Source organism: Marmota monax, unplaced genomic scaffold, assembly GCF_021218885.2.
Source record: "Marmota monax isolate L192 unplaced genomic scaffold, Marmota_monax_Labrador192_F-V1.1 WCK01_AAM20220418_F8-fsc00038, whole genome shotgun sequence".
Taxonomy (NCBI): domain Eukaryota; kingdom Metazoa; phylum Chordata; class Mammalia; order Rodentia; family Sciuridae; genus Marmota; species Marmota monax.
The window spans coordinates 10,616,105-10,755,858 of NW_026692498.1; the positions used below are offsets into that span (position 1 = coordinate 10,616,105).

The window sequence follows — 139,754 nt, forward strand, 5'->3', positions numbered from 1 at the left end:
ACTTCCTTGGTTAAAAATATCCCTAAGTATTTTGTGGGGTTTTAAAAATACTATTATAAAAAGAATTATTTTTTTAAATTTATTTTCAGATTTCTGATTGCTAATGTATAGAAATATAACTGATTTTTATATGTTAGTCTTGTGTTCTGCAACTTGGTGAATTCATTTACTAACTGTAATGGTTTCTGTGTGGATTCTTTCAGATTTTCACTATATGTAAGATAAGGCCATTTGTGAATAATGTTGTTTACTTCTTCCTTTCTAATGTGGTGCCTTTGTTTCTTTTTCTTCTATGACTGCCCTTGATAGAACACCCAGTAACATGTTGAGTAGAAGGAACAAGGCTAGCCACCCTTATCTTGTTCCTGGTCTTAGGAGGAAAATGTTCAGTCTTTCACCATTAAGCATGATATCAACTATGGGTGTTCACAGACGGCCTTCATCCGGTTGAGGAAGTTTCCTTCTATTCCTAGTCTCATGAGTATTTTTGTCATGAAAGCATGTTGGCTTTGTGAAATTAGTTTTATGCACCAATTGAGAAAAGTGTGTGCCTATTTTTCATTATTTTAATATGTTAGTATATTATACTGATTGAGTTTCATTTGTGGAACTTCCCTTGCTTGCGTGACCAGAATAAATCCCATGATGTAAAATCCTTTTTACTGAATTGCTGGCTTTAATTTTTTAGTATATCATGGGGGATTTTGTATTCGTATTCATAAGGGATGTTAGTCTGTAGATTTTTTTCCTTGTGATGTCTTTGTCTGGCTTTTGTTGCAGGGTAATACGGGCATCATAGAATGAGTTATGCAGTATACTCTCCTTTAATTTTTGGAAGAGCTTGAAAAAGATTGGTGTTTATTTTTAAAAAAAAAATGTTTGAGAGAATTCACCAGTGAAACAATCTGGTCCTCATCTTTTTTCTTTATTGGAAATTTTTGATTACTGATTCATTCTCATGTTTGGGGCTATTCAAGTATTTGACTTCTTCTCGAGTCAGTTTTGGTAGTTTGTGAGTTGTTAGGAGTGTGCCCGTTCTATCTAGATTATCTACTGGTGCCATATAATTGTTCATGGAACTCTTATAACTCTTTTTATATGTGTAAGATTTATAGCAAATTAATTCCAAATTTGAATTTGAGTCTTCTCTCTTTTTTCTTGGTCAAGCTAACAAAAGGTTAATTGATTTTGGAGATTTTTGTTGTTCTTGTTGTTTGTTTTTGAGACACAGGGATTTATTTAGGAAAGCAAGGGGTATACATTCAAGGGAGAATGCAGGCTATCTCAAGAGTGAAAAGTCCAATTTTGTTGAGTTTTTGAAGAACCATCTTTTGTTGTTTTGATTCTTCCTGTTATTCTCTCTCTCTCTCTCTCTCTCTCTCTCTCTCTCTCTCTCTCTCTCTCTCTCTCTTTCTGGTACTGGGAATTGAACCTAGGGGTGATTTACCACTTAACCACTTTCCCAGCCCTTTTCTTTTCTTTTTTTTTTTTTTTTTTGGACACAGGTTCTTCCTAAGTTGCTTAGGGCCTTGCTAAATTGCTAAGGTTGGCCTCAAACTTGTGATCCTCCAGCCTCAGCCTCTTGAATTTCTAGGATTTCAGGTGTGCACCATCATGCCCAGATTTCTGTTATTTCTCTCTATATATCCTTTATCCACTCTAATCTTTATTATACCCTTTATTCTGTTTGATTTGGGTCTATTTTTTTCCTACTTCCTTATATTGGAAGTTCAGTTTATTCATTTGAGATTTTTCTTCTTTTTAATGCAGGTGTTTGTATCTCTAACTTTTCCTCTAAGTAATGCCTTTGCTGTGTCTCATAAGTTTTGATACACTAAGTTTTCACTTTCATTTATCTTATTGAATTTCCCTTGTGATTTCTTCTTTAATCCATTGGGTATTTAAGAATGTGTTATTTAATCTTGACACATCTGTGATTTTTTTCAGTGTTTCTTCTGTTATTAATTTCTAATTTTACTCTATTTTTTTGTTAAAGAAGATACTTCATATGGCTTCAAGTCTTTCAATTTATTGAAATTCGTTTTATGGCCTGACATACGGCCTATCCTGGGAAATGTTCTGTGTGCCCTTAAGAAGAATATTTAGCCTGGGGTGGCGTATACCTCTAATCCCAGTGGCTCAGGAGGCTGAGGCAGGAGAATTGTGAGTTCAAAGCCAGCCTCAGCAATTGAGCAAGGTGCAACTTTATGAGACTCTGTCTCTAAATAAAATACAAAATAGGGCTGGGGATGTGGCTCAGTGGTCGAGGGGCCCTGAGGTCAATCTCTGGTCGCCCCCCCCACCACCAAAAAAAAAAAAAAAAGACAAAGAAAAAGAATGTTTATTCTGCTGTTGTTGGGAAGAGTTAGGTATAAATATGTTTTCTTGTTGTTCAAGTTTTGTTTTGTTATTTTGTGTGTAGTTGTTAGTTGTATTATCCCTTTATTGAAGTGGGATGTTGAAAGTCTCCAGCGATTCTTGCTGGTCTATCTGTTTTTCCCTGTGATTCTGTACACTCCTTACACTTTTGTTGCTGTTGCAATGTGAGGGAGAGCATGCGTGTGTAGGGAAGTGCTATACTTCAGAGCTACGTTCCTAGCCCTGATTCTATCCATTTCTGCTTCAAATATTTTGGGAGTTCCGTTATTATCTGAGCGTATATGTTCATGATCCTTGTGTGTTCTTGATGGACGGAGTCATTTACCATCATGTCATGTCTCTCTTTGTTCCTTGTAACGACCCTTGCCTTAATGTCTACTTTTCTGTAATGTCAGTGTGACCATCTGAGCTGTCTCTTGGTTCGTTTTGATGCAAAAGCTTCTTCATCCTTTTGCATTCAACCTACGTGGGTCATTCCATCTAAAGAGAAGCTCCTGTAGACAGCAGAGTTGAATCATGTTTTTAAAAAAATCAGCTCTGGGCTGAGTGTGGTGTGCAAACACCTATTATCCCAGCACCTTGGGAGGCTGAAAAAGGAAAATCACAAGTTCAAGGCCAGCCTCGGCAATATAGAGGGGCCCCCAAGCAACTAGGCAAGACCCTGTCCCAGAATAAAATATAAAAAAGACTGGGGGTGTAGTGTGTTGCCCCTGGGATCAATCCCTGGTACCAAAAATGAATAAACAAGACATTAGTTCTGCTAATCTTGATTTTTTTTTTTTTTGGTACTAGGGTCAGGGGCACTCAACCACTGAGCCACATCCCCAGCCCTATTTTGTATTTTATTTAGAGACAGGGTCTCACTGAGTAGCTTAGTGCCTCGCTAAATTGCTGAGGCTGGCTTTGAACTCACAATCCTCCTGCCTCAGCCTTCCAAGCTGCTTGGATTATAGGAATGTCCCACCACACCTGGCTCCTTTTTTTAAAATGTATTTATTTGTTTCTTTTTTTATTTATTTTACTAAACTATTTTAGTTTTTTCTTTGGTAGTTGTCCTGGGGATTACCATTAATTTTTTTTTTCTTACAGTACTAGGGATTAAACCCAGGGGCACTTTACCACTGAGCCACATCCCCAGAACTTTTTATTTTGAAACAAGAGTCTCCCTGAGAGACTTGATCTTGAACCTGTGACCCTTCTGACTCTGCCTTCTGAGTCACTGGTTACTGAAGTGTGCCACCACATCCACTCATTGTGTGTGTGTGTGTGTATGTGTATGTGTGTGTGTTTGTGCTGGGATTGAAACCAGGGGTGCTTCACCACCGAGCTATGTCCCCAGCCCTTTTTTAAAAAAATTATTATTTTGAGACAGGGTCTCACAAACTTGCCGAAGGTGGCCTCAAACTTGCAAACCTCCTGCCTCAGCCTCTTGAGTTTCTAGAATTACAGTAATGTGCCACCATGCCCAGAAAACCATCATAATTTTTAATAATCTAGTTTTAATTAATACCAACTTAATTTCAATAGTACATAAAACTTTGCAGTCCTATAGCTTCATCCCCTGTGCTTTATGTTCTTATCCCCACTAAGTACATATTTATATGTCATATGTCCATCAACGTAGATTTATGGTTATTGCAGTTGCCTTTTAAATGATATGGGGGGAAAAAGAGGAGTTAAAAATTAAAAATATATTCATACTGCTATATTAATCTGTCTTAACTAGCTTTTCATCACTGTGACAAAATACCTGAGATAAACCACTTATGAAGAAAAAAAGTTTAATTGGGCCCCTGGTTTCAGAAGTTTCAGTCCATGGTTGGTGGCTTCATTGCGTTTGGACCTGTGGTGAGGCAGCACATCATGGTGCAAAGTGTGTGGTGCAAAGAAGCCTCTCACATCATAGCATCTCAGAAGTGAAAGAAAGAGAAGGAGGAATGCACAGGTTTCCAATCTTTCCTATAAGAGCACACATGACCCCAGTGACCTCACTTCTTTCTGGGATCTTCCCCACTTTTACCTACCTAATACTAACCAATAGTACCCCAGGCTGGGGACCAAGCCTTTAGCACATGGGCCTTTGGAGGACATTCAGGATCCAAACTTCAGCATGACATGTATTTACCTGTATAGTGACCTTGACTTGTTGGTGTTCTTCATTTTTTCATGTTATTTTGATTTACTTTCATATCCTTTAAAATCAGCCTGAGGATAAAGATGGCTCTTTATCTCTGAAGGATAGTTTTGCTGGGTATGAAATTAGAATCTGATCTTCATATTCCCCCAATTTTCCAGTATATCATCCTATCACCTTCTGCCTCCATGATTTCTGGTAATAAATCAATCATTAATTTGTTTTTTAGTTGTTGATGGACTTTATCTTATTTTATTCATTTATTTATATATGGTGCCAAGAATCGAACCCAGTGCCTCACATGCGTGAGGCAAGCGCTCTGCCACTGAGCCACAGCCCCAGCCCTCAATCATTAATCTTATTGAAGTTAATTTATATGTGATGAGTTGCTTTTCTCTTACTGTTTTCAGGATTCTTTTTGTCTTTAGTTGTTAACAGTTTGCTTATAGTGGGTCTTAGTGTTCATCTTTGAGTTTATCCTATCTGGGGTTCATTGGGCTTCTTTCATGCACAGACTATACCTTATAACAAACTGTAGAAGTATGGGGCCATTATTTCTTCACATATTTCGTCTACACCTTCTCATTCCTCTTCTCCTTTTGGGACTTCCACTATGCATGGGTTGTTATGCATAATCACGTTCCACAGGTCTCTTAAGCTCGGTTCATTTTCTTTGTTCTTTTTATCTTTCTGCTTCCTTAGGTGGTTGATCTCAATTGCTCTGTCATGGAGCATGTGGTGTGCTAATTCTTTCTCCTGCCAGCTCAAATCTATTGCTGAACTTCCTCTGTGGGTTTTTCACTTCAGCTATTACACTCTTCAACTCCAGAATTTCTAATTGTTTCCTTTTTATAATTTCTATCTCTTTATTGGTATTCTCTATTTGGTGAGATATCATTACTATGGCTTCCTTTAAATATTTGCATGTGGTTTTCTTTAGGTGTTTGAATATATTTTAAAGAGTTGATTTAAAATCTTTGTCTATGAGATCCAATCTCTATGCTTCTTCAAGGATTTCTCTATTTTCCCCCCGTGTATAAACCATGATTTATTGTGTCTTCGAATGCCTCATAAGTGTTGTTCTGAACTGGACTTTTTGTTGTTGTTGTTTTTAACCGTATGAGGGATTGAACCCCAGGGGTGCTCTACCACTTAGCCACATCCCCTGCCCCTTTTCTATCTTACTTTGATACAGGGTCTCTCTGAGTTGCTGAGTTTGGCCTTGAACTTGTGATCCTCCCACTGTAGCCTCCCAAATAACTGGGATTACAGGTGTGTACCACCTTGCCTAGCATTAAACTGGACATTTTGAATATTATAGTGTAGCCACTCTGGAAAGTAGATTCCCCACCACCCCAGGCCTTGTTGTTGGGGTTTGTGGTAGTCGTTTCATTAGTGACTTTTCTGAATTCATTTTATAAAGTCTGTCCTTTTGTTGTGTGTGACCCCAGGCGTCCACGATCCGTTAGCCCAGTGAATTGGCAGCTTCTCTTAGTTAATGGGACAGCAGTCCTTGCAGATGGCTGCATGTGTGCTGAAACACACCTCGGATACTCAGCCGGCGTCTACAGCTTTGTCTTGCTCTCACTTTGTCCCTGCGCGGCACCTGAAGATCAGCTAGAGGTGGGAGTGCAGGTCCTTCTCGGTTCTCCTCTGTACACACCAGCCCCAGAGATGTCACTTCTATCCTCAGGACCATGTGGGAGCTTTCCACAGCCCTGTGGACTCCTGAAGCCCCCGACTCTGCCTTCTCTACTGACATCTGGTCCTTTGTTTTTATTTCCATTGATTTATTTATTTTGCACTGCTGGGAATTGAGCCCATGTGAGGCTAGTGCTCTACCACTGAGCGAAGTCCCCAGCCCTCGTCCTTTTTTATTTAGGTACCGGGGATTGAACTCAGGGGCACTCGACCGACCACTGAGCCACACCCCCAGCCCTATTTTGTATTTTATTAAAGACAAGGTCTCACGAGTTGCTTTGTGCCTCGCCATTCCTGAGACTGGCTTTGAACTCTCAATCCTCCTGCCTCAGCCTCCAGAGCCGCTGGGATTACAGGCATTTGCCACCGCAAACCGGCTCCTGGTCCTTTATTTTTAAACATAGAATTTTCACATAAAAATAATGATTCCGTATATAAAATCTGCATTATATTTTTTCATTCAATATTATATTGCAATATTATGTTTTAAAATTCATCCTTTCAGCAATGATTTGTTTGGTATCTTTTCCTAATAGTCACTCTTCCAGTCACTGAACATACAGCAGTGAGCAAAACAAGGCTCTGATTTTATGAGGCTTACATCCCAGAAGGAAAAGAAACTAAAAATATAAAAAGGAGTATATGATTGTGATGCAGTTTTCTAGAACATCATTTTTACTCAAAATTATGTCCCTATGACTCACCTGTACTTTATGTGGGCACAGCTTACTCATTTTTACCACTGTATAATATTCCATCTCATGAATATTATATATAATATAACTGTGGGGAGTGGGGAAATGCTCCCCAGACATATCAGTTCTCAATCTCTGAAACCTGTCATGGTCCCCTTAAACAGGATCTAATGCAGATGTAATCAAGTTTATGAATCTTGAGGTGGGGAGATTATCCTGATCTCTAGGGTGGGATCTCAATGTCCCATTATAAGAAGAAAGCAAAGAGATTTGACACAGAGCAAGGAAGAATTCATATTCAAAGAATGTGAGTTCATAGAGGATGGATGTCGCCATCACCAGGAATTCTGACACTCACAGGAAGCCAGAAGATGCAAGGAGCACATTATTCCCTAGAGCTTCTGAAGAAACACTGAGCTACCAACATCTTCCTTTCAGCCTAGTACTATTGATTTTTTGACTTTTGCCTCAAAAGTGCAAGAAAATAAATTTCTGTTGCTTAAATCCACCTAATTTGTGGTCATTTGTTACAGTTACTGTAGAAAATTAATACAGATTTATTTTGGAACCCAGAGTGGGGTACTGCTGTAACAAATACCCAAAAGTGTAGAGGTAAGCTTTGGAATTGGGTAATGTGTAGAGGCTAGAAGATTTTTTTGGTGGGGAGGGGGGTGCCAGGGGTTGAATCTAGGGACACTTAACCCCTGAGCTACATCCCCAGCCCTTTTTATTTTGAGACGCTCACTAAGTTGCTTCGGGCCTTGCTAAGTCGCTGAGACTGGCCATGAACTTGTTGCGATCCTCCTGCCTCAGCCTCCTGGGTTGCTAGGACTGCAGTTGTGCACCACCACGCCCAGAAAGCCTGGAAGAATTCTGAGAAGCATGGCAGAAGAAACCCACTGATCAGAACGATGAATGTTTAAGGCTGCTCGTGATGACTCTGAGCAAAAAGAAAAAAAATGTTACTGGAAACTGGAGAAGAGATGCCTGTTACGTAGTGTCAGGAAGTCTCATTGTACTGTGCCCTTTAGTTGTATGGAAAGCAGAACTCGCAAGTGATGAGCTTGGATATTTAGCTGAGGTGACGTGCAAGCAAAAGTTGAAGGTGCAGGCTGGTTTCTTTTTGTTGAGTGTGGTAAAAGATACAGAGAGTTCCAAGAGGAACCGTTAAGCGAAAAACGAACCAGCACTTGATGATTTAGGATATATTCTCATCCCATCCAGATTGCAAAAGATGATAAAATGAGACGGTGCACTGTTAAGAAAGGGTGTGCTAAAGGGCAGGCTGTTGGTGAGGCTCAAGCCCCTTCTGCTACTGCTGAGGGTATTAGGTACCTGAGTTACAGATCCACTCAACCATGTCAGCACGGTCAGAATAGAGAGCAGATTCCCCAGGAAGGATCCGTGGAGGACCCTTTTATTTAATGATGCAGATCCCTGTGGCAATACACAGGAGAACCACAAGATTTTTAAGAATGGTAGAAATGCTGCCGTCTAGACTGAGAGAGGAACCGACAAAATGAAAAGGAAGAAAGGTTGATGGACTCCAAGAGTTCTACAGACAGGAAGCAGGTTTATAAAACTGCTCAGCTCCAAACAAGTGCTGCCCTTTAAAGGAAAGGAAGAATGAGCTGGGCGTGGTGGTGCTCGCCTGTAATCCCAGCTACTCGGAAAGCTGAGGCAAAAGGATGGCAAGTTCGAGGCCAGCCTCAGCAATTTAGCCAGACCCTGTCTCAACATAAAAAATAAAAAGGGCTGGGAGTGTAGCTCAGTGGTAAAGCACCACTAGGTTCAGTTTCCAGTACTGCAAACAAGGGGTGGTGGGGGAAGGAAAGAAAGAAAAGAAAGAGGAAGAATTGCTCAAAGGGATGACTTTCAGGCCCAGAGGTCAAAGCCACAGGTGCAAAGGCTGAAACTGTGGGTCACAGAGGATTCCCCTCCTCCAAGCCTAATGGAATTTGCTCTGTTGGATTTTGGAATTGCCTGGGACCCAGGACTCCTTTCTCTCTTCCATTTTCTCTTTGGGAGTGGGGATGTCTGTAACTGTTATACTGCGCCAATCCAGCATTGCATTTGGGGAATGGATGTTTTTCTAGTTCCACAATTCCAGAAATAAAAAGGGATTTTCCCCCCACTAGAATGTATTATACCAGTCTCTTACCCATACTTCATTTAGATGACAAAATTTGGGGCTTAAAATTATAATTGGATAAGATTTTTGGACTTGAGTGTCTTATTTTATTCATATCTTTTTACTGCTGTCTGATTTTCAATCGTTTGCTAATTGAAGTCTAAGATCAAGGTGCGAGCAGATTCAGGGTCTAGTAAGAGCTCCCCCCCCCCGCCCCCCCCCCCCCCCCCCGCTTCCAAGATGGCACCTTCTTGACGAATCCTCACGTAGAGGAGGGGACACAGGGGGAAGGGCAAAAGGCCCTAGCTGCTCCCTTCACTTTATTTATAAGGCCACTAATCCCATTCAAGAGGACTCCATCCTCATAACTTAAGGACCCTCTGAAGCTCCCCACTCTTAATACTATCACATTAGCAATTAAGTTCCAACGAGGAATCTGAGGGCCACATTTAGACCACAGCATCACCCTTGGGCTTTTTTTGAGAAATGAGCATGTGGAAGTTTTCCTGAGGTCTTGGATACCCAAACGTCCCTTTATTCTCTGCTCATACTTGAATGATACTTGGGTCATCATGGAATTCTAGGTTGGAGACACTTTTCCTTCAGAATTTTGAGGGACTCTTTCCTGTCTTCTTGCTTCTTGGGTCGTTGTGAGGTTCGAATCCATTCTGATTCCAGACTCCTTGTTTCGACTCCTTCCGTGTTTATGGGGGCTTGTCACGTCTTCCTTTTGTCCCAGTGTTCTCAAATTCTACATTAACTCTCTGAGGCACAAGGAGTTTGAAAACTGATATATGTCAGTTCTTGGAAATGATCTTGAATTGTTGGATACTCTGTTCCTTCATTTACTTCTGTTCACTCCTGTAAATTAGGTACCGACCCTCCTAAATCTATCCTCTAGTAGTCTACTCTTTCTCTATATTCTATTTCTTTCTTTTTGCTTGTTTTTTGGATATTTCATCAATGTTGTACGCTGCTTCTTGGGTTTCCATAGCTGCCTTACTTTTTAAAGATATACGTTGATTCCAAGAGTTCTTCATGCTCTCCGAATGCTTACTTTCATAGAATCAGTTCTTATTTCAGGAATGCAACGCGTCAGTCTCTCTCTCTGAGGATACTAAAGCTGGCTCTTCCCTTCTCCCCTCCCCCACCCCCTTCTTCCCCCTGCAGAGCCTCTGTTTCCTGCAAGTTGCTTTTTCATGCTTCCTGGGTTTGGTTCCTTTCACGTTAGAGGTTCTCCTTGGTTGGCTAATAAACCTCTGTCGCCTGCTCATTATTCAGAATGGGGGGAGTTTAGCGGGGTGTGGTGGTGCATACCTGTGATCCCCGCTAAGAAGGAGGCTGAGGCTTGGAGGATCCCAAGTTCAATGTCAACTTGGGTAACAGTGAGACCCCCATCTCAAAATAAAAAAAGGTGGGTGGTGGGAGAGGACATTCAACGACTGATGGGCCACTGCTCCGCATGTTGGCTTTGACCTTCACAATGTGACGTCCTTGGCTGGATGTCTGCTGGGGAATACTGACCTTAGGGGTTCCCTTCCTGGGCTGGCCAGAGGCCCCAAGAAGGACAGCTGGAAGGTAAAGTTCTGCCACCCTGCTGGCCACTGAGTAATAGAAGAGGTTTGGGGGTCTGTTTTCAGCATGTGTTCAATCGCTCTGGAGGTGCCCAGGGACACTCTGTTTTGCTATCTCCAGAGAAAAATTCCCAGTCTTATGCTAAACTCAGAAGGGGAAGGTCCCCAGTGGCATGAAGTAGGGAGAGGACCTAGGGATGGGATTCTCAATTAGCTTTGAACTAATGCTCCTGTGTGTGTGTGTGTGTGTGTGGGGGGGGTGCTGGGGATTGAACCCAGGGCCTTGTGCGTGCGAGGCAAGCACTCTACCAACCAAGCTATGTCCCCAGCCCCTGCTTCATACTTTAACCTTTATTACCAATGCCAGAGATTTCTGTTGCTGTCACCTCTGACATTTTGCTTCCTAGGTCTGTTAGTGAGAGAGTTCCATTGGTATTCATAATTTAAAGGTAGATTTGCCTAATTTCTTCCTGTAGCTCTAATGATTTTTGCTTTACGTATTTTTAGGCCATGAATTTATCTATTTATTTATTTTTTTGGTACTGGGGATTGAACCCAGGGGCCCTTAACTACTGAGCCACACATCCTCAGCCCTTTTTTTTTGTATTTTATTTAGAGATAGTTGAGTTGCCTAAGGCCTTACTGAGTTGCTGAGGCTGGCTTTGAACTCCATATTCTCCTGTCTCAGCCTCCTGAGCCACTGACATTATAGGCATGGACCACCACACCTGGCCATTTAGAACTGTCATATCTTTTGTGAATTCAGCTTTTATTTTTAAAGATTATTAGTCAATAACATATTTTGGTCTTAAAGCTCAGCTGTTGATATAGGGAAGGCAAAGTTCTGCCACCCTGCTGGCCACTAATTATCTGGCCACCTTTCTTCTTCTTTTTCTTTTCTGGTAACTTTTTTCGATCTCCAGTCTATACCGTCAGCTTGTTCGCTGCTGTGACTAAAAGGCCCAACCAGAACAACTGTAGAGGAGGAAAAGTTTATTTGGGGGCTCACGGTTTCAAAGGTCTCAGTCCACAGGCAGCTGGCTCCATTCCTCAGAGCTCAAGGTGAGGCTAACATCATGGCAGAAGTGTGTGGTAGAGGGAAGCAGCTCACATGATACTCAGAGAGCAGAGAAAGTCCCACTCACCAGACATGAAATACATACTGACCCAATCATTTCTCCTCTGAACCTTCCTGTATTGTCTCACACGTGATCTTTTGGGGGACAACTCACATCCAGACTATAACAATACCTTATGCTTAAGTGTGTCAGAAATGTCTTTTTTTCCCCCCTAGACACAGTGGTACATGCTTGTAAGCTCAGTGAGTAGGGAGGCTGAGGCAGGAGGATCACCAGTTCCAGACCAGCCTGGTCAACTTAGTGACACCCTGCCTCAAAGTAAAAATTTAAAAAGATCTGGGGTGTGGCTCCGTGGCAGAGCAGTCACCTAGACTGTGTGAAAGGTCCTGGATTCAGTGCCTGGTACTACAAAAAATATATATATTTTTTTCTTTATCATGTTAAAATGTACAGCTTAGTGGCATTAAGTGTATTCATACTGTTGGGCAATCATCCAGTTCTCCTTGATAATCTTATTGCTTTTTCATCTTCAATTCATACATGACCTTGCTATATATAGGCTGCAATATCTGGAGTCCTACAGCATCCAGATCTGACGTGTGTCGTTTCTGCTTCTCATTCACGTGGCTCACATGTTTATGTGCTAGTGATCTCTGACGGGGAGCTCACCGCCCGATATTACCCAATGGGAATCTCATACATAATGCAGACACTTTGTTCCAGAGAATATTTACATCTGCTTCTGTCGGGAGCCAGGGGATGCCACCAACATGGGATGCTTCAATTTTCCTTGAAGGTCCTAATTTGATAGAGGTGCCTGAGATTCAGCCCTTAATCTCCCTCTTGGCCAAGCTCCCAGGTTTGGGAGTGAGGAAGCAGCTTTTGGAGATTTGTTGTTGTTGTTATTGTTGTTGATGTTGGTAGGTGGAAACAATATTTTTTTTAAACTTATTTTTTAGGTGGTGCTGGGATTAAACCCAGTGCCTCCTCACATGTATTTGGCAAGTGCTCTATCACTAGCTGCAACCCCAGCCTGCTTTTGGAGATCTTGGTGGACAACAGGCCTCAAAGAATCATGGCCTCTCTTTCTCTAGGATAGTGCGTGCGTGCGTGTGTGTGTACATGCGTGTGTGTGCTCACTCACCATGTTGCTCAGGCTGGCCTCTTAACTCCTAGGGTCACGTGATCCTCCTGCCTTGGCCCCTTGTGTAGCTGGGGCTACCAGCAGATCCACCATGTCTGGCTGAGGATATGCTTTTTCTGTAGCAAAAAGATTCCCTGCTTCTCCAAGTCCACCACATCCTAGGAGTAGAGATTCTCTAGCCCATTCCACACACCCCCATTAGAGCCATCTTTTGGAGATATAAATCTAATCACATCACACTCCTGTTTAAATCTTTCAATAACTCCCCTTTGTCCATAGTATAAAATCTGAACTCTCAGTATTCAAAGCCCCACATGATCTGGTCCCTGATTCTCATGCAGCTTCTTATCTTCCCACTCCCAAATCCTCCCCCTTGGGAATTTTTTCCAGGCCCCACATCCAGGTTGAGTTCCTGAATATATTCCCAGAACACCCTGCTCTCCCGCATCCTGACCCATCACACACAGCTATAATGAGATGTCCCCCTACACATGACACCCTCCCGGATCACATATTTCACAAATGTGGAAACTGTCTGTTTACTCGCCTAGCATCAGCACCTGGCGCTGGGGCCCATCGAACAATCGATGGAATGAATGAATGGTACGTCTCTGGGCTTCCGGTGTTTTTCTTACTGATTTTTGCCAGTTCTCTTATGTGAAAGATATTGACACCTGGCCTTTGGCTGAGAATATTTTCCCTTTGTTACTTGCCTTTTAATTTTGGTTATTTGCTTTCCACGGGATGAAGAACTTTTACATTCCACTGTCAACAGACCTATGGGTTCTTTTCTGTTGAGATCTCTTTAAACACTTCCAAGTTGAAGAAAGTCCCTTCCCAGATTTGGGACAAACAAATGTCCTTCGCTATTTTTTTTTTTCTTTGCACAAACTGACAGAAGGGCTTGGATCATTTTTCTCTCCTGCTAAAAAATGTTTAACAGTCTCCTTAGAGCTTTTAGAATAAAGTCCAAATTCTTTAGCTTGGTCTCCAAGGCCCCAAACCTGAACCCAAGGGCTGATTACCACTGAACCACATCCCCTGCCCTTTTTGTTTTTTATGTTGAGACAGGGTCTCTCTCAGTTGCTGAGGCTGGCCTCCTGCCTCAGCCTCCTGAGTTACTGGGATCTGAGGTGTGCACCACTGAGCGGGGGATCCCTCCATTTCTAAATAGATAATGAAATCTTGTTTATTCTTTAAGCCCTACTTTCTCTAAAAAGCCTCACCTTATGATTCCTCCTGAGAGGGTGAATGGTGAAGGGATAAGAAGATAATCTTTCAAGTCAGACAAACCTGGATTAAAATCTAAGATCCTTCATTTTGTTAGCCAGTGGCCAAATCCTTTCCTCTTTCAAGTCCCCCCCCTCACCACCCCCGCCTTTTATTTTTTAGCCCTGGGTGTGGAACCTCATGCAAGTTCTCTCTTCCTCCACACTCCTCCTCCTCCCTGGGCTCCAATCTTTAAAAGGGGCACCAAAAGCAGTAAAGGACCACTGCAGGGTGAGCCGGGCGTGATCTCCTAGGTACAGGTCCTAGGACCCTCCCTGCCACGCCCCACGTTCTGCCATTTGGACGGGAGTCTCCAGCTCTGGGTCACACCTTCCCTAAGTAGTCCTGTTTTCCCCGGAGGCTTGGTCCTGGAATTCCATCTGATCCGATGGCTGAGCGTCCTCCCGCAGGCCAGGCCGGAGTGAGCCAACAGGTTCCACTCTGGGGAGCCAGACCAGGCCCCAGGCGCCTTGATGGGACTCCTGGACTATTGGGTCTGAAACATCCCCTCCTTCCTTTCTCCATTCGAGCTGCCGTGGCTTCTTCACTGAGAGATGAAGTCTCTAAAGAGGTCTCCAGCACCCCTGCCCTTTCCCACCAGCACCCCACAGTATGATGGCGAGTTCAGTGAAACTAAGTGGATCCTCCCGATTTTAGCTTGGGTAAACCGAGGCTCAAGCTGGCTTGTGTGTTGCTGGGTCTAGAACGTGTGACCTTGTCAGTCAGGGTTTACTCGAGGGCCCGGGAGGCCTGGGCACTGGGCTGGGGGACTGGGGGGGCTTGGCCCTATTCTAGGAGATGGGACAGGAATCCCACTCTCAGGGGCTCTGCCCTGGAGGGGGATGCGAGGCTCCCCAAGGCTGCAGATACCTCTGTGTAAGAGCAAGGACAAGGACTCCCTGCTGTGGCGTGGGTCTCCGCAGCTGAGGGTGAGGTGGGGACTTCCTGGACAGGTGCCTGGCCCCGAGGACTCCAACTGTTCTATCTGCAAAATGGGGAAAGGGTCTGTGTCCCAGGATCTTGGTGTTCTCAAAGTGCTTTCCTGGGCCCAGCCCTTCGCTCAGCCCAGACTGTCCCCAGGGCCTGACCTCACCACGTGGGCCTGACCAAATCTCTGACACCATCGCAGCCTCCACCCTGGGCCCTGCCCTTCCCCAAGGAGCCTGGGCCTGACTCCAGCTCACACCCCGCCCAGGGGGGTAGCAGTGGTCTCGGGCAGGCCTGGAGGCCTCCGCAGGCACATCTGACCCCCTCCCTCCACACCGCATCTTCTCCTCCCTCCCTCCCTCCCTCCCTCTTGAAATCCGAGCCGGGATCCTGGGAGAATTCTGGCTACAAAACATTCCACCCAGTTGTCCAAACACTCCCCACAGCTGGAGCAGGGAGCGGTGGCCAGGGGCAGCCCTCAGCGGCTGTTTCCATGGGAACGGGCAGTCCTCACTCAGAGGGCCACCCTGGCTGCCCTGAGGGGTCAGAGGACTGAGAGGACAAAGGAGGAGTCCCCCTCCTCCCCAATCGCCACCAACACCCAGTCCCTAGGGCCTGCCCAAGGCCGCCCTGCCACGTGCCGGGCCCAGCCAGGTGTCACACTTGGCTCCCGCCGTCCAGCCTGGAGGTGGCCGGGCAGCCTCCTGAGCCTCCCCTCGTGGCCAGGCCGGCTCCTGGCAGGGGAGGCCAGGCGGGAACGCAGCCCCTGGAGGCGACGGCTTTTACTGGAAGTCCAGCCCGGCCCAGCGCCTCAGTCTCCTGGTTTGCAGGACAGGGCCGGCGCCTTTTTGGTCCTGATTTTTCCAAGTCGCAGCTGAGGGTGAGGTCTTGCAAGCCGGCTGCGTCTCCATGTCCAGAAAGAGGCCTCTCTCTGCCCGGCGCCCCGTCCCCACCGCAGCTTCCCCGTGAGGGGCTGCGGGGCTCCACTGTCCCGGTCACCCTGCCCCGCGGGCTGAGCCCGTCCCCTCCTGTCGGGGTGATGGGAGATGCTCCCCTTCCCCACTTCCTGTTTCCCATTAATAGTTTCCAGGTGAGGCCAAGGTTGCCGGGCAGAGGAAGGTGGGGGCACCCGAGGGTTTAGTGGGGGGACGAGCCAGAAGCCAAAACAGGAAGGGGGTGGGAGCAGGCCATGGAAACTTCACCGCAGGAAAGGGAGGCTGGCATCTGGTCTGCATTAGGCCGAGGGCCTGGAAGCCCAAAGCCGGGGAGATATTGTGATCCGCTGGGTGGGGCGGCGGGGGACTGGCTCCTCGCAGAGGCCCACATGAGAGAAGAGGGAGCCGGAAGGAGAAGGGGAAAGGAAACCCTGCTTCCACTCATCGCCGTGGCTGACACTTGTCCAAGGTTACTTTCTTTCTTTGATTCACAAGTTCGCAGGGGGAAAGTGCTCCTTCCCATTTTATAGATGATGGTTGAACTGAGTCCCAGAGAGGTTAAGTGACTTGCCCAAGGTCACCCAGCCAGAGAAGGGCAGAACGGGGATTAGAATTCAGACAAACTTACAGACATTCCACACCGGGGTCGAGGCTGACCGGGAGCCAGGCCAGGGGGTGCCGAGAAGGATACTGTGAGGAGGGCAGGCAGGTCTCTGCCATAAGGCCGTCAGGATCTTGCGAGAGGATCTGAGAGTTCCCAAGGACGTTCATGACGCAAAGCTGAGGGCCCCAGCGCTGAGCTGCAGAGGGGACAGCTTCCTGGAGGACGGGGGGATGAACAAAGAGACAGGGTGGGATGGAAATGGCAGACAGAGGGGAGAGTGTGGGGGAGGCAGGCAGCTTAGAGGGTCTGGGTCACGGCTGCTGGCCTGGTGCACCTCAGAGGGTGACAGTGTGGCTGGGGAAACTGAGGCACAGAGGGGCTAGAAGTGCGGTGAGCTCCCAACTGCTCACAGAACTGTCCCGCGGTCATGGGGGCTAAAGTGTTAAGGGCTACTGAGGCTGGGCTGGTGGGCCAGGGCCTGTCCAAGGCCACACAGCCAGCTGTCCACGGGACCAGCCGGCAGGTGAGGTGAGGGGTGAGGGGACGGCAGCCCCCTTTGTGCCTAGGGAAAGCCCAGGGCCTCAGGCTCTGAGGGGAAGCTTCCCACCCCCCTGGCCCAGAGCCCAGGAAGGAGGGCCCCTGGCTCTTCTGCTGCTCTGAGCCGGGGAGTTAATAATTATGGGTCGAGGAGATAGAGGCCCATCTGGGAGGCTACGCCCTCTGGGGCTGCTGCTCCTAGAGATAGCAAAGGTTAGTGTGGGGATCACCTGGGGCGGGGAGCAGCCACCAGCCACCTGACCTCCGGGTATCCACGGAGACCCTCCGCCTGGCCCCTCCGGAATGGATGCCTCCAAGGAGCCCACTGGGTGCCCGGCCAGAGGGACATGCCCAGTGTTCCTGGCCATGAGCTCGGGTACTGTACGCTTCACCCCATCAGGCCCGGGTCCTGCCCTTTTGAAGTGCTTGGGAGAGGAGCCTTGGGACACAGGCAGGTGAGCTAGAGACCTGGGACACGGGGGACGGGGTCCTGCCACCGCGCGTGAACACAGGGGCAGGTGGAAGCTGGGCTCCCGACAGGGTGCTGGCATGGACCTATGAGCAAGTTTCAGGAGCCTCTTACGAGGTCACCTCCAGCCGGTAGCTCTGATTGCCTTGTTCCACTTGACGGTTGTTCAGAAGTGGAAATGGAAGCTCAGAGAGGGCAAGGCACTCATTCTGGGCCACACAGTGAGCCAAGGACACACCTAAGTCCAGAATCGGGGACTGGGTCACCCAGGCTTCTCATCTGCCCTCAGCTAAGACTCTGTGGTTAAGGCCACCAAGCCTGGGATGGGAATGGCAGGGGCCATACAGGAAGGAAGTTGAAGAGGGCAGTGGCTTGTGGGCAGAGGAAACACCTTTATTTCTCCCTCTCTACCTGCTGGGCCCCCCTTCTGACTGTTGGCAGCTGCAGTGTCCTGTGACCCCTCTGGTTTGGGGGCTGATTTTTTTGGAAAACTGGTGTAAGCAGACTGGCCCTCACCACCCCTGGCTGTGTGACATTAGACAGGTACCTTAACTTCTCTGAGCCCATCCCTTTTTAGTGGAAGAACAGGGTTCACTGTGCTCTGGGAAGAGGCAGTGAAGCCTGGGAATCCACAGTCACCTGGATGCACAGAGGACAGGATATTTTTGGTTAGTAATTGGATGTCAGTGTTCCCAGAATGGTGACCACACACTTGTCCTTTGAGGCCTCTCTCAAGGGCCTCCCTAGTCAAGCAGCCCTCGTAGGCTGCAGACTCTTCTCTGGGGCTGTAACCTCTTTACGCCTTAGATTCCCCTAGTCAGGGCTACCATCAGTTATCTCCTGCCCCGGCTTGCCGACTCAGAGGGCAAGGCTCTATTTTGGGCTCCTTCTGTGTCTCCTCCTTCTATCCCTAAAACAAAATTTCAAGGTCATCCTGGGTAATTACTTAGCGAGACCCTGTCTTAAAATAAAAAGGGCTGAAAATGTAGCTCACTGGGGCAGATGACTTGCCGGCATCTGCAAGGTCTGAGTTCCATCCCCGGGACTGCACAGAAGAAGAAAAAAGGAAGAAAAAGGTGAACAGATAGGAGCAGGAAGACAGCAGTTGCTCAAGGCTTAGCTGGTGAAGGAAGCAAGTCAACAGACATGTTGACATCTGTGCTAGACTCGGGTGGGTAGAGGAACACAGGTCCAACAAGCTGGTCCCTGTCCTCTGGAAGCCATAATCCTGCAAACAATTACCCTGTGTAGGAGCCTGGGCTGAATGGTTCTGGAAAGTTAGAAGGGATGCCATGGAGGACTGCCCAGGTTGTTCACTGGATAAGGTGTTGGCCAAGGGAGTGGGCAAGGCAGGAAATCCAGCCTGGCCTCCACTCACAAGTCCTGTACCTTGGTGGGAAAGGAGCACCCTTTTCTCTTTTGATCAGAGACACCACATTTGCAAGTCATGCTGTAGGCAATCTGGGCGTAATGGTATGCACCTGTCTCAGCCACTGGGGAGGCTGAGGGGGGAGGATCCCATACTGGAGTCCCAGGAAGGCAGGGTCTATATATCTGTACAATTTCCTTCTAGGTCCGCCTGTCATGGTTGTAAGGCCCATAGATTGTGCTCAGAAGGGGTGGCTGAATGAATGAGTGAATGAAATGTGTCCCCCAAATGAAGACCTGTCACCCTCAGACATGGGCTAGGCTGTAGCTTAGCAGTCAAGAACTCAGCCTGGGCCCCAGGGTCTGTGGCCTGGAAGAGGAGCGCGGATAGTTCTGGTGGCGTCTGGAAGGGGAAGGTCCTTGTCTCCAACCCTCAGTCCTTCTCCAGAGCCAGATGGTAGAAGCCCAGTCACCGGCAGGAGAGAAGGGAGCTTGCCCTCGCTGGCTCCAGGTCCAGACTGAAGTTCTGGCCAATGGTCAGGGAGCGGGGGCTGAGGGGCGGGCAGGAAGAGTAGTGGTCAGAGACTCAGGGAAAGGTTTTCAGAGGCTGCGGGACTCCACAGGCACGTGTGGGCCATGTTGTTCTGCAGAGGGTAGATGGTGGAAAGGGGGCAGAGGCAGGGATGGGCAGGGTGTCCCGTGGCTGGAGAATGGCAGGCCCCTGTTTGGGGAGGCTGGGTGGGGGGCTTGGGCCAAAGACAGATACCCCCTGGGGATAAGGATCCCCAAAGTAGGGCTGAGGCAGAGTGTCACTGAGGGGCAGATGCTGAGCCGGGAGCTCCGGGAAGAAGCACGTGGTTGGAAGACGGAGGAGGGGGTAGGAGGGTGTCTGCGGGCCTGAGTGACAATCCCGGGAGCATCTGAGACTCGCCGCCTTTGTGAGGCTCCTGCGCGGTGCCGGGCGGAGGGGGCTGCGGAGAGAACCAGCGGCGGAGGCCGGGCGGAGGCCGGGCGCCTGATCAAGGGGCCGTTCTTCACCGACTCCAGGGCTGGGCGGCCCGGGAGCGAGTGCGAGCTCGGCGCGTCCGGCGGGCGGAGGGGCGTGGCCGGGCACGTGTCCTGGGGCCGCCCCTCGGCCACGTGACCCGCCTCGGGCAGGGGCGGGGCGCGGCGGGCGCCGGAGCCGCGGTCCCAGGCGGCGCAGAGCGACCGACTGGCTGCGGGCGGGACTGACGGGCAGCGGGACACCCTGCCGGCCCGGGGCGGAGTTGGCGGCGGGCGGGGACGCAGCGCGGAGCGGCGCGGGGAGCCGACGCCGGGCACCTCGGACCGGGATGTGGAGCTGGTGGGTCCGCGCGCGGGGGGCCGGCGCCGGGTCTCGGCCGCCGCTGCCTCCTGGGGCGGGAGAGTGGGGGTCCCGCCTGCGCCCCACCCGGGACGGTCTGCGCCCCCAGCCCGGCCTGGGGCTGAGGTCGGGCGAGCCGGCGTGGAGCCGGGAAGATGGAAGAGCCCTCGGAGCGTTTGGGGGTTTCGGGGTGGGGAGTGTGGAGGGCGACCGAGCCAGCCCCTCCTAGCTCACCCGGAGGGCAAGTGACGGTGGCGGTGGGGGGACGGGGTGCCGATATGTGCCTGCCGAAGTAACCCTGGGGCGCGCACCTAAAGGAGGGACACCCCTCCACTCGCTGGATGAGCTCTTGGAAAGCAGTTGGGTTGGGAGAGAGGAGCTGGGTCTCTCCAAGGTCGCAGGCAAGTTGATGGCCAAACCTCTTGCCGGTACTCTGTAGAGTGGCTGGACCTCCCTGCAGCTCGAAAGGGGCCAGCATCGGCTCTGGGTCCTGGGTCAATGGCCCCAGGACCCCTCTGTGTCCAGACCATTGTTTCTCAGGTGGTTCCTGTTCCCGGCCGGTCTGATGGAGGGACCCCTGCTCTGGGGGTGCAGAAAGGTTGAGGTTTTTTTTCATGGAGTTGGGGAGCACTTTCTCTCCCCCATGACTGGAAAGACTTAGGTCCTGGGGGTGTATTCTTGTAAAGCACTTGGCCAGATGAGTTGTCCCAGGACCCAGCTCCCTCCCTGCCACACCAGGCTAGTGGGTAACACTCCCCCAATCCACCCCCCACCCCCTCAAATGGGCAAGCTGGATCCATTTTCCCCCCTGGCACCCAGCAGAACCTGAGCTGAGGTGCTCAGAGAGTAATGGGGTTTCATCCCCAAGGAGCTCGGAGACAGGGGTCCCTGGTAGGAGTGAGGTGTGGGGAGGCTTGAGCCTCCTGAGGGGCCGAGAGTTGAAGGCGAGCCTCTTTGCTGGAATTATGCCCTGGGGGAAGGAGGCTGGGCTTAGGGAGAAAGTGACTAAGGGGCTTTGTGGTGCCTGGAGAGGTTAGGACAATCCTACCTGGGGATAGATGGGTTTTACCCTAGGGATAAATGTGTCTGGGGAGCAGCCTTGTCTGGAGGAATCTTGTGACCCTTTGTGTTGGGTGGACTGAGGCAAAACTGAATTGCTATGTGACCCTAGGGGTATGGGCTCCCTTCTCTGGGCCTCTAGGTGAAATAAGTAGGTTGTAGGGTAGCAGTGATTCCATCCTCAAGAATGTCCTCTTTTGGAGGCACCCAGGCTAGGGTCAGACAAGGCCCAGTAAATGGATGTTCTCTGTAGGGATAGAGGAAGAGTTTCAAGGTCTTAGAGAAGGCCTTGTCTGCCATATTCCAGGACCCTCGTAGATGAGCCAGGCTGCCAAACTGACCCCTCCACATGCAGTCCTCAATACGGCACACTTCCCATGTGGACCTGTGGGTCCTCTGGGACTTAGTTGGATACAGAGCACACAGTAGGGACTTCATAAATGCAGATGGGAAGTATGGATAGAATGAGGAGCTGGGCACCCTAGAGAGGCAGAGTTTGGGGGTTACCTTGAGCACTGCATTTTTATGGATCCCTCATGTGGATATGAAGGCAGAGATTTAGGGATCAGGGGTCAAGGTGCCAGCACCCACTTGGGGCCTGGTGTCCTAAGAGCTCACCCAGATCCCAGCAACAGAGGAGGACTCTTCTCAGGGTCACACTTGCACAAGCACTAAGTGACTTGTGCTTGTGACCCCAGAAGCTCATGACAGTTCTGGGACGTGTGTCCTGGGGGCTGTTGGTCCTAGATGAGGAGTTGGGAGACCTGGCTAACCCTCTGTTTCTGGAGCTTAGCTTCCGCATCTGTCCAAGAACTGTGGTCTCTCTTGAGTGACTGTTCATGGACAGGTCCCATTCCCTGTCCCCTTGTGGCCCTAGACTTAGGGCTGCTCTCCTGGGGTGGGCAGCAGTAGCTGGACTCTGCAGGAGCTGGGGGAGGGGGGTGTCCGCTCCCTTGAGACTCTCAAGCAAGGGCCTTGGACTCTGAACCCAGTGGCTGGAGAGGCTTGGCCTGGCTACCTGCTCCACGTGTCCCCTCCTCCTCCTCCTCCTCCTCCTCCTCCTCCCAGGACCTGCTGCTGCAGGCAGCTCCCACCAGTCTAACTTTAAGGTGCTGCTTCTCTCCCATCTGCCATGGTTTCACATGTCCAAGGTCTTGGGTGCCAAACCTGCTTCAGGATGATGGGGTAGGGATGGCATCTAAGGTACTTCTACACCTAATGCAGTGCTGGGCATTTGGGACTTGATCTGCAGAGACCAGAATCTGGGTTGGTTCTTTACCATCAAGTGGCCACATGACATTGGTGCAGCCCCTTGGTCTCAGTTTTCCCACTTGACAGATTGGGGGCTACTCATACTTATCTCTAGTGAGTGCTCACTGTTGCCACCTCCTAGAAGCCCTCCATGATCTGCCTGCCCTCCTGCCAACAGGTGTTGGTATCCTTCCTGCTGATCCTTTGTCAGCACATTTGCGCACAGGGCTCAGACCCTCATTAGAGCCCTGCTTGTCCTGGACTCTCCAGTGTCTGCACCAGATTCGTGCTTGATGGGCTTTGGGAAGGAAGTGAAGTTGGGGGGAGCTACAAAATGAAATAGAATGTGGGGAGCAGGGGGCTTAGTGATGTTCCCCTGGAGTCTGTCTTGTCCTACAGACTGGAAGGATCAGGGCCCCTGGGGTTCCTGGCACATGATAGGTGCTCACTAGGCCCATGTTGGATGGCTGAAATCTTGGGGTGTCAGTTCTTAGACTGAATGCATGGGGATCCCCCTCAGGCATTATGAGGCATGTGCTAGGTGCCCTGCCTTCTACAGTAGAGAGGGAGTCCCCCATTTGCCCCGGCCTGGCACTGGTCCCCAGTGGAGAGACAGGGCTGAGTGGCAGGGGAGCTTTGGCCTTGCTACCTGCTCCACGTGTCCTGACCTGCTCCTCCTCCCCTCCTCCTCTTCCAACCAGGACCTGCTGCTGCAGGCAGGCCCCCCCCCACCTGTTTGCCCCTCTTGGGAGTGGCCCTTTGCCCCTCCTAGCCTGGAACTCATTGGATCCTGGCCCTCGGGCTCTACCAGGAGGACAGCCGCCCTCTCCCACCCTGAGGTCCTGCTCTTCGCTCTCCTGTATTCCCCCGGCCCTGCCTAGAGCTGTGGGAGGACCTCCCAACAGCTGCCTCTGTCCTGCCTTTCCCCTTCAGCCGCCCGCAGCCGGTGCCACTTCCCAGATGCCTCGTCAGTGCCACTTCCCAGATGCCTCGTCACCCCCTCTCGTTTCCCCGAGAGCCCTGTCCCAGTTCCTCATTTCCATCATGGGGACCACCGATTCCCTCATCCTCCTCTTCCTTGTTGTTTAATTACTTAATTAATCAGTTACTCTACCGTGTTTTTTTTCCTGCGGCCCCCTTGTCCTCCGATGGTTCCCCCTCAGAGTCTTTGTCTGTCCCCTCCAGGCCAGGGCCTGCCTGGCTGGTACAGCCTCCTTGGGCATCACCCTCCACCATCACCACCCCCACTTAGTCCGATCTCAAACTTCCTCAAACCCCATCCGCATCCTGCCTCACTTCTCTGAAACCATCCTTCATCCCCTCTCCTCCCGATGACAGGTCACGTAACACTGTGCCTGCACTCCAGATTCATCCCCATCCTGCTGCTACTTTGCTGTGTGTTCCAGCCAGGTCACCAACCCTCTCTGAACCTCAGGTGCCTGGTTGTTCAAACCAGGGTGGGGAATGCACCCTCTGCAGCGCCGTCTTGAGTCCCCACCAGTAGCACTTGTGGATGCTCAGGTAGTGGGCTGCCATGAACATGGTCCAAAGCGTGGGAACCCTGTGTGCTTGTGGGTCTTGCTCTGAAGATTTGGCCCTCTCTGGTCTGTGCTGGGCTTGTAGGCTGGCCACAGAACCTTTCCTGGGAGCCCTTCACATTGTGGCTATCAGCCTCGGTCGCCTCAGTCTGCCCGGTCACCTTGAGTGTCCGTCTCAGCTGGCCCTGGGCAGGTTTCTGCAGCTTACCTGGAGATCAGACTTGGTGCCCCTGGGCATAGGGTCAAGCTCCCAGTGTGTCCTCCCTGCTTGGTCCGTTTCCCAGTTTCAGAGCTGTCCTGAGTGTCCCCTTCCCTGCTTATTTTGTGAACCCATTTTGCCCATTACTGCAGAAGGTGACTGCGAGGACATCCTGGGCACTTATCAAGGGGCAGGCTGGTCTGGCAGGCAGGGAAGGGTGGAACCCTCAGAGGGCCACACTGGGTCCTGTTTGGCCTCTGACCAGGCTCTCCTGGCCCAGTCAGGGTGACTGAGTGACTGGGGGCCACAGAGTCCTGGAGTCCTTGTTTTGCTGTTTTGTGAGTGGGGACAGAAACCCAGCGGGGCCCCTCAGGGCAGGCCTGGTGGGCTGAGGACTTCAGAGTCTACTTTTCCCCCTGGTTGTGTGCTTCCTGGGGAAGTGACCCTGTGTGGCCTTTCCTGTATGAGCTGCAGGGTCCCTAGGCTTGGGAGATGCCGGCCGCCCCGCCTACCTCTGACCTTGACTCTGAGGAGCTCCCACCCCTAGGCAGACCCTTCCTGGAAGCAGGACTCTGTTCCTATAGGGATGGGCCTGACGAGGGGTAGGGATACCTGGTGGCCACACTTTCCGATGCCTGAGGCACACCCGGGTTTGGGAGCCCCTGCTCCAGGAGGCTGCAGGGTGAGGAGGATCGGGGATTCTGGCTCTGCTGGACCTGGAGGTCTGGATCATCCCTTCCTCTGAATTTTCTGAGTCACAGGAGCTGGCCTCGCAGTCCGGAAGTAGGAGGGGAGGGGGGGTCTGCAGATTGGAGCGTCCCTCCCAGCCCAGGCTGGGCCCTCTTCCTCTCTCACTCCTGCTGCTGTGGCCCAGGCAATGGGGAGCTGGTGTCTGTGGGGTGGCCCCGCTGTCCCTACACTTCCTGTCGTTAGGATGTGAGCCTGGGCTTTTCCACCAGGGGGAAGAGAAGATGTCCTAGAGACCTTGTCTCAGGCCTCCTGGGCCACTGTGTCCTCTGGCTGCAAAGTAGGTCCATCCCCCTGACAGGGAGCTGAAGGAGAGCCTGGGGGGAACGTCTGGCCCCAGCCCTGCCCTTGGAGGCTCTCCCTGCGACCCAGAGGCCCACGCTGGTGGATGAAGCTGGTCCCTGTGGGGAAGGACGGGCAGTCTTGTTCCTCTAGTGGGGGTGTAGGGGATCCAGGGAGGTCCTTGGCTGGGGAAAGGCACCAGCTCTTGGTGTTTGAGACCTGGGATCCTGTCCCATGTCCTAGGCTGTCCTGTGGGTCACCACCGGCCCTTAGATTGCAGTCCTTACTCTGTCAGAGTGGGTAGCCCCACCCTAATGGGATCTGCTGCTTCTGGTGTGGCCTTAATGACTATGACTCCCCTCTGCCACCTGAGTGGCAGAGTCCTCCGGGAGTACATTCCCCTCTCTCTGGGCCTGGGGTTTCGGCTGAGGGACCCAGAGCCTCCGTAGGCAATGGTCTCTGCCAAATTGCCTGTGGATTGAACACTGTTCGCTTGGTACCATGTCAAGTGACTTCTTATTGGGTTCTTAAAGCGCCTCCTTCAGAGTTTTAATGCCCACCCCACGGGGTGGCTGGATCGGAGGATGTCAGAACACTTCCAGGGGCTCACATGTAGGTACCCCAGGACACAGCCTGGCTGTCCTCTTGGCCACAGCTCTCCTGGCCCAGGCTCTCCCTCCTAGAAAGGTGGTGACTGCAGTTGGGGAGGGAACTGGGTCAGAGGTCCCTGTGGCAGCCAAGGAGGAGCCTCCTGAGTCCCCCTGGGCGCAGCAGTCCCTGATCCTGAGACAGGCATGGATTCCAACACTCATGCTCCTCGTCCCCCCTGCTGGGCCACTGGTCAGGAAGCTTTGGGCCTGGGCTGAAGACCTGACTGCCTGTCTTGGCACTGTCACTGACCAGCGGCGAGACCCCAGTCAAGTCCCTTCCCTCTCTGAGCTTTCCTCCCCTCATCTGTAGAATGGGAACCATCGTAAGTGCTGTGCAGAGTCCTGAATGAGGGCAGAGCACCCTGTGACCCCCTGGGCCCAGACCCCAGCCCGTGGGGCCACAGTATAACTGTAGGGGGCTTGAAGGACCTGCCGTAGCTCCTCCATCCTTAGAGACCCTGTGCCAACAAGACCCCCCCACCCCACCCACCACAGCTGATGGACTGTGGATTTCTGGCCTCATTCATCAAGGCCAAGTCCCTGCCAGGCCAAGTCCAGCCCCAGGACCTCGAGGCCCCATGCTGGGCCAGTTCCCAGGCAGAGGGCAGGCTCAGTGGGCAGCAGGACAGGGCCGTGTGGAAGACTGGGAACAGTCTTGTGGCTGGGGTCTCTGGGTGCTCAGTGTCTGTGTTACCAAGAGGAACGCTAAGGTTCAGAAGCTGTTTGGTGGCCTTATTGGGAACCTGAGGACAGGGAAGAGGGACAGGCCCCAGACCAGCCTCTCACCCTTCCTCCTCAGTTATCCCAAGTCCTGGTCTCCTTGGCCTTGTCCTTCCTCTCCTCCAGTGGGCCTCTCTGGGCCCCTCCCCCTCACTTCCCCACTGTTATCAGCGGAGGCCCAGCCCCCCACCCTACCAGCCCAGCCCCCCACCCTACCAGCCCAGCCGCTGCTGCTCAGAAGCTGCTGGCTCAGGAGCCCCCAGCTTTTGCTGAGTGAGCAAATCCAGAGGTGCTGTCTTGGCACAAACCCCTGCTGGCCGAGCCCTCCCGCCCTTCCCTCCGCAGGATCCCCTTCCAGAGCAGGAGTGTGGCTGGGGGGCGGGTGGAGGGCAGGGGCCCCAGCACTCCAGCGTCTTCAGCCTCAGGGAGGGGAGGTCCCGAGGCCTAGAGAAGGGGGTGTTTTTCGGAGGTTACACTGTAGGCCAGGGGAGAGTTGGAACTGCCCCCCATAAAGTCCAGGGGGACAGGAAGTGGGTCTGTGTGGCCTGGGCTATTTGCAGAATCTTCCTGCTTACCCTAGCCTCATGCTTCCTCTCTGACTCCCCCCAACCCAGAGGAGTGGAATTTGCAATAACTATTTCGTATTAACATTTGCATGAATTCTCATATAAACTACATCACTGAATTTGTACTAACTATCAATGAAGGTAGCTCTCACTGAAGTGCCTCCCGGGTGACGAGGTTTTACGCACACACACACCCCACCCCATCCTTGGGGCTGACAGTCACTTGGATCTCCCTGCTGTGTAAAGGTGGAGACTGATCCTCAGCATCCGCACGTGTACAGTCATCTGTTCGACAGACGCAAACTGAGCATAGCTGTGTGCTAAGCATCTGCTGCCGGCCCAGTCCCTAGGCTGGGGGTTGACAAAGGTTCAAGAGCCCCGACCTTGCCCCTAAGAGAACATGTGCTTGACCAACATGCTTTCGTGACAGCCTGGTTATGGCCTGTGGTCCCGTTTTACAGATGGAAAGGCCGAGGCCCAGGTGACAGGTGTGGTGCCCGGGGCTTGTCCCTCGGGCAGGTCTCAGAAGCCTGCCCTGTGTCTACTGATGCCTCTGTTTGCCTTGCAGCCCACCCCAGCCAGACGAGGCCCCCCCTCCACCCCTCGCGTCTGTCCCTGTCCCCTGGAAGAACGTGGGTTCCTGCAAAGGCCACAGGGAGTCCCCGGGATCCCTGGTGGAGGCCTCTGCAGGGGAGGAGGCCCAAGGGCAGGAGGAGCCCGCGGCTGCCCCACTGGACGTGTCCCGCCTGCGCAGCTCCTCCATGGAGATCCGGGAAAAGGGCTCAGAGTTCCTGAAGGAGGAGCTGCACAAAGCCCAAAAGGTAGGGACCTCGGAGAGGAGGAGCCAGCCTTGGAAAGCCCAGAGACACGGTGACACAGTGTCTGACACGGCCAGCTGCAAACTAGGCCAGTGCAGGCACCTGAGAGCTGCAAAGGAGGAACCCATTTTTGTGTCTTTTTTTTTTTGAGGTGCTGGGACTCAAACCCGGGCCCTCGTAGGCTTGGCCATCTGGCCACGCTCCCAGCGACCTTGACTTGTCTGAAAACCTGTTCCCAGATGTGAGGGGCTGTCGGGTGGGCTTTCGGTCTCGCGCTGCCGGCTGGGGGAAGAGGCATGACGGAGTGGGGGGGCACCGGAGGAGGTCGGCTGGCAGCCCAGAGCCCCACTCACGATGGCCGGGGCCTCCCACGAGGCTGACAGTCCCCTCTGTCCCAGGAGCTGAAGCTGAAGGACGAGGAATGTGAGCGGCTGGGCCGGGTGCGGGACCAGCTGCAGCAGGAGCTGGAGGAGCTGACGGCCAGCCTGTTCGAGGTACGTCTGGCGGGTGGGCGCAGCCTGCGGGGCGGATGGCCCGGGTGTCCAGGTCCCAGCCACTCACACGGAGGCTGCCTTCTTCCAGGAAGCCCACAAGATGGTTCGGGAAGCCAACATGAAGCAGGCAGCATCAGAAAAACAGCTGAAGGAGGCCCGGGGCAAGGTGAGGTCCGTGCCCTCTGCCCAGGTCAGCCTGGGGCGCCCGCCATAGGGCGCACCCCACCCCGAGCGTTGGCCTGGGCTCTCCAACCAGATCCTCCAGGCCAGCCCCAGCCCAGGGAGGTGGGGGTGTCTGAGATCCCATAGCCCAGCGCCCTGGACCCCACTAGTGTTCCTTCTGAACCACTGAGACTTTTCTGGAGCCTTCCGGGGACTGGAAGGACCCTGTGGTTGCTGTAACTCCTCCTCCCTCCTCCCACCCTCCTTAGCAAAGCAGAAACCTGGGTCTGGCCGTGTAGTGGGCAAGTAGCTTCCTCTCGGAGCCTTTTGGATCATCAGGAAAATGTGAACCAGGGCTGCTCCTGCCTTCCAGGGACCCCAGAACACTCAGTGGGTCACCAGGGAAGCTCCCAGACACTTGTTCCCCACAAAGTCTTGTTTGCAGTGTGACCTCTGGCTGGCCACATTGCCTCTCTGAGCCTCAGTTTCCCCGGGGCAGGCGGGGTTAGGCGCTGGTTGCTGTTAGGCACAGGCTGTCCTGAGCTGGGCCGATGGATGGTGGGAGCCAGGGGGGTGATAACTGGATTAGGTTGACAGCCATCCATCTGGGCCAGATCGACATGCTGCAGGCAGAGGTGACGGCCTTGAAGACATTGGTCATCACATCCACACCAGCCTCTCCCAACCGAGAGCTCCACCCGCAGCTGCTGAGCCCCACCAAGGCTGGGCCCAGAAAGGGTCACTCGCGCCATAAGAGCACCAGTAGCACCCTCTGCCCTGTCATGTGCCCCGCTGCAGGGCACACCCTCACCCCAGACAAGGAGGGCAAAGAGGTAAGGAGGCAGGTGGGCAGTGAGCATGGGAGGGAACGGGGTGCCCACTGACAGAAGAGGCCGATGAGGACAGCCTGCGCCCTTGCTGTGTGATCTGCAGTCTGGCTCACCCCTCTCTGTGCTGAGGTGTCTAGCCTTTGGCCGCTAGAGTGTCCAGCTCGGGGCCTGATAACCACCCCTGTCTGCTCCAAGCGGCAGGTGGTAGTTTCTGCACCTGGACTGGCTTTGGTGGGGCTCTGCTTGGGCTCTCTGGCCTTAAGGCCCAGGACCACCTTGTGACACTCTTTGTACTCAGAGTCCTCGGCAGCTCTTGGTACAAGCTGGCCTTGGACAGGTGTCTCTCCTGAGCTGGCTGGGCAGGCACTCATGGCTACAGGTCCCAAGGCAAACAAAACCACCCGTTAGCACCCCCATTCCCTCATGTGGTCAATGGAGTGTCCTGGGACCACGGGAGAAACTGATGACACACTGATGTCAAGAGCCAGCTCAGGCTGCACCGAGTGGACATCGAGACAGGTGTAGTGGGATTCAGCTTCCCGGGTGTCGTGTCCAGCCCACCCGGCTCAGTCCTGTCCTCTGTCTGTCTCCAGAGCTTACAGGGAGGAGGAGCAAATAGACCTCTTGGCCCACTTCTGAGCTCTGAGCTTCCAGTCGGACACTGATATCTCCTCATTCCTCCTGTCTCTGTCCACCTGTCTGTCTGTCTGTCTGTCTGTCTACCCCATGGCCCAGCCTGGGCTTCCCCCTCTCCTCTCCCTGCTCCTCTGCGTGATCCCCAGCAAGGCCATCCACCTCACCTACGAGCCGGCCTGGCAGCTCCCGCCCGGGGAGCCGCCCGCAGCCCCCACCTCTGCCACCTCTCTCTCCTTTTCCCAGCAGGTAATGGCTCCAGAGGAGGGCCGCTCCGTCTGCCCCGCTACCTCTCCACACACTGCATGCAGCCCAGGGCAGGCCACAGTTGCCCCTCTGAGTGGGCAGCAGGAGGCCTGTGTGTATGTGCCTGAGTGTGTCCCGTGCCCTCAGGGACCTGTGGGTTCCCACCAGTTTGCTTGAAGAGGCAGTGAGGGTCATCAGGACGAGGCCGGACCCACATCTGTAGTCTTGTAGCACTGAAAACTTAAAGCACTTCTAGAACAAAACTTTGAATTCTAAGTTGTTGGGTGCAAAGGGCAGAGAGTTCTTCCCTTGGACACGGCTCCCCTGCCCGGCTGCTGGGGACAGTCTGGTGGCTGCTGAGCCTGCCCCCCACCTCCCTGGCTCTCCTCTCCCTTAGCTCTGCCTCCCCTGCGATGCCCGCTCTCTGCCCTGACCACCCTCACCCCGCATGCCCTCCCTGCTAGGTGGACACAACCCTGTTTGCAGAGTTCCAGGCCTGGAGGGCGTCGCCCACGCTGGACAAGGCCTGCCCCTTCCTGGAAAGAGTGTACCGCGAGGACGTGGGCCCCTGCCTGGACTTCACCATGCAGGAGGTGAGGCGGGGAGGGTGGCCGTCTGGGAGGCCCGGCCCAGCTGCCCTCCGCCTTTGCCCAGCCCTCACCGCTCCACCTGCTGCCCTGCTCTGCTGCAGCTCTCGGCGCTGGTCCGGGCCGCCGTGGAGGACAACACGCTCACCATCGAGCCCGTGGCCTCACAGCGCCTGCCCACAGGGAAGGCGGCTGAGGCGGACTGTGGCAGTGCCAAGTAAGTTGGGGACCCTCAGCCTTCCCTGCACCATGGGGAAGCCCCCGCGGGGCCTGGAGCCGCACCGAGGGCCGAGCTCAGGCTGCCCGGCCCTGGTGTAGGGCCCCAGGGTGGGCAGGGGCCCCTGGTGCATGGCCTAGCCTGGGAACGTGGTGACCTGATAAGAGAGGCACAGTTGCCCCTTGCAGGGCCAGGAGGCATGTGAGACAGAATGTCAGGGTCCAGCCCCCGCCCCCCGCCCCCGGCCCGGGTCCTTCCTGGCTGACCTGCTGCATGCGCCCTGCCCCTCCCTGTCTCTCCCACCGGGGGTTTTGGACCCCAGTCAACACATAAGTGATTGTCAGTGACTGGCTCTGCCTCCTGCCAATCAGTAACTCGGTGGCCCTGGCATCTTGTCCTCCCCACTGTTCACCCCGCCTTGAGCAGGGGCAGTGGCAGCACACAAGGGCCAGGGCAGAACCAGAGCACAGTGTGGGGAGGATTCCCCTGGACAGCGGAGACCTGGCCCAGGAGGGGCGGCACCATGGGAGCCTCATCCTGGAGGAGGGAACAGTTGAGCCAGGTTTTGAAGGAGGAGTTAGCCAGGGAGAGAAGAGCCCTTCCTGTGGAGGGCACAGAGGGCAGGAGGGCAGGAGGTGCTGCGTATGGACGGGAGCACCTTGGGCCGGGTCAGAGTGGTGGGGTGGGTGGGGCACCGGGGCTGAGGCTGTGCAGGCTGTTCAGAGCCTCTGCAGGTTTGGGCATCAGCCACCGAGGCTGGCTTTTCGTATGTTGTAGCGGAGGGACGCTGGAAGGAGGGTGCTCTGGTTCATTTATGGCCATGTGCAGCAGGAGCTGGTCAGGGGGATAAGCCAGGGTGGTGTTTCATCCTCCCTTGACTCGGAACCCTCCGTAACCACTTCCTGGGCAACAGGGAAGCCGCGGGGAAAGGCGATAGATAGATGTGGGTGTTGGGAGGAGCACCTGGCCGTTACGTGGAGGAGAGAGGAGGAGGTGAGGCAAGGAGCTCAGGAATCAGGACAAAAGGCAGACCTAACCTGGGGACATGGTGGCTCACCAGGTGGAGGGGAGGAGAGACCCCCGTAGGCGATGCCCAGAGTCAGCTCTGGAGGCTGGGACCACCAGAGGAGCCAGAGAGTGGGAGGCCAGATGGTGGGCTGTCCGCCCAGCCCAGCTGACCTGCACCTGAGCGGCTGAAGGTGCTGAAGGAGGTCGCCCAGGCCTGGCTGAGGAGAGAGGGGGGTGCAGGGTGGGGCTCTGGGCGGGAGCTGGTCGGCAGGCAGCGGAGAACCCAGAGGGGCTGGCGGGGCAGGCGAGGCCAGGCCCACCCCACGTCCCTGGCCTGCCTCTCTGCATAAGTCCATTCAGGCCTCACGGCCACCTCTGCTGTCCCCCCAGCACGTGTGCCCTGAGTGGGCTGGCCCGCATCTGCCGCCACCGCATCCGGCTCGGGGACTCCGAGAGTCACTACTACATCTCCCCATCCTCCCGGGCCAGGGTGAGTCATCCTTCGCTATGTGTCCCTCGGTTCCTTGGGCTGGGAGCACAACTGGACTGTACCTCAGTCTAGAGAGCAGGGAGCAGGCTCAGAGAGGTGCAGAGACGTGGGCCACAGCCAGGCCAGGTGTGCTAATCTGTTTTTCCCACATGACAAATGACCGTAAACGTAGTGACTTAAAGCCATGCACCGCTCCCGTCTGGCTGTTGTCCAGGGCTGGGAGTCTGCGCGAAGCTCAGCAGGGATGTGCTGCGACGTGTTCTTTCCTGAGCTCGGGGTTCTCTTCCAGGCTCACGTGGCTGTTGGCAGAATTCAGTTCTCCGTTGTTGCAGGACTGAGGTTCTCTTGGCCAGGGACACTGTCGCCTCTAGAGGCTGTCCACAGTCTGCCACACGGCCTTCTCAAAGTCACCAGGAGAACCTCTAGTCTTCCAGGCCTGGTCTTACGTAAGAAATGTCCTCCTGGGAGTGGCCTCTATACCTCGGTCCTTTGATTAGTGACTTAATCAAGAGAGTGGCTGGATTTCAGGTTAAAGCTGCAGGCTCAGACCCCCAGGCCAGGGCTCTGGCCCACCCTAGGAAGTTCAGGGGTGTGTCTGGCACACAGGCTGTGATCAGGCCCGGGTGCTGCAGGTCTCCAGAAATCCCACCTGCCACCCGCAGTCCCCCAGGTTGGGTCAGGGGACCTTACCCAGCTGGGGGTTGAGGCTGGGGATTCCCCTTCCTCTGCCCCACCATCGAGTGGTAAGAGGATTGAGGGATGGAAGGGGACATGTTTGATCCACGTGCAAAGCTGATGGGCTGTGAGGCACCACCTCCCCCTCTGACCTGCCAGAGGCCCCTGTTGGGAGGGCAGGACCAGAGTGGACAGAGGGGCCCGACAGCTGGACAGGGACCGTGTCTGCTCTTGGTTCCTGCACGTGTTGTCGAACACTCAAAGGGACTCTTCTGGTGGTGAGTGAGTACCTGTTTACGGGAAAGGAGTGTGCCCCTTTGCAAAGGAAAGGGGTGTGCCCAGGGCCACGTGGCCTAGATCTGGGGCCTCCCAGCTTTGCATTGTGTCTGTAGTTGCTGCCCCATGGATTGGTGCCCAGAGCCTTGTTCTGTGGCCGCAGGTCCCCTTTGCTCCTTTCAAATCCCAACCAGAGCTCAGCAGAGGGCCCACGCCAGCCATTCCTGTGCCCGGCAAAAATCACATCTACTAGTCTGTTTCTTTTCCTGGCCTAGGTGTCCAGCTGTGTTGGGCAAAAATGAGGATAGGAAGTAAGCTGAGGAGGGTCTGGCATTTTAGGATATGGTCCCCACCCCAAGAGATCCAGACCTGTGGGATTGACAAGGAGGAGCACAGTCCCAGGGGACGGCTCCACCATTCCTGCTCAGGAGCTTGTAGCGGGCGCCACTGCCTGGTGCACACCCACCCTGGGCTGCTCTCGTCTCACCCCCATGCAGAGCCGAGCTCGAGCACGCCCGGCCGGCCCTCGTGCTGTCCTGCACCTCCTGCCTTCGCTAGGCTCCTGTGAACAGCCCCCTCCTGCAACCTCCTCCACCCCCAGCCAAGGGGTCCCCCACACATGGGACATCCCTCCCCCAGTGTCCTGTGTTCCACAAGGGCTGCTGTGGGCCCAGCTGCCAGGCCACCTCCCAAGCTGTCCCACTGGGCTCCCTGGAGCCAAGATGGGGAGTTGATGCAACTCTTAGGAGAGTGGTGGTCACAGAATAGGGGAGGGAAAGAAGCCACCCCAGGACAGGGCCTCAGGGGCACATGTCCAGCTGGACCCACGGGGACTCTAGAGCACAGAGCTGGTTCCACCCTAGTCAAGGGGCAGGCCTCACATCGCCTCCATGCCAGTCAGTCATTAGTTCTGCTGGGGTATGGGATGCAGAAGGGGACATCTGTGAGCCACAAGTGGCCTATATTCTCAGCCGCTGGGACAGGGACCCCCCCCCCCAACCTGGGGATAGCCCCTGGGAAGGGGACCCACAGTTCTTTCTTCACTGTAAGAGAGGCCTTGTGACAGTACCTGAGCCAAAGGAGGGTCGCCAGGGCTTGGCATGGAGCAGCCCCAGGACCGACTGGGCCCTCAGGCGCTGGCTGGATCGTTCAGTCAGCTTTTCCCTCACTGTGACCAAAAAAATCTGACAAGAACAATTAGAAGAGAAAAAGTTTACTTGGGTCACATCTTCAGAGGTCTGAGTCCATAGATGGCCAACTCCATAACTCTGGGCCTGGGGCAAAGCAAGACATCAAGGTGGAGGAGAGCAGCTCAGGACTCGGCAATCAGGGAGCAGAGAGAGCTCAGCTCACCAGGGACAAAATATCAACCCCAAAAGCACAGCCCCCCGCCCCGTGACCTACACCCTACCTGCCTACAGTTACCACCCAGTTAATACATATCATTGGATTAATCCTCTGTTTCTGGCAGCAGCTAATCATTTCCCCACTGAACATTATTGCGTTGGCTGACACATGAGCTTATGGGGGACACCTCATATCTGAACCACAACACAGGGCTGGGAGGGCCCCGTGAGGGACTGATTCCTTGACTTTCTTGGTATAATAACACTGCCCAGCCTCCACTTCAGCAGGCCCAGCTCCCCAGGTGAGCTTAGACTCTGGGGCAGGCTACCTGGCTGCATTGCTCAACTCAGCTGCTGATTAGCTCCAGGGCTTGCTGTGTTGTCAAGTGCTTTGTTCTTGGGGACTCTGATTTCTCCACACGTTAGATGGGAATGATTAGCATGCCTCATTTGAGACCCATGATTGGTGGACAGGCAGCGCGCTGTGGCTGCCCGGCCGTTATTAGAGCAGTACTAGTAATCTTGTTGTTGTTTATTAAAACTTCAAAGCCCCAGCCCTGTTCCAGGCCAGGAGTGCTACCTAGCTCTGCCAGGGACCTGGAACCTACTGCTGTTTCAGGTCCCCGTGGCTTTTAGGGAACCCGAGGGTGGGAGTTTGGCAGGTCATACTCTCCCTACTTCTGCCTGCAGATCACTGCCGTTTGCAACTTCTTCACCTACATACGCTACATCCAGCAAGGCCTGGTGCGGCAGGATGGTGAGCACCCCCTGGTGGCCAATGTCGGGATGGCACCCAAGGGAGGGGTGGAGCCGGGCAGTGCTGCACAGGCTAGTCTAGTGCCTTTTGGGTCCACCTGCCCTAGGGCAGAGGGAGGACGCTGGGGCTCATTTCCCAGGAAGCAATCAAAGGAGGAGATGTGGGTCTAAACGGATTAGGATCCTCCTGGGTTCAGAATTCCACAGAGATGCGCCAGAAGGCGGGCTCACTGGCCTCCAGGCTCTGCCTGCTCCAAGGGGCCGATGCCTCCCAGAGACCCACGCCAGCCCCGAGTCGGGGCTGGAAAGTATTTGGTGACCCGTCAACTGCAGTCCTGGGGCCTCCATCATCACTGTTGAGTGGGGCACCGTGTGAAAGCATAGACTGGTCAGACGGGGAGGTGCCATATCTGCTGCCACCCACAGCCAGCGGAGAGGGCCAAGCCAGCTGCTGAGGGGACCCTGAGCTGTCCCTCTGTCTACCTACAGCAGAGCCCATGTTCTGGGAGATCATGAGGCTGCGGAAGGAGATGTCCCTGGCCAAGCTTGGCTTCTTCCCCCTGGAGGCCTAGGGCTCGGCCGGCTCAAGAGGGCTCTTAGCTGGAGCATGCCTGCCGCAAGACAGTCCCGAAGTGCAGTCCTGGAGCCAGCCCTGAGCAGACACTGACAGTATGGACAGACGGCCAGGCCATAGGGCAGCACTGAGACAGCACCAAACACCCATCCTGGGACAGACAGAGGGACAGACAGACTTGGACTTCATGAAATGACCCTTCTGTCTCCCCCACTGGATTCTGCAACCACCAGGAGAATTTCAGGAAGCACCGAAGACCAAGGAGCCATATTCAGGGGTTCAGACCTTGGGAGGGACCCCTGGAAGTCTGTACCCCACCCCGGTCCTGGAGCTACGGCCTGCAAGTGCCTTGTTGCTGCCACCTCTTCAGAAAGGGACTGTCCTGGGGTGGCTGGGTCTCCCAGCTGTCGCCACCTCAGTTCTCAGGTCCTGGGCCACCAGCACCTTCTTGTGGCCATCATTCACCCAGTTCCCAGGTGGCCCCTCGGCACACTGCCCCAGTGACCCTGGCCATTTCAAGGGCCCTCTGGCGGCAGGGGCCAGCAGGGCCTCTTCCCCTCCAGCCTGTATATCGTTGAGAACAGAAACCGTTCTTAAGATGAGTCAGGGCCCCTCCTCCCCCCTTCATAAAGGCCTCCCTGTCCCCTCCTCCCCCATCTCGACTTGGGCTCCAGGAGGCCCTTCTCCCCAAACTACTGGAGGTCTAGGTCGCTTTTCTCCAAGAGTGAGACACAGAGGGGGCCTCAGGAACCCACGCCTGTTTCCAGCCCCTCATACAACGGGGACCCCTGCATGTGGTGCCAAGTGGGGCAGGCAGGACCTGGCCCTCCCTGGCCCCCATCACAGCCTACCAAGACCAAGGTTAGGGGATCCAACCTGGACATGTCCCTCACCACGCCCTGATTTCCTTCTTTGAATGGAATGTAACGCGATCTCTATTTAATAAAGGAGGGCTTTGTTGGTAGGGCCAGGCGGCTGCTTGCCTTCACTGCTGCACCCTGGGGCTCTGGCCAGGCTTGGGCATCTGAAGGAATGAAACCAAATCCTTTCCTTGCCTGCCCTCGTGCTTGGGATTAAACCCAAATCCTGAAGCCACCTCCCTCCACCACCACCACCACGTCCTTGCTGTAGGGAAGACCATTTGAGTCCTCCCTTTGTGTTCCATGGAGTTATGGGGTGTTGGATGCTCTCGGGTCCCCCTCTCCATGAGGAGCAGCCTGCTGTTGGAGAGAACCATGCTGGGGCTGTCTCTTTGTGGCAATTTGACAGTTCTGTCTGGCTGTCCTAGCCCTCAGAGACAGCCCGTTCCGGTCTTCTAGAGGTGGGGAGCACAGAGCCAAAGGCACTGAGACTGCTGGGGCTGGGCGCGAGGTTAGCATGATGGATTGGCCGCGTGTGCTCGCAGCACAGGTGGGGATTAGGGAAGCTCTGGACTTCCCAGTCTGGGTCGGAGATGGACTCTGGGCACGAGGCAGCAGTTGCAGGTGGAAAAAGGTGGGGTGACCAGAGCTTCTGAGGACCCGGGGTGGGACTGAGGAGGTGGCTTGTGCCTGGCCTCCTTTGTAGGAATTCACACTTTCCTGGCAGGGGGGCACAGCAGCTTCTGCGATGGGTCAGTGCCCATGGGGGCAGATGGTGCCTCCTTGGGACTTTGCTTTTGGCCAACTCAGCTGGTCGGTCAGCTCTGCTGCGGACTGGTCAGGGCTCTGTCTTGCCCTCCCTGACCAGTAGCCTTTTCTCAGGATTCTCCTGCCTCCTCAGCACCCCACTGCTCCCCTGTCCCCTTCCCACTCCACTGTGATATGAATCCTTTGCTGCCTCCCTGGCCTGGTAGTGGTCACCAGCCAGTCCTCCTGTCCCAAGTATCCACTCACTCCATCAATACCAGGGACACCTCTGTGCTGGATGCTTGTAATAATACAAAAAGCACCCGTAGTTTATCCATGGGCAAGGGTGGCCGTCAGGGAAGGGCCTGTGCTGCTGGGTCACGTGGGGTGACCTCAGTGTCTTACACACATCGGCCTCTTTCTGTTTTGTTCTCTGTCAACCCTGAGGGATCCAAGGGCAAAGGAGGATGAAGGCCTGAGCCTGGAGCTGCTCACTCCTGGCCCAGCCAGACCTAGGACCAAGGAGACATCTGAACCCCCCAGCGGCCCAGCAGGGGGTCCTATAACCCAGAGCCACTCTGCCTGCCCAGGTAGTACCACTGGCTATTGTGAGACGCCCGGTGGGGCTGCCGTGAACAGATAACTGAGATGGCTAGGGGACAAACACAGGCTGGCCTTAGTATCTACCAGGAACAACCGATATCTGAGTGCTGACCAGGTGCTAAGCATGATTCTAAACCCTTTAAGTGAACTCATTTCCACCCCACAGCATCACGAAGTACTATGTTCCCCACAGATAAATAGATCACAGCACCATGAGGCTGTGCAGAGATCACGGCGGCCCCAGGACACAGATGAGGAGCAGACTCCGGCGCCTACGGTATTAACCAACCCCCTAGATGCCTTTCACTGAACACTGCAGCGTGCCTTAGGTTCGTCCCTAATTTAGAAGATGCAGAAAGCTGAGTGGGTAGCTCAGGGGTGGAATGCTTGTCTGGTACACACTAGGGCTTGGTTTGGTCCCCAGCACCTAAAAGAAAAATCTCGCCCTGCAGCTGGCCTCTGGGCTGGAGGCCACCAGCCCCGAGCAGTTCTCCTGGCCTACACACTTCACCGTCTGCCAAGCCTGCCCTGCTGGGGCTCTTCCCCGGGGAAGTCGCGGCTCTCTGGGCGGCAGTTTTCTCATCTCTAAGGTGGAAGATGTGTTAAATGGCCTTCCCGCCCCCTCCTTTTTTCCCATTTTTAAAAAATGTGCTTTAAAAAATGAGATAACAAAATTTACCATCTTAACCATTTTTAAGAGTACAGTCCAGTTGCGTTGGGTAAGTTGTTCACATTGTTGTGAAACAGATCTACAAAATGTTTTCATCTTGCAAAATGGAAACACTGTATCCATTAAAAACTCCCTGTCTCCCTCCCACTGCCCCTGGCCACCACCATTCTACTTCTCTCCAGCCTCTATGAGTCACCTATCAGTGCAACCGTACGAGCAGTTGTCTTTTTGTGACTGGCTCCCTTCACTTAGCAGTGTCCTCAATGTTCATCCATATTGCAGCCTGTGACAGAATGGCCTTCCTTTTTAAAGCTGAATAATAGTCCCTTGTATTGCAATGCCACATTCTATTGATCTCTTCATCTGTGGACGGACAGAGGTTGGTTCCACCTCTTGGCTATAGTGGATAATGCTTTTCCCCACGTTGCAGACAAATAGATCACAGCACCATGAGGCTGTGCAGAGATCACGGCGGCCCCAGGACACAGATGAGGAGCACAGCTCCAGCGCCCACAGTATTAACCAGCCCCCTAGATGCCTTTCACTGAACACTGCAGCGTGCCTTAGGTTCGTCCCTAATTTAGAAGATGCAGAAAGCTGAGTGGGTAGCCATAAATGGACCAATAGCTCTTCGAGGCCCTACCTTGGGGTTAAGCAGCAGGACTGCTGGGTCATATGGCAGTTCGGTGCTCTGAGGAGCATCCCACGCTGTCCCCCAGTGGCTGTACCATTTCACTTTACCACCAGTGGTACATGGGGTGCCAGTTTCTCCACATCCTCGCCAACACTTGTTATTTTATGCTTTGGTTTTTGGTAGTAGCCATTGTAAAGGATGAGGTGACATCTCACGATGGTTTTGATTTGCATCTAGTGATTAATGACTGACCATCATTTCACCTTGGTGGCCACTTGAGGGGAGCCCCTTTTACTACAAGACCTCCTGCCACCAGAATGATGCCTTCAAGGATGTGGCCCTTGCCCCCCCCCAACCCTTCCCTTCTCAGAGGAGCGGTGTCCAGGACTAACAAACAGCTCAGGACATGATGAGCTTTGCACTCAGAGGCAAACCTGAACACGGCGACTCGAGTACTCTGTGTGTCTGCTACAGAACCAATGCCTGCGCTTTGTGACTGCTGTCCTGGGGGGCCCAGAGCTTTCGTTAACCTTGCCCTCCAGGCTAATGCTTCCCTAGGAGCTTGCCCCGGCCTTGCTGACCCTTAGCATGCATCGCTTGGCTCTACGACAACAGCTGGTATCACTTGGCGGGCAGCAATTTCCTTGTGTCCAATAAGAGGCCTGTGTCAGCTGGCAATGGGAGGGAGTCCAGCAGGAACGGGGGCTACATTCCAGGGGTTTGAGGGACTCCCCTCAAACCTAAAGCTCCCCCTTCCAAAAAGTCGCTCCAGCTGGCCAGTTCTGTCAACCCACACCCCCTGCCCCCACAGACCCTGGCAGTGGCCCAGTGGCAGCTCAGGAATGTCAAGTGATGCCTCTCCCTTTCCAAGTGGTCTGAGAGGCCTGACTTAGGGATTTGGGGACAATGGAGTCCCAAGTTCCCACAGCCCCTTTGACTTCCCGAAAATTCAGTCAAGCTGGTTAGAGAGGTTGAAGGTCAGAGATGCAGAAGCAACCTATAGAAAGCCCTGAGACCTGCAGAGAAGTAGTGTGCAAAATTGTCTGTCTGGGCTGTGGGAAGAAGACATCCACGGTTCAGGCTTTATGGGAACACACAACTGCAGATAGCAGAGACATAGAGCACCTATCACCCCGTGCTGGATCCAAGAAGCCAGAAAGGGTGGCAAGGCCCAAGCCCTGTCCTTGGTTTATCTCCTTGGGGAGAACCTGTGCAGGCCTTCCCCATCTCTCCTGCTACCACCTTCTACAGCCCTGGGCTGAGACCAGGCCAAAGCTCCAATGTAGAAGCACCTGGATAATCCCTGGGTTGACCACATCTGACCACGGAGGGTTACTCAAGATGGGGCAAGGGCCACACCCTTGTGGACAACCAGATTTAGGTGCAGCAGGTACATTTCCTCTAAGAGTCTGCCTTTTCACCCCTGTGCTCAGTGGGAACATGTGGAGACTTCAGGTACTGCTGGCCAGGGCTGCCACCCTGCTCCATGCCCACACATGTGTACACGATCAGGGTTCCAGGATTTAGTGGCAGCCCCAGTCTGTGGTAATGTCACGGTCTCTCTGGTTTTCCTGGCTACCAGACGCAGGAGCTCCTAGAACCAGTGAGAACCCAGAGTCACCCCTCCCCACCCCCACCCCCCCTTCTTCAAACCCTGGTCTGCCTGTACAAGAAGAGTCGGTTTTCCAAATCCATGGGTTCTTTTTCTGGAATATTCTGGGGGTGGGGGCAGATTCCAGAAAATTCCAAAAAGCAAAAATTGAATTTGCCACACACCTCATACTACAGTGAATCCATGTGAACGAAGTGACGGGTAGGCATCCCCTTCCTCCTGCCTGTTCACAGATCCTGTCTCTGCAGTGCCCACCTGAATGTTCTCCTGTCTCCTTCATGTATTATGAAGTTGAGCCTGGGGTGGTTACATCTGCACTGCACGCGCACGGACCTTTTTTCTTGTCATTATTCCCTGAACAATACAGTACAATAAGTATCTACAGAGCATTGACGTATTTGGTATTGTAAGTCATCCGTAGGTGATTTACACTATCCGGAAGGACTGTGAAGCTTCAATGCAGACGCCATGCCATTTTATATGAGGGATTTGAACACCTGCTGATTTGGGGATCCATGGGGATCCTTGAGCCAGTCCCCCACAGATACCGTGGAATAACTGAATTAGATACACTGATTTCCTACAAGTTGTTAGACCCAGAGGAAATAGCATATGAGAGAAATGCATCTGGGTTCTCAAAACATGTCTCCCCAACCAACATGCAGCATCACCTGGGATCTTGTTAGAAATGCACTTCTTTGCTTTGCCACCAGACCTGCTGAATCACACTCCAGATAGGACCCCACAATCTGTATACACCCACCCACTGCAGTCCTGGGAATTGAACCCAGGGTGCTCTACCACTGAGCTACATTCCCAGACTTTTAACATTTATTATTTATTTATTTTTGAGACAGAGTCTGATAAGTTGCTCAGACTGACGTCCAATTTGGGATCATCCTGCCTCAGCCTCCCAAGTGACTGGGAATACAGGCAGGAGCCACCAAGCCAGATTCCACAGTGTGTATTTTAACCAGCCCTCCAGCTAGTTCTGATGGACACTCAAGTTTGACAACCATTGTTCTGGATCAGTGCTTTCTCATGTTGGTGTGAACCTTTAACCTTTAGCACCAAGTATGTACCTCCAAGAAACAGAGCAATTTGGGGATCTACCTACATTCTCAAAAGAACTTCAGCTGAAGTAAAATAATGGGACAGTGTGGGGGCAAGAGTGGGATGTGGTGACATCCAAGCCATCCAGCCTAGCACTGGATGTTCTTTCACCCCCTGAATGGCAGCACTCCAGGGTGCCCTCTGTAAGAACCTCTTCCACCCTGGCGGCCACTCCTGGGCACTCCCAGCCCTGCAGTCCGGAGAAGAGGTCGCCGGGTCCAGCAGCCGGTCACAGAAACAGTCTCGTAGCGCGACGTTGGAGGCCCGTTGTTTGAAGGCTATTTACTATCGCCCCGAGGTAGTGGCCCCCTCTCGGGGAGTTCGGGATTTAAGGTTCTGGGACGCGCGGCTGGAAGCCCGGAGAGCCACCATCCCCAGCCCAGCTAGGCACAGACCTGCGCTCCCTCTCCGGCCCCGAGGGCGCGTCCGGGCTCTGCGCAAGGACGCGGATGACTGTGGAGTCCCCCTCCCCCTCCTCGGCCGGCCGAGCGGCGAGTCGCCGGAGCTGGGGGCGGGACGGTGCCCCGGGGGCAGAGCGGGCGTGGTGGCCGCGGCCGTCCGGGTGGGGGAGCCCGCTGCGACCCCGCCCTCCCCGGCCAGCCAATGGAGGCCGAGGCGCCGGGCCGGGATTGGAGCGGGCGCGGGGCGGCCGGCGCGGGGGCCGGGGCGAGGGGCGGGCGAGGCGAGCGCTGTCAGCGCGGTTATAAGGGAGGGAAAAGTTCCCTGCGCCGAGAGCCGGGCAGGCGCACGCTCGTACGGCGGCCGCAGCGGCAGGGCGGGGCCGGCAGGGGCGGCGGCGGCGGCGGAGGAAGCCCCCCGGGAGCGCGACCTCGCTTCCCTCGGCGTCTCGCTCGGACCTCGGCGCGTCCCGGCTTCCCGAGGACTTTTGCGCGCAGACATGGGCGGCGTCGGGGAGCCCGGCGGGGAGCCGGGGCCGCGGGAGGGGCCCGCTCAGCCGGGGGCGCCGCTACCCGTCTACCGCTGGGAGCAGATCCGCAAGCACGACCTGCCGGGCGACAAGTGGCTGGTCATCGAGCGCCGCGTCTACGACATCAGTCGCTGGGCACAGCGGCACCCAGGGGGCAGCCGCCTCATCGGCCACCACGGCGCGGAGGACGCCACGGTAAGGAAGCCCACCGTGGCGGGGTGGAGCCTGGCTCTCGCGGGGACCTGGGTCTGGCACTGTGCCGGGTTCCGTCTGCGCGGCCCTCGCATCCTTCCTCCCCTCCTTGACCTCTGACCTCCACACCCGGGATCCAGAATTGGGATGGAACCCGGGGCCTGATGTAGGGTAGAGGTCACTTCCTTGCCTGGAGGACTCAATCGCCTGTCAGGCCGTGGAGCAGGTCTGCGTGGGGGAGGAAGGGGCCTAAGAGGTGGGTGTGCCATGGCGGCAGAGATGGCCCTAGGTGAGGACCCTCCGTGTTGCACTGAGATTAGTGACTCCGTTTTGGGTCTCCCAGGCCAGGGCAGCCTTGCTGGGTGCTTGCTGGGTGCTTGCCTGCTGCTAGGGGCAAGGCTGGGTCCCTAGAGGCCGACAGGGATGTGCCATTAGAGGCTGGGGGCTGGGCAGCAAAGCTTGGGCAGGGCCTGGAGGTCTGTGGCTTTCCTCAGAGCTGCTGTAAGCCTTGGAGGGCCAGTGACTCACCTCTGCTGGGCTGGCAGCTGCACGTGGGAGGGTTTTGCCAGCCAGGCAGGGTGGGCCTCATTGGGAAGCACAGTCACCCCAGGAATAGGCTGGCCCTTGGGGACCCTGCCTTCCCATTCCCAGCCCCTGTCTAGACAAGGAGGGATGTGGCCCTGCCCGCAGGGCTGGCCGGCTGGAGCAGCCACCGGTGGCGCAGCCTGTCCAAGGTCTTACCAGCTCTTTTCCCCTATCCCCCACCTTGGACAATAGGGATTGAGGCCACAGTGCTCTGTCCTTGAGAGTCCAGAATTCTAGGTAGGCACACTGGGTATCAGGAAGCCCTTCGAGATCTGAGGGAATGAATCCCTAATGGCCGAACTTTAGGTGGCAGAGGAGACTCAGCCTTGGCCAGGGCTGTCGGCATTCCTGTCTTCCCTCTCCTGACCCAGGGAGCTGAGGGATTAGAGTGAGAAGTCTCCTGAAATTCTTGGGGGACTGCATAGTCATGGGTTGAAACAGCCTGTGGGCCAGTCAGTGTGTGGGCACGTGCAGGCCTCTATGTGCGCCCACACACAGTTGTAAGTGTGGTTTTATGTGTGATTCTGCCAGGGAATGGCAGGCATGAGGTGTCACAACCCCACTGCCTGAGCTGTGGCCACCCTTCAAGGGTCTTGTTATAAATGCCTGTTCTGGCCTTTTCAACCTGTAGGCCAGGGTGGGGGCAGGTGAGGGAAGGACTACAGAGAACACTTGTTAATCACTTTTTCCGCTTGGTGCCAGGCCTCCATCTGATGGTTTTGTCATTGATAGCCAGTAAGTCCTGTTTAAAAAAAAAAATCTCTTGGCTCTCTGGGCCCGAGTCGGCCTTTGGAGGCTCTGAATGGCCTTGAACCAGGCATGCCACTCCTGAGCCTCCGTTTTTTCATCTGGGGAGTGGGTAGGACTGTGCTTCTTCAACTCTGGGGCCCCAAGGCTTCCATGACGGAGTTTCTATGTGCAGTACATGTTGCAGGCTCCTCGGGGTGAGCATGCCCCACACACTGGAGAATGCAGTAGGATGGCTGTGACAGAGCTGGGCCTTTTCTCGGTGGCCTTGTCTGGTTCCAACCCTGTCTATAATAGAAAGGGGGTGCTGGAGGCCATCATGCAGCTCCCTCAAGGCTCCAGACACTGGTTGGAATTGCCGGAAGTACCTGGTCTGCTCAGGCCAAAGGGGTTGAGAAGTGCCTGGGTGCGGGGGACCCCGGTCTTTGTCCAGGATGGGCCCACAAGACATACTGGGGGCGGGACCAGCCCTGGACCCTGTATAATGGAGCCCAGAGGCCCCATCCCCGACCCTGGAGCTCAGATGATGGGGGTGGGGCAGTCACCTCTCACCAGCCCATCAGCTGTTCTCATGTCCAGGCAACAGAAGCCTTCCTGCCAGGAAATTCCCAGAGTTCCTGTGCCATGAAGTCAGCCTGTGGCCATCCTGGGATACAAAGCCTTGTGCCCTGGGGAAAGAGCTCTGGGCCCAGGGCCAGGTTTATCATAGGCACCCTGGGACTAGCACAGCCAGCCAGAGGGGGCTGAGGCCCAGCCACTTCTGGTCAGGAGTATATAAGAGCCAGGTACCTACTACCTTCTATATGCCAGATTCTACATTCAATGCTTGTCCATAAAAGTTCTTTCTTTTTTTTTTTTTTTTTTGTGGTGCTGGGGATTGAACGCAGGGCCTTGTGCATGCGAGGCAAGCACTTTTCCAACTGAGCTATATCCCCAGTCCCCAATACTTTCTTTTAATCCTAAAATACTCCCATGAGACAGGCACTGTTACTATTATTCCCACCTTACAGATTAGAAAATCAAGGCTCAGGGAGGCAAAGTGAAATTAAGTGGCAGGTTTGGCATTTGAACACACAGCCATGCTCTTCGCCACATACTGACTGCATGTTGTTTCCATCATTCATTCATTCTTTAGTGATTGGATCCTTATATCCATCAGTGAGCTTTTATGAGCCTCAAGATGCAGCTATGAACAAAACATCTGCAGGGAAGGATTTCTTGGCAGAGGGATCCACTAGAGAAAAGGCTCAGGGGTGGGATCATACGTCTTATATCTAAGGAATGCACCGTGGTGGCAGTAGATAGCAGTGGTGGGGGTAGGAGTGCAAGAGGCAGCGGTACCAGGGCTCCTCCTGACCCTTCATGCCCTTGGATGGACTTTGCTTTATTCTCTTTAGGAGGGGGAGCCATGGGAATCTGATTCCTAATGGAGAGGGGAAAGGCGGAACCTTCTAGGAAAAGAGCTAGGGGCTGAGAGAAGGGATGGTAGGGAGGCCACTCAGAAGTGACCATTCAGCTGGACCTCAAGGTGCAGTGTGGCCAGGGAAGAGTTTAAGAGATGCTGTGGACACAGGGATACTGGTGGGCGCCCCTTGAGTTAGCTCTGAGTCGTCTCTCAACAGGGAGCTGTCTTGGGCTCACACAATGACTCTTCCCTTCTGGGTCCTGATTGTCCCATCAGTGTAATGGGGATAAGAATACTTTCATCTTGGGCACCGTGTGATGATGGATGGTATGGGGCAGCTGTGTGATGTTTCACCATGGGCCAATAAGCCTTGTACACATATATGTGATGAATTCCCTGCCCACAGCTCCATGGGAAAGATGAGGGGTTTCCCAGCACCCCATTGTGCCCTTTGGGCTAAAGCACTAACTGCTGCAGATTGAATAGACCTTCTGAGCCCCTTGGCCTGGGATCCTCCCTCTAAGTAGCCTGCTGGGCCTGAACTCAGCTGGAGGTGGGGGTGGCCAGTGCTACCACCAGAGGCTGTGTCATAGTAATTTCAGCCAACAATTACTGAACAAGCAGTGTTCTGAGAGTTTTGGGCTTGGTAACTAATTTAATTTTCTAAACAATTTTATAAGATGGGTCCTCTTGTTCCCCTATTTTGCAGATGAGGGGATGGAGGCCAAAAATAAGTAATGTAATGGGACCTTCTTGGGACCCTGAAAGGCCAGGGCCTTCTTCCTTGGGCTTGGAAGGTGGGGTTGTGTCTGGGTGGGAGCTGTAGAGGGGGAGGGCCAGGACTAGGCAGGTCCGAGGCCAAGTGAGAACAAGGTGGCGCCTGCCATCTGAGACCCAGTGTCCCCTCTCTGGCCCCACCCACCATACTGGCTTTTTTGAAAGTTCTGCTGCTGAAGGGCCACTCCCTGTGAAGTGTGGCCACTGTGGTCTCTGGTGGGCACTTTTGGCAATGCCCTCATCCACCCAGCCTCCTTCCCTGGGGGATGCAGTACTCCCTCCCCCTGCTCGGGGAGGAGTCAGGATTCTCCCACGCTGTCAGGAATGCAGAGTGCAAAGGTGGGAATGCTGGTGACCTAGTGTGTCAGGCAGCCCTCCTGCTCCCTCCTGAGGGTGCCTAGGGCCCCAGCTGAGCTCCAGTGCTAGAGCCACAACTCACTGGTGGAGAGAATACCAAGTGCCCAAGGGCCTGATGGCTTTGGGGCCAGCACTGTGATCCGCACCTGTGGGACCAAGGGTGCTGGCTGGAGGAGGACCTATCGTGCATGCCCACCCTTCACTGGGACGCCAGGGATGCTGGGAGACAGGGGTACCAGCCCTCAGCTGAGCCCTGCTGCACAGACTAGAACTGGATGTGCCACGTTCGGAGCAGTGTCTGGTTTCCTCCTCGCGAGCCCCAGTTTCCCCATCTGTAAAAGTGATGTTCTGGTGGCTTCCCCGCTGGCCTCCTGGAGTGGGGCGCTGGAGGGAGGATGGGGAGGGCATTTCAGTGACCTGAGTTCCTGCTCTGTCCTCCACCCAGCAGAGCCAGAGAGACAGAAGTTTCCGGGGGGTGTCCTTGGAGACCCCAGCTCCACCCCCATCTCCAGCACAGGCCTAAGGAGGCAGGTCCAGACCACCCAAACCCCAGCAGCTCTGTGCATTCCCTGCTCTGCTGAACTTCCTGACTGATCTGGAATGTTCTCTGTGCTTTGGCCAGTGACGAAAACTCCCTCCCTCCCCTGCCATCTCTGGGTGAAAGGAGGCTGCTTACCCTTCTCCCTTGGCGGGAGGCGTGGCTGGGACTTGATGGAGTGCTCCTGCCCATGCTCAGGCCCGTGTCAGCAGGCTCTGAACTCTAAGTGGACTCAGGAAAAGGTCATCAGGGCCAGGGGCTCAGATGAGAGCCCAGCTGTGGAGCACTCGCTGCCACCAGGTCCCTCCGAGTGCTTTACCTGTGCCAACTCTGTCTTCCCAGCAGCCCGTGAGATGGGCCTTAATGGTTCCTGAAGAAATGCGGGGAAGGAGGTGCAGTCTTCTCTGGGGCTCCTTGGCTCCTAAGTGGTATCTCAGGCTCCATCCTGGGCAGGCTGGCTCCAGACTGTCCCCTTCAACACTCCCACCAGCCGCTACGTGGAGTGCATGGGCCTGCTAAGGGCAGTCAGGGGCCCTGGGAGTCAGCCAAGCCCCTCTGAGGTTTCAGGGCCGGCAGGGCTGGGTTTTAGCCGTATCCTGAGGGAGCATGAGCGTCACACTCTCATTTGAATCCCAGCTCTGCCACTACTAAGTGACCTGGACAGGCATCCCTACCACTCTCCTCCCTAATTAAATGGTACCTCCAGGTAGGGGTCATAGGGTTTGGATACATCCTCCTAGAAGGATGTTTCTGGGTACACGGCCGGGGTCGGGGGCTCCTGCAGTTCCTTGAGACCCATTGACATGGCCCAAGAACTGCTCTCCCATGCACCACAGCCCAAACTTCCAGCAACTGTGTCCTTGGCCACTCGGGATAATGACTGGCCTCACCCCGCCCCACCCAGGAGGCTCACTGCCTCCCTTCTAGCCTAGGAATGGCTGCCCCATGGAGACTGCTGAGTGGCCACAAGCACAGCTTCACAGTCAGCCCTGGGTTCTGATCTAGTATCAGTCAAATGGAGCTGTGTGACCTTGAGTAAGAGGCTTAACCTCTCTGAGTCTTCATTTCTGCATGGCCCCTGGGTCCTTGAACAGAGGCCCAGAGAGGACTAGTAGGTCACATGACCTAGAAAAGGCTATTTGCCGGTTTATCAGGCTTTGGTCTGGTTGAGGGTCCTACCTGGCTGGTTCTCAAGAAGTTCAGGCACCACGATGCCTCTCCAGCCCTGTAGCCCAGGCTACTCTCCAAGACCTGCTAGAGCCCTGACCACATTGCCCTAGAATTTTCTGACCTGCGCTGAGGGGGCTCACACTTCCCCTCTAAGGGATAGACTTGACTGGAAGACCCTTGGACAGGCCTGGACTGGTGCACCCCCCTCGGTGCCTGTGCAGGCCTGGGTCAGACAGGACCAAGGAGGTGGATGCGTGCCCAGCACTCAGCTTCTAGCTCAAGGTGGTGGCCACAGAACAGATGGGAGGGGGAGGGAAGGGCTGGGAGGGAGGAAATCCTGGGGCTGGGGAGGAGGGAGTGGGGTCTGGTGTTTCAGCTGGGAGAGATGAAGTTCGGAAATGGACGGTGGTGATCGTTACCCAGCACAGGTGAACCTACTTAATGCCAGTGAGCAGTACACCGAAAAATGTCATGCTCAGCAGCCCGAACCTGAAGGGCCCTGAAGTCTGGCTACTTTGATTCGCTCAGGAAATCAAGGCCAGTAGGTCAGTGGACTAGGTCAAGGTCACACTGGGGGCAGGGCAGCAAATCCCCAGGAACAGTCTTCCCTCCTTTCTCCCCTCCCCTCACCAACCCCAGATCCCCGGGGAGCTAGGGCCCAGGCAGCAGAGGGCAGGAGGTGGTGGACCCACCATGCATGTCCTCTAAATGGCGGCTGGCAGGGGCCTGGGTGCTTCCTTTCCCCTGGACGGTGCAGGGCTGGCCTGGCAGTGATGTCCTATCACTTTCAGTTTCATCGTCTGTTTTAATGGACACTTAATGATTGCACATATTCAGGGGTGCAGTGTGATATTTCAATACATCTATATAATGTACAGTGATCAGATAAGGGTAGTTAGCACTGTCACACTGTCCCCAGTGAGGTGGCCAGAGACACCACTTCTCACCTGCACACGTTGGTAGGCTTGTTAGCAAGAGGACAGCAGGAGGCCCCTGTTCTCCACCTGCCTCCCTCAAAGGTACTTATTTCCTTCAGCGTCTGGGGGCCCCTTCAGTCACCTCTCCCAGGCCCATGGGGACACTCTGCCCAGGCAGTGTAGTCCAGCCTGCTGTCTGGCTGTGGCTCGCCCAATCAGAGGGAGGCTCTGAAAGCTAAATAAATCGGAGAGCTGTGAACAATTAATGGGCCAAATACAATACCACGGACAAACAGGGTCTGTGCCAAGTGCAATACCAACCTCGACCAGGAAGGCTGAGCCAGCCGCGGTGTGAAGTTCACGTTTACCCGCCCATCAGCGCTGCCGCTTCCTGACGGCTTCTTTCCCCAGTTCCTTATCTTTGTCCCCCTCTCTCTTGTCCTTCAGCCCCTCTCTTCTTTGTTTCCTTCTCCTGCGTGGCACCCACCCCCACTCCAGCTACTACACAGAATCACAGGAATGTTAGATTCTTCTTTTTTTTTTTTTTTAACTTAAAAAAAAAAAAGTGTACTTTCTGTTACTTTTAAACCAAATGTGTTTACCCAGTCAAGTATCCTTCCTTGTACACCCCAAGAACTCTGTGTCCCGCCACTGAGAGTTTCCACTCAGGAGCCCAGGTGTCCTTAATTACAAGGCTCCCCACCCCCACACCCATAATCCCAGCTGCTCAGGAGCCTGAGGTAGGAGGATGACAAGTTCAAGGCCAGCCTGGTCGACTTAGCAAGGCGCTGTCTTAGGACTGGGAGTGCAGCTCAGTGGTAGAATGTCCTTGGGTCCCATCCCCAGGCTGGGAAAAAATAAAAGGGTATAATTTAGAGAAAGCTTTTTGGAAGAGCCAAACCCTTTCATGAAAGGAATCAGCCCTCCAGGGATGTCTCTCTGTAAACCGGATTTTCGTCCTTTCAGCCATGTTTGGAGAATGTTGTGCGCCGGGCAGAGCAGAAGGGGCACAGCAGGCCAGGGGTCTTGAGCGGGTACCCAGGGCCTGGGAAGCCCCAGGGAGGGCTCACAGGCACGCCTGGTCCCCTTGGTCCTCTTGGCTATTGAAGAGCCCGCTGACTTTCTCTCCATGTGTCTGTCTGTCTGCCCATCCATCAACAGCCCTTCCGCCCTGTCTCTGCCAGCCGCTTCTGGGTGCTACTCCAGCTGTCTGTCTGTCTGTCCACCTGACTGTCTGCTCTCCTTCAGGACGCCTTCCGTGCCTTCCACCAGGATCTCAACTTTGTGCGCAAGTTCCTGCAGCCCCTGCTGATCGGACAGCTGGCCCCAGAAGAGCCCAGCCAGGACGGACCTCAGAACGTGAGGGGGACGGTGCTGGAGGGCTTGGGGACACTGCCACATTATGCTGGGGGATGCAGGGTCAGAGCTGGGCTTGCCACCCGGACCTGGGCAGACAGTCACAGTTGTAGCAATGTCCTGCACAAGTCGGGGCTCCAGATAAGACTTGGCCAGGCGCCTGCTGTGTGTTCCCAGGGGAGGCCCTTCCCTGCCCCAGGCCTGGCAGCCCCCGCTACAGTCAGGATTGGGAGAGCTGAGTTCTGAGGGTTTCCTCTCCTGTTTCTGGCTCTCTGCTTCTCACCACCCCACACTCTGTGCGGAGGGGGAAACTTGGCCCTCGGTCAGGCCCCTAGCTCACCCCCTGGCCGGGTGCTCCCATGCCTCCATCCTTCCCCTCTGCCCTCACCTCTTGGGCCAGGCTCTAGGAGGAGAGGCTAGGACCTGGGAGCTGTGGGAGCCCTCTGGGGAGGCCTCACCTCAGCTCAGCGGCTACTCTGCCATGGCAGGTCCAGCTGATTGAGGACTTCCGAGCCCTGCGCCAAGCGGCCGAGGACATGAAGCTGTTCGAAGCTGATCCCACCTTCTTCGCCCTCCTGCTGGGCCACATCCTGGCTATGGAGGTGCTGGCTTGGCTCATCGTCTACCTCCTGGGCCCTGGCTGGGTGCCCAGCACCCTTGCTGCCCTCATCCTGGCCGTCTCCCAGGTGATCCCCGGGCTACCCAACAGAGAGGCCCAGCACATGTGGGCGCGGGAACGTATGTGCTGTGTGAACGGATACACCCGAGAGTGAGCTGCCCGCGGCCCGTGGGGATTGCCTGCGGTCAAGCCGTGGTCTCCATGAGCCAAGGAAGTTCTTTGCTTAATAAATCCTGTGTAGGAACAGGGCAGAGAGCCCAAGGTCACAACCCCAGGACAGACTTGTGTAGGGGAAGAAAAGGACGATCCCTCCTGCCCACCATAAAATAAAGGTCATGGCCCCTGTAATACAAGACAGGTTAACGAGAGAAAAGCAAATTTATTTGCTCATCATTTTATGGGACAAGGGAGTCTTCAGAGGGAAGAACCAAAGACCGACCAGGGCAAACTCTCCATTTGTACCCTTGGGGTCCGTGCAGCAGGGCAGCCGTGTAGAACTGGACAGGAAGAATAGAGCCAATGGAGACGGGCGAGTAGGGAAGCCCGGCCAGGCCTGTCCAGATTCTCCAGGGCCTCTCTGGGCAGCATTCTTCCCTCCCAGGTGCAGACAGGGCCCTTTCTGAAAATGGGGGTCTTAGGATCCACTGTTGGATAAGATGGGTCAGAGCAGTTCTTTGGGGCTGCCTCCAAGTCAGGGAGATTGAGAGTCCTGTCGCGAGGCCTCGAGGCTGGGCTTCAGCGGGGAGGGGCTCTGCTTTCTGTGCCCTGCCCTGGGACATGGCAGCTTCTGTGGCTTGCCTTAGGGGAGAAGGAGCCGGGGACAGGAAGGCAGGAGAGGGCTGAAGAGAAACTTTGCTTTTGAGGCTTTCACTGGGCTCTGACCTTTGCAAGGCCCTTCACCGCTGCCAACACTCAGTTACCCTGCTTGGTAAAAACAGGAAATGGCCCCCAGGGACGTCTAAGTGACGCAGCGTCTGCAGTGGGCATAGCCCTGGGAGCTAGAAGAGCCCTGCAGCTCAGGGCTGGGGTCCCATGCAGCCGGTGCCCTCTTCTGTCCTGCCCTCCTGCTCTCCACTAACCCTGCCCCTCTCCCCAGGCCCAGTGCTGGTGCCTGCAGCATGACCTGGGCCACGCCTCCATCTTCAGGAAGTCCCGGTGGAACCACGTGGCCCAGCAGTTTGTGATGGGACAGCTGAAGGTGAGGGCCCTGTTGGGATGGTGGCCAGTACCCAAGGAGGGCAGTGCACCGGGCCTGCCCAGCTGTGTGGGTGCAGTGGGGGGCGTGGCCTGGCCCTGCCCCTGAAGCCCCTCCTCTCCTAGGGCTTCTCGGCCCACTGGTGGAACTTCCGCCACTTCCAGCACCACGCCAAGCCCAACATCTTCCACAAGGACCCAGACGTGACCGTGGCACCTGTCTTCCTCCTGGGGGAGTCGTCTGTCGAGGTGGGTGGGGAGGGACATGGACACCCTTAGGCCAGGCCTGCAGCTGAAGGGACCTGGCAGCAACTGAGCGACCCACGGTGGCCCCGTCCAGCCCCTGCCCTCATCCCTACTGAGCTCCAGTCCCAGCCCCTGTCCCAGGTGCTTCCCTTCCTCCCCACCTCCTACCCAGCTGGGACCAGGAGCCCAGCTGCTAGAATCTAGAGTTGCCTTTGACCTTGGCCCCAGCCAGCCCCCTGACCTTGGCCTGGAGAGCTGCTCTCCCCAGCCGCCGCCTGTCTCCACAGTACGGCAAGAAGAAACGCAGATACCTTCCTTACAACCACCAGCACCTGTACTTCTTCCTGAGTGAGTGTGCATCAGTCCTTCTGGGGGTGGGGACGTGGCAGGGCCATGCCTGAGTCTGCACTGTCCTCCCCACTGTCCCGAGGCGCCCACACCCTGCCTGCTCCAGGCCTGCGGCCTGGGCTCCCTCTCCCCAGCACCAAGCCTTCTGCCTGGCTGCTCCCCCACCGCAGTCAAGCCCTGCACGGAACTTTCCAGGCCCCAGCCAGGATTCCCTTCTGCCCTCACAGAGGGTGGTCTGGAGCCCTAGAGCATTTGGGCAGTTTTGGCAAACAGGGGCAGGGTGAGGATTCAAGGGCAGGAACGTGTGGGGCTGTTCCCTGACGTGGGAGTCGGGAAACGGCAGGCAGGGGTGAGCCGAGGGAACAAGTGTGGACCAGGCCTTGTGGGTGACGACGCAGGGTCGTCCCAGCTGGACGGGACCAGTGCCAGCATCCCAGGGGTGTGTGGAGGTACAGCCCCCTCTGCCCCCTTCCTCGAACCCCAGCCCTGCTCCTGCTCTCTGCCCCTTCTTGCAGTTGGCCCGCCGCTGCTCACCTTGGTGAACTTTGAAGTGGAGAATCTGGCGTACATGCTGGTGTGCCTGCAGTGGACAGTGAGTGGGGGATGCTCAGGACCCGTGGACAGCCGGGGCAGGGCTTCAGCCCCAGGGCAGAGGGGTGCCCACGCATGGGGGTGCGCGGGGGTGGGGAGCAAGTGTCTGCCTGACTGTGTAGCCTGCAGGGAGAGCAAGCGCCCACAGAGGCACCGAGTGCGTCTCTGTAGGGGTGTCCGCAGGGGTCTCTGGGCCCGCGGTGCCAGGCACATGATAGATAGCCTTCCCCTCCGTGGTCAGCCCTGTGAGCTGACAGCACAGGGACCTTGTCCTTTCACCCAGCTGAGAAAGTAGAGGCCCAGGGAGGGGCAGTGGCCTATCCAGGGCTCCCAGGCAAATGAAGCCGAAGGTCAGATGGCCCCGGCCCCTCCCTCACCCCCTCCCGCTGGCCGGCCTCCAGACCTCGGCCCCGGAGGCCGCTCAGCATTGCCTCCACCCCCTGCAGGACTTGCTCTGGGCTGCCAGCTTCTACTCCCGCTTCTTCTTGTCCTACGTCCCCTTCTACGGTGTCCCCGGGGCCCTGCTTCTCTTTGTTGCCGTCAGGTATGGCCAGGATGGTGGGAGTGGGGAGGTCACACTCCAGCAGCAGGCGGCCCTGACCACAGTCCTCCTGGGCAGCGTCCACCCCTCCCCCACCCTAACCCACAGCAGTGCCACCGCCCTGGGCTGTCGGCGGAATCAAATACGCATGAGGGGAGGCCGCTGGGGTGGGCAGGTCGGGGGAAGCAGCCTGGCTCGCCGGTGACCCCTGAGTGTCCACCCCCACGAGCCCGGAGTCTCCGCTCAGCCTTGCAGTGGTCACTGCTCCATCCAGCTGCTTTAAACCCCGGGAGGGAGCGATTCCCCGACCCCACTGCGCCCAGGGGAAGCTGGGGCCCGGGCCTGGGGACAGGCACACTGCAGCCTGCACTCCTGGTACCTCAGTGGTGAGCTGGACGTGGGACAATGCCCGGGACTCCCACAGGGTCCTGGAGAGCCACTGGTTCGTGTGGATCACGCAGATGAACCACATCCCCAAGGAGATCGGCCACGAGAAGCACCGGGACTGGGCCAGCTCTCAGGTGGGCAGTGGGGAGGGCTGGGCGGGGTCCATCCTGGGAGTGCGGGGGAGTCCCAGTGGGCAGGGAGGGATGGGGCTGGCCAGGTATGGGAGGCAGGCCCGGGGGGCAGGACCCTGAGCCAGCGTCCCTTACCTATGCCCCCTGCCCCTGGCAGCTGGCAGCCACCTGCAACGTGGAGCCCTCGCTCTTCATCGACTGGTTCAGCGGGCACCTCAACTTCCAGATCGAGCACCAGTGAGTGTGACCTCGGGTCTTGACAGGTAGTGGGTGAGCCCCGGGGCGGAGCCAGGAGCCCCTTCCCTACCTTTCATGGGGAGGCCGGGACCAGAGTCCTGGGCTTGCAGGGCCCCTGGGAGAGGTGGTGTGTGGGGCCGGGGAGGTGAGGCGTGGCGGGGCTCCCTCTGCCAGCCCTGCTCAAACGCCGGCCATGTCCCCCCCAGCCTCTTCCCCACCATGCCAAGGCACAACTACCGCAGGGTGGCCCCTCTGGTCAAGGCGCTGTGTGCCAAGCACGGCCTGCACTATGAGGTGAAGCCCTTCCTCACTGCCCTGCTGGACATCGTCGGGTAAGGCTCTGCCCAGCCCCTTCCTTCCTGGAGGTGCCGGGGGCGGGGGGCCACACTGATCCCCGTCCCAGCTCAGCTGCTGAGCACCTGGCCCCTCGTCCACACGGGCCCCCTAAGAACTGGCGACGAGGCCTCTCTGGGTCAGCCATGCCTCCTCCCTTCTCAGCATTGACTCACACAGTGAGAATTCTTGGAGCATCTATAAATACATCAGTGAGCCAGACAGGCGGTCCCTGCCCTCCTGGAGCTGACATTCTAGCAAGAGAGAGCAAGTAATTTAAAAGAAAAATGAGTCAACTGCAGAAAAAGTGAACGTGTTCTGGCAAAAAACAAAACAAACAAACAAACCAGGAGCAGGTGAGATTAGAAAGTAGGCAGGGGTTGCAGTTACAGGATGGCAGATGGGCAGGGTCAAGATGCCAGCATGTGAGCAGAGACAGAAGCTGAGAGGGCTGGCCCTGGGGCATCTGGCAGAAGAATATTCCAGGCAAAGAGCACCACCGTGCAAAGGCCCTGAGGCAGGAGCATACTGCTGTGTAGGACCTGAGCCTCATCTTGGGACGAGGCTGTGGCTGGGAGCACATTATGGGCCAGCGCCAAAGCAGAAAGGCAGAGCAGAAGCCCCGGCAGCCTGGAGGTGGGAACACAGATCAGATCGCGGGTCTTCCTCCTCTGGGCCCTGGCACACACTGTTCCCTTTGCTTGGCTGCTGCTGTCCAGACTTGAGGTCTCCCCATGTTCTCCCAGCCTGGTCCTCTGAGTCCGTGCCATTCAGCAGAGCACCGTGTAAGCCCTGACACGGGGTTTCCTAGCGAGTTTTGATATGTCTGACTCTTCTGCCTGACTTCAGGCGCCTGGTGGGAAGATTCCATGTCCTAGGTGTGTGAGGTCACAAGGTCCAGCAGGAGAGGGCAACAGGAACTAGGAGAAGGAGGGACAGGCCCACCTGGGCTCCTACCCCGACTTGGCTTTGTCCACACCCCCCCCATCTGCATCCCATCCAGCTCATGTGTGCCCAGGCTGCTCCCTGGCCCCGTTCACCTGCTTGCCTCAGGGGGAGGGGACTCACGGGGGACTGGGGACGCACCACGGGAGCCTGAGAGTGTTGGCGTCCTGTAATTGAGTCTCTGATGCCCGCCACACCTCCCAGGTCCCTGAAGAAGTCTGGCGACATCTGGCTGGATGCCTACCTCCACCAGTGAAGGCAGCCCCCGGAGGAGAGAAGGGGTAAGGCCAGGGCCTCAGCAGCCACGAGCCAGACCGGCCGATGGACAGCCTCACCCTCCGTGCCCAGCCCAGATGCCCTGTGTGTCCTGCAGGCCCTGCTGTCTTTCCCTCCACCCTCTTGCCTGCCTGTTCAGCTGCTCTGCAGCGTGGCTCTGGGCCCAACAGGACCAGGAGTCGAGGGAGGGACCTAAAGCCACACCGGAGCACAGCATGTTTTCCTAAAGCAAGAAATGGGGGAAACTGTTATTTTTATATAAAAACCAACCCAGATATATTATGGAGCAGAGTGTGGAGTTTGCATGAGTTTGGGGGCTGGAATCTGCCCTGGACTCCCCATCGGTGTCTGGCCCTAGGTATCCAGGTGTCATGGTATCCAGGGAGGTTGGTGGCTAAGGAGCTCCCTTCCCTCTCTGGGTGCTCTGGGTTGGGGGTGGTGACAGCTGGTCTCAGATCCACTTCACTCACCAGCAACCTGGCAAGTCCTTATAAACTTCAGCTCATTTCACTCCTCTGTGGGACAGGACGGGGCTGGTCTAGCAGACAAAGGCCCAGGGCTGAGGGCCACGTCTGCAGGCACCTTCGGGGCATGGGAAGGGCAGCTCATGTGTCCCTGGACCTGCACCAGCCTTGTTTTGCAGCCCTCTAGGAGATGGGGGCTCAGAGGGCTGCATGCAATGGGCCACCTGCCCCACTCAGGACCACACCTGGCATCACATGGGTAGGGGCAGGGTGGCCTGTGGCCACCTGGGGCCAGGTGCTTGCCTGTGGTTGCTTCAGTGAACAAGTCAGATCCTCAGGGCACTGCAGTCCCACCCCTGAGCCCCAGGAGTCCAGGAACTTGTCCTTGGGCAGGGCACTGCCCTTCACCGGCCCTCGCCTCCTCGTCTGCACAGTGGGTAGGGCTGGACGTCCTGGGTTGGGACAGTTCTGGGGAGGGCTTACCCAGGGCTTTGCGTGTGCTAAGCACACACACACTTAGCTACGTCCCCAGCCGGGGAGACCTTTGGGTTTCCTCTTGGGGCATCCTGAAGGTGAGAAGAAAGGAGAGGGGAAGTGGCACGCTCCTCGGCTCTGAGCTGAGCTTAGAGATGCTTGGAGAAGTGCTGGTAGCCTTAAATAACAACAGAAACTCTGAGATGCTGTGCTAGGATTTCTCTGAGGGCCTTTCTAGTGTGGGAACAGAGGTCACCCCACCAGCTGCAGGGAATGTCCTCCACTCTTTATTAGGGTGCCTATTAGTTTGTGCTGGGGTCCCCTTTGGGAGATGGAAAGGACACAAGTATTGCACTTCTGGTTATATCCTTAGTGGGGGTCCTCTGTGGGCACGGAGCTGGGGACATGCCCTCCCTATCCCCTCCAGAAGGCAACCCTGAGTGTCTATTCCAGGGAGATTCTGGACTTCTATTCCAGGACCTGAAGCCCCTAATGTTCGGGTGATTGTGATAGTCCCTGGCACCTGGGCACCTGCTCTGGGTGGGGAAGGTGCTGCCTGGTTCCATGGGTTCTTGTGGCTCTTCCCCAGGGTCTCGCCTTCTGGGAAGTTCTCCAGGACTCTCCCCCTGCCCGCCTCAGCCTGAGGTCTCTATACTCAGAGTCTTTAACTCATGAAAGCTGGAGGAAACCCAGAGTTCCCCACGCCCTCCCTGCCCAAGGTGGCGCCAGCGGGAGCCCCCCCCCTCCCCCGAGCAGGGCCCGGCAGAAGCAGAGGGCGATGCTCATGAGCAGCCAGTGCCACGCAGCCCACCCTGGTCCACTCCATGTGGCTTCCACCTGCTCTTACCTGGGGTGGGAATGGGTGGGGGGCCAATTCTAGTGTGGGAACAGAGGTCACTGGGAGAGGTGGGAGTGGGTGGAGTGTGACCTTGGGAAGTGATTCAGCCTCAGCCATCGTCCCACTTTGGAAGTGATGGGAAAGAAAAGGGATGCGGCAGGAAGGCTCCTGGTCAAGAGACCAGCAACAGGGCCTGGAAGTTCTCTACGACTTTTATGCAGTCCCGGGCCCTGGAGCTCGCTACTTGCTCTGTGACCTGAGACAAGCCTTTGGCCTTATCTGAGCCTCATTTTCCTCCTGTGGGTAGGACTGGATGCCCCTTGAAAGGTACTTGCTGCCTCAAGTGCCAACTCTTATGCCCAGATCTGTCCCACCTGCAGGGTTTCTGCACAGGCTGTCTCCTCTGTGGTCCACTTGTCCAAACCTGCTGACTCCTGGTGTCACGTGGACACTGTGAGCAGGGAGGGCTCTGGACAGTGTTCCCTTCACCCCCTACCTCGCAGGGTTTGGTCCACAGATGGTCAGCAGAGTTCCATGGTGGCACATGCCCGTGAGCCCAAAGATTTGGGAGGCTGGGGCAGGAGATTCATCAACTCAAAGCTAGACTTGGTAGTTTAGCAAGGCCCTAAGCAACTTAGCAAGACCCTGTCTCAAAAAATAAAATAAAACTGGGGGTGTAGCTCAGCAGTAAAGTCCCCAGTACCCCCGAAAGAGTTAACACCCTGGGTGGGGGGTGGGGACATGGGACAGAGTATGCTCCTGCCTGAGGGACCACTGAGCCTGCAGCGCCACCCAGGGGCCCCCGGAACACCTGCACCACTGTGGGGTGGGCTGTGCTCCATGCTGCCTCTGGCGGTCGGTGGCCTCTGGTGCTGCTTTGGACGATTTGCATTCCTGTCTGTAAATCGGGAATCAGCCAGTAATGTGCTTGAAGGACCTTTGGGGACACCCTCTGTCCGTGGTGACTACCCCCAGATCCCTCTCTACTGCCTGAAATCCATCACTGACAGGTCGTCTTTGCCCTTGTCCCCTTCTTTCCCCATGCTAGAGCCCCTGGGGACAGGCCACTCCCCACTCCAGCAGAGCTCCCCTTCCCTAGCTATAGGACTCCGCTTGTTCAGTCACAGGGTTTGTAAAAGGCAGGAAAGACCTTGGTGGGGCCTCTGAGACGCGTCCCCATTTTTATTATCTGTTCCTTCAACCAAACAACATCTAAGTCTCCTGGGGGCCATTCAGAACCAGCCCTGGCCCTTGTCCTGTGGGAGTGACAGTGATGGGGAGGCGGAGAAAATGCTTTGTGCCAGGACAGGTCGTGAATCTTTCCCATGCTCACTTCCTGGGATACCTCCCCACTGCCATATCCGCCCCTCCCGAGCTCCTGCCTCCCGGCACTAATTCTCTCAGATAATTGCTATCGGACGAGATGATTTGGAAGAAAGACCTAATTGCTTTCAAAATCTGGAGAAAGGCATCACTAATGGCAGAGGGCAGGGACACGACCCCTTAGCATGCTGGGTGGCTGGCTGCGTGTTCCTGTGTGCCTGGAAACAGAAGGTGGTCAACCAGCACTGACATCTGGGGCCCGCAGTGAGCCTTGTCCTCTGGCCTGTGTCTTTACAGGTCATCACCAGGCACCCTGCTGGGTTCCACAGCTGACCATTTCCAGCTCCGTCATTAGAACAGACCACCCCTAGAGGTTCTTCTCTCTGGGGATGGTGCAGCTGGGCTGGCGTCCTGATGCGCCCAAAGCACATGGCAACCCAGCCCAGCCCAGGTGGCTGCCACCTCTGCCCTGCCTCTTGCCAAAGGCTCCTCTCCCCTCCCAGTGGGCCCAGAGGGCCCCTGAATGTCCAGCAGGACTGCCTGCCTCCCGCTCACCAGCTTCAGACACAGCCCAGGCTGTTTGGCCAGCCCTCTCTCTGGGCCTGGTGCCCAGCACGAGCCCACACCCCCCACAAAGCTGATATGGTTATCTCAGCAGCCACCCTACAAGGGGTGAGGTCTTATCTCCTCCACCTGGACTAACTGCCCTCCACCACCTGCACCCACTCAGCCAGCCTCCTGGGAGCAGCTGGGAGAGGTCTGGGGTGGGGGCAGGATTCCCATGTGCCCTCCGTGTTTCAGCTGCCATTGCTGTGTGGCTCAGGCCAGTGTTTCCACTCTCTGTCCTCAGCTTCCTGGACTATGAATGGAGGTGTCAGGGTTTGGGTCACTCAGGGTTTTAAATATGAGGGTGTCGCACCTTTGGCAGGGGGCAGGGTCAGAAATCCACAATTTGGCGGGTGTTGTGCAAGAGCCATGGCTAAGTACTGGACAGGAGGGAGCCGTTAGGCGTGAAGCACTGGTGGGTATCCCCAGCTTCTGGACCCGACCATAGTACTTAAGGGCAAGGCAGGGGCTGGGGGCATCACAGAGAAGACCCAAGTACCTGTGCACCTGGACCAAGATTTACCTGGTGCCTAAGCTGTGGTGTCTGTCCTCCTAGTTCCCCACCACTCTCCCTGGCCTCAGGTCCCTGGATTCCAGTTGACAGGGACTGGGCTGGTTGCTACTGTTACCCTGGACCACCCTGGGACTCAGGGTGCAGGTGGGACTCACAGATACGTAAGAACAGGAGGCAGGTTCTCCCAGGTCTCCGGCCTCCAAGGGACTTACCAGGAGGACGAGGGCTCACAGGTGTTGAGATGTTGGCGTCCTTGGAGTCCCTTTACCCCCGTGCCTTTTCTGCTCAAATGCAGAAACTGTGGCCTGGAGGGCCACCAAGAAGAAAGGACTCACCCAGGGCTACTCAGTGACTCAAAGCATCCCAGACCCTGGGGAATCACACACCCCACAGGGGTGTGGGGGAGTGAAGGTCTCTGCTGGAGCCCTCCCCAGCCCCGCTGAAGAATTGAGAGGTTGAGAGGCCGTGTGGGGAGCCTCAGGCCACTCTGCCTCCTGGCTGTCCCCTGAACCAGCAGACAGCAGCGCGGAGTCAGTGAGAGGCAACTGTCAAGGGCCCCTGCCACAGTCCTCTGACTTCCCAGGCTCAGGGTCAAATAGACCCAGGACCTGACCCCTGTGACATGGGCTGGGATGATCTTGGCTTCCCCTGGGCTGTAGGGCCTCCCCCTGCCCCCCAAGCCCCTAGAGCACACCCTGTGTGTTAGGCCAGGCAGCCCACCAGCTGCCTGTCCATCTCACTGAGCCACAGGGAGGTGAGAATAAAATTACTGCTTTTATTTCCCAAAAACGTAGGGGTGGGGAAGCAACATGATAAAAATGAAGATCAGTTCCCTAGGATTCATTCTGCCTCCGGAGAGAGCACATAGGAGCTAGGTGGTGGGAGGGGTCAATGCTGCCGCGGTTACCTTGGGGTCTCAGCCCCACTGAACTGTCAATCTAAATGTTGGTTAGTGGATTAGACAGTAGAACTAGGCCGCTGGGCCGCAGCCTTCCCCCTCCCGCACACTCTCCCAAAGCCTTCACATGTCCTGGCCTCCGGCTGGCCTCCTCCTCTTCCCGACACCCACTTGGCCCTCACTGGGCCCCCCACTCCCCTGGCGCCTCAGGGTGGCCTCCTGAGACTCCCCTCCCTCCTTGCTTCCCTGCCCTCCTGCCAGTAGTGGTCTCCACACCCTGGGCCTGGGGGAGCCCATGGGGGCATCTCATAAAAGGCATATTGTCCCAAGACCCAGCCCATTGCCCTCCACCAGAATGCATACCGTGGAACAAGTTAAAATGGCAAAGATTAAAAGCAGTAAGACAGGAGAGCGAGGCTCAGTGCTGTCCCCCTGACACCCATTCTGGGGAGGGCCTGTGGCAAGCTCTAGTGCCCTCCTGCAAGGCCCAAGTCCTTGGGCCAAGTAGCCAAGGACTGACCGGAGCCTTTGGGGGAAGAATCTGACGGCTAAATCTCGGGACACTCAACTAGGACAAATATCTGAAAGAGGTGGGCGCAGGGCTGAGCCTCCAGGCTGGCCAGCCCCTCCCACAACCTGGCCGAGCCCACACAAGGGACGCCCCTCTGCTCCCAAGGTCGTGGGCTCTGGAGTTAGGAAGACGGAGGAACAGAAGCTGCACCAGCCTGGGGGCCCAGAGCTCCAGTGGTAGGCGGTGGACATCCCCTGGGCCTCGAGGTCTGAGCTGGCCATGCTGCAGGCCTGGAGCCCTGGACAGCTGGAGGGAGGCCCCAGGTACAGACCCCAGCCGTGGGAAGGAGACCCAGAGCACAAAGCACACCTCCCTCCAAACAGGAGGGCAGAGCCAGGCCAGGACCCTGCCCACAGACCCCAAGAGTATCCGAGGGACTAGGGTTTGTCAGCCTGGTGGCCAGGTAGAAGCGGAGGAGTCCCAGGCCAGACCCCATGGACCTCTGGTCTCCTCAGATCTTTTGGGGCAAAGGCTGGAGGCAGGGACAGAGCCACTTCCCATGGCCACCTCTCTCTGCTCCTGGGGAGAAGGAGCCAGGAGGTGGTGGGTGAGGGTTAGGGCTGGGAGAGGGCAGGCCCCAGAGGGGTTGGTGGGGTGAAGGGAAAGAAGAGAAAGAAAACCAAACATGGGGTCCATAAGCCAGTGTGTACCCCAGCCTCATGGAAAACCCTCAGAACAAAAGCCCGCCCCTCCCTTTGGCCATCACCCCCACCTGCGCCCCTTCCCCATGGGGCCCTCTGGGGGGAGAATCTGACGCTGAATCTCGGGACGCTCAACTAGGACCAACATCTGAGAGAGGTGGGCGCGGGGCTGAGGGCGGCCACTTCACTTGTGGAGGTAGGCGTCCAGCCACAGCTCCCCAGACTTCTTCAGGGAACTGCAAAGAGAGAGGCAGGGACCAGGGCTCAGGAATGGGGCGCACCAGTGCAGGGGGAGAGGCGGGGGAGGCCGTGTTGGGGGGGCGGGGCGGGTGCTGCGCTCAGCCATCAGTGGGAGCTGTGGGCTGCTGGCTAAAGCTCCCCAGGGAGGTCCAGCAGAAGGTCAAAGGGTCAGTCCTCCCCAGCCCAGAGCAGGAAGCCAGGAAATTCCTGAGGGTAGGGGACAGGAAGGCCAGGTCCTCTTGTGGTCTCCACCATGAGTACTCCCAGCTATGGACGTCCTGGTCCCCTCAGCCCCGACTCTGGGCCCTCCCTGCACCCCAGGGCCCCCAGGCGCTCCAGCACTGTTGACTCCGCCGCTTACCTGATGATGTCCATCAGGGCCCTCATCAGAGGCTTCTCCTGGTACTCGATGCCGTGCTTGGCGCACAGAGACTTCACCAGCGGGGCGATCTTGTGCAAGTTGTGCCGGGGCATGGTGGGGAAGAGGCTGGGGGAGCACAGCCCGGCGCAGTGTGAGGGCGCCCCCCCCCGGCTGCTGCCCGCCCCTCCCACGGCCCAGGGAGGCCCCATTGGCAGGCAGGACAAGGCTCCTCCCGAGTGCCCGCTAGGGTTGTGGGAGGGGGGCTGTTGGTGAGCAGGTGTGTCTGCTCTAGATGGCCAGAGACAAAAGTGTCACGTCTCCCCCCCAAAAAAAAAGGAAATGAAAGAAACAGACGGGAGATGGGAAGAAGAACGATGACAAGAGGCGAGACTGGGACAAGGGGCAGCAGAGACAGCCCCTCGGCCACCTGTATTCTAGGGAGGCCATGTAGTGGAGCCTCAGTTTCTCAGTCCATAAAATGGGATCAACCATGCCTGCCCGGCTAGCAGGGATACAAGATGCCCAGGCAAGCTCTCTGAAACTACAACCCTCCAGCCACACGTCAAGGAGCGTGCTCACTACTATGGCCATGTGGCACGGGGTCCGGGCACTAATGCTTTGGGGAGACAGCCCAGGGAGCCCCTCTCCTGACCTCAGTGAGGGCGGCTGCGGAGTCGCGCTCTAAGATGGGGCAGTGACCTTGCTAGGGGAGAGAACCCCACAGGCCGCCCTCTGCCCTGTGGGCCTGGTGGCCACTTCCCTCCCTGCCTGTCTCTCCGGGCCTCACTCACTGGTGCTCGATCTGGAAGTTGAGGTGCCCGCTGAACCAGTCATTGAAGAAGGACTGCTCCACGTTGCAGGTGGCTGCCAGCTGCAGAGGGGAGGGGGTGTGAGTGGCGGGGGCCGCCTAGAGGCCTCGGTCCAGCCAGATTCCCCACCTGTCCCTCTTGGGGACCTTGTCACCCTTTCTTGCTTAGCCCCAAGGTTGCCAGTAGGACACAGGCAGCCCCAGTAAAACCCAGAAGAGCGGGTCCCCTGGTGCAGCCACATCAGGGCTGAGTGCAGGGTCCCCGGGGAGCCTGGTGACCAGCTCTGGCTTCCCTCACCTGGCTGCTGAACCAGTCGCGGTAGTGGTCCAGGTCGATCTCCATGACAATATGATTCATCTGTGTGACCCACACAAACCAGTGGCTCTCCAGGAACCTGGAAGGGAGCCTGGTCAGCACTGCAGCCCCGGGTCCCTCCTTGGGCCCCGCTCAGCCCCTGCTGCACCATCAGGAGGGAGGTCCCGGGACCACAGGGGTATGTTGGGCATCTCCCATCAACGCTGGTGCTCTAAAGGGCCCAGGGACCACCAGCCCAGGTGACCAGCCCAGGTGAGGCACCTGATGAAGTTGAGGAAAAGGAGGGACCCCAGGATGCCGTAGAAGGGGATGTAGGTGCAGAAGAAGCGGGCATAGTAGCTGATGGCCCAGGCCAAGTCCTGCGGGAAGAAACAAGATCAGACGCAGGCCTGCCCTGCCCCCCTGCCCTCCTTGCACAGCGCGCCCAACCACAGATGTGCACACACACCTCGCACTGCCAGGCACAGCTGTGAAGAATCACCCCCGACAGCCCTCTGCGGGCTGGACACCCGCCCACGGGGATACAGCACCTCCCCGAACACCACCTGTTGGCTCAGGTCTCCCAACTGCCTTGATGCCCGAGGAAAGGGGGCGTGTTTCAGTAGAGAATCCAAAGGCAGAGGGGCAGCCATGGGCAGCGGCCAGGGGAGGCAGGCTCGGGTGGGTCCAGGGGGTTCTAAAGGCTGCGTATGCGCTGCCCACCTACCACGCGTGGCCAGGTGACCAGCTGCCCATGGCCTGCCTCAGCTCACCAGCACCTGGGCCTCCTTCCTCATCTGTTGCTCCAGCATGAAAACATGGGAGGGCAAAGGCCACACACCCTCTCCAGTCTCCCTCCTCCCCTTCCTGGGGCCACGTGGGTAGCAGGGTTCTGAGCAGCCCTCTCCCCACTTCCTCTGCTACCCAAGCCCATGTGTCTTGGCTGGCCCACAGCCGTCCTGCTCGTCCTTGTGCACCCTTGCCTCCAAGAAGATCCCATCTCTCTCCTGTGACACCCTCCCATCCACCCCAAGTGGCCCAGAGCTCTGCGGCATCGGGAGCCCCTCTCTCCTCAGCACCGTGTGCCAGCTCATTCCCACCTCAGGGCCTCTGCATGGATTGTTCCTGGTGTCAGGAAGGCACGCCCAGGCGGTCCTTAAGTACCGATGGTAGACTGCATGGGACGGGACAATGTGTGAGGTGAGGGGTGAGACGGCTGGCCAGGTAGGCCAGAGTCAGCTCAGGTGTGGCTCAGGGGACTGTCCCCTCTCTCGGGCAACGGAGAACCATTGTTCTTCAAACAATCCTTCAAAGAGGACCGCACTGGTGTCTTAAAATAGATCCTACCAAGTGGAGTTGGGAGATTAGGAGGTTATTTCAGCAACCCCTGCATGAAATGGTGGGTCCTAGATCGGGACCCACACTGTGGATGAAGAGGTGACAGCTTCCAGCCTATTTAGGAGGCAGAAGAGGCCGTATTCGGCAGCCGCTTGGTTGTGAGGAACCTGGGCTGGCCCTGCGGTCAGCCCAGGTGGTCAGGGCTGGGGTGGCATAGGCTGAGCAGAAAGTGGGAGAGGGCGGCTTAGGAGAGGCAGGAGAGGGCAGAGCGGGAAGGGCCAGACCTTGCGAGTTCTACTCTCGTTTTCCCTCATTCTCCTTTTCTGGTGTGTCTGCAGGGCAGAAGTGTGGGTGTGGGTACACACATGGAAGAAAATGGGGACGGGGGAGATGCTTGCTGATTTTTGCGTTGAGTGACATATGGCTATGGGGACCTCTGGCTCCAGGACAGGGATGAGGAGATGCAGGGAAGCCACGGAGCAGGAACAGAGGGAGCAGGGAAGCAGAGGGCAGGGCAGGGGAGGGGAGGGGGCTGGGAAAGGGTTAGGAAGAGCTTCAGGAAGAAGTGGTCAGGGTGTCAGTGACGGTCATAAAGGTGGGCACACGTCCCTTGGCAGAGTGGTGAACACGTCCCTTCTGAGGCCCTCCTCACAGCTCTTGGGGAGCTGGGCACGGTGACACCTGCCTGTAATCCCAGCAGCTCAGGAGGCTGAGGCAGGAGGATTGAAAGTTGGAGACCAAACTGCAGGTGAGTGAGGCCATAAAGCAACTTAGCAAGACCCTGTCTCAAAATAAAAAATAAAAAGGCCTGGGATGTGGCTCAGCGATCAAGTGCCCCTGAATTCAATCCCTGGTACCAAAACAAACATAAACGCTCTTGGGCTTGTCCCTCTCTTTCCTCAAGGCCAGGGCTTCCTGGGGCTCCACACTGCAGCCATCTGGCTGAGTCTCTGCTTGACGGGTCACATGCAAGGTGGATGTCTAGCACGCTCCCTGGCTAGATGCCAGAAGTGCCTTCCCATCTCCAAGCTGTGACATCAAAACTGTCTCTGGATCTTGCCAAATGCTCCGCAGAGCGGCTCTCACTTGGGACTGACAGATGCCCGGCTCTGCCAGCTGGTGCCTTTTAGGAACGTGGTCTGATCTCCTTTCCTGCTCTTCCTGGTCAATGCTTTGTTCCTTACAGAGCAAGCAGGTAAAAAAAAAAAAAAAAGTGGGCATTGACACCCAGTCATCCGATATAAAATACAAACGCTAGTTAAATGACCAGGACTGCGGGGCTCAAGTTTCTCCTGGGGACCCGGGCGAGCCCCAGGGGAAACAGCAGTCCCACATGGGCAGGAGATGTGGGTTCTAACATCAGCCGCTTCACTCCTTTACCTCTTCAGCTCCGACCAGCCCGCACAGTAAAACAGGGTGAAGGGACGTGGCAGAGATGTGTCACTGTTCCCGGAACACAGTATACACTGACAAAAATGTCCACTTTTCCAGAAGACAGCATGCCCCAGGTTCCACCAGGGCCCCCCACCCCCACCCCCTGCTCCTCAAGTCCCAACGGGAGGCTCCGTCTCCAGACTTGGCCCGTAACGTCAATGACAGTATGTCACACAGAGGGATCTGAAGTCCCAAGGTGCTCTACAAATATGAGGTGCTATTGTTTGAAAGAGAGAAGGGCCAGGCTATAGGACATGGCATCAGGACACTAACTCAGGTGGGTCCTGATGGGCAAGGTTCAAACTTTCAATTTCAATCATCTTCATGTATGAAAATATTTTGTTTTTTTAAAAAAAGAAAAAAATGCCAGCAGATTGGTCATGGTGGCTCATGCCTGTAACCCCAGTGAGATTCGGGAGGCCCAGGCAGGAAGCTGGTGAGGACAAGGCCAGCCTGAGCAACTCAGCAAAATCCTGTGTCAAAATAACATTTTAAAAAGGGGTGGGGATGAAGGTCAGGGGTAGGGTGCTCGCCCAGCAGGCACGAAGCCCTGGTCAATCCCCAGCACCACAAGAAAAGAAGAAAGAGGAAGGAGGGACGGAGGGACGGAGGGAGGGGGGGCCAGCAAGACCTACTAAGTGACTGGACTTGTCTGTTCTCTGCTGGGGGCGGGGACCATGTCCCTGTCACAGCAAACCCTGCTCTGCCTATGGGTTATTCTGTCAAGGGTGTGTTCTCATCTTGCACAAAATCAAAATCATGACCGCACGTGTACATAAGTCCAAGGGTTCCCTCGGGCACCCTGGTGCTCAGTCCCCGTCAGGGCCACTCTCGCTCTCTCTTTGGAAGCAGAATCGGGAGACGCCCATAAGCCTGTTATTTTAGGTTGAATTGTGAACCCCACATTTGTATGTTGAATTCTAACCCCTAGTGCTTCAGAAGGCGACCTTATTTGGAAATAGTGTCACTGCTGGTGTACCTAGTTAAAAGGAGGTCATCAGGATGGGCCTTAATCCAATAGGACTGGTGTCCTTATAAGAAAAGGGGGACATCTGCACACAGATAAAGGAAACACAGAGGGAAGAAGATATAAAGGCGGAGAGAAGACGGCATGTACTAGCCAAGGAGAGGGTCTTGGAACCGGCCCTTCCCTGGCAGCCCTCAGAAGGGGGCTGCTGACGTCCCTCCAGACTGCAAATTTGGGTTTGCTGAAGCCACCCAGTTCAGGGTGCTCTGTTACACAATCTTGGCAAAGGAACACACCTGTCTTCTTAGCCAATGTCCAGCCGCTTCCCATTTCTCAACCAGAGTGTGGAATGAAAATGTCCAGGAATCCCACAGGGGACGCAGAGGGCAGGGCCAGGCAGGGCCACAGCTGGCTGGGCTGTGTGCCTATCCCAGGCCGCCAGGAATTTTCTAAGGAGCTCGGCAAAGCAGTGGCTGTCCTGCGTGTACGCACTGGAGGAGTCCTTGGAACCGGCGTGCTGTGGCCTTCCTGGCTCTGATGGTCCCAGAGGAGGACCCTTGCCAAGAGTGAGCAGGCAGCCCCGGGCCCAGAGAGCCACAGAGGGCACAGGGCAGGACCCGTGGGTGCCTGTGCCCCACTCACCCGCCCCCCCGAGCCAGCCCCCTGGACTCACCACCCAGTGTTTGTGAACGATCATGGTCATGATGATCTGATACTGGAAATACAGGGGGATGAGCAGCGGCGGCCCAACTGTGGGAGAGAGTAGAGGCACTTAGAGGCGACCCGCTGAGCACGGCTGGGCTGGAGGTCAGGGAGCCAGGCGGACACTGGACAGAGGCCACCTCGGCAGTGCAGGGGAGGATGTGGGCTGAGTAGGGCCAGCTCCGGCAGGCTGCCGTGACCCCTGCTCCGACAGATTTAGTGTCCTTCCTGGGCCTGGAAGGGACAGCTCCCACAGGGGGGAGAGGTGGCGGGGGGGGGGGGGCGGGCGGCAGGCACCCCAGCACTCACTCAGGAAGAAGTACTGGTGCTGGTGGTTGTAGGGAAGGTACTTCAGCTTCTTCTTGCCGTACTGAGGAGAAAGGAGAGATGCACGTGAGCACCGGCCACCCGGGCCAGCCTCCAGTGCCCCCCACCCACACACTCTGCAGCCACCGTCCCTCCTTGTCAGTCTGCACCCTGAGCCTTCGAGAGCTAGCGGGGGCCAACTTTCCTCACCCTGGCTCATGTGTCAGCCCCCACTGGCCAGAATCCCCTGCAGGCCCAAGGGACGGTGCTGACCGAGCTCAGGCTCAGAGGCCCAAGGCCCAGGCCTGGCTGGGACTGGAAAACTCACATGGGTACAGGGGCCCAGAGGGAGCTCCTCAGCCTTCTCTACCCCTTTGGTGGTCGGAAAAGTTCCTCAGTCTCCCTGGGGAGCTCCCGGGAGCCCACAGAGGCTGGGGGAACCCAGTAAGGGCTGGGAGAACCCAGTAAGGGCTGGGAATTGTTAGCGGTCATCAGCCCGGGGGCCTCCACTCCCTGGAGCGGCCCTGATTAATTTCTTTCTCCTCCCTTCCTTCCTTCCTTCCTTCTTTTCCTTTTTATTTTTGGTACTGGGGATTGAACGCAGGAACACTCTACCAACCACCGAGCTACATCCCCAGCTCTTTTTATTTTGGTTTGAAACAGGGTCTTGCTAAGTTGCCCAGTCTGGCCTTGAACCTGCAATCTCCCTGCTTCTGCCTCTCGAGTGGCTGGGATCACAGACAGGTACCACCATACTCCGCAGCCCCAAGATGTCTCAGAGTTAATCACTCCTTCCCAGTACACCTGGGAATGCCAACAGACCACACAAGGCCACACGTAGCACAGGCACCAAGGAGTCCCCCGGTGATCTGACTCTTTAGTCCCACAGGCCAGCCCCTAGGAACCAGCCTACCTTGCTCTGTGGGGGCTGAGACCCGAAAAGTCTCATAAAACCAAGTACTGACCCCAGGACACTGCCCTCATCCCAGATCCCAAGGCCAGGGACACCCTCCACAGACGGTGTCCATTCCTGTTGTTAGAGTCTGAAGATCAAAGTCTGGGAGAGAGCTCGGCCAGAGCCAGCTCTCCAGTGAGAACACAGAGGAAAGTGCTCATCAGATCACAGGAGAGCCGATGTGCTCTGGCGAGGGAGCAGGTGTGAGGAGGACCAAGTCCAGCCTACCCTTGGACTTCCATCTTGGTGCCAGAGGCCGTGGTCACAGCACATCTGGCCAAAGCACTGCCAGAAGCAGTCCCTTTGTTCCATGTGGCTCCGGTGCCCTGGCAAGGAGCTCACTCCTTCCCACAGCATCCCATGTGCCCTCAGCCTGTCATTAAGGTCAGGGCTGAGGCTGGTCTTGCAGGGATCAAGCCAGGGAGGCCTCAGAGGAGCCTTTGATGATGACCCAGTGAAGGGAGGGTTGGGAAGGGCCAGCCTGGGAAGGCGAACCCCCAAAGTGGTCACCTGCAGGGAACACAGAGGTCCAGGGTTCCTGGGAGGCTGTGGCCCACAACACAGGCCCTGGGCCCTTTGCTAACCTCCGCCAGCAGCTGGGGACCCAGGCCTCAGGCCCAGCCTCTAGACACAGGCTCCCCACCACGTCTCACTCCACGGACATCTCTTTCCTCTCGGGGACTAAGCACTAAGAGCAGCCTCCAGGTCAGCAGAGGCCAGAGGGTTCCCCTAGAGGGACTTGAGGCTGTTCGAACTGCTGAGAGGCACGAGGTGGGGGGCACCCAGGGAGTGTATCTGAAGCTGCATCTGTATGACAAACACACTGCTGTCATGGGTTTATGGTGACTTTGCGGGGATGACAAGGCTGTCCCACTTGTATACTCTGCTGGGCCCCACATGTAGCTCTTCAATGCCCCAGACTGACCTCGGGGAGACCAGGCACCTTGGTCCCCCTGGGCCGTGGTAGCCCTCAGAACCAGCTTCTGGGAAGCCTTAGGAAGCAGGGGCTCGGGATTTAGGAGCCATTCATTATCTAGACAAATTGCATCACCCCCTGAGCTCTGAGGTCCTGTTGCAAAGTGGAGGTTTGATGTACACACTCCACAGGGTTGTGAGGGCCCAGCGGAAAGAATGGATAGCAAAGCACTATGGGGCAGCAAATGAATGTTAGTCATGGTCACGTGTGTGTGCACCAAGTGACACACCAACACTCGGTGCCCATCGGCCCCCATCTCCACGGCCTCCAATGAGGCAGCTGCGAGGCGGTCTGTCAGGATACAGCAGACCTGCAGCACTTTCCCCAAAATCAGAAAGCGCCACTATGGCTTTGATGACATCAAGCCCTGCCCTGTGACTAACTCTCGGGCCTGCTTTCCTTTGTCAGCACCTTGTCTGGGAGTGGGGAAGAGATGAAGAGAGGTATTTTAGGAAGCAGAACCAGGAAAATGAGCTCCTGACTTCTTTCTCTACCTGCACCTTTGAGCTGGTGGCTTCATCCCTAGGCCTCAGCTGCTCTCTGAGGGCTGGTGACAGCTCCGCCTCACAGGCTCAGCGAGGACTAAGTGACGGTGCACATGCCTGGTGCTGGGCCCACGGACTCGGTCGGAAGAGTCAGCTTTCCTCCCAGCTGGGGACTGCAGGGAGTGGGAGACCCCCACCTCCCTCCGCTCCTCCCAGGAGGTCACACATGGAAGAGGGCTGGGGAGGCAGCCGCGGGGGCTAGAGAAAGCAGACAGACGGCACTGTCACCAGCTGGGCTGTAGGCAAGGATGTGGGTGGCTTGCTGTGGCCGAACCCCAAGGAGGAGATGATGGTACACTCAGGACTTGCCTTGAACAGGGACAGAGCGTTCCCAAGCCAAGGCCGACAGCTCGGGACGCAGGCCAGGGCAGAGCGAGGCGAGAGCTGCCAGCCCCGGTGGCTGGGCTGAGCCCTCTGCGCTCAGTCTCTACAAAGCCCACAAGGCCAGCATGGGTGAGGGCCAGAGCGGGTGCCAGGGGCACGAGGAGGGGACTGTTCAAGTTTGAAACAAAAATGTCTGAGGAATGACAAGAGCCTTCCTTGTGTGTCTAGGGCTGGGGGAAGGGGAGCTGCTGAGAGCCGGCTGGTTGCCTCTGGGAACCCACAAACTCACACAGAGAAAACGAGCCACGTGGCCATGTCAGGAATGGGCAGAATGGCAGGGTCCCTACCCAAGGCGCCAGAGAGGAGAGCCACAGTCGTTCCAGGAGGGGACTGGCCACTGTGGTCTGTTCGTGGTCTGCAGGAAGCCTAGGGCTTCCGCTGCCAATGGGCAGAGGGCAGGGACCTCCCCAGATGGGAGAAGCAAGAGGCTCCCAGGCGGATATTCTGGGAGCCATTGACAGTGCTGTGTGGATATGGCCTTGCGCTGCCCTCGACGATATGGGGAAAACAAAGAGCAAAACAAGATTGCTGCATCTAAGGCAGCCATGAGAGTTCCCGTCAATGCACTAAAACCCTAAGCAGAGGTCACAGGATAGAGCCGTTAGAAAGAGCATACATTTTCCTTCCCCTCCCCCTTCTTTCTGGTACTGGGGATCAAACCCAGGGGCACTCTACCATTGAAATACATCACCAGCCCTTTCTATTTTTTATTTTGAGGCATGGTCTCACTCAGTTGTTGAGGCTGGCCTTCCACTTGCAATCCTCCTGCCTCAGTCTCCTGAGTCGCTGGGATTACCGGCACGTGCCACGGCACCCAGCTACATTTTCTTTATTTTCAAGGATACGATTGTCTATCCAGGAACTCAAAAGAATCGACTGAAAAACTAGAATCACGAAGAGACACCCGTGGACACTAGCTGGACATGACTAGCCAGTTATCGACCACATTCCTGAACCCCAGAGAAAATTTGATCATAAGGGTGAAAATTTAAAAAGAAGTCCCCAAGAGACCAAAGAGCACAAAGCCTTGTCCTGAGAGACAGAAAGGCACTTGAGTGGCTGAGAGGCCCTACTCCTGGGAGGGAAGCGGAAATGTACGGCTGCACATGTTTTCAGAAGAGACAAGTGCTCCATTACTAGCTTCTGAAGAGCCATTAGTGCAGAGTTCTCATGAGCACGGATCCAGATGACCCGTTCAGACCAGACGCTGGGTGTGGGAGGGCTCATGCCATCATTTGGGGGAGCGGTCACTGTGATCCCTTAGGGGTGCTGGGGAGCCCGGCTGACCCTGGAGAAATGTGAATGTAGAACATCATCAGCCCCCAACCCCCTGGGCAGAAGCTAAGCATTCAGACATAAACCCACAAAGAAGTGAAAACGACATCATGAAGAACTCCCTAAGCATAAAAGTGACGAAAAGAATCTATAGGGAAGGAAAGTGAATATATTTTACTACATAAAACACAGCAACCAAAAATCCTCCTGGAAGTCATAAATAAGACCCAGAGGTAAGGATCTACCTAGGAAAAGGGCCTCACTGGGGTGACCTTGCTGTCTACCTCTCTTCTTGCTGGACAGCCCTCAGGGCCCCTGGCCAGGCTGCTCTGGTCACCTGAGCCCAGGGGTAAGAGCCCTGGAAGGCACCCTTGCTCTGGAAGCTGGGGTGGTGGTCAGGATCCCAAGGCCTGGCCATGCAGGGCAGGGTGGGGAGCCCTGCTATGGCATGTGAGGCTGACGGGAGACAAGAGCCATCAGACCAATGTCACCTCTGTCAAAACACCAGAGCTCCCTGTGGGTAACAGTGCACGACCTGACCAGGAACCCAGGAAACGTGGGCCCTTTCTGCTCGTGAGTAGGTAAGAGGGGGGTTCCACAAACACTGGTGGGGGCCTGAGTCTTCCAAACGTGATTGGCAGCTGGACAAGGCAGACCTCCACAACCTCCCACCCAAAGGCCAGCATTTGAGAAGTGAGATGTCAGAAGAGGTTCCGCGGGCCACCTCGCAGATGAAGAATTGGAAGCAGAACGGGTGAGACTAGGTTTTATTTGTTAGGGACACAGAGAACATGATCAGAACAGCCAATCGCTCTACCCCATGAGAAAGGAGGACTTTGTCTGCGCTATCAGAGAGCCTCTAGCTAATCTGTTCTCTATCTAGACACCCCCTAATCAACGCTGGCAAGCTGTTTCCTAAAAGAAAAACAAAGGCTTGTGTTTAAAATCCCTGCCCGGCCAGCCAGAGAGGCTCAGTGCTTCCAAGGTACCGAACTACGGCTCACTTCCTGTGATTGAGCTGTCACTAGAGACCCAAGTCTGCCAGAGAGAGGGGTTCAAACCAGAACTGGGGAACAGGCTCTCTCCTCCCCATGCTCCAAGCCTTAGACACCAACACTGTTGGGATACTACCTCATTTATGACGCCACTGTTTACCAAGGGTGAATTTGCCTTGCTTGGCCAATGCTTATTGGGCACTCTGAGCACTGTGATTCTTAGGACCTGCGTAAAAACAACAAAGACCCCCTGACTTTGGTTTCCATCACCAGTGTGTTCCCCAAAAGAAAAGGGCATGTAAATATTGTTAAAAATGAAAGGCTCTACTTTAAAAAAAAAATTGTGGCTGGGCATGGTGAGGTGCACCTGTGATCCCAGATTTGGAAGGTCAAGTTCCCGGCCAGCCTGGGCAAATTAGACTGTCTCAAAATAAAAATATAAAAAAGGTTGTGGATGTAGCTCAGTGATAGAGTGCCCTTGGGTTCAATCCCCAGTATCAAAAAGTGTTCAATGAGAACCTTCTTTAAATGCACTTGGGAGTACTTTTATTTAAAGAAAATTAGGAAACTAGGGGTAGAGCTCGGTAATAGAGCACATACTTAACATGTGCAAGGCTCTGGGTTCAATTACCAGCTCAAAAAAAAAAAAAAAAAAGGAAGGTGATAGTTAATACTAGTAACACCACATTTTCCTGTCTTAGGAAATGCAGTAGCTGTGCTATGCTACAGAAATGTAACAGAATACTGTACAACCTTCAAAATGGATAAGAAAAATCTTTTTGGGACTCCTGAAACAGGGTCCACATTTGGAGAGGCTGCAAGCTACAGAATGCAGGGCAGAATTTATTTTAAATATTGGGTTTATTTTTGTTTTCATTTTGGTATGTGAACTTGAAACCAGGGGCACTTTACTAATGAGTCACATCCCCAGCCCTTTTTATTTATTTATTTGTTTTTTGAGGCAGGTTCTTGCTAAGTTGCCAAGGCTGGCTTGGAACTTGCAATCCTCCTGCCTCAGCCTCCGGAGTTGCTGGGATTATAGGCATGCATCACCATGCCTGGCTTGAATTTTGTTGTGAATGAAACAGATACATGTATATTCATATACACAGAAAATGTTGGGAAGGACATAGGACATCTTGTCAACAGGGGTAACCCCCAGGGTCATAAGACCTGGGGCAAAGAGTGTGGTGGAGATACTAGAAGAATCACCTTTTAATGTTACATATTTTTATATTATTTCAATATTTACACCAAATATGTATAAACATGAACTCATATAAAAATGAGATGGTGTACAGAGCCATAGTAACATAAATGGCATGGTGTTGGCACCAAAACAGACACGTAGACCAATGATACAGAAGACACAGAGACAAACCCACATAAATACAGTTATCTCACACTAGACAAAGGCACCAAAAACATATTGGAGAAAAGATAGCCTACTCAACAAACGGTACTGGGACAACTGGAAATCCATATGTAGCAAAATGAAATTAAACCCATATCTCTCACCCTGCACAAAACTTAACTCAAAGTGGATCAAGGACCTAGGAATTAGACCAGAGACGCTGCACCTAATAGAAGAAAAAGCAGGCTGAAATCTCCACCATGTCAGCTTAGGAACTGACTTTCTTAACAAAACTCTTAAAGTGCATGAAGTAAAATCAAAAATCAATAAATGGGATGGGATCAAACTAAAAAGCTTCTTCACAGCAAAGGAAACATTCAATAATGGGAAGAGAGAGCCTTCAGAATGGGAGAGAATCCTTACCACACACACATCCGGGAGAGCACTACTCTCCAAGATATATCAAGATCGCAAAAAACTTAACACTAAAAAACCACAAATAACCCAATCAATCCATAGGCAAAGTAACTGAACAGACATGTCACAGAATGAGAAATATAATCAATCAATAAATTCATGAAAAAATGCTCAGCATTTCTAGCAATTAGAGAGATGCAAAACTACACCAAGATTCCATCTTACTCCAGTCAGAATGGAAATCATCAAGAATACAAGCAACAATAAATGTTGGCAAGGATGTGGGGGAAAAGGTGCACTCATACATTGCTAGTGGGACTGTAAATTTGTGCATCCACTATGGAAAAAAGTATGGAGATTCCTAAGAAAACTTGGAATGGGCCACCATTTGACCCAGTCATCCCACTCCTAGGTTTATACCCAAAGGACTTAAAGTCAGCTTACTACAGTGACACAGCTACATCAATGTTTACAGCAACCCAATTCACAATAGCTAAACTGTGGAATATTACAATAAGCAAAATAAGCCAATCCCAATGAATCAAAGGCCAAATGCTTTCTCTGATATCTGGATGCTAATTCTCAATAAGGGTGTTGGGGAGGAGAATAGAGGTAATGTGGACTAGATGGAGGGAACTGAAGGGAGGTGAGGGGGTATGGGGTTAGGAATGATAGGAGAATGAATCAGATATTATTACCCGACGTGCATATATGATAACATGACCTGTGTAACTCTACATCTCGTACAACCAGACAAATGAGAAGATATACTCCATTATGTATGATGTGTCAAAATGCATTCTACTGTCATGTATAACCAATGAGAACAAATTTATATATGAGATGGTGTGGTTGAATGGAAGGAAACGGCCTAGTGGCCAGGATCTAAGACTTCTCTAGACTGAACTGTAAGCCCTGCGACTCGGAAGACACCCCGTTATCTCACTGGGCCTTGATGATTTTCATCTAGGAGTGAAACAGCACGGACCAGGCCATGCTGAGGTTCCTCCTACAGGGGAGACTCCCAGGGGGCTATGAGTCACAAAATAGTTTTCTCAGCATGATCTGGCCCATGGGGGATCCAGCTTTAGCCTGGAACCTTGTCTTCCTGCTAAACTTGAAACAGATTCCCCATGGGAGGAAGGGAGGAGTATTCCTATGGAGGCCCCTCCTCCTACTCTCCAGGTGGAATAATCTGGGAGCCTAGGAAAGTGTTCTGAGTGCATCAGAGACCGGTTTCCTGGGTGCATGTTGACCCTACGGGATCCCTCCCCTCCCCTCTATGACACCTCTTATGTCAATGCTCTCACATACCTCAAGGGCCTGCCATTCGCCGAGGACAAACACATGAAGCATCTTCACGTCTGGGTCCTTGTGGAAGATGTTGGGCTTGGCGTGGTGCTGGAAGTGGCGATGGTTCCACCACTTGGCAGAGGCTCCCTGCGGAGAGAGGGGCTGGGGTGAGCCATCCGGCCCAGAGGCAGAACTCACCTGCGACAGGCTCTGCAGGACAGTTCCTGGTCCCCCGACACACAGGCCGACTTCCGTATCCCACTTGAGGTGGTGCCTTGGGCCCCTGAGAGAACGAGGCCCCGTCACGGCTGAGCCCCCAGCGCAGGGAAGTCCCCTCTTCTCTGCAGCCTCAGCTTCGCCCTTCACACGATGGTGCTGTGGGTGGAACGTGCTGGTGTTGGGTCGCAGGGTGCGGGGCGGGGTGGTCTCTGCCTCTGCCCACGCCCGCTCACCCAGGCTCATGCCTTGGGCACCAGCATTGACAAGGGGGAAGGGTCTCGGGTCGGTAAGAACCCTTCCCCACCAGGGACCTGGCAGTTTCTCTCCTGGATGTGCAGTTAAGAGAAACGAAAACGAATCCGCAGAAAAACCTGCGCATGAATGCTCACAGCAGCATTCTTGAAAACAACCAGAAAGTAGAAACGACTCAAATGCCCATCTGCAGGAGAATGGAGAGACAACACGTCGTGTGGCTACACAGTGGAATCGCTTGGCCAGACCTTAAGAAAGAATGAAGCACTGACACGTGCCGCAACACGGACGGACCTGGAAACGCAAAGTAAACGGAGTGAGTCGCAAAGGATCCTCAGTCCCCCATTCCAGATATGAAAGCTACAGACAGAAAGATCTGCCCAGGCCTGGGGCGGGGGGTGAGGAGGGGACGGCGGATTGAGATGTGATGGTGAAGGGGTGCAGGGTTTCTTCTTGGGGTAAAGGAGGTGCTCTAAAATTGACTGTGATAATCGTTCCATTAATTATGAATATACTACACACATATTCACTGCTTTGGACACTTTATTTTTGCAGTACTAGGGATGGAACCCAGGGGCGCTCTACCACTGAACTACATCTCCAACCCTTTCTATTTTTTTATTTTAACACAAGGTCTCACCAAGTGGCTGAGGCCAGCTTTGAACCTGTGATCCTCTTGCCTCAGCCTTCTGAGGAGCTGGGATTACAGGTGTGCACCACTGCACCTGGCTTGATTTGTACACTTTAAATGGGCGAAGGCATAATATCTTTAGACACGTTTTCTTTGTGTTTGGAGGCTCAGACACAGGACTGGGCTGGAGCGATGCTGAGGTCCCTGACCTACTAGCAGGCTCTAGGGGGGCTGACAAATAGTTGTTAACAGGGTCAGGGAAGGGCCACCCTGATTCTGGCACTGAGGCTAGGATTCCATGAGACAAGGAGCTCACACAGCGAGGATGTTTATTTCAAGGCCACAGACTGTTACGTCACCGGCTCAACCTCTTGAAGCATTCTGCTGAAGTGTGTCCCTCAACAAAGTTCATTGCTTCGTGGAAGAAATCAGTCTTTGCTGACCCTTGAGCATCAGAACGGCATGGTGACGGCCAGATCAATGCTAGGACTAGGGTCTGGCCATCCGCAAAGTGGCCCTATTTGCTAAAAGCAAACAGTTTACTTGGGAGGTGTTTTTGGCACAAACGCAACGTCTGGACACTCATAGCCATGGGTGGGGACGGCTACAAACAGCTGTGGCCTTTGCAGTGACCTCAGGCCCCTGTGGACAGGCAAACCTCAAAACCCATCCGAGCAAAAACCAAAATGTCAGAGAGGAAAAGCCCGGAGGTTTGAGGAATCAGATGACACATTCACATCTGAGGCCGGGGGAACAAACTTCCTGGGAAGAAGCGAGTGGAAAAGTCCCTGGCACGAGGACATTGAGGAGCAAGGCCACGTGACAAGAGAGCAAGCTGCGGACAATATGCCAGCACAGGCCTGGGGTGCAGCTGGCCAGAGCACTGGCTGGCCTAGCACCTCAGGGCCTCGGTTCTACCCCCCGCGCTGCAAAAGCAAAGCAAAAACCCAACGCACCCACCTAGAGATGTTTGTTAAGTGGACAATCAGAGGGACAAAAGTGAGACAGCCACGGCTAGCCCCTCACTGGGCGCAGGTGCTAACTGGGCTCCGACGTGATGAAAACACTTGTTCCTGCTGTTCCTCGGTGGTGGTTCTCTTCCACTCTTCCCCAAGCAGAGTCCTACTCATCCTTCGGGAACCCCTCCACTGGGACACTGTGGAGCCTGCCAGCGTCCTCAGAATTCAGAGCAAACGCTGCCTGCTCTGAGCCAGCTGCTCTGCTGGGCCCTGAGAACAGAGCTGGGAACCAAGAGACAAAGCCCTCATCCCCAGGGAGTGGCGCGCCAGATTTTAGACCAAGCTGTGAGCCTCCGGGGTCTGGGGGGGCCCGGGGTGAGCCGTAGGCCACACCACTGACTCAGCTCTGCACACAGCACCGCGGACACGGGCAGAAGAGGCTGGCGAGCCACGACTGCAGTCCGAGTCCCTGAGCCCAAGGACCTTGATGCTGTCAGCTCGGAATTCTGATTTCCTGGTGAATGATCCACGTGGAGGCCAGTGCTCGGTCTTGCCCTGGCCTTCGGTCTGATGAACGAGCTGGGCTACAGGAATCTTCAGGGACCAAGGCCGTGGGGCTGGAAGGCCTTTGCTGCCCAGATTCTAGAAACAGCACGCAGCCCATCTTTGTCAAGGGCATGGGGCGAGCATGGGGAGCGCATGGGGCGGGAGTGAAATGTTACTCTCCAACCCTGAGAAGGGTTTTATCCGACAGAACACAGCACAAAAGGAAACAAAGTGCTGTGCATTCATACCCGCTCCCTCCACCCCTGAAGTTCTGGAAGCCATCCAGGTTCTCAGACCTTTCAGGCTCAGAGCCCGGCAAATGCTGGCTGGGGAATGGGTGGCCAGCTCGGGGCTTGTCACCCTCTGGCTGATCTACAGCTGACAAGCCCAGAGCCCAGGAGATGTGAGCAGCAGCTTAACCTAGACACAGGTCCCCCTCTCCAGCATGGGCAGGATGGCGTCTCCAGGACCCAGCTAGATACTGTTAGGGGAGGGCTGGCGTTGGGGATGATAAGGCCTTCTTTCCCAAACCAGGGAGATAACACCTATCAGATCAGCACAAGGTGTCACTGGCAAGTGGCTCATCTTAGTAAACTTGCTGAGCAGTAATGCCTCTCTGTGTGGGTCTGTCTCCTCACCCAGGGGTGCCCAAGACCGAAGAGGCTCACAGCTTGCCTGAGACCGGGCTCTGGCCCTTGGCAGGCACACAGCTATAGTGGGCAAATCTTGCAGGGTCATCTGTGCCTTACTTCCTGGGTTTTTAACAACTTTTTTATCTTTGGCTCATTTGGGCATCATACAGTTTGACGTCCCTTATCTAACAACTTATCCATGACCACAGTATCGATGGTCCCCAACTTACAAAGGCTTGACTTATGATTCTTTGATTCTATAATGGCATTAAATAAGGCGTCAGTAGAAACCCTCCTTTGACTTTCCATCTTTTCCCAGGCTGGTGTAGGCACTGCAGGACTCTCTGGAGGCTGGGCGTGGCAGCCAGCCACCGATCACAAGAATAAACAGCCAGCACCCGACAGCGCACCGTGTTGCTCAGCCGTGGGTAGGTGAGTTACAGGTGCTACGTACACTCTCAACGTACGGGTTGAGTTCTTCCAAACTCCGTCAGAAGTTAAGGGGCATGCCTGTCTTCCTTTTGTACCCCAAGTATTTCCAAAGAGCATTTGAGAGGTTTAAGAGAAAGGACTCACATAGACAAAGTGGTTCAGATGGAACCAACCAAAGGCAGAGGGTCAGGATGATGGCCCTTCCAGATGTTGCTCCGCACTTCCCGGAGCCAGAGGATAAAAATAGGGACACAATGTGAAATGGCTCTCCTCCACAGTGAGAGGAAGCCCAGCAAGTCACCAGGGGAGAGGGCTTCTTCACCGGCCCCAGACTAACAGTTAAGAAGCGTCAAACAATATGACCAACGGAGCCAGGAGACAAGAAAGGGGGGTGTCTGTTTTTATAATCAGAACATGTGCCAGGCGCGGTGGCACATGCCTATGATCCCAATGACTCAGGAAGTCACTGAGCCTGGGCAACTTGTGATACCCTGTCTCAAAATGAAGAAAGAAAAACAAACAACGTGGTTTTGCAGGTATGGCTTGGTACCAGGTCATGCTCTGGGGGAACAAGGACCAGCGTGTGGCCACACGGTCCATCCCAGCAGAAGACACTGGGAGGGCCTGCCTTGTTCCTGAGCGGTCCTGGAGCACTGACCCCGGAGGTCCTGGTGTCAGCAAAGTGAGATGTGCGGTGACAACTGCTGATTGATAGTTTACCTTTAAGTGGCCGATGACGAACTTGTGGACGATGTGGTTCCACTTGGACTTCTTGTAGACAGAAAGGTGGCCATAATCATGTTGCAGCCATCCAGCTTGGGCCTGGGGACAGAGGGCCACAGAGGCCGTCACAGAATCAGCGAGGTGGGGGAGCCAGTGGGTAGAGCGGGCAGGACTTCCAGAGACGGGTGAGGGTGTCATGCCTCACCTGAGAGGTAGCAAGGACAAAGGCTGTGACGAGGGTAGAAATCCAGCCATTGCCGAAGTAAAAGACAGTGAACCAGGCGATGCTCTCCATGGCGATGATGTGGGCCAGGAGCAGGAAGAAGAACAGGTGGTTGGTCTTGAACAGGTTCATGTCCTCAGCAGTCTTCCTCAGGTTCCGGAAGTCCTCGGTGATCTGAGCCTATGACCAAGAACACAGAGAAGGGAACGGGCTGCCTGCCCATCCGAGAGGACCGATGTTTGGAACCCAGGACACCCTTCAGAAGCTGTGGCAAGAGGGGACAATCCACTATCCCAAATCCTGCAGGAGCTGGACCACCACATACTGCAACAGCTGACATTGCCACATGCCTGCTGCGCGTGTGGCACAGGCCTGGGGACTATGTACTGCCACAGCAGTAAGTGACAAAGAATTAGACTCAAAAGCTGGCATCTCATACCTCAATGTTCTCAGCAGGTTTTTCAGGATGGTTGAAGGTGGAAACAACCCAAATGTCCAGAGATGGACGAAGGGCTGACCCAAATGCAGCCTATACGTACAATGGAATAGTATTCAGCCTTCAAAAGGACATTTCCGACACATGCTACAATACGGAGGAAACCTGAAGACATTGTGCTAAGTGCAATAGGCCAGTCCCTGTCACAGGAGGACAGATACTGTAGATCCCTCTTAGGCGGGGTCTGTAGAGTGGTCAAATGCCTAGAGCAGACTGTTGACGGTGGCTTCCAGGGGCCGAAGGACGTGGGGAATGAGGAGCTGGTGTTTCATGAACATGGATTTCAGTTTGAAACAATAAACAAGTTCCAGAGCTGGATGGTGGGGTGGCTGAGCAACAGTGAGAGAAACTGAGTGCCGCTGAACTGGGCACGTAAGTACGGTGAAGTTCTATGTTAACATATTAAGCAACACTTTAAAAAGGAAAGCTTGCATGTATTCACTACCCGCCACGCTGCGCCACTCTGGAGAATTGAAGGGAGTGAAGTGGGGGACACAAACAAGTCAGGCTGGTCCCTGCCCACAGAGGGCCTGGGGCACAGGGGAGGACAGGTGAGCGCCGGGCACAAGGAGCCAGGGGTTAGGCGGAGTCCAGAATGGCTCTGGGTCAATGCTGGGCGTCACGGCAGAGCGAAGCAGCAGGGGACAGAGAGCGGAGCATGGAAGAATGGCTGGGTGGGTGTGGGGGAGGGGACTGTGCAGGAACCTGGGTGACACCTGGGGGACAGGTGCAGAATCTGAAGAGCGGCTGTCCAAGCTAAGTAGCAGAAAGGGGAGAGGCGGGTGGAGCGGGAGAAGCCAGGCCAGAAGGAAGGAGCTTAGGACGCAGCGGAGGGGACGGCTGGAACCAGGGAGGGCCAGGTGGAGGAGAGGAGATGACCAGGTCAGCCAGGGCAAGGGGTGCAGGTGATCTCCTGTGTGCCCTGGTGGCAAAGGCGAGAGGAGAGGGGGAGACACAGGTTGGGAAAGGGACTGGCCTCTGCAGGACACGCAGGACGGTCTGCATCTGTTCGGGAGGGCCAGACGCAATGGCAGGGGGCCAGTCAAGAGCCTGGGTTAAGAAGCCTGTGTCCAGCCTGGCTGGGCTGAGGCCACTGAGATGGAGGCTAATTATGAACCACTCCAGGGTGGCGCCCAGCTCAGGCAGGGAGCAGGAGACAGAGGGCCCATCAAGAGGAAGCATGTGGCGTCTCCAGGGCTTCACCCTAGACAGGAGTCAGAAGCCATGTCCTAGGGCTGGCAGGGGCCATGGTGGCCCAAGAGCAGAGGGGATGAACCGACCACAGCCTCCAAGGCCCTCAGAGGAAGCAGGATTTCCACAGAGGCCACCCCAGCCCTGGGGTCACAGGCAGGCCTTGTGCAGACCCCCACGCGGCCCTGGACACACACTGTCGGGGACAAGGCTGGGCCAGACAGGCTTGAGGAAGGGACTGGACTCGGTGCCTCATCCCTGCTTAGGACCAGGATAGAACTGGGCTTGGTGCGCAGGAGAAGGCCAGGACTGGGAGGAGCAGGGAGGCCGGCCAGGGCGACTGTGCAGGAACTCAGAAGCACATGGCTCCATCATCCACGCAGGGTCTGGCACGCGAGCCCCTTCGCTATTGAGCAGGGCGGCCCCACGAGGCCCAGGTGTTTCTTCACACACCACCCTCGCCGAAGCCCAGCAACCAGCAGGGCATCTGACCCAGAGAAGATGAATAACGAATGAGCAAATGATGGTCACTCTCCCAAAGTGACCTAGGAATACATTTATTCCTAGATTGTCAAATCCAGGAAGGGAAAGAGGAGGAGGAAAATGAGGTTAGCTGGGAGAGGGGGATGCCACTAGCTATGGCCAGTCCCTGGCTGTCGGTGGGAGCTCTGAGGTCCACTGTGACCCTGGGTGCTCCATGGAGGCTCCTCCTGGACTGTCCCAAAGGCTCCGCTGCCCCCAGCCCTGACATTGTGGCCCTAGAGCCAGGGAGCCTACCCAGGACCCCCAACCCTGCTCAGGTTTGAAGTCCTACTCACGCTCTTGCCACGATCCAGGCTGGGCTCCTCTGGGGCCAACTCGCCAATCAGTAGGGGCTTCAGGAACTTGCGGACAAAGTCAAGGTCAGGGTGGAAGGCATTGAAGGCATCCTGGAGAATAGAGGAATAAAGGCGAGAATGAGCCCCAGCCCTCGGCCTGCTTTTCTGGCCCCAGGGAAGATAGTGCTCACCAGTAGCAGCCCAGTGTACATATCCACACCAAGCAGGGCATCCACCATCTGGCCTCAAGAGCTCTCTCCAGTCTCATCCCCCAGACAGATCCCTCAACCAGGAGCAATCCTAGAGCTGTGTTGATCTGGGGCCTGCTGAGCTGGCCAAGGGTTTGAGTGCGCATCCTGGGAGGTGCGCCCACAAGGGTTGGGCCTACTCCTAAGCTGGGTGCCTCACACAGTGCGCAAATCACAATACCCACCACCCTGGGGAGCTCCTCACCCACACACCCACAATTATCAATGAAAAGAACAAGACCAAAGACAACTACAACATGGAAAACATGCTTAGGACAGAACTGTGTAAAAAGCACTTCTGTCAAGAGTCTTGGGAGATCTAAATTCAATGTGTTAAGGGAGGGGTGTTGAGCCTCAGTTTATTTTCCTTACTTCCCAAAGTTTCCCTAACACCACTATCATGTTATGCATTTTAATCTCTCCTAAGGATGAAGTAAAAAATGCTTAGTTTGGGGAAAGTCAGAAAGTGTACAGAAGAATAAAGAGAAAAATAATTACCATCAAGAAAGTGGCCATCATTGCTAATAATTTTAGCATTTTTTCCTTCCGACTTTTTCTATACATATTAAATAAATTATCTCATTAAAATAGAGATGAGCGGGCACCAGGAGCCCCCAGGGCTGAACAATAGGATGTTCCAGTGGCACAACCTTTACCCCACATCAAACTAGTCCCTAGAATGGAGACGTCACCAGGACTGAAGGAGAAGCCTAAGAGCACCATGGGAAACCAAGAGAAAAATCAATATGGCGGGTGGAGGTGGGGTGGAAACATGGGTTTGTGGGAGAAGGGTCTAGATGAAAAGAAACTAAAAAAACATACAAACTGCAATGCCTTAGCTTGAAAGACTCCTGTTTGGAGGAAAAATACAAGTTTTACAAGACTCTCTTCAGGGTTAGACATACGGATTGGCTATTTGATCCTATCCAGGAATGGCTATTCATTTGCTTGGAAGGGACCCAGGGAGTGCGATCATGATGAAGCATCTCCTCACTCTCAGGAGAGGATGCTGAAGAATTTAGGGGTGCAGACACACCACGGGATGCGACTTATTTTCAAAAGAAAAATGGTCTGCGTATAAGGAGAAAGCAAATGTGGCCAGGTGTCACAACTCGGCTGTGGGCCGAGAGGATAAAAGGTGCTCACCTGCTCTTTCAATATGTCTGTATGTTCAGAGAATTTCCAAGTTAAAAAAGAAGTGGGGGGAGAGAAGGTGGGAAATGCTGGCAACTCCTAAAACTCTTCACCCCCACACCAAAGTATCTCCCCACAGCGACTGTCAGTCCCCTCAGGCTTCCTCGCTGCGCCCGCCCCTGTATCCCTGTCCTTGCCTCCTTTAGAGCAGACATACAGAGCAACACTTTATGCAGGGGAAAACTGGGCCTGGGGCTTTAAAAGAGAAAAAAATCTCTGAGCCCCCCCTTGCTGAAGGGAAAGGTATGGGTGAGATCCAAGGGTCAGAACAGGTGACTTTTCTGAGACAACAGAGGAGCTATTCCAGGAGCCTGCAGGGGAGGAAGTGAGGAAGCCCAGGACCCAGCCCTGATCCGTTCTGCCTGCCCCGGACTCAGACGTCTCTGCCAAGCGAGGAAGGCCCTGGGAAGGGCCCAGCTGGTGCCGCCAGAGTCAGGGCCCCTTCATGTGTCCCTCTCACATCAAACCCCAGCCTTTGAGAAACAAACAGGAAGTCCTCGGTATAGTGCCCCAGGAACAACTTCAGTGTCTGAGAACTAGATGATGCCTCTCAGCCAATCACGGAAAGGTAAAGTCCAATACCTGGCAAGTGTGTTCACCGCAGCCTTTCCCAAGGGCCAGACATGGCCTCGCTAGTCGTACCTGGGAACCTGGTCTCACAAGGACTTGAAGGGGTTCCACCCTGCAGACCTGTTCTGAGTGTCTTCATCTACTGCTTTACACAGCCCTGCGTATACTTCTGGAACACCAGTGTTCTCCTCCATCTCCTACACCCACACCTTGGTGGTTGGTCTAGCTGCATGTGCCGAGGTGGCAGAGGCTCGTCACTGAGCCACACGAGTGGCCTGCATCATAAGCCACTACTCTTTACCTAACTCTGGGAGGCAGGTCCTCGATTAGAGATGAGAAAGGACTCCCAGGTTGGTGAAGCCACTTGCCCATGGTCACTTTGCAGGGATTAGCTGGTCAGAGCTCCAACTAGCTGTGTTTACTCTAGATGTTTCCTCTGTTCATACAAAGACCTCAATCAAAGCAAGTTTCCATCTCCCTGAGAGTTAATCATTTTTTCTGTCTCCCCATTTAAGTTGCCATAAATGTGCCCCACACACTTCCAGAAGTGTCCCAACAGCTCTTTGGGACAGGGATGTCTGTTTATTGCAAGGTAGGCCACGGTACACGGTACACGGCAAGACAGAGCCAACCCAAACGTTGATTTTGGAACAAGAATTGGAACCAGGTTCTATCCTGTTCTGACAGGGAGAGAAGCCAAAGCCCTTCTAGCAAGAGAACCCGGGACTCCAGAAGGGATGCTGGGCCTGGGCAGGAGGCCTCCCACTGAGCTGCAGCCAGCAGGAAGCAGGCAATTCAATGCCCCCTAGATCTCCAGACAAAGCTGCCCCCAGGCTAGGAACAGAGACAAAGCTGCCCCCAGGCTAGGAACAGAGACAAAGCTGCCCCCAGGCTAGGAACACGGGAAGGCCAGGACTCACACCCAGGCTCTCTCCCCTGAATACCACACCCCTCCTGCCTGTCCACCACATGGCCTCACTGAGTCTCTTCAATTGCTGCCTTTTCCCAAGAACAGCACAGGAGCAAGCGGGAAGCTGGAGCGTTCCTCTGGCCTCCTCTTGCCTTCCCTGGATTTTAGAGCTGAGCAAGGCAGATAAGGCAGGAAAAGGGACAAGGCCAGCTGGGGAGGGACAAGATTAGTGCCTAGAGGCTGACAGTCCAGAGTCAAGCAAGCTTGAGAGCGATGAGGGAAGCAAATCCAGTAGATTCAGGTCACTGTGAATTATTCATCTTCCTGCCAGGGCCCAGCTCAGAGTCAAGGAGCTTCTCAATGAATGTTTGATGAATCCCAAGTGGAGGACGTTCTGTAGGGGATGGGGACTGCAAGGAAAAGCGCAGACACACTTTTGAGGCACAACGGTGAGGGTTCTTGGCGCCCACAGCATGGCAAAGACAGGAGAAACTCCAGGGAGCAGAGGGAAGAGATCGGAGAGGCAGAAATAGGAAATGAAAGAGGAAGAGGGGGAGTGAGCCCACACGATTCACTGCCAGAAGATCCGGAGTTTCGGGTTTAAGCACTGCTGCTTGAACAAGGTTTCTGAACCTTAATAATGAGAATATCTACATGGCTGATCTAAGGATTAAATAAGATAACACATATGAATGCACTTTATGAAGTTGCAAGAATTAGGTGACTTTGTCTTTTTTTTTTTTTTTTAAAGATATAGGAGCTTGCTATATTGACCAGGTTGGCCTCCAACGCCTGGGCTCAAACAATCTTCCTGCCTCAGCCTCCCCAGCAGCTGAGACTACGGGTATGCACCACAGTACCTGGCTAAGTGACTTTTTATTATAAGCACAGCCAAGGTCTAAATTCTGCAGAAAAACCTAAGGACAATTGCTCCCTCCTTTGGGGGAAGAGGTAGGTCCCTAACTTCTACATCTTCTTTTCTGTAGAAACAGAAAAAATCCCCTACTGACATCTGGATTGTGCCCCAAATGGCTTCTTCTTTAACTTATGGCTTCTCTTTCCAGCCCCTTGTTAGGATGTCACTGGACTGTAGGTGGCTCAGAGCTAGGTACTAAGGGGATACCCATCTGTCTGCTGATCCGTTCCTCCCAAAACTTTGCCAGATCCACAAATACTCTGTCATTTCCTGTGTTCTCAGGAAGAAGTCTGTGCCCCAAGGGACAAAGCCACTTGCTTAACAGGCTGGACAAAGCTCTCAAGGCCCACAGACTGCTCCTACCTTTTCCCTTCCCATATTCCCCTCATGCTCAGGGCCTTTTTTCAGAAAGTTAAAAAAAAAAAATTCAAACTGCCAAAAGAATCCAGTTGTTCACTCTATCACTATTCAATTACATCCTCAGTGGTAGTCCATGCCCGAGAAGTCTCAATGTGGAAGGCAGTAAGCTTCATGGACAGGGGTTGTCTTTTTACTTTGCTACAACAAAATAGCTAGCATAAATTAACATTTTTTTTCTTCCAAGTTCCTCTTTGCATACTTTACATTCTAGTGGTTTCCTAATTCTCTCTCTCTCTTTTTTTTTTTTGTCATTTGTCTGATAACACCATGTTGGGTGGTGTAGGGCTTACTTTGCCTCGAATATTTCATTGGAGTAGGTACAGGTGTATCTTACCTATGAGGACAGGGGGCTCAGTAGCATGATATCACTCCAGTGATCACATCTTCTTTCTCCCATTTCAGACTGTCTGCAGCCTAATCTGACTCCCGGCCTAGCTTTCCGACAACAGGCAAGTCACATCCGTGTTGCCAGATTTACCATCAATGAAATTTATACAGAAAGCTCTGGGGCAAGAATCAGAAATAAAGAAAGTGTTATATTTTTACCTCCAACTTGTGAGATAGCGAAGGGGCATAGAAGAGTAAGGCATTCCAGTACTGAACAGGATGGATGTAAGCACAGTTTCTTGGAGGAAACTCATTGTAAAGGTCAGGAAAACACTGATAACATCCAGAATAAGGATGGAATAACTCTGACGGCTTAAACTATGAAGTTCAAGGCAATGGACAGATTGAGCTTCCACATAAGAAAATGATTATTAGACAAAAACAGAATAATCAGACCAAATATATCATGTTTGACTTTTCCTTCTAGGAAACTCTTTGGTGAGAGCCTGGTAGAGCAGGGACCTTCTACAACTTACCTATGGAGTCATGAACAGGCTAGCACAAGTCCAGTAACAGAGAATAGTGGAAAGACCCCAACCAGGAGGTAGGAGGTCTTTTACCTAGGAATTGCTTCACCAAAGCCCTCACCAGATTGCAGAAAAGTCCAATTGAACTAGTACTGAAAGTCTGTGAAAAGTTTATACCCATCTGAATTCTGATTAGCATCATCAGCCCTCCTGGGCTTAAGCATTGTAGTGAGCAGGTCAAACAAGGTGGGGACGAAAACTGTAGGCTACATGGATGTGGGTGGCCCTCTTCTCAATCTTGAAAAGAGTTGAGCCCTGCTCACCAAAGCCACCAGTCCATCTGGTCTCCACGATATGAAAGTGGGGAGAGTCAAGAATTAGGAGTATCCCACTTGAACAGCAAAAGATCACAAACAGGTCAGCATCCTAGACCTCCAGGTGGAATGAGCGGGGTCAAGGTTATCCCTCCTTTCTTTCTGCCTCTCCCCTATTCACCTTGCCCCAGTTTCTTTAGCCCAGTCCACCTTTTTCTCTGCTCTGGCTCACCACCACCAAGGGTGAGCCAATCCTTGTCTCCCTCTCCCCACTCTGAGTCTCTGGGGCTCCTGTCGAACTTTAATGCCAGGATTTCAGACTGGGGGCTGCCGGAGTGGGACTGCTGCGTAATTGCGGAGCCACACACGTGGTGAGGGCAGGAGAGGCAGTCCTGGCTCTGGAGAGGTCCCAGAGCCCATTATCTTTGACAGTGAAAGATGAGGGAAGTGAGTTCCTGGTAGGATTTACAAACAGAGGGCCATTGAGTTGAACATCCGAAAGTAACCTCGGATGCAGATGGACCTGTTGCCAAGCCTGCCTACTGTTTCTAAATTCTGGTTCCAGGCATCCTCTCTACCTGGGCTTTGCAGACTCCAGCCCGTTCTCCTTCCACCAGTTCTCCATCCGGGTGTCCCAGAAGACCGGCCTTTGAGGTGGGTCCAGATAATCCTTGGGAGCGTGGGAACCTGAGCTACTAGGCTGCCTCTCCCGGGCAGCCATTGCGAACCTTCTCAGACCAGAATCCCAGCTGCAGCGAGCTCGCGCCAGGGATGAGCTTCCCTTCTCCGCCCCCTAGTTTTGCTAGAGAGTGCAGGACGCGCGCCCGAGTCCCACACAGGGCTGCCCGCTCTCCCGCTCCTTTCCGCGGCGTCCAAGGGTGGCCATCTTCCGAGCTGGGAGCGCGAAAGCCCCGAGGAGCGCCCCCTTTGGAGAGTGCCCGTCTCAGGCTGAGCTCGCGGAAGGAGTGGACGCGTGGGTCGCAGCACGCGCGGCAGCTGTGCACAGTTACCCACCGCTGGGACCTCCACGGCGGCGCAACCCCCCGGGGTGCGAAATCCGACCCCCACCCCACGTCGGCCCAGTAGGCCCAGAGGAGGACGATTCTGGACGTGGGATGAGCGCAGGAGATTCTCTTTCCTTCCCTCCTGGACGTCCCGAGCTCGATTCAGAGCCTGAGGTCTGTTTGGCGCCCAGTAACCCCGGGCTCCCGATCCCGCCGGTGGCAGAGAAGGGAAGCTGGAGCCCCCAGACTCTTACCGTAGCATCTTCTCCCGCGTAGTGCGCGATGACCCGGTGGCCCCCCGGGTGCCGCGTGGACCATTTGGTGACGTTGTAGACCTTGCGGTCGACCACGAGCCACTTGTCGGTGCGCTGGTTGTGCTTCTGAATCTCCTCCCAGCTGAAGGTGGGCATCGGCGCCTCTCGCTCGGTGGCCCCCTCGCCCTGGTTCCCCCCCTTCCCCATGCTGCCTGCCCACCGGGATGCTTCTTGCGCCGCGGTTTCCGGGAGCCGGCGGCTGGCTGCACGGACCTTTCCCTCCTGGCCCGCACCCTCCTCGCTTTCGGCTTTTGTCTTCTCCTACTCCTCCTCCCACCGCGACCCCTCCCCTCGCCTTCGCTCCTCCTCGCCTTGCAAGTATCCCTGCCTTCCTCCGGTGTATCCCGGTTTCCCGGTGCCCCCAAGTGGTCCCCTTCCTTCGCCCCACCCTCAGCCCGCCCGCTACGACTTTTGCCTCCAGTAAAAACTCCCGGGTAGCTCACGGCCTCGACGCCTCCTCCTCCCGCCCCTCCAGCCCCCCCCGACCGGGGCTCCGCATCCTCCCGCGTTCCCCGCCGCCCGGGTTTCCACAGTGATCAGCAGAGCGCCTGCACCAATCAGGGATCGTCGCCCCGCCTGCCATTGGCCCAGGAGGATCTTTCGAAGGCCAGCGGGCTGGAGCGGTGGGTCCCCGGCTCCCCCGCCCTCCCGCGTGGAGTCCAGCCCTGCGGCGAGGCCCGCTACGTGTCCGACCTCCTCCCTCCCCCAGATGCAGCCCTAGGGCCCGGAGGAGATCCCAGAGGGGCAGACCTGGGGCGGCGACTGGGCTCGGCCGAGCTCAGGGGCGCGTGCGCGCACGCCAGGCGCTTCGGGGGTTTGCACCTGATGCCGGCACAAAGAGGGTTCAGCCGCCGCCCACGCCAGCAGGCTCTTAAGCTGGCGAGCAGGCCAGGACACCGAGTTGGTGAGGTCCACTCCAGGACTGGCTTGGCTAGGTAACGCCCTTCCCTGGCCCGCTGGAATCGAGACTCCGGTATCTCACATTGTCTGAGCGATCCACATTGTGTGGCACCTCCCCGGCAGCCTCTCTAGGGAAAGGAGCCGGTCTGGATCTGTTTGCAGGCTTTGAACCTTTTAATCAGACAGTCTTGGGAGGAGAAATTGGGGAATCTCTGTTCTGTTCCTTGTGCTAGGAGCCAATGCCAGGAAGGAGGTGAAATTCCAAGTCGCGGCGCTTTCCCAGGATTCAAGCTCACAGCCTTGTTGGGAAACACGGAAACAATACAGGACCATATATAATTGATGTGAAGTGGTGGTGTTCAGGGGAAGTCTAAGCCTGCAGTCCTGCAGGTCCCCAGATGCTGTTTAACATCAGTGCCCTAACAGGGCTGGCCCAGATTCCTGGGGAAGTGGGCCTGGCTGGATGAGGAAACCAGTAGAAAATAAGGATGAACAGAGGGAGGTGCAGAAGATTTGGGAGTCAGCAAGTGGCCCAGTCACTCCCGGAGACCACAGAGAGTTCATACTGCCTAGCTCCTAATGACTTTAGTGAAAGGAACCAACCTGATGCAGGGGTGACTTGGGCAGACATGGGGAGGGGGGACCAGGCAGGATCCCTTCCATGTCACTCCAATAGTCCCAGACCTATAGGACCTCCATGGCCTCATCATTCCATACTGGTATCAGTCCTGAGCCCTGTCATTCACTCCACAAACCCCAGACCTGAAGAGGGCGAGACCTCTGCCTTAGAGCTTCCCCACAAGATAAGAGAGAATGAAGCAAGTCATCCAGGGGGTACAGTGACTTTTAGGCCTGTTAAAGTTTTATTGAAATGGAACCAAGAAGAGGATTTTTTCAAAAGAGTATTAGCACAATACAGAGATCACTTCAATGAAAAAGTTTTAAAGGGCTGTGGAGCTCAGGAGAGGGAACGATATCTGAAAGGAAGACCCGGGGAGGTCTCCCAGGTGAGCCTTGGAAAGTTGGGGAAAGCTGGGGTTCCTAGGAGCAGGTGCCAGCTGGGCACGAGACAGAGTGCGGGGGAAAAAGGCAGGAACGAATGAATGAACAGGACGGCTGCAGCAAGGCCAGCTCCCGGCAGGTTTCAGGTTGGGGGAGCCTCTTGGGCCTCCATAAGGACAGGATGAAGGACTTCGTGGTGGAGCCAGTGCAGAGCTTTGAAAATTCACCCAGCACGAGTGTGCCCCGATCGGATCTGTGATGTGGAAAGAGACCCTCTGAGGCAGGTTGGGGCTGGGATGAGAAGTGGGGAGAAGCCAGGGATGCAGCAAATTTAGCTTAGGATTGAGGAAGGGAGGCCTGGACTAAGGGGACTTCATGAGACCAATCTCCCACTAGAAGCACCTGGCACCCTCTGCCCTCTTCCTGTTCCTCTCTTATTGAATACTCTGCCTGCTTGGATGAGCTGGTGAGAGTGTTTGCTCAGCCAACCCACCCAGAGTCACTTAGGAAAAGGGGTGATCTCAGAGAGGGAGGAATTCCTGTGGCTTCCTCCTGTCCCACAGAATCGGCCCTCTGCTCCCCCAGGAGCACCAAAGACTGCAGCCTCCCAGGGGTGCTGCCAGGATGTCATCATGATCTTTCATCTTTATCAGTGACAAAAGGTACCAGCTTGCAGGCATGGAGCCCAGGTCCCCTCAGCCAGCCAAGAGGGTGAACAGATCAGGCAGAGTGCGTAGCAGGGGAGAGAGGGCCTCCAGGAATGGAGCCCACACCCACAATCCCCGCTAAATGGGGGGATTGCCCTCACAAGGAGGCACTGATGGGAGCCTGTTAGGGTCATGAAAGAGAGAGTGAAAATGAATGACCCTCCAGCCATCTTGCAGCTGCGGCTCATCCAGAGGGAACACTGGAGACAAAGGGCACCTTGGAGGCAAACCATCAGCAGAACATTCATTCTGGCCTCTTCTGTCTCTTCCTTTCTTTGGGTGATAAATATGGCCACATTGCTTCCAACCTTTAAGATATCTTCCTGTTGCATCTTTCCAAAGCCCTCAAGGTCCACCCACTATCACATTTCATGAATGCGGACTCTGTGCTCTCTGGGTTTACCTTCTGTCTTCCATTCATTTCTCAGTTCATTACAATTTCTCCTATTTTTTTTTTTCCAGTGCTGGAGATGGATCCCAGGGCCTTGCACGTGTTAGGCAAGTCCTCTACCACTGAGCCACACCCCGGCCCCACTCTACTCCAGTTCTCCTAGTGTGTCAGTCAGCTTTCTGTTATGATAACAAACACCTGAGACGATCAACTTATTTTTTAAATAGGTTTATTTTTGCTCACCGTTTCAGAGGCTTCAACTCTCTGGGCCTGTGATGGCACATCATGTGGAAACGTGTGGCAGGCAAAACCTTCTACCTCATGGCTTAGAATGGAAAGAAAGAAAGGAGAGGGGCTGGGGTCTCGCTGTCCCCCTTGGGGGCATGCCCCTAGGGACCTCTTTCTAGGTCCCACCTCTTCAGGGTTCCATTGCCTCTCAAAAGCACATGCTGAGAGCCATGGCATTTTTGGTTGAAAGCCATTGAGATGATATGATTATGTTAAGATCTGCATTCAAATGGATATTAGACCCCTGCTGTCCGCCTCCACCTGCTACTTTGGAGCTCTAGCGGGACTCCCGGGACTCCCGGAGAGTTCCCATTGGTTGGGGAAGTGCGGTAGGAGGGATTGCCGGAGGAGGGATTTGTCTGTTGGTGTAGTGTGGCCCAGGAGAACCGCCGCGTGTGTGGTTCGGCATATTTCCCTGGAGAGTGCGTGGCATTGATGGGAGTTTCAGAAATAAAGTTTGTTCCTGCTTGAGTGGCTCGTGATTTTGTGCCCAGCCAGACTGCAGCAGGGGACCAAGCCTTTGACACATGGACATTTGGGGTACACTTACAATCCAAACTATAGCAAAACATAATAATAGCAATCCCTCCCATTGGTTTCTCCATTTAAGTGCACAAAGATCTTTCAAATAATGTACAAAACCACTGCATAATGTCCAGTACAGAGCGATCATTCAATAGACAGAAGTTCTCATCCTTCCTCCCCATGACCTGGTTTCTCCCATTTCCTTGTTCAGGGACCAGTCTGCATCCAAATCTACATTTGCAATGCCATCTCTTTCCCAGGGCCTGACCACACTTCCACTCCTTCCCTGGGCTGCAAAGCTGAGGTCCCCCTCCCAACTGAAACCCAGAGGCAAGGGAGCAGCCCAGCCTCATGTGTTTTGGGGGTCTATCCAGGTCTAACTCACACCATTTCAGGTACAAAATCAAACTTGTCTTCTTCCCAAATCCAACCCTGCCTTTGAACTTCTCCATCTCCATGAATAGCACCACTGTCCCTCCAGCCACGCAGTGTCAGAATTCCAGAATATCTTTACTTTTCCAGGATCCCACTCTTACAAAAAGGTTATGGTGTTCAGCAGATTCTACCTCCAGAGGGTTTTATTCTGCCCCCCTTATTCCTTTGTCTCTGTTACTGCCCTGGATAAGACCTCTCAACAACCAGCCATTGCCGCACTGAGCCCAGACCTCACTGTGACTTTCCTTGACTCCAAACTTCTCTCCGTCCCTCATTACCTAGTGAATTAAGTAGGGCTGAAGTGCTCCCTGGGGGCTGGTCATGTGACTCATGGGTAGAGTGCTTCTAGCACACATTCGGCCCTGGGTTCCATCCCTGGAAGAAAGGAAGGAAAGAAGGAAGGAAGGAAGGAAGGAAGGAATGAGTTTTCCCTGAAGACATTGGCTTGCCTGTAGTTCTAAGGCAAAAGGCAAAAGGCAAAAGGCACACACACACACACACACACACAAAAAAGGCATGTGGGGAGAAATACCTTATTTTTAAGTAAAATCATGGTAGGAATATCCCATCGTAGTTCAGACCATGAAACCAAAATTAGAGAAGTGTTCTTGGGCCCTGAAGTGGAGAACCAACAGAACTGATATGTAATATCTTAAAAAGCTTAGTTTATCTCGCGGACAAACAACTGTAAGAATGGGCAATGAATGATCACACTACACTTCTCAGAGAGCCCAGGCTGGGTGGGTTGTGTCCAGTCTTCCATTCTCACATCAGACAAGGTCGTTGAGTGCTTTGTAGGTCCCTTTGAAGGGTACTGGACCACAGGCCATTGTTATTAGAAGGCCCAAATTATCCAAGCTCTGGCTCCTGTTGGCCTTGTGATCTTTCTTGACCAGGTCCTTAGGTTTTTCTGAGCCTCAGGGTCCTCATCTGTAAAATGGGAGCAAACCTACCTCGAATAATTTTGCAGATAAAATCAGGCAATTACAATGAAAACTAAAAACACTTTGTAGTCTACAAATTAATCCACCTACCCACTTCAAGGGACTTATTATTATTATTGCAGCTGTCATTGCTATGATATCAGTAATGGCAGGTCTTTGGTGTTGCCACCAATGTTTGTTTCTTCAGCTATCAGTACTGATAATTAACAGTTCTTGAGCATTGATCATGCACTGCTGTGTTACATGCTTTAAACACATTGTCTATTTTAATCCTCATCTCAGCCTTATTTTGCCAATGATGACAAGAGGGCTCAGGGAGATGATACAGTTGCAAGAGGTCCCATGTTTATAAGCATTGGTGGGATTTTTCTGATCCATGGCCCACATCCTTTCCATCAAATTGCAAATTGCTGGGTGACAGCAGGTAGATGGTTAAACCTAATCTCACCCATTCGTTCATGCAATAGATATTTTTTGAGTTCCTATTACTGTCACACAGCATAAACAACTGAGGTAATGTCAATGGATCAAGCGGCCCTCTGCCAGGAGGAAGAGCTGCACTGGAGACCTTAGATCCTGCTTTCAAGTTAACCAAGTTCAAGTGCATTTGTACATTTCATAATATCATAGTTTTTAGAACTGGAAATACCTTGTTTTACTGACAGGATGGCTAAGGTCCAGCAAGGATGATGAACTTGACCAAGGCCAACATTGTAAATGAACGGTAGAACAAGGACTAGAAATTGTAACTCAAACGTTTTCTGACTCAAAGGTCAGGGCTGCCTTACTGACAGCAGCCAAATACAGGTGGCAAGACCTGCCCAAACATGACAAAATGTACATATGCATTTGAGCACGATGCTTCTGGAGCTTTGAATGTCTTCTCAGACATGTAGGGTTAGGAGGCTTAAGTTAGATTGAAGTAGGGACTCACTAGGCATTAGCCGAGTAATCTCTAGGCCTCGTGTCCAGTCTTTGGTTGACTAAGCAGCAAGGTCAACACTGGTGCCCAAGCCCTGTCCCAGCTAAAGGAGGAAAAGCACCAAAAAAAAAAAAAAAAAAAAAAAAAAAACTATCATCCTCATTTTTACAGTTGGGAAAAATAATTGATGCTCAAGTAATTGGTAAAACTTGGATTTGACATTCAGGTCTAATTCTACAATAGGATCTCTTTCCCAATAGCATTACCTCAGGCAACTTATGACCTTTTGTTGATCAGTTTTCCCACAAGAGATAAATAAGAGATATGCACACATTTTGCCTGCCTCCAAAGGCTGTAGTGACAATCCTGGTGTAATGGATAGAAAATCACTTTTTAAATTGTTATAGATGCAAATGAAATAACACGGATACGTCTAGATATGGACATAAACTTTACATGGAGCTAACATGCTGGATCTGGAGGCAATTTAGTATCTAATCCAGTCATCTGATTTGACCAGACTTGAAACTAGTCTCATGAAGCTGGGTGGTTGCAGAGTCAGGATTAGAGTTCACAGATTTTAGTTTCTCTTCCAGGGCTCATTCCCCAAGAGACCTCAAGGAATTTGCAGAGCTGGATAGAAAAGTGGCTGCTGTGTTTCTGTGGTTCCCCCTCCAAGCCTGCTGTGAGGGGGGACAGGCATCCTCATAAGGGGCAGAGGAAGCACCCCAAGAAAAGGGAAGCCCAGGGCCAGAGCTGAAGCAGAGGAGAAAGACTGTGACCACTGGTGTGGGGACATGGGCACAGGAGCCCACGGGGCACACAGCCAAGGCAAGGCCAGAATTCACCCAGGTCATGGAGGGCAGCCTGGCGATTACCTGGCTTTACTTTTAAGACAGGGAAACTAAGACCCAGAGATGGCCTTGTTCAAAGTCACACAGCGGTTAGGAAATCTGAGAGGCTTTCTGTTTCTAAGAATAGGTTGGCGGGTTCTGAAGTTAAGAGGCTGATGAAAACACAAGAACAGTATGGCCTAGGCATCCGAAGCCACCCTCTCCATGAAAATACATAAAAGTTCTGGCTAAAATACATAAGGGATCCCTCAAATGCAGCGGTCATCAATTTCTACCCAGCTTGTCAGACCTCAGGTGACCTGTCCCCAGGCCCACCTGAGCAGCATCCCTTAGCACTGGGCCCCTGGGCTGTGACACTGGGTGTGGGCACAAGAGAAGCTTCCTCTTTTGTTTGCCATTGCTCTAAGCCCCCCAGTCAAACCTGAACCCTCTCATGCCCCACAGGTGAACAAGGTCAAGTCCTCCTCTGAATGTCTCCCGGGTGGATGTCCTCTCCCCCTGCCCAAGATGCTGTCCTGCATCTTCCTTCCCAGAGTTCTGTGCCCGCCACTCTGGTGCCCTCACTTAGACCTAACTCTTTTTTTCTCCTCTGATCGTTACCGTCCAACCATGTGGAAATGCCGGTTTCTCAAGCATGGCTGTGACCTCTGAGTCCTCCTGGCTTTCAACCCATCTCCTCTCCTGAGCAGAGCGCCTCTCCCCACCTTCCCTGCCTGCAACTCCTACTCAACCTAAAGACCCACTGGAGAGTTTCCTCGGCTGTGGCAAAGTCAGAAGTTCCCTCTAGGTCCCACAGTACTTCTGTCTATTGCATCGGGATGATTTTCCACATCTCCTCCACCATCCAACCTGTAATTCCTTCGGGGAGGAGGTTAAGCCTAACTCAGCATTGACTCCTTGGTGTGGGTCACATTCTGGACTCTGGTTAACCATCTGTGGAAATCTACCCTGGGGAAAGAAGGCTGAGCTATGGACTCACCAGAGCCGTGGGGGTGTCCTGCCTCGTGGCCCCTGGGGCTGGGCTGAGCTTCCAGGCCCTCTGTGTGTGTGGCGCAGAGTCGCACCCCTGGGTTGTGAGACTCCATTCACATTCCAGCCTTGCAGCCTCCTTCCTTGCTGTCTTCCTTCAGTTATTCAGCAGCTAGGGGCATTGTGGTGTGTCAGTTCAGCTAAGCTGAACTGCACTTCTGATCTCTGTGATAAGCCCTTTTTCTCCATAGCCCACAGATGGGACCCCAATAGACACTGTATGACAAATACCTCCTAGACACTAAGGATGGGAAAAGAAACAAGCCATCACCCTCTGGGATCTCAGAGTCCCCAACTGTACAACTCAGGGGAGCAATTAGATGATTGTTAAGATTCTCAGCTGCTCTTCAACTGTATGACTGGACAAGCCCCCACGTCCAAAGCACATGCAGCCGCTCTTTGCACATGCATGGGTTTAGGGAACTCACTAATTCCTCCCAGAATATGGTGCTGTGAGTCAGATAGATAGTGACCCAGAAACCACGCTCAGATGATTTTGGGGCTGTGTGTGCCCAGGGATAAAAGAGAGACCTTTGGATTCTGACCACCAGTGAGTTCAGCCAACTACATGCTATTTTGTTGTTTTTGTTCATCTTGAGGTCAGAGAGCTCCTGGGCTCCATGCAGAAAGTAGCGGGTGGGCAAAACCTCCTCTGTACTGTGCTTCTCAAGCTTGTCAGCAGGGAAGGAACAGCCTTTTTTAAAGAATTTCCAATTCGTCACTTGATTGACACTTTCATATTTCATAAAATAGGAATAAAAATGAATCATTGGAAAAATGAAACTCAATCATAAAAAAAGAGAATAATGTCACTAGACTAGGGATTGGGGGGGGTGGGAAAAGTAACAGAAAGAAGTGAGATAACAGATATCAAAATACAATTAGAGGAATCAGTTCTGGTGATCCACAGCCCAGCAGGGTAACCATAGTCTACAATTGATGCTCTATTTCAAAATAATTGGAAGAGTTCAAAAGTTTCCAACACAAAGAAATGAAATGAAATGAAATGAACACAAAGAAATGAAATGAAATGTTTGAGGAGATGGAATTGCTCACTGCTCTCATTTGATCATTATGTATTATATACATGTATGGAATTGTCATACTATTCCTCATAAAGGGGTACAAATATTATGTGTCATTTTTAAAATTTTTTAAAAGAAAAATGAAATACATGGGGCTGGGGATGTGGCTCAAGCGGTAGCGCGCTCGCCTGGCATGCGTGCGGCCCGGGTTCGATCCTCAACACCACATACAAACAAAGATATTGTGTCTGCTGAAAACTAAAAATTAAATATTAAAAAAAAAAAAAAAGAAAAATGAAATACAAAAAAGATGCCAATATTTTAGCTCAGATTTTTTTTCAATTAATGTTTACAGGCAAAAAATTATTACGTCAAGTTGCTAAAACATGGCCACCTCTTGGGTCCCCTTCTTCCTCCGGGAGAAGTCTTTTCTGCTGTCCTTTAATAAACTTCTAATTTCTACTCTGACCTTGCCTCGGCGTGCTTTTCTGGTGTTATTCTTCAACATTGGGGAAGCAAGGACTCGTCACTGGTCAACAGCGGTAACATATTGGAGGTCCCAGACCGAGATTCTACACCGAGACCACCCATCACTCAAATGGCCTTCCAGTCTATTACTTCTCAATCGAACTTCTATCATGGACCACTCGATAGACCCGATTTTTAAAGGGGAATCCAAACTGCTTGCCCCACATCGTCCCCTTTCAGCCTGAAGAAGCCAGAAGTACCTTCGCCCCCTTTCCTTACAGCAGTAAGGAGTTCCCCAAATTAGAGGGGAGAATGAAGCCAGATTTAAAATTAGGTAGTCAGTGTAGTTAGGTAAATCGGGTCTAATATCGAGTGAAATCTAAAATGACAATGATTCCGGGAAACACAGGACAACTCATGGAATGTTAATGAAGTCCCAGAGAGGCCATAGGCCAAAGTCCACCCCAAAGAAATGTTAATGGAGCCCAGGAAACAGCCCCCAACAGATTTGGAGATAGCCCATCCCAAAGAAGTGATAAGCCCATCCCAAAAAGTGATAATTAAGTCCTTCTTGCCCCCATTACTTGTTTGGCCCACCTGTGTCCCACCCCTTGGGCCTTTCAACATACATTCCATCACCAAAACTATAAAAAGGGGAGACAACCGCACTTCCACGGATTCCACCTCTTGCGTCCCCCTTCTTCCTCCAGGAGAAGTCTTTTCTGCTGTCCTTTAATAAACTTCTAATTTCTACTCTGGAAAAAAAAAAGTTGCTAAAACATTTCTGAAGGTCTACTTCTCAGTTCTCTCACTTCTCAGAGACAGACAGCAATTTGTGGGCAGGTACTAACTTTGGAGTAAGGCTCCCTATTGCCCAGCTGGTGATGCGTAGGCCCAGCGTCTGAGGTTTCTTGTTCTTCTGGTGCTGAACGAAGAAAACAGGTCTTGGAGTCACTCACTCTGTGACCAGGCCCTTCCAGATCTCAGGTTTCTCATCTGCAAAATGGAGCACAGGTAGAAGGATAAGGTGACACACGTGAGGGCACCTGGTGAACACTTTCCACTGCGTGGTGCACAGCAGCAGGGCCTAGGCTGGGCGTTGGCTGTGGCTCCTGATTCCTAGTTGGTAAAAGGACTCGTCCAGGAGCACATTCTGGGAGTCCTAGGAGCAGAGGCAGAGCTGGAGAGACGGGTGGCATCTTGCTGGGTCCAGCATCCGTCTGTCTACTGGGTATGAAGGGCCTGTGCCTCCCACAGGCATGGAAGAGCACGGGGAAGACGTGAGACATCATGCAGGCTCGGGGTGCTGAGGTCTGCAGGCAACAGGGTGCTGGGACTTTGGGAGTGGGGGAGAGGTCCCTTTGAGAAGGATGGGGTCCTCTGCAGTGCCTGCTAACAGGGGCAGTAGTGAAGCATGCTCTTCAAGGAAGCGAAAATGGACAAGTTTGTGAGCACAGAGGAGACACCCTGGTCCCTGTTATAACTGGACAGAAACTTGATCTCCAGTGTGCATTCTCAAAGGGGCCATGGTGCCCCTAAAGGGGGGAGAAAAAAAATCTTTTTCTTTTTACATATAAAATAGATGTACAGTGTGCATATTGGCTCACACCTGCAATCCCAGGGACAATGGAAGCTGAGGCAACAGGATCTTAAGTTCAAGATTAACCTCAGGAATTTAGCAAGGCTAAGCAACTTAATGAGACGCTGACTCAAAATAAAAAATAAAAAGGGCTAGGGATTTGACTCAGTGGTTAAGCAAGCACCTCTGAGTGGTTAAGTACCAAAAAAAAAATAATAATAATGATAATAAAATAAAAGAAAGAAAGAAAAGGAAAAAAAATACCCCACAGATGTGTAAACCAATACAGTAGTTATTATTTATCCACCATTTAATTTTCTGAGGTTTCAATTACCCACAGTCAACCACATCCCTCAAATATTATTGGTATATTGTTATAATAGTTTTATTCTTTAGTAGTCATTATTGTTACTCTCTTAATGTGCCTAATTTGGAAGTTAAACTTTACCATAAGCGTGTCTGTACATGAGTGAACATGGTGTGTGTGTGTGTGTTATTCAGCACTATCTGTGAACTCAGGCACCTGCAGAACAGCTGGCATCATAACTCCTGCCGTTAAGGGGAGACTATGGTAAACAGCTTATCTGTGGTGTTAACATTTCCAGGGGGGGTTCCATCAGGGAGAGAAACATCTCAATGGCTCCTTGGGGGTCCAATAAGGAAAAAGAAGGACACATCACCCAGGGCTCTGCAGAACTGCACTATGTAGGGAGAAGCCAGTGCCATTTTTTACATGTGCTGTGAACTCACTGGCGTCCCCCAGACTGGTGAGACCCAGGGATAACTGAATTGCATTTTTAGTAACAACAAACCCCAGACTCCTGAGCTCCCTGTGCAAGGCAGGGACATTGCAGCCTTGCCCACGCCCACCACTCTACTGTACCAGGCGGGTCTCTTCTGGAGCCCTGATGCATCCACGAGTCACCCTTGGCTCATTGTGACCTCAGAACTATTTTAAGAAGCTGGCATTTCCCCCCCAGGTGCTGCATGAGAGAACCTGGGAGGACTGGTGCCAACTGTGGTTAGCCTTAATGAGCAAGTCTCTGCTCTTATGCCAGCTTCCAGAATGGCACCTCAAGCCTTCCTTTCTCGCCCTGGCTTCAGCCCTGCAGACACTCTGGTGGATCCGTAATGGCAAGGCAGGGGAAATCGCCCTCCCTCCCCACTCGTGTTTGGGCCAGCAACACTCCCCGGGAGCCTCGCTGCTCCATTCAGCTTGAGTGATCTTAAAATACAGGTTGGATCCTGTCATTCTCAGGCTTAAAACCTCTCTCTTTTTCGAAAGTTCAAAATCTTCATGTCAGGCCTACTTGTGGGTTTTGGAAAGTCAAGTTTATTCCTGTTTCATGGCCTTTGTCCAGACCTCTGCTTAAAATGTTCCTCCTTGTCCCCTGCCCACGTCTGGCTCAAAAGTTTCCCAGAGTTTTCGCTACCCACCCCCGACCACCTCTGCTTGTTCCCGCCACCCTGTTTGTTTCCTCTGTAACACATAGTTGTCGTGCTTTGTAATAGTCGGTTTACTGGTTCATGATTGTTTTTCTTCCCACTAGACTGTTAATTTCCTGAGGGTGGGGACCAGGTCCATCTTGCCCGTTACTATATATTCAACCCCGAGGAGAATGCCCAGCACATACCAGGCATTCAGTAATTATTTGTTGAGTGGGTCGAGCATGCATAAGCAGATGCTGCCCAACAAGAAGGGGCAGGCTGGGACAAACCGAAATGCCAGGGTCAAGGGGCAGGAAGCTGCCTCCTAGGGGGTCTCCTGCCCTAGCACTGCCTTTGAGGATCCATATGGTCAGCTAACAAGAAGAGGCTGAGGACAGAAAGGGTACTGCCCAATGTTTTCCAGGGTTTAGCCCTCCAGGGGCCTGGGGGAATTCCCTGGCTTCATAATCTACCAATCCGAATTGGTAATGATCTAGAAGGATAAGTCGACCCAGTAGACCCACTCAATGAACTGGTAGGAAAGGTGGTTCCTCCTCGGACAGCTCTAACGAGTGCATCCCAAAGGTTGAGAAGGAGGGAAGAGGAGGTGTGGTCGACACTCCTTGGTCCAGTGATGTAAACAGCTCTGGTGGGCTTCTGGGGGACTTTTTACTTTCAGGGCACTGTTTTGACTTCCTTGACATTTCCACGGAAACATATCCTCTCAACTTAACTTGGCCACATTAGTTCATTGTGCTTTTAGTAACACGGGTGGGTTTGGATTTTCAAGGAATTTTTATGGCTTCAATCTCCCTAATTCAGCCAACCAAATTGTCTGTGCAATGCTCTGGGGAAGAAAACAGAAAGAAAAACGTGTCAAATATCTAGTGTATACTGGAACCGTGCAGGACACACACACACACACACACACACACAATCTCATCGACGAGTCACTACCTGTGAAGTAAGCTTTATTATTCCTGTTTTACAAAAGAGGAAACACAGAGTTGAGATTAATAAAATAATTTACCCCAAACCACACTTATTAACTTAAAAAAACCTATCATGAGTTCTTCGACAGAACAGCTTGTGTTTTGAAGTCTGAAGGATATCAGAGAAAACATTTGTAGTTGGATCGAATGTGGATTCCCCACTATAAAATTCATGATCGAAATGGTCTCATGGGAGAGAATTCAGTGCTAATATAGCCAAACAATATCTATCGATCGGCCAGCAGATGTGTGTTGAAGATTAAAGGAATTCAGGGGCTGGAGTGGAAGCTCAGTGGACCAGGAGGCCTGAGTTTAGGTCCACCCTCACTTTTCACACCTTTGGGCTTTTAAGCTGTCCCCTCTAGGCCTCGGTTTCCCCAACAGGGCACCAACAAGACCCTCAAAAAGTTCCAGATTTTGGACATTTTGAGCTTTAGAGTCCCGGATTAGGGATGCTCAACTATTCCCAAATCTGAAGCACTTCTGGTCTTAAGCATTGTGGGAAAAGGATGCTCAATTTGTGTCACTTATCAAGTCCCTGCTAGCTCAGGTGTCCCATCCGTGAATCACTGGTCAGGTCCAAGGCTCACTGTAGCAACCCTGGACCCGCGAGCACCTTTCTTGAATTCTTTCCTGACCAGCATTACCGCATGTCCTGGTTCCAAGCCACAAAATCTCCAGGTCCCATTTCCCCCCTCTATCACCCTCACCCCAGTATTCTTTCCTGTGTGTTGTTCAGATTTCTCTGGTTCTGCCCATCCTGCCTGTCCTCTCCTGCCTGGCCCAGGTTTGCAGTTGCTTTCCAACTGGTCTCTGCCTCTGAGCCTGGGTTCCGGAACAGTCTGTGGGTGCTGCCAGACTGATCCTATTATGAGACTATGACACTCTTCTCGCTGTCCTCCCTCCCTCATGAAGCCACGGCCCTGCTCTTCTAATCCCCCCGGCTCTGGTCCCGACTCAACCTCTCTGACTATTAGTTAATCCCTTGGCCTCGTTCCTTGGTCTATTAAAAATGGAGAGTGGACAAGGTCCTGCTCAAAGTTCCTTTAGTCTAAAAATGCCCCAGCTCTCCCAGAGCCACACAGAGTTGCCGGCAGCCTGGTGTGGACCAACCTCAGCCTGCCTCCTCGCCACGTTGCCAGAGCGTCCTGGGAGCCACTGAGGGTCCGAGAGTGGAGACAGGGGAGGGTCGAGTCCGGTCCATGCTAACTGTGATGCCAGGGATGGTGTTTGACTCCCTCGGCCTGTTCTTCACCTGCAAAAAGGAGAAGTCACCCTTTTCCTGGGTCCCTTAGAGATTTGTTGAGAAGGAGTGACTATATAGAAACAATCTTTCCATTCTTTCTCCCTCCTTCTTCTATCCCTCCCTTTCCCCTTCCCTTTGTCTTTCCTCCCTCCCCTCCTCCTTCCTTCCTTTCTTCCAAATATATTCATCCTATGCACCAGGCACTTTGGTAGACATTGGGTATATTATGATACCAGGCATATCAGATGAACTATGGTAGCCACTAACTGGATGTGGCCACTGAGTACTTGAAACATAGCTACTATGTAGGACTGAGAGTCTGCATCTTTATTGTTTAATTTTAACAAATTTAAGTTTAAATAAACACATAGGGCTGATGGCCTCTATATTGTATGGCATAGACCTAGCTGTATGATGGTAACAGAAGCATTAACAATAAGACCAGTCCGGGCAACTCAGGGAGATCCTGTCTCAAAATAAAATATACACAGAGCTGAGGATGGAGCTCAGCGGTACAGCATTCACCTAGCAAGTAGGTAACCCTGGGTTCAAGCCTCAGTACCAAAAATATTAATGATTAATATTAATCATTAATATTAATTAATGATTCTCCAAAAAGTTAAACATGACTACCATATGACTCAGCAATTCACTCCTACATATACGCCCCCAAAGAACTGCCAACAAGGATTCAAATACTTGGGCCCAGATGTTCATAGTGACCAAAGATGGAAACAACCCAAATGTCGGTGAGTTGGTAGGAGCATGTGGTATAGCCATTGTGTTGGGAAGAACACAGAACGCCTGTTTCTCCTCTGTATTCAGGCCACGATCAACACAAAAGACTTCTGACCCCAGGCACGTGGGGCACCTCCGCAGCCAAGTAAGCAATTCTCCAGCACCAGACACTAGCTGGGTCTCCTCCAGTTCAATTCAGTTCTACCTGAAGGTGGTGTCAGACCAAGGACTCAGTCTCTGAGACTGCTCCCTCTACCATACACACCTGGGTGTGCCACCTGTGATTTCGATCCACCAAGGCTCCCATGACCCTGTCCTTAGCTTTGATTAGTTTGCTTGAGTGACGCCCAGAACTCAGGGTGACACTTCCACTTACCGGTTTATTCTGAAGGATATTAGGAATCACATAGAAGGAGGGATGTGAAGGCAAGGCCTGGGGAGGGCACAGAGCTTCCATGCCCTCTCCGTGGTCAGCCATTGGAAGCTCTCTGAACCCTGTTCTTTGGGGCTTTAATGGAGACTTTATTGCTCAGGCACAATTGCTCATAGGCTGACTGATGACTCTCAGCAAGGCTTGTCCGTTCAGATTCTTCTTGATCTCTCTGTAGAGCATTCCTGCCTCCAGGGTAGGGGACAGGATCCCTGCCCCTGTGTAAAATGAGAAGGGTTTTATGATCTACGACTATTGGACCAGGGTAGGTCCAGGAATTTCTTTTTCTTTTTTTTTTTTTGAGAGAGAGAGAGTTTTTTGATATTTATTTTTTAGTTTTCGGCGGACACAACATCTTTTGTTTGTATGTGGTGCTGAGGATCGAACCCGGGCCGCACGCATGCCAGGTGAGCGCGCTACCGCTTGAGCCACATCCCCAGCCCCCCAGGAATTTCTTTTTTTTTTTTTTTTTTTTTTTTTAATATTTATTTTTCAATTCTAGGCGGACACAACATCTTTGTTGGTATGTGGTGCTGAGGATCGAACCCGGGCCGCACGCATGCCAGGTGAGCGCGCTACCGCTTGAGCCACATCCCCAGCCCCCCCAGGAATTTCTTTATGGCCAGCTCCAAGACAGAAAGGTGGTGGAAGATCAGAGTTTCTGTGACCTGCCTTAGGGAAGAGTAATTCTAGTTTCTGTGGTCCCTCGAGGAGAGAGTTAGGATCCAGCAACCAGGATTAAGATCCAAAATATATAGAGGCCCTAATATCACAACCGTATATCAGGGGATATTAGTCAGCCATAAAAAGGAATGAGGCACTGATTCATGCTATCCCATAGGTGACCCTTGAACATTATGCTAAGTGAGAGAGGCCAGATGCACAGGCCATATGTATATAAAATGACCAGGAAGGTATACCTATAGAGACAGAAAGCAGACTGGTACTTTCCAGGGGCTGAGGGGAAAGGGTCAATGCGAAGTGACTACTTAATGGGTATGGGGTTTCCTTACGGGATGGTTGGAAGTGTTTTGGAACTAAGATGAGGTAATGGTTGCAGAACGCTGTGAATGTACTCAAGGTCACCACGTTGTACCCTTCAAAATGGTCAATTGCATGTTTTGTGAATTTCACCCCAGCCAAATACATACATGGACACATACCGTGATTGTTACTGTAAAGAAAAAATCAAGATGCTTTGGTAGAGAGTGATGGGGAGCCGGGAAGGGACCTTGTGCCCAGGTAGATGAGGAAGGGCTGTGCAGGGTGAGACCTGTGGGCGGGGAGAGAGGTCCTTGTGGTGGCAGCAGTGGGGAACCAGAGTTCTCTATGGAGAGGGAAAATAGCAGGAGCTATGGCCGGAGGGCCAGAGAGCTGGGCAGTTCCAGGTGTTGGGAGGAGGCCTCTGGAGTCATAAGGCACACCATTGCCCCACACCCTGATCATCCCCCAGGATCACTGATAAGGCTGTCCTCCAGCTGGGCTGACATTGGTTGGAAGGGTCCCAGTGTCCTCAGGAAGTATCTTACTCGGAGGGCGTGTTCTCCTCTACCTGCAGGATGTGGGCTCGCTTAACCCCTGAGGACTGAAGACATTCTCTGCTGTAGGGTTCAGCAGAGTGGGGGTGGGGCCACACCTGCCAGGTGCTCTCCTGGCTCCTTTGTCCCTTCCTGCCTGGACCTCAGGGTGTGTCTCCTTCCTCCTAAGGCTTCCCCTTCCCCCCTCAAACAAATGTCGTCCTCCCCTGACAGCCGGCCCAATGACTAACTGTCCCCTCCCTCAGAGCACCTGAGCCACGAAGTCCCAGCTGCTGGGGTCCGTCCCCGGCCAACTCTTCAGCCTGGGGGGCTCCTCTAAAAAGCCAGTGACTCCCTGCTCAGTCACTTCCTGCATCTCTGCAGAGCAGAGAGGAGCCCTGGGCTCGGAGGATGCCCCTTTTCAGAAGGGGAAGGTGGAGAAGCAGCAACGTCAGGGAAAGGGCAGGTTCAGATCTGCCCTGGGCTTTGAAGTCCTGCCTGCCGTCGTCCATGGAGCACTGCCGCTGTGCCCGGTGCGAGGTCAGCAGGTGAGGAAAGACCCAGGAGGACTAGCCAAGGACCAGGGCAGCGGTGGTCGAGTGTGATCGGCAGCAGTTGGCATGTGAGGGTTTGGGTGCTGCTTTTCTTCTTACTAGATTTTGACACCCGCTCTGGGTCAGCGAGGCCAGTCTGCGGCCTCCTCGTTTTACAAGATGAGTCCCAGAGATCGATTTGTATCAAGGCCATCCTGCAGGAGTTAGAACCCCGGGCCCTGGACTCCCACTCGGTCATCTTTCCCCTGCTCTAGTCGGATGCCTCCTGAGGCACCCCACCCCACCCCACCATCACCACCAAAGAGCAACGACCTCAGGCTGGTGGGGGGATTGGAGGAAAGACTAGCCTCAATTCTGGGTGCTTCCTACAGGAATAAGGCTGTCTTTGGCCCTGGAAAGACAGATGTCCAAGCCCCCTGGGCTTGGGTCTTCCGGAAGCGTGTTCTCTGAGCCAGCAGCAGGGTTCCTGGGCTGGCCGAGCCTGCCGCTGGCCCCCAGCTGCCTTGCTCCTGCTGCCCAGGGGTGGACATGGGTCTCGACAAGGCCAGTGGTGCTGAATTCCGGGGAGAGGCCCCGGGGCAGCTGCAGAGAGCTGGACTGTGTCCTGTGGCTCCAACTACCAAGTGGCAAATAGAGAAAGCTAATAGATTCCGTTTTCCCAAGGTCACTGGGGTTCAGGAGGACAAGAAATAGGCAGCCAAATGACACCAGTAAATCAGACATTGTCCTTCACCTGAGTTAGCCAGGCTTACCGTGAATCCCACAGAGTGGATCCCACAGCTGGGCCTTTACCTTTGGTCCTACCTGGCACAGAAAGTGCCAACCTGGAAGGAGATTGCCCGCCCCCACTGTTTTTCTGTCTGGATGTTCCCTGAGTTCACTGAGGAGGTCAGAGATGAGGGGCCACGGTGCTTTGGAGAGAAGCTAGAATCCCCACATTCATGGCTGTGGGCCCATGGCCCTCTGCCCAGCCCTAACTTGAGTTCTCCCCACAGCCAGACTTCAGTTCGGTGAGGGGGGATTTCCGGCCACCACAGCTCCTCATCCTAATTCATCATGACCCGCAGAGAGGCACTTCCCTCTGAACCGCCATGTCTTTATCAGAGCAATGAGCTTCCTGAGAGCGTCTTTATTTCTGGAATTCTCTGGCCCAGCACCAAAGCAGTTGGCATGGGATGCCTGAGAAGTGTGTCCATCTCCTGCCCCAAGGAATGTGGTGCCCCCTGCCTGGCCGTTCATGCTCCCACCTTCTTTCTGGGTATGACCACCATGATAGGAAATCCATCCTGCAGCCAGAGGCCTGGGGGGTCCATTTTAGGTGGACTTTGTAGGTATTATCTGAGAGCACATGGGCAGCCAGGCTTAGCCTCGGGCCACCATTCTGCCCCCATCACAAACAGACACCTATCTCCCCCTGAGGTTTAATGATTAGCATCAGGGGAGGGAGGGTCAACAGCCCCTGGACCCAGGCCAGAAGCAGCAGGCCAGGTACTGATTTACAAAGCACCTTCCCTGCATTACCTCTGCATCAAAGTGAGTTGGGAGGTCTTATCTCTACTTCGATCAGATGAAGTAGCAGTGGAATACTGGGTAGACCTGGGTCTGCGTCAGCTCCTTGGACTTGTGCCGGGCTGCCATCAGGGGAATCAAGGACGTTGTTTCCTAAAGTGCTGATTCAAGAGCACAGGACGCACAACCAAAGGGTTTCTATCTTCTACTGCTCTTGTTTAAGGACTTGGGGTCTGGCTCCTGACCCTGTCCTCAGACCCTGTCCTCAGCCTCCACCTCTGGCCATCATCAGTGGGGACTTCCATTCCTAGTACGATCCGCCTCGTATGGGAGTCCTATGTCTTCCATCCCCCGACCCCAGCTGCACACCTTCGGGTCTCTGCGTGAGAGCACCATCTGGAATCACCAGCGTCAAGGCTGGGGTCGTCCTTCCCAGACAAACTCCTCAGTCCCTCTCAGTGTCTCTGGGCCTCCTGGCTTCACCCATATGCATGTCACACTGAACTCACCTGCACCTCGGGTGCACGGACAGATCTGCTCATTCTCTGTCAATCAGATTTTAAAACGTGTTACTGTCCATCTCTATTTGATTTATGGTTCTGCAGAAAGGGCCACTTGAATGAATTGCATAAAACAAGACCAAACAAAGGTCTCCAGCTGAGGCCAAGGCCCTGGTGGGTCTGGGAATTGCCGCTAGCCCCCACACTTCCCCAGCTTCCCTCTCTCAGCATGATTTCCAACTGCCTGGCTGCCCTGGTCTCTCTGCTTCCTTCTTTCCTACGTCTGAGACTCTTCTGAGGAAGAGTCACCTCCTAGACCTGTAGCTGCCCCTGCCCAGAGCAACAGCCGCTGAATGCATTGGCTACACTCCTCGGGAACCCCAGGGCTGAGAAGAGCCTCACGGAGGGCAACCACCTGGCTCAGAAGAACAAGATACCACCTTCCGCTACAGCTAGGAGGACAGGAGAGAGGACATAGGGAAGCAGGGGGCCATGTCACCCACTGCTAAGGGCACTCGGCCTGGATTCTGTGCTGCCATATCCTGAGACCCTGAGCATCCCGCGTGGAGGCCGTGTGTTCTGAACTTCCCCTGGGCATGACGCTCCCTTAGGCTCAGTACCACCGAGTTCTCTTCTCCTCCAGTCTGCAAATAGCTGGCCTGGTCACTGACATGTCAGTGACAAGGGGAAAGAGATGATTGTGCCCCTTAGTCGTTCCCAGTCCAGTGAAGAAGGTGGAATATCGTCAGTCCCAGTACATGATAGGAGCTGTGGTGTGGGAGGAGGAACCTGCAAAGATGGTGCTCCACTGGCTCTGTGAAGATGAGGGGCAGTTTGTCAGCTAAAGAAATAGGGAAGAAAGAATGTTCTGGACAGAGGCATTTCAAGAGCAAGGCACAGAAAACATCATGGAGCCCTAAACTCCCCATACACAGTGTCCTGATGGAGGGAAAATGTTTGAGACTTTACTCATCCATGAATCCCGTGCTTGGAGGATCACTCACTACATAGAAAGCTCTGTACAGGGAGCACAGGGGCCAGAATCCAAGCATAAATTAGTCTCTGCCCTCAAGGACACCCAGTGTGTCAGGAGGAACCAAGGGGAAGCAAGTAGCTGAGGATTATGGGATTTTCTATATAGACGGAAACTTCCAGATGATCTGGTGCAGTTTCCTGCAAGAGGTGAATAACTTTCCCAAGACAGAAACCCAGCTTCTGGGAGAGCCTGGATCAGACTCAGCTCTTCAGATCTGCTCCCCAGACCCCTTCCCTTACTCGGGGTAGTGGACACCACAACGGGAATTGTTGGCCAGCCTTGGGAACTGGGAGGAGAGTGCAGACTAGGTAGCCTGTGGATGATATGCCCAGGAGCTGGGCCTTGGAAGCCAGGAAGGGCACCTATGTGCATGCCTAGGACAAGGCTGTGTCCAGTAGCCGTGAGACACAGGAGGCAGAAGGGGGCCACCAAGAGCCAAGGCTGGGATGAGAGGGTGGGCCTGTTGACCTCATAAGAAGTCACTTCTTTATTTCTGAGTAAGGAGGAAATGAAGAGTCACTAAACAGCATCGTAGGATCAGAGCTGTGTCTTCCAGATAACTCTGGGGCAGGCACTGGACAGAGTGAGGGAGAGAGGACAGACCAGAGGGAGGGAGGCCACGGTGGCCGTGAGGTCCAGGTCAGAGATGAGGAGCACAAGGATGCTAGTGGCTTTGAAGTGGTAGAAATAATTGAATGACATGACCGGGGAGTGCAGAGGGACAGCTGGGACCAGTTAATCATTGTCCAGGAAAGACAAACAGATCCAACAGAGGATTGCCACTGCCACCTGTCCGCTGTCACTAGTCCTTCCAGGTCTCCACCTCACTGGGTTTCAGCCACCTCGCTTGGCTTCTGTTCCGATGCTCCTGCCTGTAAACGCTGCTCCAAGATGGGAGGACTCTGGCTTTGAGCCACCTGATGCTTCCCTACTTGGCCCAAGTCACCCCCCCGGCCCATAGATACCATCCACTCAGGTCCTCTTCTCACGTACTCACCTGTCATCAAGATCCAGCCCCACACTTACCAGTGGGAGGGGGCCCCCATACCCTGGCAGGAAGTGGTCCCGCCACCCCCAGGGTGTTCCCAGTCATGGCCAGGTTCACACTGTTTGGGGGCATGTGTACAGTGTAAGCTCCTGAGATCAGCGTCAAATGTGCTGGTCACTGCAGCAAATGCGGAGGTGATTGTCCACGCCTGCAGGATCTGACCTTCTCGTCCACCTGAGGACACAAGTGGCTGTGAGGCCCAGTGACAGAGAGAGCTGAGTTCAGAGAGAGGGAGCCCACTGTGGCCAAGAGGTCAAAGGAAAGGTGAGGAATTGGAGGGAGGAGGCAGGTACAAACCCCTGAGATTAAGGTGGCCACGATCAAAAACCAAAACAAAACGGAAAATGACAGGTGTTGGCACAGACGAGGAGAAATCGGGGTCCCTGTGCACTGTTGGTAGGCATGTACAATGATGTGACTATTGTGGGAAACAATATGGAGGTTCCTAAAAAAATTTTAAAATAAAATAACTGTATAATACAGCAATTCTACTTCTGGGTGTTTATCCAAAAGAATTGAAATCAGGATCTAGAAGAGATATTTGTACACTTATGCTCACAACAGCCTTGCTCACAACACAGAAGCAACCCAAGCACCCACCAACGGATGAACCAGTCGGTAAGTCAGGGTACACGTGTTCCGCGGAAGCCTTATTACTCCACTTTAAAAATAAAGGGAACCGCTGATAACTAATCCACATGGATGAGCCTTGAGGACATCGTGCTAAGTAAAATAAGCCAGTCACAAAAAGACAAATGCCCTATGCTTCCATTTAGTAAGTGAAATTTAGTCAAATTCATGGAGACAGAACGGAGGTTGCCAGGGGCTGGGGAGAGGGAAATGGGGAGTGAGTGTCTAATGGATACAGAGTTTCAGTTTTGCAAGACAAAGATAGTTCTGGAAATGGGCGGTGGTGTTGGTTTTACAACAATCTGTATGTTCTTAATGGCGCTGAACCACACACTTAAAAATGGTTAAGATGGTAAATTTTACATTGTGTGCATTTTACCATAATATCAAACATTAAAAAAAAAAAAAACCACACACACACACACCTATACAAGGTCGGGGTGTGCAGTTTTTCTGTAATGGTCATGCAGCCGCTGTCACAGTTCCACAAGGCTCGGCTCTGCCAACATGGCATGAAAGTAGCTACAACACACACACACACACACTCAAGCATGGCTGGTTCCAATAAAACTTCATCAACAGAAACCAACGGAGAATGGATTCAGCTGGTGACTGGTAGTTTGTCGACCCCAGGTGTAGGACTGAGCTCCTGTACTTGACCTTCTGGTGACTACTTCCTGGAGGTTCCCGGGTCTGTGAAGCTCCATGTCAGTGTATAGACTTTTTTTTTTTAAAAGAGAGAGAGAGAGAGAGAGACAGAGAGTGTTTCAATATTTATTTTTCAGTTATCAGCGGACACAACATCTTTGTTTGTATGTGGTGCTGAGGATCGAACACCCGGGCTGCACGCATACCAGGCGAGCGCGCTACCGCTTGAGCCACATCCCCAGCCCAGTGTGTAGACTTTTTATCAGGCAGAGTGCAAATTATTTCTATTGAGATACGATAATCCCAAAGGATTTTTGACCTGGAGGACAGCACCGGTTTTGCATCTGACCCATCAATCTTAGATTCTAACATTTATTTTAAAAAATCTCTTTACATATTGTATTCCTGAAAGTCTCCCAGCTTCATTATCCTGTTGAATCCCCCATTCATGGGTTAAATAAAACTTTGACACATGTTCTTTCTTTAAAAAACAAAAAAAGAAAACTTTAAGACATTAAAAAAAAAAAAGCAAGGGGAGAGGTAATCGGGAAAGGCTTCCCGGAGGTGGCAGCATTTGAGAAGGGCCTGGAAGGCGGAGAAGATGGGCCAGCACAGAGGAGGGGTGCAGGTCAGGGGCTGGCTGGAGAGGGGGTTGGGGGTTGGAACAGGAAGGCAGCACACAGTGTTGTGGTTTAGATATTAGGTGTTCCCCAACAGCACACGTGTGAGACAGTGCAGAAGAGTCTAGAGATGGAATGACAGGGTTAGAAGGGGCCTAACCTACCTGGTGCATGCTCCCCCGGTGCTGGTTAACTCGGGGTGTCTGCAGGCAGGGAGGGTGTGGCTGAAGGACACGGGTCCCTGGGAGCTTGCCTCTGCTTCTTGGTGGCCATGTTTTGAGCCGCTTCCCTCCGCGACACCCTGCCACCATGATGCTCTGCCTTACCTTCAGCCCCAAGGAATGGCGCTGGCCTTCTGTGGACTGAGACCTCTGCAACTGTTGAGCCCCCAAAGAAACTCTTCCTTCCCCAGTCGGGCACGGCTCACCCACTGCCTCAGTGCCCTGCACCGGGCGAGGTTTCTGTGCTTATTCTCCACCACGGGGGGTCACACCTGTCTCCCTGCCATCTGTTCTCTGCCTGGGAAGGGGGCAGCAGTGAGGCCCAAGGGAGGGACATGTCCTGACTGGAAGCCCTCATGTCCAAGGCCACTTTATTGGTCATTCCCTCATTGTGACCGTAAGTGACCTCTTAGGCATAATGCCATATTTCGTGTATTTACTCTCTCCAGTGAGCTATTATGTGATTTTTTAAGTGCAGGACATAAACACAGGTCATTGGGCCCTGTTCTATCAATGAGCACAAGGTGGGGGGGAGGGAATCTGCGTAGCTGGTGTGGGTCGTGGTGACAGGGGCTTTCCACTTCTCCTGCTGCTCTTGTCTGAGGAAAAGGGACTGTGATGGATGCCACCAGAGCGATGGGGTAAACCCAATGGCCTCTTAAGCTGCAGTCTGCCTCCGGTGACATCTGGTCTCACATGTGGCCTCCAGCATGGCAGGACGAGAGAGAGAGAGAGAGAGAGAGAGAGAGAGAGAGAGAGAGAGAGAGAGAGAGAGAGAGCCATCTCCAGCTGATCACTTGGGGATTTCTGTCCCCTCTGCCTTTGGAATCTGATTTGCTGGCCCTGGTGGTGCCACAAGCTGAGCTCAGAAGACACACTGGTCCTGCTGTGACAGGGGGTTGTTGATTCGCTCCTGAATTCCTGCTGATCAGGGCTAATTCTCCCAAACACAAAGTCCTCGAGGTAGGCCCTGGCCTGAGCTGACTGAGCCCATCCGCTGCTCCAGGGATGTGACATATTCCCCTCAACTCACCAGGCTGCGGGGCCAAGTCACAAGGCACAGGTCAACAGGTTACTGACGCACCAACCTTGAAATGCCCTGTCCAGAAGCAGGGATTAGGCGGAACCATCTTCCCACAGTTTTGTGGCTCTTCAGGCCAGCCTCCAGGGAGGGGTGTTCCTGCCCGATGGACTGTTTGTCCTTCTCACATTCTACAAATATTCCGCTGCTCCTTCAGTGGCCTCAACCCTCATGGCCAGGCCAAAAAAACCAAGAAGCCTGCAAATCCCTTCAAATGTCTCCTTAAGAAACAAATTATAAACCAATGACTCCACTCCTAGCTGGGTATTCCGCAAGAGAATCACGTGCACATACCCCCAAAACATGGGCGAGGATGATCAGAGCAGGCTTTTATCATAGTGGTCCCAAACGGGAAGCACAGCAGAGGTCCATCCACAGCAGAAAAGATTAAGTCGGGATTTAGTCACACGATGGGATACACTCAGCAATAAAACAGAACGAACGACTTCTACATGCAGCAACTTGAAGGAATCTCACAGACATAAGATGAGACAAAGGAGGCCGACCTACCGCGGAGGGGGGGTGCTGGGGTTGTGGCTCAGTGGTGGAGCGCTTGCCCAGCACAAGTGAGGCACTGGGTTTGACCCTCAGCACCACCTAAAAACGAATAAATAAAATAAAGGTATTAAAAAATCATAATTTGTTTTGTGAATCCATTTAGTTGAAGTTCAAGAATGGGCATAGACAGCAAGACAAGTCAGAATGGCGGCTACCGTGGGGTGGAGTGTGTTGCTTGGAAAGGGGCCCCGGGAAAGCTCCAAGGCGTTGAAATGTTGTTTTTTGAGGTGATGGTGGCACAGGGGACTGTGTGTATGTTCGTATGTCACATGAGCATAAAAATTCATCAAGGCTTACATGTAAGATGGGCCCTTCACTGTATGCATGCCACACTCTGATTTAAAAAAAAAAATGACCAAACACATTTAAAATTTGTCCTATGAGATAGACACTTTGACTCTTTTCCAACCAGTTGGAGCATTCCAGTGACTCTTGCTCTTTGTCAGCTGAATGCTGGACAAGACGGTTCCACCAACAACCCTTTAGAAGTTTCCCACTTTGGAGTATGTGATACCCTGAACCCTTGCCTCCATGACCTGCCCAAGAAGGAGCTGTCTCTCTTTGCCTTTAGTCTCCTTAGCTTTTATCATCCCATAAAAGGTGCCAGGTGCAAAAACAGAGGGAAAGATGAATTCTGAGCAGGGATCCATCATGTGGGAGAGCATATTAGCCCATTTTCCAAAGGTATAACCAAATACCTGAGCCAAGGCATTTTATAAAGAAAAGAGGTTTGTTTAGTTCACAGTTTTGTAGACTGAAATACAAGGTCAGGCAACACCTTGCTTCAGCCTCTGGTCTTCTGGATACATCGTTACCTGCGGAGCCCCATGCCTTTCTCTCCTCTGTCTCATCCCCTTCTTCTACTCTATTGGCCTTCCATTTCAAATATCCTTCCATTTCATAATATCCTTTGTTGTTGTTGTTATTCCCTATCTCCCTCTTTGGAGTTTCCACACATGAGAGAAGACATTGACCCTTGACTTTCTGAATCTGTCTTATTTCATTTAGCATGATCTCTAGTTCTATCTATTTATCAGCAAATGGAATATACTCCTTCTTCTTTAGGGCCCCAAACGTCCTTGTGTATATATTCACATTTTCTTTAATTCATTCATTTGTTAACAGACACCTAGGCTGGTTCCATAAGTTGGTTGTTGTGAATTACTCAGCTACAGAAGTTGAAATGCATGGATCGCTGCAGGGTGCTGATTTTAGTTCTGTGGGATAAATACCAAGGAGTGGGATAGCTGGGTCCTATGGTGGTCCCATTCCTCGTCTTTTGAGGAATCTCCACACTGCTTTCCAACAAGGCTGTAGTGGCATGTGGCTCTATGATACAATCTTGTGGGAACTCACCAAGGCCCTGTGAGAACCACACTCATCCCTTCCAAGGGCAGCACCCCCAATGAACTAACTGCCTCCCGCTAGGCCCCGCCTCTAAAGGTTCCACCACCTCCCAACATGGCCACGGAGTTTCCAGAACAGGAAACTGTGGGTCCCACTTGAACCATATCCAAACCACAGCAGAAATCTGCATGAAGGAGTCAACACTGGAGCAGGACCACCACAGTAATAGGTCTGGGAGGACACTGTTTAACTTCATGGAGAAATTGGCGAGGGGGGGTGTTCACATTGTACTTTACAGTCATTTCTTCTATGGTTGAAGTGTTCAAAGTAACAAGAATTCGTGAGTTACTTCTGCATTTAAAACCCATAGCACCTATTCACAAATTCATAGAGTCCCACCACCTCCGTTGACCGTGGTGAAGTTGAGGGCAGAAATGGAAGGAGTGCCCTACTGAAATGACATGACCCCCCTCCCACGGCCGGCCAGGCTGGTCCTCAGGTCCTGTGTTTGCCCGGGTCTTGCTCTTTGGGTATGATTTTGTGCAGAACCCGGGCTGGAATTGCAGTTGAATGCTCTTGGTGACTGATAATGTTCTCTTCCTCTTTACGGGAAGAGGAGTGTGTTTTTCAGGATAGATAAACAGGGTCAACTCAGGCTGTCACACCCAAGTACCGTCAATTGGGTGGCTTCAGGAACAGATATTTGCTTTCTCAATTTTGGAGACTGGGGATCTGGGGTCAGGGTGCCAACATAGTCAGGTTCTTGTGAGGACTCTCTTCCTGACTTGCACACGGGACGCCTTCTCGCTGTGCCCAAATGGCCTTTCCATACACACAGGGGAATGGAGACCAAGCTCTCTGGTGTCTTTTCCTAAGAGGGTCCTAATGTCATCAGACCAGGGCCCCACCTTCATGACCTAAATGCCACCCAAAGCCTTATTTCCAAATACTTCAAGGGCTTCAACCTACAAATTTTCAGGGGATGTGTGCCATCTACAGCACATACTTCCTCCTGGGTATGTGACATGATTTTTGAATTCCTTTTTTCATCTTGGACTTTTACTTCTGAACTTTATCTTATTTAATCAGCAAATATTTATTGTGCTCTAGGATTTTGGGAAATATCGGTGAAGGACAAAGATCCCTGTCCTTGCAGGTTCTTTTCTTTAAAGTAGAAGGCCCTGTGGCTCCGCCCCTGGATCTCTTTCTCTTATTTAATCTACCTTTACTCTCTGGGCGATTGCATAGTCTCACAGCTTTAGATAACATCATTACGATAAGAGCCTCACCCTTCTATTTCCAGTCCAGTGCTAGAGAGACCCTTCTGTTAAGGTTTAATGTATCCCCTCCAAAACTCCAGCGTTGAAACTTGGTAGCCAGCATGGTAGTATTAAGAGGCAGGGTCTTCAAGAGCTGTTGATGGCCATGAGGGCTCCCCCCTCACAAATGGGATTGAAGAGGCTTCACACAGCTTTGGACTCGTTGCCCTTTCCGCCTTCCACCATGTGAAGAGGAAGCAAGGCGCCATCTTGGAACCAGAGGACAGCCTTCAGCAGATGACTAGAACTGCGACCACCTTGACGGTGGACTCCCGGGCTTCCAGAACTGTGAGAAATAAATGTGTGTCCTTTGTCTGAGGTGTCCTGTTGTTATCAGCTTGTCTCCGTCATCAGTCACACCAGTACTGACACAGGCTATGCATGGACAGAGTAGCCAAAGTGTCCCAGATGGAGGCTGCATATGGGTTCAATAGCATGGACTTACCTCTCCCCTCTACTGCCATGACTGACCACCTTACCTGCCAGAAGAGACCTGCCCGAGTCAGCCTGTAGCAGCTCGAGGAAGTGAATTACTAAATTTTCAGGAACTCTCTGAGCTAGGAGTGTTATGTTGGTAACTTGAAATTGGCCATCCTGGGAGCTTTTACACCACAGACATCAACAAATGCTACAAATCAGGGTCCTTTCCTACTTCCAGGAAGCAGGTTGTAAAGCATTGGCCAGCATTCACTGAACAGAGACCAGTGCCGAGTGCTGGACTGGACACTAACCCTCAAGGTCAACCCTCTCCCAGAATGCCGTATAAATAGACTCATACAGTACATAGGTTTTTATGTGTGTGCGTCTAACTTCTTTCATTTACCTTAGTGTTTTGAGATTCATTCGTGTGACTGAATATCGTTGTGGATGGTTCCGCTTTTTACAGTTGAGTAGTAAGTATTCCACTATGGGATATATCAGAGTGTTTTCATCCATGCACCAGTTGATGGGCATTTGTTTCAGCTTTTAGCTGTTATCCATAAAGCTGCTGTGCACACTGTGTACAGGTCTATGTAGGAAGAAATATTTTCTTTCCTCTTGGGTAGGCCCCTAGGAGTAGAGGGGTCATATAATAAGAGTAGGCTCAACTTTATAAGAAACTCCAGTTTTCCAAAGTGGCCAGACCATCTTGCACTCCACCAACAGTGCATTAGAGTTCCCGACTGCTCAATCTTTGTTAATACCTGGTATTTTCAGTCTTCTTACTTTTAGCCATTCAGTGAGTACGGTAGCATCTCACTGTGGTATTAATTGTCATTTCCCTAATGACTCATGACTTTGAGTTTTATGTACACGTGCCTTTGGTGAAGAGTCCTATTTATACCCACATATGTCGGGGAAGTGTCTGTGGAAATATTTAGCAACTTTTTTTTGGTTTGTTTTGTCATTCTACAAGAGGATTGGAAGAGTTCTTTACATATTATTTGTACAAGTTCTTTAATATTTTACAAATATTTTCTCTCAGTCTGTGCTTGACCTGTTTTGTTAATAATGGCATTAAGAGAAAAAAAATATGTAATTTTAAGGAAATCCAGCTTATAAAATTTTTTGTTTGGTGTTTATGATATTCATCTTCAAGAAATATCTTCCTCACTCAAGTTCACTGAGATGTTTTCTGTCAGGCAGGTGAGGTCCACCCACACTCCTACTCAGGAGGCTGAGGCAAGAGGATCACTTGAGCCCAGGAGTTCAAGGCCAGCCTGGGGTACATGGGGAGACCGCAGCTCAAAAAAAGAGCCTTTCTTCTCCTCTGTCTTCTTGTAGTTTTACCTCTTATGTTTTCTTACATTTAGGTTCACGATTATTTTAGAGTTAAAAGAATTTTTAAATATGGGAAGTGTTTCTTCATTTATTTTCTGCAAGATTTTTTTTTTAATAGAACTGCCATTATTTTTTCCTTAAATTTTTAGTAGAATTATCCAGCAAAGCTGTTTGGTTCTAGAGTTTTCTTTGTGGGATTTCAAAAAAAAAAAAAGTATGCACTTCATTCAGATCCTTAGCTTCAACCTAGTGTCCTTTTTCTGTCCCAGAGTCTTATGCAGGGTGCCATTTTACATGTAGTCACCACGTCTCCTTAGGTGTCTCTAGCCTATGACAGTCTCTCAAACTTCCCATCTTGTTGATGACCGTGACCGTTAGCAAGATACTGGCAGGTATTTTGCACAATGTCCCTCAAGTGGGATCCATGGATGTTTTTCTCCGGATTAGGCAGGGGTTATGGGTTTGGGGAAGGAAGACGACCTACGGGTCAGAATGACAATAATTATTAGTGGTTTAAATTCCTCCCAGAAACAAAGACTTAGATTAAGGTTAACAATGGGAGCCAAATGACAGGTTACCTACAGAAGACACACCCCCAAACAGAACAACCCCAGGAGGTTAAAATTTCAAGGAACAGCAAACTCGAATATAAAATAAGAGGCAAAAATTTATTTCACACCAAGTGGAAACCCTCTGTAAGTGCTTTAGGACTTCAAACACAACTCTCCAGCCCCCTGAGGCCAGAACTTTTGGAGAGGAAATGGCCTTAGCGAAGCCTGCCAGAGACAAGGTGGAACTGACTTGGGTCACCAAAGTGGCTTGGGCAGGCCCTCGGCACAAACGATCAGCCTGGCATCTTATCAACTTTGGGGGAAGTTGACACTGAAGGGATCCCCTTCAGACAGCCACTTCTCTGGCTCCAGACAGGACCAGTTGACATCAAGAAGCCGAGAGACCCTCTGCAGGGCCCATATCGGCCCTCGTTCACTATCTAACTTTGGCAAAGTTGTTTTTTGCTCTCCAGATCTCAGATCCCTTCACTGAAAAGGGAATTTGGATTTGCTGATCTCCAAGTTGCACCTCTGCATTAAAAGAAGAAGGTTCTTCCTGCTTTTTAAAATGTCTCCTCTATTAAAAAATATATATATATTCAACCAGTGTTACTGATCATGTGCCAAATCTACCAAGTGTGGGAGGCAGCACCTGAGAAGCCAAGCCTAACTTCCTGCTGGAGGGACGCTGCCAGCCCACACCTTAAGCCCAGGGAGTAAGCTCAGGGCACTGTGAGCCATGACCGGGGGCTCCCCTCCCTCCTTGGATGCATTCATGGAGTGAATACTGGGAGTCCCTCCTCTTCATACTCTCCCCTTTGGAGACCCCTTCTACAACATTAAACACGGTCATGTGCAAGAGACTCCACACCCAAAGCAAAAGCATTGAGAGGCAGGACCTTTAAGGGGTCATGGGGGCTCTGCCCTCCCAAGTGGATTAACGTCCTTATCTCAGAAGTATCTGGTATAAAGCAAGCCCAACCCTCTTGCTCTCTCTCCAGTCTCTGCTGGTGCTCACTCACCCTGAGATGCCCTCCGCCTTGTCATGGTGCAGCAACAAAGCCCTCATTCTGTACCATCCCCTGACCTTGGACTTCCTAGCCTCCAAAACTGTAAGAAATAAATCTCTGTTCTTTCTAAACCGCCAAGTCTCAGGTACTCTGTTAAAGCAGCACAAAACAGACCAAGAAAGAGATAAAAACACATGCTTACGGCATGAAGCTTTTTTTAAATTTTAGGAAATAAATCCTCTCTGTGAATGTGACCACTGTCATTAATTGAAGGCAAATAATCCTATTTTTGTTTTTTTTCTTTCTGATCATAATAACGCCTAAGAAGAGATATAAAAATTGCAATATAGAAATATGATTGATAAAAAAAAATCTAAATTGGGGATGGGGGTGTAGCTCAGTGGTAGACCAATTGCTTAGCATGCAGGGAGCCCTGAGTTCACTCCCCAGCACCAAAACAAACATCTCCTCCCCACAGAGGCTCTCTGTGGAGGCTGCCTTTGGGACCACCCTTCCTCGGCATAATCAGCTTGTCTGCATCCCTCCGGACTCACACTGGGCCTTCTCGGGCCATGAGGAGGGTGACACGGCACTGCAATGGTGGAGCTCAGCTTCCCAGGGACACATCTGCTTCAAGGGGGGCTGGGGGGGAGGCAGGTACACCGCAGCAGAAGCAGGAGGGAGAGCAGGGCACAGGCTGAACCTGGTGGGCCGCTGAAGGTCACCAGCCCTGCAGAGAAACGGACACACCCTGGCAGGTCTCTCCAAAGGCCCTGGATCTGAGGAATGCTCAGGGTAGAGGGTCAAGGCCAGCATGTGGGCCCCTGGCTCCTGGTCCCCCGTCTGGCCACCCACAGGACAAACACTACCGTGGCAACACGTAAGTCCCACTACAGCAGGGAAGGGCGACTGCCTTGTGCAGGGTTCTGCATAGCAGATCACAATGAAAACCAGATCTCCCTGCTCCCCTCCCTGCGTTCAGTCCACAGACGAAACTTCTCTTCGTTTTCCTTCGCTTCGAGTCTTTAGTCTTTAGGGGTTTCTTTTTTCTGAGAGTCCTTATCTTTAGGAGAAACATAAAGCTGTGTTTACAGATGAAATGCTGCAACGTCTGGGAAGGGCTTCCACACACGGCGGTGGAGGCGTGGGTGGGACATCGACGGCAACAAATGGTCCCAGGTACAGGCTGCAGAAACCCAGTCACGGCACACGAGGGTTTGGGGCTGTTTTCTCTACTTTTGTCTACATTTGAAATTTTTACAGTAGACCATAAAAAGAAAACCATTCTCTCCTTCTACTGTTGTGGGGCAGGTCGTTCAGAAAACACACCGAGTCCCAGTTTTGTCCAAATTAAAGACTCTTTATTTAGCCCGCAAGCCAGCCACTGCTCCCCACAGGACCCATAACTGTCTCTGCAAGGAACAGCCCCCAGCCTGAGCATTTTAGGATATTTAAAGGCAAAAACCACATCCGGGTTGACGTAGCTGCAAGCAAACAGGAACAGAAACTGGACTGGGCAGTTAGCAAGACAATGCAGTGGGCACATTGGTGTTTCCCACGGGACTTTCCAAGTTGGCATAGCAGCCAGCAGAAAGGAAGTGGGTCAAAATGACCCTAGTTGAGTACAAGTTAGAGAATGGTTACTAACGTCTACACAATCAATCTCTGACAAGGTACGTTGCCCAAGAAAAATGGAAGCCAAAGAGAACAATTTTACACTGTATAATAATTGCTATTTTGTGTTGCCAAGTATGTTACGCTAGGTAATTATTAGGGGGTACAGAGATGGGGCTTTCCCACGGGAGAAGCATTTCTTACATGATATGGAGTCTCAGGGTAAATGGAGTCTGTTTGGTCATTTCCCATATAGCCTGGCCCCTAACACTACCACACACTAATCTCCTACATCTTTCCCCTGCCACAAAGGGATCACATTTTCTGACCATATCGAATCTCATCTGTAATCCAATCACTGGGGTCACAGAAGGACAAGGGGGAGGGAAGTGCCCAAGAACTGGGCAGCAGCAACAGGGGCACCTGGCGGGTGATGCTCATAACTCCTCAGAGGATAAAGACACAGCATTAAAAGTATTTTATACATTCAGTACTTAAAGCCCCGTAGGAGGTTGCCATGACTTGATGGTGGTTCGTGCCCCAAGGTTTCATGTGTTGGAAGCTTAGGATGTGGGGTGGTGGTATTGGGCAACGGTGAGGACCCTTTAAAAGGTGGGATCTGAGGAGGGGCGTCTTTAGGGCACTGCTCTCAGAAGGGAATTCTGGTTTCCTGGAGCAAGTTGTTTTATAAGCCTGAGCCTGACCCTTGAATCTCTCTCTGGCTTCCTGTTCTGACGCATGATCTCTGGCTCCCACAATGGGCTTCCACCATTGGCAGCCTCCATGAGGTGACACAGCCCAGTGGAAGCCCCTGCAAGGGTCTGTGCATTGCTGTTTGGACTTTCAGTATTCAGAACTGTCAACTAAATAAACATCTTTTCTTTATTAAGTTACTCTGCCTCATGTATTTAGTCATAGTAACAGAACATAAACTAATACAGAGATTCAGGCAATCAAAATGGCGGAGGCAGACGCCACAGAGGGGGTAGAACACAGGGTCAAGGGACAACTGGGCTGACTTAGCAATTTGAGAACTTTGGGGAACTTTCTTGCAGAGATTAGAAATTGTTTACCTCCCTTGGATGGCTGTCCTGGGTTTTTGCCAGTCTGCTATGTAGAGGTCGCCAGCCTGAGTTCGGGAAAAGCACACCCAGACCCTTTCTGCTCACCCTGGAAAGATGTTCAGACACTCAAGGGAACGGACGAAAGCACATTGGCTTTTTTTTTCATCTGCAAAAACTAGAAAAGACGGATGGGTTGAGAGAGGCCTAGGAGAAGGATTGAGTGATGGTAAAGCTGGGGACTGTCTGGAGGTGAGATGCCACGGTGGTGCTAGAGAAGAGCAAACGTAGCAGGTCCGAACCACAGGAAAAGACGGACAGAGCTGCCTACAGAATGATCTGCAGCCCCAGCTTGGAAAAGCATCAAGAGGAGTGAAGGTCAATGACAGCCAAGGAACGGGTCAAAAACTGTGGCCAGCCATAGCCTTCGTAGAGAATTTGAACAAATGAGTGAAGAAAGACCACCAACCCGATTAAAAAAAGGCAGGGGATATGAACAAGTCATTCAAGAATTAAAAGTAGCAAAAGGCATAGGAAAGGACACCCTGCTTTAGTCAGCTTTGTCACCAATGTGACCAAGAGACCTGACAAGAACTATTTTAGAGGAGGAATTATTTTGACTCACAGTTTGAGAGGTTCAGCCCATGGTCGTCAGCTGGCTCCATGGCTCTGGGCCTCGGGGAAAGCTGACACTAGAGGGACAGGAGGGTGTGGTGGAGATGGCACCAGGGAGTGGAGAGAGCTCTGCCCACCAGGGACAGAATGTAGACAGCAGAGGCTTCCCCCACCCACGACCTGCTTTTTCCATCCACACACACACTACTTGCCCACAGTTACCACCCAGATAATCCATATCAGAGGGTTAATGCTGATTAGGTCACACCTCTCATAACCTGATCATTCAGCTCTAAACGTCCTCACAATGTCTCACCCATGAGCTTTTGAGGAACACCTCACACCTAAAATAAATACCTAAATGTTTATTTATTTTGCCCTGCTGGGGATCAAACCTAGGGCCCTGTGCATGCTAGGCAAGCACTCTACCTCTAAGCTAAGCCCTCTTTGTTTTGAGACGGGGTCTTCCGAAATTCCCTGGGCTGGGTTAGAACTTTTTTTTTTTTAATATTTATTCTTTAGTTATAGGTGGACACAATATCTTTATTTTACATTTACGTGGTGCTGAGGATCGAACCCAGTGCCTCATGCATGCTAGGTGAGCACTCTACCTCTGAGCCACAACCCCAGCCCCTGGCCTAGAACTTTCTATCCTCCTGCCTCCTGTCTCGGCCTCCTGAGTAGCTGGATTTGTGCGGCACCTCGCCCGGCTTTCTTGGAAGCTTTGATACTTGCTCACTTTCTCGTTCTCTGGCCCTGATGGCCATGGCCTTACCATCTCTGGGTTTCTCCTTGCATCTGGATGCTTTTCTCAGGCTTCCCTGACTGGCTCCTCCTCCCCTGCTCAGCACCTCACTGCAGATGTGCCTCGGGGCTTGGTCCAGGATTTCCCCTCCCCGTTTCCACTGAGGTGGTTTACCGGCTTCACTCACCATGAGGCTCCCTGCTCCCTGCCATGCCTATGTCTCTATCCCGAGGTCTCTCCAGCTGCTGACAGGACAGCTCTGCCTCGGTGCCGCCCTGGCTCTCAGATTCAGAATACCCAAACCCAAGCGGCCACGTGCCCTTCACCTGCCCCTCCACCACCTTCCTCTTCCTCGGCCAGCAGCACCAGCTTGCCCCCAACCAAGTCATTGTTGCTTTGTCCGTCTTGCAGATCAGTCCACGTCAGATATGCCCATGTGTTGGATTCACCCCACCCACTACCACCCTGCGGCCAGGGATCCTTTGTGACAAGTCCACTCGTGCCTCTTTCTACCTAAAACTGTTCCGAATATCTCACTTCCCTTGGAATATTAAGTCCAAATCCCTGTCCGGGCTGAAGTGATTAGGGCCCTGCCCAGTCCCTTCCTTATCTCTCCTTATCTTCCTGCAGAGCGTCCTGTTCCCAAGTCAGCAGCCTGAAGACCTCTTTCCCTTTGTCCACCAGAATGGTCCCACGTGCCCCCCTTGCCGCCTCCCTGCTCTCCTGAGGATGGCTTCATGCACACGCCTGCAGGAACCCAGTGCCAGAGCCCATGTCTGGGTGACCCAGAAAAGCCCATTTCTCCAGAAGCCCCTTGTTAGGACAGAGGGGAGAGAGAGAGGAAATGAATCTGCTGCGGCAGAAAGCCTAGGCCATTTTTCCAGACACATGGAAAAATTAAGGCCCACTGTCCACCAGGACTCCTGGCTTCTTTCCCTCCAGGAGGTGATCTCTGAGGACTGGCCCAGGACTTTGGGAAGCGATTCCAGAGAAACACATGAAACCCACCCTCCAGCCCTGTTCACTCTGTAATGCAAAAGCCACTTCCTGCGGGAAGCTGTGGTTCACGCCTGTAGTCCCAAGTTGTTGGGAGGCTGAGGGCAGGGGAGTGGCTTGAGCCCAGAAGTTTGAGGCTAGCCTGAGCAACACAGTGAGACCTCTTTTAAAAAATAAAAGACCCACTGATTTTGCAATCATAGCCAATGAAATGACAGCATCTTATCAGTCTCTGGCTAAAGAGCCATTGGTGGGTCCAGGGAACCCTAGTGGAACTCCAAAACTCACGCCGGAAATGCTCTGACCCAGGTCTGCCACAGCAGACCTGATCCCCGACCCCCTACGAAACCAATGCCTGTCCTCTCTAAACCCATGAAGTCCAGCAAAGCCTGTCATCTGAATAAGTCATAGCTCTTCTGAGCCCTGTGCCTTCAGAACTACATTCTTGAGACTTTACCAGAATTGTACAAATAGGCGACAGCTTGTCCCAACCCCAGGAACCCTCCCTTGCTAAGACTTGTTTAAGCAGGTCAGGTCCTGTCTCACTGACTAGTGGGACAAGAAAGAATACAGATACCTTTCAGGAGCCCAAGTGACCCAGACTCCCTGCCCTTGGCTCGGTGGGGACAGTCACCCTGAGAGACTCCAGAGCTTGCTAGGACTTAGTTGCTAGGTCTTTTTTGAAGTTGCTCACTTTCCAGGGACACCCAACACTCTTGTCAAGTTGTTCCTCCGCTCAGGGAGCCCAGAACCAGACAGCCCTAGACTTTCAGAATCCACTTATGGAGCTCACAAGGGTTGCTGTAAAGCTTGGAATCTTCCTGGACTAGTGGTGATGAATAAGTGCCATGACCCCTCTTCTTGGCACCAGTTTCTGTTTTAATCACCTGATCTTCACTGTGACCTCTGAGGTCTCAGTCCATAGAAAGCTGACTCCACAGGTCTGGGCCCTCAGTGAGGCGGAACAGCAGGGTGGGAGGGCAGGGAGGAGGACAGCAGCTCAGGACAGGACAATCAGGAAGCAGTGAGTTCTGCTCACCAGGGATGAAATAGAAACACCAAATTCATGTCCCTAGTGACCTACTTCCTCCAACTCTACCTGCTATAGTTACCACCCAGTGAATCCACATTAGTGGATTAATCCACTGATTTGGTTACAAAACTCATAATCTAATCATTTCATCCCTGATTATTCTTGCATTGTCTCACACATGAGCTTTTGGGAAATACCTCATATCTAAACCATAACCACCATGGGATCAACTTGGCCCATACCCAGGGTTTTCACTCACTCTCACCTGCCACCTTGGGACTTAAGTGGAAGAATCCAAGAGATAATAGCCCCACAATGTTCCTAAAGGGTAACATTGCTTGTTAACCTTAAAAGGCAATTCCCACTACTTTTTTAGGGGACAGTGATACCCACGAAATGACAATTATGACCCCTGAGTTACACCCAGCTCAATTCCCAAGCTTCACCAGAACTGCCTAAGTAATGACTGCATCTTTCATGTTTTCATTTTTGAGTGTTTATGAGCCAAGGATGGTGTTAGGTAGTGGAAGTAGAGGTTGATGTCCTGAAATATGCTTAAACATATGTCCCCAAGGCTTCCCTGCTGATAAGTTAATGGAAGGACATCAGGGCCAACTTTCAGTTTCCCAGAATCTTCCATAAGGCCCTAAAGAATGGAGAGCTGACTTTTGACTACCCAAGGACCAGAGCCACTGAACCTGGCTTTCAATTCCTAAACAAGAAACCCCCTCCAGAAATTTTTAAACTAAACATGAAATAAGAAGATGAAACAATCAGCCCAGGGTCACACAGATGAGTGATAAAGCTGGCTTTAGATTCTGGCCACGCTCATGCCTCAAAGCCCTTGAGCAAAGACGTTCAACCCTGGCACTTACAAGCCTCATACAAAAACAGGGGTTTCTCCCAGGGGCTGGGGAGGACCGGTTACAGCTGCTTAATGGGTACAGGGCTTCCCTTTGGGGTGAACAAAATGTTTCAGAGCTCAACAGAGGTGACGGCTGCAGCACATTTTGCGTGTACTGAATGCCATGAGTGGAACCATTTAAAATGTTTAGTTTTATGTTGCATGATTTTTTTTTATCTCAATTTAAAGAAGTAAAATAAAAGGATCTCTTCCTTAACAGGCTGGGCACTGTGGCTCCTCTTCACCCTTCTTTGCTAAGTCACTGAAGCTGTTGCTAAAACAGCCAGGAGTTAGCTTTCTAGGACAGACAACTTTTTTTTTTTTTTTTTTTTACTGATTTTTCTCAGTAATCTAGAAGTTTCTAACATGTCAGTGAAAAGTGTTGGGGCTCCGTAGCATCCAGTGGGACCCAATTTTTATCACCCATCTTTTCGTTATTGTAGGAAATTTAAAGGAGGGGAAAAACCCACAAGACCCCTCTGAAAGTACTTTTTACAAAGTATGATATTCACATAGGCTTGTGTGGCTGAATTCCATGGATTCTGTTCAGAATGAGTCAGAAAAGCAGATTCCATTGTTATTACAGAAGAGAAAGACTATAGGTCAAGAGGTTTGGTTCATGGAACCAAACACAGCCATGGGGGAGACTCCTCAGATGAGGGTTATTTAAAACACTGTGCACCAAGAGGGCTGGTTGGCTGGCACTTGTTGCCTAAGGAGAAGGGACAAGGAGTTGGCCTTTGGGAGTGGGGAAACCTTAAATGGCAGAGTGCAGAGGCTCTCCTCTGCATGCCAACACACTCTACTGGCCAAAGTTCTCCCCAGGAAGTTCCTCTGATTACTTCCTTTGGGAGAGGAAGACTAAAGGTCAAGAGGCAGCTTATGGATTTTGGTTCATGGAATAATAAAGGTATATACATATATATATGATTTGATTTTCTATTTCCTCCTGTATTCCACACGTGTGCTTAAGCATCACACACAGGCATATACATTTTAAGTCAGCATTACAGAACTGCTTTCGTTCCTCCACACATTTGCAGCTGCTTTGTTAACCTGGGTGCTCCCTGTGAAGTGCTCCATCTATGAAAAACTTCCTTGACTTTCCCACAAAGATTTAGACACACCTTTATCTGCAATCACAGTTTGCTTTTCATATATTCATGATATGTCCTCAAAGGGTACAAACTTTGTTACCTTTCGTCATATTAAGACACAATTATGTCCTTTTTTAAATATTTTTCTAGTTGTCGATGGACCTTAATTTTATAGATTTACAGGAAGTGCTGAGAATCCAACTCAGTGTCTCATACATGCTAGGCAAGTGCTCTACCCCTGAGCCACAGCCTCAACCCATACAATTATGTCTTGTTATTTCTCTCTCTCTTTTCTAGAACAGAGCAAAATATCTGGAAGATGCCAGATAAGAACTAAATATATCCAGTACGATATATTACTATGTCTTACATTTCATTTCATTTCATTTTGATATATATATATATATTTATAAATGTATTAAACAATTTTGTGATCAATTTTAACTTTTTGTGTGGAAAGCATCATTATTTAGCTAGAGATACATAGACATAAAATGTATGTATAAAAGATTTTATACATATATTATATATATGTATATATATATGTGTATGTGTATATATATATATATATATATATATATATATATATATATATATATATATATATGCGTGTGTGTGTGTATATATATATCTTCTCTTGCAATGTGACTCCAGGGCTCTTCCCATAGGGTCTGTTTCTCCACCCCTTTAACCTGGCCGTGGCCATATGATCTGCTTCAGCCAAAGGTTCATTAGCAAACATGATGAAGCTGAGCTGGAAATCATCTGTGCATTTGGGGGCAACCCCTTTTACTGCTGGGAGCTCTTCTGTCATCACGTGAAAGTGGGCTGTCCACTGGATGATAGGAGGCGTCTGGCAGTCACCCCAGCTGACATCAACACAGCCCTACAGACAGGTGAGAACCCCCTGGTCCAACCAGCCTACAGACATGTGACTCAGGCCATCCTACACCATCCAGCCCCAACCAAGCAAGCCCGAACTGGAACTGCTTAGCTGTCCCATCAAATCTTGAGCAAATAAATACGCTTGTTGTCATGAGTTATTAAGTTTTAGAAAAGCCAACATATATATACACACAGAATATCTCTGGAAAGATCTTTTTGACTGGCTACTGGTATTGTCCAAGGGGTAGGACCTTCTGCATCAGAGGCAGGAATTGGAGGGGAATTTTCACTGTATTCCCTTTTGTGCATTTTGAATTGTGAACCACACAAATGAACCTGCTTTAAAAAATAAACACAACTGCAAACTGTTGATGCTCTAAAGCATGACTTGTGGAGAAGGTAGTTTTACTTCATCAATTATTCTTTTTGTTATTACTTCAAGATGTAACTGAACTGCAAAATCAACATACAGGGTTTTTTGTTCTGGTTTCCTTTCTTGGATGGTCCTAGGACCTTTGTCCTCTAACACAATGAAAGCCTCAGTGCACTGTGGGATGTTTGAGACAACAGTCCAGTCTCTTGTCCCCTCTGCAGAGGCTTGACCTAAGTGCTCGGAACAGTTAATAAATCGATAGCACCAGAGAGCAGTGTCTCATTCACATCTCACCAAGTTTCCTGACTGGAAGTCCACTTCTTGCCGCCAGAGCATGTGCTGCAAGAAGAATGGGAAGAAGACAGCGGGGGCTGAGCTCCCCGTGGCTGCAGGTGATTCAGCTGGAAGTGGGGGGGGAGAAAGGAGGCACTTACCCTCACTCAGTTCAGGAAAGGTTGGACGACAATCTGGCCACGGGGAAGGTGGGGATGGAGGGGCCTCGGTGAGTGCTGCCAGGCTTCTGTCTCCTCGGTTTCTCTTGCGGTCACTTCCTTCTCTCTCCCTGAAGACCAGTTTCTCGAGATGGCAGGGCCTGGAGTTCGCGGCCTGGCTGTGTCAGAGTGCAATGCCACCTCGGGGTCAAACCCCCGAGGAAGAACACACTGGCACCCGCTCCCTGGGTCAGGTCCCCGCCTGGATGGAACCAACTGCGGCCTGGAGATGGACCTCACCTGAGAACAATCCACACATGAGCAGGGAAGGAGACATCTGGGGGACAGTGCTCCTTCCGGAAGAAAAGAGGGGGCTGGGAGAAAACCAGACTCTGAGGGCAGAAAAATAGGGGTTTCCTACAGTCGAGACACACTTGGGTCTGAGTTCTGCTGTTGCCAGCGCTGCGTGACCTTGGGCAGGTTCCGATCTTGCCGAGCCTCTGTTTGGTCATCCGTCATACCCTTGCCGTAGGGTGGCTTTAGGTGTTGATAATATTCCTAGCACCTGCAGCAGGGGCTTCTGCACCAATGGATTTTCACTGTTTTGCTTAGGTCCAGCACCGAGGAGGTCTCCTGAGGAACTTTTTGCAGCACAAAAACTACTTGTACGTAGGGCTGGGGATGTTACTCGGTGGTAGAGTGACAAGGCCCTGGGTCTGATTCCCAGTGCTGCAAAAAAACATCAGCAAAAATAACTCGGACATAAAGTTTCTTCAATGGTGTGGACAAGGGTTCCTCCCCCAAAGGCCTACATTCATGTTAAAGGCTTGGTCCCCAGTCTGTGGCACTATTAGGAGGTACTGAGAACTTGAGAAGGAGCTTTAGAAGGTGAGCCTAGTAGGAGGCCTCAGACCTGCACAGCCTCCCCGACTATCACCATCGGGCCCCAAATAGGGCGTGTAATAAATGATGAACCTACAACGACTCATCACTATAACCCCAAGTCCTCCCTCTATTAGGGTTCCTGCTTAATGTTGCACATTCTGGAGGTTTTGACAAATGTACCAAATCATGTATCCATCCTACAGAAGAGTTTCACTGCCCTAAAAATCCTCTGTGCTTCACCTATTGATCTGTCCCTCCCTACTAGCCCCTAGTAACTATCTCTCTTTTTGGTACCGGGATGGAGCCTCAGGTGCTTAACAACTGAGCCTTTTTATCTTTTTTTTTTTTTAAATTTTGAGCCAGAGTCTTGTTAAATTGCTTAAGGGCCTCATTAAATTGCTGAGGCTGGCCTTGAACTTGTAATCCTCCTGCCTCAGCCTCCAGAGCCACTGGGATTACTTACAGGCAGGCACCACTGCGCCCGAAATCACCTATCTTTTTACTCTCTTCATAGTTTTGCCTTTTCCAGAATGTCATATAATTGGAATCATACTGGCTTTTAGCACTTAACAATACGGATTTGCATTTTCTCCGTGTCTTTTTTCGAGGTTTGATAACTCATTTCATTTCAGTGCTGAATAACAGCCCATAGATACACCACAGTTTGTCCATCCCAACACACCTGCTCACAGACATCTTAATGGTGTTCAGTTCTTAGAGATTATGAATAAACCTGCTGAAAACATGCATTGCAGTTTTTTGCATGGGCATAAATTTACAACTAAAAACAGGAGCACAATTATTTAGCTTTATAAGAAACTACCTGTCTTTCAAAGTGGCTATGCTAGTTTGCATTCTTACCACCAATGAGTGAGAACTCCCGTCACTCTGAATTCTCGTCACCATTTGATTTTGTGGGCGTTTGGGATTTTTGCCCTTCTAACAGGTGCATTGTGGTGGTGTCTTAGTTATAATTTGCAGCTTTTTAATGGCGTGTGATTTTGAGCACCTTTCCATCCACTTACTCGCTATCCGTTGCCGCAGTCTGGCTGGGCACACAATCACGAGCCACCACACAGCTTGTAGATTCAAACAGCAACTCTTTATTCCCGAACTCACACCAGCCATCTACAATCACGTTCTGGGGAAATCCACGTTCTCTGCCCAAATCCACGTTCTCTGCCCAAATCCACCTCCACTGGGCTTCTATCTCCAAAATATATTGTCTGAATCCCGTGAGAACTCAAGGGGAACTCAGGCAGCAGGATACGCCCTATTCCCAGCAGGAATAATCTTAAACCTTAAACCTGGAACCTAAACTGGGAACGCCCTAAACACGATTATCTTAAAACCGGGAACACCCTAATCTGCCTTGGTCCTTGAGCAAGGTCACTTACATTCAATGTCACTGCAACATGTCAGCAACATGGGGTACGCTGGCAAGGAAATTGTCATACCTACTTGGCTAATGGCTCCCAGCATCTCCCCCCTTCTGATTAATTAAACAACAAGCAATGTGGCTTAAGGACCGTGCCTGGTAGGTTGTCCAATTCAACATATGGTTCTTACCCGTCATGGGAAAAACTGACCTTTAGGCGTCAGCCTCCTGTCTTAGGTTGATACCACTGCAATTGAATCATACCCGTCACTGACTACCGGTCCAGCATACAGCCATACTTGTGGATAGGTCTATGCACCAGTGGGGGGGTGAGGTTCTTTGCCTCACCTCTGTTGGCCCCCAAATTTGGCCTTGGTGCCAGTGGGGGATTGAGGTTAATGTGGCTTATGGACCGTGCCTGGTAGGTTGTCCAATTCAACATATGGTTCTTACCCGTCATCGGAAAACTGACCTTTAGGCGTCAGCATCCTGTCTTAGGTTGATACCACTGCAATTGGATCATACCCGTCACTGACTACCGGTCCAGCATAAGCCATTGGCCCCCAAATTTTAGACCATCACTAGCAGAAGGGAGGAGGATACAGAAATGCCACGACACCAAGCCAATTGACGGCTCCTTGGGAAAAATTGCATCACTGGTGACACCATCAGCAAAGATATGCCAGCATTACCACAATTCGCTGCACCAAACGATAGTTACATAGTCCAGGCAAGTTCTGTAAGCAGTTCAAAGCAGAGGAATCTATCAATATGTCATTTCCTCCCAAAATCCGTTTCCTCCCAAAGTAAGTTGACTCTTTGAGCATTACTTGTTGAGTTCTTCACCGGCACTGGGATGGAGATAGGAATTCTGGCAATGATGCTAAAGAGACATTATCCTGAAAAGAATTATTAAATATAATGAAAAGGAAAGGTGAAAGTAAACAAACAGATCTGTTAACCTACTTTAAAAACAATCCTTAACAGCTTTTTACCTAATTTAAATTAGTAAACAAACAGATCTGTTAACCACCTTTAAAAACAATCCTTAACAGCTGTTTACATAATTTAAATTAAACCATTTAAATCACGTGAATAAAAAAAATAATAATAATTCGGATCCATTTTTTCATGAGCGCTCCTCATATAAGAAATATGGACATACGCACATACAGACATACAACACAAAACACAAGAGTGTACACAAACGTACAACACATAAGAAAATAGTAAAGGCCTTGTAGCTTTACCTGGGTGAAATCTCCATTGCAATGTTTAAAAACTCCACAGTCAAAAAATAAAACTGATCAGAAAAACATTAACCTAGGTTTGTATGAGCTCAAAAAATAAAAATAGAACCTTATGATGTGGAAAAATGCAGTAATAAAATAGCTATTGAAAAAAGCATCCTGGTTAATCACTGTCGCAGATGTAAGAATGGCCAAGCTGGAGTTCTGGATATCAGCTGTTATGGATTTGAGTCAAATCATCTTCTTTTCGATCTGTAGAAACTGTTTTAGTTAATCTCTCTGGAATCCAAATGGACTGCTGTTCTCCCTGTGGAAAAACACAAACAGACCCCCGACTCCAGACAATCACTGGGTCAGGACCTTTCCATTGTCCTGTTAGAATATCTTTCCAAAGTACTTTAGGCTTATGTACATTTTTTGGATACATATGCCTTTCCGCAGCACTAAGTCCTGATGAATCCAAATTTAAAAAGTTTAGAGTAAAAAGCGTTATTTTAAGTTTATCTTTGGGGGATATATACCCCCTTCCAATTCCCTCTTTTTGCTTTAATAAGTATATGTCTGTATCTAATAGTTGTCTTAGCTTTTTGCATTTTCTATCTGTGTAATACCTTACTTGACATTTTCAACCATTTTCTATCTTATTTCTATCTTCTAGTTTTTTTTTTTCCTAAGGTTTGTATTTTTACCCTTAGTTGCTTATTTTCCTCCTAGTTTTTTTTTCCTATTTTGTGAGTTTAAAATTATTGTCTTCCTACATCTTTTCTATCTTCCTATATCTTTTTTATCTTTATTCTTTTTAACTTTCTATACTTCTGTCTTTAAAGTTTTTCACTTTAAATTTTTAATCTTCTTTATCTAAATATCTTTTATCCTATTATCTTCCGATTTTTTTTAAAGTAATGCCTTTAAGATTAAGCTTCTTTCCTCCATCATGAAGGCATTTTAACCACCTTTAATTTAACCTTTTAAAGCCTTTTAATTATCATCTATACTGTACTTTTAAATGTACTTTTTCACCACCTACAGCTTCACTCTTTTAAAAGAGGCTTAGATTTTGTTTAAATCGCTTCAATGTTAGTTTACATGGCTGCCCTTCAACCAAAGGCTTCTTTTTTTAACTCCATTGAGAAGCTTTGTCTCAATCTGCCATGTACAAATACCTTTTTCTTCTTTCTTCCTTTCTCAAGCTTTTAAAGTAAGTCTAGTTTCCTCAAAATCTTTTTTAAATGGCATTTTACACCTTTTTACTTTACCACACACAGATTATCTCATCTAGAAACATTTCTTTTTCCTTTAACCTTTTATATTAAAATATATTCCCACATCTTGAATCTTTTTATATCTCTTTTTTAACTGTTAACCCTTTTTATAAATTCACATTTTGAAACAACTCTTATAAAATTTCTGATTTAGACAAATTACTCCACTTCAATAAGATGAAAGACTTTCATGTTTTTTATGATACTATAATACTATAATTGAAACCCAACTGAAAATTTTTCTACTCTTTGTATATAAATTACACATGATAGAATCTTAACACTTAGTAACCTTGTTTTAGCAAAGACACAGACACAAAGCAATATTAAACTTTTTCCATTCACCAATTTATGAAAACACACATAATGTTTAAATATATTACCTTATGGAACTTAATAAGTAAAGAGTACTTGATTTCATATTTAGTGGCTGATATTTTAACACTTTAGCTTTGTAAATTAATCAGATGTCTGTAAAAACCAAGATCTTAGACAAGTGTAGTAAACAGAACTAGCCATCTCTTTCTTGTTGAAGAAAAATCCTTCTACAGGATACCATGATGGTCCCATTGATATACTTAATAACTTGTCTTTAAAAAGCCATGGGCTACATTTTTGTATTGTATCAACATATGCCCTAATTGTTCTTGGTCTTACTGGGGTGCCTTCTTCCTCTAACAATTTCTCTTGCTCGGAGGCGAACAACTTCAAACCTTGAGTCAACCATTTTCCCCAGTTTGCCTGAGAAAGTTCTAGGAACAGGCAACTTGAAATAAAAACAAAATAAATCAAAACAGGAACACATTGTTTTTTGAATTGATCACCCATTCTCTCGTCTTCCCTCAGGGGTGAGCAATTTCACTTACCTCCAAGCTTTAGAAGTTCCACGCACGGGCCACCAAATGCCAATGTCTGGCTGGGCACAAATGCCGCAGTCTGGCTGGGCACACAATCACGAGCCACCACACAGCTTGTAGATTCAAACAGCAACTCTTTATTCCCGAACTCACACCAGCCATCTACAATCAGTTCTGGGGAAATCCACGTTCTCTGCCCAAATCCACGTTCTCTGCCCAAATCCACCTCCACTGGGCTTCT

General features: G+C 52.3%; 3 protein-coding genes and 4 long non-coding RNA genes across 12 annotated transcripts; 4 read left to right on the forward strand and 3 right to left on the reverse strand.

Moving 5' to 3' along the window:
- The first annotated feature begins 17,318 nt into the window (after window positions 1-17,318).
- On the forward strand, window positions 17,319-37,379 carry Rab3il1 (RAB3A interacting protein like 1). Of its 5 annotated transcripts, none has more exons than XR_009226880.1 (11): window positions 17,319-17,564; window positions 27,872-28,124; window positions 28,520-28,615; window positions 28,704-28,781; window positions 29,392-29,610; window positions 30,343-30,489; window positions 30,951-31,079; window positions 31,178-31,290; window positions 32,351-32,489; window positions 32,689-32,788; window positions 35,776-35,794. XR_009226880.1 is itself a non-coding variant. In XM_046445559.2 (11 exons), exons 1-11 carry the CDS (start codon window positions 17,413-17,415, stop codon window positions 36,411-36,413), a joined length of 1,434 nt encoding a protein of 477 aa, XP_046301515.1. In that variant the 5' UTR covers window positions 17,321-17,412; the 3' UTR covers window positions 36,414-37,379. The 5 variants fall into 5 exon arrangements, 4 of the variants coding, with proteins under 4 accessions (XP_046301515.1, XP_046301514.1, XP_046301518.1 ...); XM_046445559.2 differs by lacking the exon at window positions 32,351-32,489 and adding an exon at window positions 36,334-37,379 and having other exon boundaries at window positions 17,321-17,564; window positions 35,776-35,842; XM_046445558.2 differs by lacking the exon at window positions 32,351-32,489 and adding an exon at window positions 36,331-37,379 and having other exon boundaries at window positions 17,322-17,564; window positions 35,776-35,842.
- Window positions 37,380-43,403: 6,024 nt separating this feature from the next.
- Fads3 (fatty acid desaturase 3) lies at window positions 43,404-57,760 on the forward strand. 2 transcript variants are annotated; one of them, XM_046445572.2, is made up of 12 exons: window positions 43,404-43,777; window positions 51,519-51,629; window positions 52,115-52,312; window positions 53,342-53,443; window positions 53,566-53,688; window positions 53,973-54,033; window positions 54,549-54,625; window positions 55,071-55,168; window positions 55,550-55,686; window positions 55,841-55,920; window positions 56,127-56,252; window positions 57,403-57,760. In XM_046445572.2, exons 1-11 carry the CDS (start codon window positions 43,553-43,555, stop codon window positions 56,211-56,213), a joined length of 1,299 nt encoding a protein of 432 aa, XP_046301528.1. In that variant the 5' UTR covers window positions 43,404-43,552; the 3' UTR covers window positions 56,214-56,252; window positions 57,403-57,760. The 2 variants fall into 2 exon arrangements, with proteins under 2 accessions (XP_046301528.1, XP_046301527.1); XM_046445571.2 differs by having other exon boundaries at window positions 43,406-43,777; window positions 55,590-55,686.
- LOC124093232 (uncharacterized) lies at window positions 52,605-55,599 on the reverse strand. The gene is made up of 2 exons (XR_006851887.2): window positions 54,568-55,599; window positions 52,605-52,864 (listed from the first exon to the last, which is right to left on the reverse strand). It is a non-coding gene; the product is annotated as an uncharacterized LOC124093232 (long non-coding RNA).
- Window positions 57,761-62,454: 4,694 nt separating the features above from the next.
- Fads2 (fatty acid desaturase 2) lies at window positions 62,455-92,523 on the reverse strand. The gene is made up of 12 exons (XM_046445573.2): window positions 92,255-92,523; window positions 85,571-85,681; window positions 83,048-83,245; window positions 82,840-82,941; window positions 78,470-78,595; window positions 70,258-70,318; window positions 69,920-69,996; window positions 65,790-65,887; window positions 65,511-65,607; window positions 65,196-65,275; window positions 64,405-64,530; window positions 62,455-64,039 (listed from the first exon to the last, which is right to left on the reverse strand). The coding sequence occupies exons 1-12, from the start codon at window positions 92,459-92,461 to the stop codon at window positions 63,988-63,990; spliced, it is 1,335 nt and encodes a 444-aa protein (XP_046301529.1). The 5' UTR covers window positions 92,462-92,523; the 3' UTR covers window positions 62,455-63,987.
- A 426-nt stretch (window positions 92,524-92,949) lies between these two features.
- LOC131424209 (uncharacterized) lies at window positions 92,950-96,073 on the forward strand. The gene is made up of 2 exons (XR_009226882.1): window positions 92,950-93,249; window positions 95,386-96,073. It is a non-coding gene; the product is annotated as an uncharacterized LOC131424209 (long non-coding RNA).
- An 11,659-nt stretch (window positions 96,074-107,732) lies between these two features.
- LOC131424208 (uncharacterized) lies at window positions 107,733-109,379 on the forward strand. Its single transcript, XR_009226881.1, has 3 exons — window positions 107,733-107,932; window positions 108,554-108,624; window positions 108,720-109,379. It is a non-coding gene; the product is annotated as an uncharacterized LOC131424208 (long non-coding RNA).
- Window positions 109,380-133,443: 24,064 nt separating this feature from the next.
- On the reverse strand, window positions 133,444-135,075 carry LOC131424210 (uncharacterized). Its single transcript, XR_009226883.1, has 2 exons — window positions 133,885-135,075; window positions 133,444-133,789 (listed from the first exon to the last, which is right to left on the reverse strand). It is a non-coding gene; the product is annotated as an uncharacterized LOC131424210 (long non-coding RNA).
- Window positions 135,076-139,754: the final 4,679 nt, after the last annotated feature.

Bases quoted from the DNA above. Each gene is read 5' to 3' on its own strand.
- Fads3 (XM_046445571.2), top strand. From the start codon at position 43,553: ATGGGCGGCGTCGGGGAGCCCGGCGGGGAGCCGGGGCCGCGGGAGGGG. The intron at 52,313-53,341 runs GTGATCCCCGGG...CCCTCTCCCCAG, and splicing joins TCATCCTGGCCGTCTCCCAG to GCCCAGTGCTGGTGCCTGCA. The intron at 54,034-54,548 runs GTGAGTGTGCAT...CCCTTCTTGCAG, and splicing joins GCACCTGTACTTCTTCCTGA to TTGGCCCGCCGCTGCTCACC.
- Fads2 (XM_046445573.2), bottom strand. From the start codon at position 92,461: ATGGGGAAGGGGGGGAACCAGGGCGAGGGGGCCACCGAGCGAGAGGCG. The intron at 65,888-69,919 runs GTGAGTCCAGGG...TTCTTCCCGCAG, and splicing joins TCGTTCACAAACACTGGGTG to GACTTGGCCTGGGCCATCAG. The intron at 65,608-65,789 runs GTGCCTCACCTG...GCTCCCTTCCAG, and splicing joins CTTTTCCTCAACTTCATCAG to GTTCCTGGAGAGCCACTGGT.
- Rab3il1 (XM_046445558.2), top strand. From the start codon at position 17,413: ATGGATGCCTCCAAGGAGCCCACTGGGTGCCCGGCCAGAGGGACATGC. The intron at 17,565-27,871 runs GTGAGCTAGAGA...TTTGCCTTGCAG, and splicing joins GAGCCTTGGGACACAGGCAG to CCCACCCCAGCCAGACGAGG. The intron at 28,616-28,703 runs GTACGTCTGGCG...GCCTTCTTCCAG, and splicing joins TGACGGCCAGCCTGTTCGAG to GAAGCCCACAAGATGGTTCG.